The 113,071-nt window shown below is 40.4% G+C and overlaps 3 protein-coding genes across 5 annotated transcripts; all 3 read right to left on the reverse strand.

Moving 5' to 3' along the window:
• Positions 1 to 3,967: 3,967 nt before the first annotated feature.
• Positions 3,968 to 8,895, reverse strand: SF3B4 (splicing factor 3b subunit 4). 2 transcript variants are annotated; one of them, XM_045544918.1, is made up of 6 exons: positions 8,290 to 8,895; positions 7,729 to 7,857; positions 6,921 to 7,463; positions 6,383 to 6,589; positions 4,542 to 4,715; positions 3,968 to 4,359 (listed from the first exon to the last, which is right to left on the reverse strand). In XM_045544918.1, the coding sequence occupies exons 1-6, from the start codon at positions 8,321 to 8,323 to the stop codon at positions 4,172 to 4,174; spliced, it is 1,275 nt and encodes a 424-aa protein (XP_045400874.1). In that variant the 5' UTR covers positions 8,324 to 8,895; the 3' UTR covers positions 3,968 to 4,171. The 2 variants fall into 2 exon arrangements, with proteins under 2 accessions (XP_045400874.1, XP_045400875.1); XM_045544919.1 differs by having other exon boundaries at positions 6,401 to 6,589; positions 8,290 to 8,848.
• Positions 8,896 to 9,229: 334 nt separating this feature from the next.
• Positions 9,230 to 16,968, reverse strand: MTMR11 (myotubularin related protein 11). Its single transcript, XM_045544920.1, is given in 18 exon segments — positions 9,230 to 9,839; positions 9,841 to 9,975; positions 10,283 to 10,576; positions 11,018 to 11,200; positions 11,470 to 11,643; positions 11,943 to 12,109; positions 12,627 to 12,697; positions 12,940 to 13,006; positions 13,461 to 13,585; positions 13,666 to 13,754; positions 13,910 to 13,997; positions 14,262 to 14,397; positions 14,521 to 14,596; positions 15,080 to 15,222; positions 15,380 to 15,440; positions 15,673 to 15,794; positions 16,249 to 16,339; positions 16,679 to 16,968. Coding segments are annotated over 18 exon segments (2,145 nt in total). The 5' UTR covers positions 16,745 to 16,968; the 3' UTR covers positions 9,230 to 9,782.
• A 2,579-nt stretch (positions 16,969 to 19,547) lies between these two features.
• Positions 19,548 to 75,828, reverse strand: OTUD7B (OTU deubiquitinase 7B). 2 transcript variants are annotated; one of them, XM_045544922.1, is made up of 13 exons: positions 75,545 to 75,828; positions 71,734 to 71,791; positions 44,709 to 44,859; positions 39,564 to 39,752; positions 37,633 to 37,860; positions 35,539 to 35,640; positions 34,588 to 34,715; positions 30,671 to 30,783; positions 28,218 to 28,345; positions 27,772 to 27,921; positions 27,097 to 27,211; positions 25,675 to 25,759; positions 19,548 to 24,717 (listed from the first exon to the last, which is right to left on the reverse strand). In XM_045544922.1, the coding sequence occupies exons 3-13, from the start codon at positions 44,791 to 44,793 to the stop codon at positions 23,509 to 23,511; spliced, it is 2,532 nt and encodes an 843-aa protein (XP_045400878.1). In that variant the 5' UTR covers positions 44,794 to 44,859; positions 71,734 to 71,791; positions 75,545 to 75,828; the 3' UTR covers positions 19,548 to 23,508. The 2 variants fall into 2 exon arrangements, with proteins under 2 accessions (XP_045400878.1, XP_045400877.1); XM_045544921.1 differs by lacking the exon at positions 71,734 to 71,791.
• Between the last annotated feature and the right edge of the window lie 37,243 nt (positions 75,829 to 113,071).

Consider the following 113,071-nt stretch of genomic DNA (forward strand, 5'->3'; position numbering starts at 1 on the left):
GGAGAGACCATTGTTGGGAGGGGGGAGGCAGAAGAAAAGAGGATGGGGAGGGACTCAGGGCACGGGGAAGAAATGGTGAAGGGCCTGAGGGGATTGTCACAAGAACAGCTGGAAATGACACACAGCACTTCCCAGCCCCTTCCTAGTAAAAGATGAAAGGAACTAAAGAAAGAAATAGTGATGTTAGGAAGACAAGTGGGAAGACAGAAAGGGAAGTGGTGAATGAGGCAGCCTCTTGCTTAGCACCCAACTCCCAGCATGGCAGGTCTCCCTCCCTCCCCCTTCTCCACTGCTCCCAGCCAAATTCCTTTCCCACAACCTTCTCCCAAATCCCAAGTGCTCAGACTCCAAGTTTACCTGACTATTTTAGAGAAAGCAGAGATAACAAGGTGTGGTTTCTATCCTGAACTGCCAGAGTCAGAGACTCTTGGATTCCTGCCATCTCTTTCCTCAAGAAACAATCCAGATTATTTATTTACAGTGCAGACCTCATTCTCCTCCATTCAGTAGCAGAAGTGAGTATGGGGAAGCTGAGGGGGTTTCTATAGGTCTGACCAACCGGACATTTCCCCTTCCACTCATTTGCTCCAATGACTCAAAAAGAAATCCCCTCAATACCTTTCTCTACCACAGACCCTCTCAAACCCCACCAGCCCCCCAACATACACTTCTGTGAAGGAGTCACCTGGTGTCCATTCTTTCTGTTTGTCTTTCCTTTGACCCTATACCAATAACCTGGACTCAGAAATCCAAGACATGCCACTTGGTGACCATGCTTACTTAACTCCAGATGTGAGAGGGTATGTGGTGGTTTGGGGAGGTACATCCCAAATATGTCTATTTCAGGTAAGGACTTAGGGTATTCTGGACAAAGCACTGACCAGGGGCTCTGACCTGGGTTCTCACTTCTAACAAGCTGTCAACTCTTGGTCAAGTTCTCTGCCTCTGTGAACCTCAGGTTTCTCATCTGGAAAATGTGGGACTTGGTCTAGATGCTGCATCAGGTTCCTTTTAGATCTAATAGTGTGTGATTCTGCTCTGCTTAATGTGGAGGTTTCAGAATGCTGGAATAAATTATGTGGAAAGGCTGATAGGCTTTGTCCCAAGAGATCTTACAGATGAAATTTTTCATGTTGAATTTACCACTGATAGGGATGTGGGCCTGGGCTTTGCAGGCTCCAAAGCTGGATCTTGGAAATATTCATTTGTGCCAACAAAGTTCACAATTTACTGAAATATAAAGCCATAATACATAAATATTAATTTACCATGAAAATTTAACTGTCACTCAGACTGAAAACTCATATCTACATATCCAGTAACTTCTCTCCCTACAGCCAAATCAGAATCAGAATCTCAATGTATAAATGCACAATGACATAACTGGAGGATTTGTATCTTTAATGGCATCTGGCCATCTCCAATAAGGAGTCATGCCAATGGGTCCAGAAAACTCTTTTTGGCAACAGTTCTCTACCCCCACCTCCATGCTATGGCAGGCAGCCTTGCCAATGCTCCTGGACTACTCTAAATCTGATGGCTGAAGCAGTCTTTCCAGGATGGTACTTGGAACAGCCTCAGGGACTTTCCCTTTACTGGGCTTTCATTACTGACCCCTCTTCAGGTTGACACATTCTTTATTTAAATATGTTAATATTTTCAATTAGGTTATAGTGAAGGCCTGCTGGCAGGGACCCATTTCTTCTCTTTAAGGTGACTTTGCCTATTCTCTACTGAATCATTACTTGCTAAAATAGAAATCTTGTACTCTTAGAAGAAAAGCTTATATAGTCAACCCTCCATATCATTGGGTTCTGCATCTGTGGATTCAACCAACTGCAGATGGAAAATATAGTTAGGCTTGTGATGTTTGCACCTCTGCTGAACATGTATAGACTTAATTTTCTTGTCATTATTCCCTAAACTACAGTATAACAACTATTTACATAGCATTTACATTGTATTAGGTATTATAAGTAATCTAGAGATGATTTAAAGTGTACAGGAGGATGTGCATAGGTTTTATGCAAATACTACACAATTTATATAAAGAACATGAGCATCCTCAAATTTTGGTCTCTTTGGGGGTCCTAGAACCAATCCTGAGAGGCTGCTGAGAGACAACTGTATATATTTTCAAGTTCTGAGCAAAGACTTAATAATTTTCCCCCAGGTGCCACACCCCCATGTACCCCACCAACGACTCCCTCACAGTCCCCTTTGCTGGATCCATTATCATTAAGGTCCTAGGGGCTCAGTCCTCCAACCCTTCCTTCCTTTCGCTTACTTTTCCCCTTGCTCATCTCTGGCAGTCCCTCAACTTTAATGCTGTCTACGTGCTGATGATTCCCACATTTATATCTGCAGTGCAGACCTTTCCACAAAGTCCAAACTCAAAATCTCCATCTATTCAATATCACCACATGGATCTAATAAGTATATCAAACTGGGGCAGCTAGAATTCCCACGTCTGTAGCCTCCAGTCTGAAGCAGCTGCCTCCCTTTACCTCAATGATGTTTCAAACGGTTCCCTGCCACAATTGGGAAAAAGGGCTGAGAGGCAGATTTATGGGAGCTCCCTAACTGGCTCTGACCTCAACTTGCCTCCAACACCAAACAGCTTTAGTGCGTTATCCACCATGCTAGCAATCTGTTTCTGCTCAGAAACATCCTATCCACCTGAAAGGAGTTTCTCCTTCATCTTTGCCTAGGAAATTTCTATCTTTCCTTTAAGATTAAATTCAGGTATCACTTTTTTCTCTGGAAGTTTTCTTGGACTTTCATGCTAAATTTTCTCAGGCTCTCAAAATATTGTTTCACTAACAATCTCTCATGTGTCAGTTTTGATAACAGAACTGCCTTGCTTATCTTTCTATCCTCAGCTGCCACCAGGACAGAGTCTTTGTAGGTACCATAAAAATGTTAAATGAATGAGAATAATTCAAGAGAATAGAGGGCCAGTCTTACCTTTTCTTGCCTAGAATTTAGGAAAGTTCATGGTTACATAAGCTGAAGAGGAAGCTTCAAGGAGGTGATATAACAGGATTAAATGTGGCAAAGAACAGGAAAAAAAGGGCCATTGGCTTTGGTCTAGTTACTGAAGTCTTTGAGCTCAGATTTAAATGTGATGGATATCAGGTTTGGAAGGACTGATAATGAGGGGAAAAAAATAGAACTAAGATACAAACTCCTTATCTGTCTGGTGGTATAGAGAAAAATGAACATTTACTGAAAATGAACTTTTACTCTGTCCCAATTGACTCATTTTAACTATTTTTGCAATTATGTAAGACATTTATGATTCCAAATAAAAACCACATTAACAGTATACTCAAAGAAACCTAACTCCCCCCCATAATCCCTCTGTCCCCCCAGTGGTATTAATTTCCATTAGATTTTGGGCTAAATTTTTAAAATAGCCACAAATATATATATGCCACACTTAGATAAGGTAGCACACTATAGACATTATTTTCTTCACTTACTATAACCTGGAGATCTCTCCACAACAGTATGTAGAAATCTTTCTCATTCCTTTTTATAGCTGCATGGTACTTTATTGTGAACATTTACCAGTTTATTCAACCAGTCCCTTACTAATGGATACGTGAGTTGATTCCAATCTACTGTTATTAAAAATACTGCTGCAATGAATAGCTGTGTGCATGTTACTTCAAATTTTTGCCAGACTATTTCCAGGCACTTTACTTCTGTTCTCACTTTAATAAAATATCCTATGCCACAGATATTGGGTCCTCATCTTCCAAACTAGAAGATAAGCACTATGTAAGGAAACAATTGCTCTAGTGCACAGCAGAGTCCAGCAATTGCAACAGCACATTAGAGAATAAGCCTTTAAAATGTGGAGTAAACACCCTCTCTCCTACCTTACCATTCCTCTCACAATACCCCATATCTCAGAGAAAAAGAGCCAAAGTTACTTTGCCAAGAAAAACACCACAAAGAATAAACAAGGAGTTTAGTTTTATTTTCTCTGGGCATTTGCAAAACACTTAGGACCAACATAAAGAAAACCCAGAAATACCTCCTGTGGGAAAAAATTACATTAAAAGGGCACAGGGCCTTAAGGGAATAGTGCCTTAGCCCACTCTGACTGGTCCAAAAACTTGAAAAGATATTGGGAGGATATAACAAGAAGGAGAATGCAAATTTACTGAGGGAGAGGGCCTCGAAGAGGGCCACGAGGGGGAACTGGGGGCCGAGGAGTTGGTCTGGGTGGAGGCAGGGGTCCCCGCTGGTAGCCATAGGGTGGGGGTCTTGGAGGGCCAGTGTATCCATGAGGGGGCATCAGTGGAGGAGGTCCACGCATACCGTGCGGAGGCATAGGACCTGGATGACCTGCAAGAAGAGAAACAAAAGTTAGTAAAAGTAAGAAATAGAAGATAGTTGTTGGGAAATGATAGGGACACAGTGAGAAGAAATGTAAGAAGTAAAAGAAAGGGCACGGGACAAGGGACTGATAAAGGAAGCTATAAAAATATGATATGTGTGGATGAGGCAGGTGGCTAGAGCCTACTCACCCATGGGAGATCCAAATGGAGGCCCTCGGGGGGGCATGCCCATTGGAGGAGGTCCAGGATGAGGCATTCCCGGTGGTGGTCTAGGCGGTGGCTGTCCCCCAGAGCCTGGGGGCCCTGCATGGGGGTGTCCTAAGCCATGAGGGCCATGGTGTGCCAGCTGCATCTGAGACATCCCTATGAAAATAAAACAGACACGAGGAGAAAGGAGATAAAAAACAGAGAAGGCAAAGAAAATGGAGAAAGGAAGAACAAAATGAGAAAGTAACATCAGCAACAGAAGGGTACAGAATATAAGGGTGATAAAAAGTGCCCCATCCTTGACCTCATTCCAACAGTACAAACCAACGAACTACCCAATCAACTCCTCACCCTCTTTGCTTGCTCCTTCCATAATGTAGACATTGTAATAATAATGCCAAAGTATATAACAAGTGGGAGTGATTACTCTGTTGATAGGATTTGAGAAGGTAGCAGACACTGTCTGAGCAAAGAGCTAACACTAAAGGATGAATAAGAATATTTCAAGAGGACAAGAGAGCGGAAATAGACCATCCTAGGCAAAAAGATTAGCATCTGCAAAGTACAGGTGTGTCACACAGTACAGTATGTTCCAGGGAATACCAGTAACTCAGTAACCAGGAGCAACATACAGTTATTGGAGTGATGGGCAGGGGCAAGATCATAAAAAGCTTTGAATGCTATGGCAATGAATTTGAGTTTTAATCTATAGGTAGAAGGGAGCAACAGAAGAATTTTAAGTAAGAGTGTGTGAACATCTATATTTCTAAAAAATTACTATGTGAAAGTAGATCAAAAGTAGACAAAACTAGAGTCAAAGTGAGAAGAGGTCACTACAATAAATTAAGTGTGAAATAATGAGGGAATGAGAGCCTAAACGAGGGGACTGGCAGTGGGGGCATCCTGTCTATATAAATAAGACTTTGGGCGGGGCACAGTGGCTCAGGCCTATAATCCAAGTAATATGGGAGGCCAAGGCAGCAGGATCACTTGAGCCCAGGAGTTTGAGACTACAATGAGCTACGATGATGCCACTGCACTCCAGGCTGAGTGACAGAGTGAGATCTTATCTCTAAAAGTAAATAAATAAATAAGACTTGGTATTACAGTGGGTGACAAGGAATAGTCAAACATAGCTCTCAGATTTATGAAATAAGCATCTAAAAACAAAGAATATTAGAGGAACAATCGGTTTGAAGGAGAAGGGTAGAAAAGTTGTCTATTAAGCAGTAGGATTAACGATCTGGAATGTTAACAACCACGGACTAGAGATACAAATCAAGGAGGCAGCATCAATGTATATGTAATTAAAACCATAAACATATGAAGAAAAGAGAAACAAGCACAAAATCTAGGCACGAGCAGAGAAAAAAGAGCCTATCAAGGTGGCTGAGATTAAAGAGTCAGAGAGACAGGTGGAGAATCCAGAAAAACAGAAGCAAAAAGACACTAGAATTTCAAACAAGAGGAGATGGTTAGTTTCAAATACATCAAAGGTCAAACCAGATAACAAGTCTGGTTTGAAAAGTGTTCCCAAGACTTAGCAATTAGGTCACTGCTTTGAGGTGGAGTCAGAGGAGAGAATAAAAGGTTAAGGAAACAAAGAACAGCAAGTATAATCTCCTCTTCAGAAAAACTTAAGAAATGGAGAGGGTGATAGTTGTTAATGTAAACAGAATAAAGTATTTTGTATTTGTTCTTATAAAAGAAGGAAAGTAGAGCTCTGAGACCGTTATTGTTGAGGAACAAAGGGAAGCAAAATGAATGGTGATAGAAACTCTCTACCAAGCTCATCCCTCCCTTTCCCAATAAAGAAAACCTACCTGGATGGGGCATCCCACCTGGTGGAAATGGGTGAGGATGTGAGTGTCCATGACCAGGATGTCCTGCCCCTGGGGTTCCTGCTGATGGGGGGCCATGTCCTCCAGCCCCAGGAGGCATAGGTGGTGGGGGCATGGCTGGGGGTATCCCAGGTGGGAGGGCTCCCGGAGGTGGCACTGGGGGTGGGAAGGAGCCAGGAGGAGGCATGCCTATACAGGAAATGGAAGAAAGAGGAGCAGTTAATGGTGGTGAGGATAAAATATCTTTAAAAAGCCTGTCCATATCTGGCCTCTCCAGGTAGGGTGAGCTCTTTTCCTCTCCTCCTAGTACTCTAAAATCAAAACAATGTTAGACAACTCAAAACAATTTCAACCTCCTGGAGAAACCCAACAACCTTCTCCTCTACCACTACCATCACCCCTCAAAATCCCCTTGCTATTACCCACTGACTCAATGCCCTCCTCTTTCAGGTTGTTTTTTCTTCCTCCTGCCCCTCCCCTCCAACCCTAAGACAAGCATATTTTGAACCAAAAGCTTTACCTGGTGGAGGAAGCCCAGACCCCAACGATGATACCACAGGATTGGGGGCAGAAGGTGGAGGAGGTGCATCTGCAAACAGCTGATGAGGGCGGTCAGCCTGGGAGAGTGGGTTCTGAGCTGCCAGAAGTCGTTCAGCTGCTGATCCATGGCGCTCACCCTTGGAGTCCTTCTTAAAAGCATAAGACACAGTGATAGGGCGGTTACAGAGGTACTGCCCATTCATGGCCTCAATTGCTGCATCCGAAGCATCAAATGAAGCAAAATTAATAAAGGCATAACCCTTGGAGTTGCCTGTGTCAGGGTCCCGCATAATCTTGGGGGTTTGTAAGATGACCCCAAAGGCGCTGAATGTATCATAAAGCAGCTTCTCATCAATTTCTGGGTCCAGGTTCCCAATGAAAATGTTGGCCCCCACATCCAGGTTTTTGTTGTGAGCTGATGCCTTGTTCACTCGTATTGGTTTCCCATAGAGTTTGATCATGTTCATGATCTTAATGGCATAGTCAGCATCTTCCTCACTCAAGAATTCCACAAAGCCATAGCCTAGGGAAGTGGAGAAGGGAAGGTTAACAACTTAAGTGAAGCGACTCAAAATGGGGTTTAGCCCACTCACCCTCTAATCACAAAGAACAAGAAACAAATAACCTCACTTCAACTGAGAATGGTTTCAGAAACAAACTGTAAACCGAAGCTTAAGAGAAAGAAATCTTCAAGTCGTTCATTCCAAAACAATTGTGAATATTGCTGGGACCCTCCAGGAGCAGTTTATTCCCTCAATATATGAATGCACCTTTTGCCATGAACTCACCTTGGTGCTGGCCAGTGACTCTATCCTTTGGCATGTGGGTGTTGACTACTGGTCCTGCCTGGAGAAACAGCTCCCACAGCAATGGTTCGCTAACCTTCTCATCCAAGCCCCCCACGTATACGGTGGCATCTGAGAGGAGGTAAGGGCAGGGGTTAAGTATGGCAGAAAACGCGGTGATGGAAACACGAAGGTGGAACCCAGGAAGAGAAATTGAGATTGGGGATAGGAGCAAAAAAGGAAAAAAAAAAAAAAAGAAAACGTTAGATTAAACCCTTAAACCTCTTTCTTCCCAGGACCCAGAGAATTTTCTGGAGGCTTAGTATTCTGCTGCAAATTCTTTCTTGGTGGATTTTTGTTTGAGTGGAAAAGCAGCAGAGGATTGGATCTTAAAAGCATCACAGCTACAGGCCTCAGCCGGCACCGTGCCAACCCGACCCCAGCAGCCAGGGGGGGAGCTCTCGGGGAGTGGGGCCAATCTCCCACCCTGGCGAAACACCGCCGGCCCTAGTAGGGGCCTCCTATCCCCACTGGGTGCTTTCCGGACTTGTCCCTTCCAGTTACCCTGATTCCGCTCGGAGATCGGCCCGGCAGCCATGGCGAAAGAGCTCCCGCCGTCTCCAAGCAGCGACTCCGCCCTCTGACCTCAGTCACTACTTCCACTTCCGGGGCGAAGGCGAACGAGACCGGCAGGCGGGGCCGCGGCGGGGGAGGAGCCGGAAGCGACCGCGGCCATCTTAGCCGCTGAGACTTGACGCAGATGGGGCTGCTCAGTCTTCCCAACGGCACTAAGGTGCCTTCGCTAGTGGTTATAGCGAGGAGGACGGAACGGAAATGCCCAGTCCCTCTTACGGCACTACTAGACGTGAAAGCATCACACGCTCCCAAAAATGTAAATTCGAAAGCTAAAAGAACAAAAATTTACTTGAAAAGTATTTTGTGGGCAAGTGGTCCTTCTTTTGTTGCCCAGAGAAGTATGTGCTGAGGAATCCCCCAACTCATGGACTCGGCTGCCTTCGGGCGCGGAGGCAGCCCTGCACTCCCGCCTGCAGTCTTCGTGCAGACTTGGCCTCACAGCCCTGGTTTGGGCTCGAGGTATTCCGTTTTCCCTCAGGGGAGGAGACTGCGGAATGTCTGAGCCGGAGTGACGTCTGAGCTCGCCTAGTCCTAATTGCGTGACGGCAGGGGGCGGGCAAGTGAGGCGCATAAGGGATTGGAGGGACTCTGAGGCTCCGAGATGGGGTGTGACCAAAGCTGAGGGGTGGCCGGGTTTGAAGCTCCGAGGCCTCACTCTCGATCTCGAGAACACACTAATCGCCCCCTCCCCGCCCCCGCCGCAACATCTTGACATGCTCTTGCCCCATCTGCCTCTAAATGGGAGACCCAGAAAAGAGAACCCTTCTTCCTCATTGCATATGATTTTTGCAGAGCCTCACCCTACCCAATTCCTTTATTTCTTTAGCAGTAATACAGTGGGTGCCTTCCTTTCTTGGGTCACACTCTCTGTCTACCCACCACTCTTAGCTAAGATCCTCTATTCAAACACAGGAAACAGTTCCAGCAATGTGTATAAATACTGTGCTTTAATGAACTCCTTAAATAGAAATTCCACTACAAAAAATACAGAGTTGAGGGAGACGGGGTGTCTCCATATTCACCTCATTGCCATAGAAAACTATAAGGGAAGAAATAGAAATTGGAATTAAAGAAGCAGCATAAAGGGGTGAGAATGCAGTCTCTAGGTCATCTTGTTGGGACTGATGAACAGAACCTCTGATCTTACAGTTTAACAGCTGGTTATCCAAAAGGGATGGAATTGACCTTAAAAAAGAGGCAGTAACATTCTAGATTGGTTTTGTTTCTTAATTCTTCAAATCACAAGAAACAAAAGTAGCTTCGGGAACCAAAAAAGACAGGACAAGAGTTGGAGAAGATGAGCACCACCGTCTGAAATGGAAACTCAAGTCTACTAAGTGAGCTTATTCAAGGGCTGGAGTGTGAAAATTGAGACAGCAAGGCCAGACAAGAAAAATTGAAGAATTAGACAGAACCCTCCCTCATCCCAGATCCCCCTCTGCCCTGCCTTTGAGAATGCCAGTAATTTCAGTGGGATTAGGAAAGAATGGTGTTTGGATTTCTTTTCTTGGAGTGGTCCTCAGGAGATATTCTTGGTGTCCATTTCCTTAATAGCTCCTGAAGATGGAAAAGCTCATCCTGGAGGCCAGAGATTGTGGGAGCTGAGAGGCCCATCTTGGGAAGAGGCAAAGAGGGGCAGAGAGGAATATTATTGCAGCTCTAACCCTCTGGTTCTTAGATGTCCACTACTTCTGGTATCTTTAGTTCTCTTTCACCTTCCATCCATGCCCTAAATTCCACTTAATCTGAGCCACAACCAGTTTCCCCCACCTCCTCTACTCCCAAACCGACCCGGTTTAATACTAACAGGAATGTACTTCACTTCCCAATCCCCCCATTCCCTTGCCTTTCCAACTCCTGTTCCTCTGGTTCAACAGTCAAGCCCCTTCTCCCACTCCCAACCACTGTTTTCCCTTCTTACCTGGACCTCAGGCCTTCCCCTCAGGTAGCAGCGTCTCCAGAGCCTGATCTGGGGTCCCAGATATCCAGGCAACAGTAGCCCTGGAGGTAAAGGGCAAGCTCCCCAATGTGAGGGGAGCCCCCATTCCTGGTCAGCCAGGCTTTCAGAAGAGATAGCAGGTCGAGGGAGCCAACGAGAAGAGACTGCCAGCAGGAAGGAACTGTCCCGCCAAGGACCAAGCTGATTCAGAGGGGTCAGCGCCCCTCTAGAGAAGAGCCACATGGAACTAGGGGGTCCAGGAACCATGAAGCTTGGCTAAAGGGGAAAGGAAATCAACTGGCAATTGAGAAACCAGATAACCCTAGTTTCCCCAATCTGAGTCAGGAAGGGGTGTCCATCTGCCACCCACTCATTGCACTAGTGGCTAGAACTATAAGCCTCCCTCTCAGAATTCTGCCCTCATTAGGCTTCAGGTAGGCCTCAGGACTGATTAAAGTTGATTTTAGGGAAACTTGTAAAATGTGTGCATGAAGCAGGAAGATGAGTAAACAGACTTGAGGAAGACAAAAAGGATGCCCTCTGTGCTATTCTAGGATTTCTGTCTTCCTAGGGACAGTCAGGGACTATAAATCCAGCCGCAGAATAGGAGTGGTGTAGCTTCCCCTGAGGAATGCAGACACTGTGTCTTTCTACTCCTCAACTAGTAGCATGAGGCTGTGGGAAAGTCAAGGAATTTCGGATGTTTAGACACTTCACCTGCTGTCTAGGGAGCCAGGAATCTGGGCAGTGCTCTGGGTCATAGCCAGGATTATGGAATTGTAGTATCTGTTCATTGCTGTAGCGTAAATCCCAGTCCCAGACGGACAGCTGCAGGTTCATAGAGTTCCCAGCTGGGGGCTGGGAGTACCCTGGTGTGTAAACTTGTGTATAGGAGTTAAACTGCACAGAGGAAGCAAGAAAATGATGGTTAAACACAAAAAAAAAATAATAATAATCTCCCAAATCTAGAGACAAATCATGAAACGCTCACCTCTTATTCTAGAAATGAGATGTAGGGGGAAAGTCTTGTCCTGAAAGTGAACATCAACTTACCCCTCCCCACCCACAGTCCTCACTTCTCATAAAACAAATTAAGAATAAACTTCAGAGAGTACTTCTGGATGAGGAGGAAAAAAAAAAAAGGTAAGTCAAAAATAGAAGTCACTGACCTGTCCACTCTGCTTTCCACGCTCCCAAGGAGTATCTCTCAGGAAAGTAAGGGTATCAGGAACCCTGACGCTGTCGTGAAGAGCAAGAAGAAAAAACTCAGAGAATTCAAACTCAGCTGGATACTGCTGGAGGAGCTGCCATACGCAATCAAGGAAGAGGAGAAACACTGGGGCCTGAGAAGAGAGAAATCAAGGGGTTGAAAGGGATTGTGGGGACCTAAAGAGGGACAATGACAAAATGGTGGGGATGGGGGTACACAGGGAACAGGAGGCACTAAACAGGTCAGAGAATGAAAATCTGAACTGAGGGTACTAGGGAGGTGTGGGGCTTTACTTCTCTGGGTTTTCAAGCTCAGCCTAACCTCAGGACACTTCTAACCTGATTCACCTTCAATGGATTGTACTATATAATTTTCTCATTCCTTTACTTCTTTAGTAATAACTCCCTCCATACCCTCCCAAATTGTTCTCACCTCTTCACTGGCCCCAGCTCCCCCAAGCCGGGTCAGGAAGGGGTGTCCAGATGCCACCCACTCTCGCTGCACTAGTGATTGGAAGCCAAACAGTGTTCGGGCTTCGGGGGCAGAAAGCAGCTGGACGAGTGAAGAGAGGAGGCCATTGAGATCACGATCACTGCGCTCTGGGTGATAAAGAGGAAGAGGGGACAAAGGGGGGTCCAAGAAACTAGGACAGGAGAGAATGAGAAGAGGAAACATGGCAAGGAGAAGTGAGGGGCACAGAGGGAAAAAGTTGGGGGCAGGTAGGATTGAGCAAGCACATAGAAGTGAAGAGAAAAAAAAGACCTTGAATAATTCACTTCATAGACTCCACCTGGTTAGAAATACCCAGTTTCACATGTGGAAGGCAGAATCACAATTCTCAAACCAGCTTCCTCGTTGCTCTTCCCACCCCAACCCCTGTCCCCATCCAGTGATGGAAGGAAGGGAACAGAGTGGCTAAGAACAACCTAGTGTTAGGGACCACAAGCTGTAGTGGGAGGGCAGAGATAGCACAAAAAGATGAGAGTTAAAGCTCATGGGTAGTTTCCAGGAACAGGAGAGGAGTAGGCCTTATGGGGCTCCCTTCCTGAACAGAATTCAGTCAGGTGGATAATGGGAAGGGGCAAGGAACAAAGTGGGCTGACCCAAGGAACTCACCTTGAAGTACTACAGAACGAACCCTGGATGTTACTAATACTGATACATCACTGGCCTTTCGGAGACAAGACCTGGGGGTGGGGGGCAGATGAGGAAGAGGGAATAAGAATGATAAGCCTGGGAGAATGGAGTCATGGGTAATGGGATGGAATAGAGGCAGACTCCAAAATCCTTCCCCCTCTCCTTCTAAGGAGCAGCAAATAAGTCTTCTTGGGAAACCAAGAAGAGTTAACAGAAGGCCATTTAGGAATCCAAGTTCACAGAAGGTTGGGGAAGGTGGAATTATAAATGATGGCTAGAAGGGGGAGAGTACCTGACATAGTCCAACCACCGTGTTCCTTCCAGGGCTGAAAGCCATTTATCCTCAGCTACAGATGAATCTGATAGAGGGTGGAGGGATTGGAAGGGCAAAGAGATTAGGAGGACTCTGGATGCAGGTTTCAGGTCTATAGCCTGATGGGTTAAGAATAAGTTGAGTAGTGGTTGCCTAGGGTTGAGAATAGAAATGAAAAGTAACTAAATAGCCATGAGGTTTCTAAAATTAAATTCTGGTGACGGTTGTACAACATTGTAAATACAAATTGAATTGTACACTTAAGATGGGTGAAGAGTAAATTTTATGGTATGAACATTATATCTCAATAAAGCTGTTTTAAAAAGAGTAAGTTAGGGTCAAGAAGACAAGAAATCAGTGAGTCTGTGGGAGATGGGAGTAGAGTAGAAAACTAAGGATCATTGGGCTAAAGGGTTACTCATCTATAGTAAGCAAAAGGGTAAACAGGTTAGGGTCAGAAGACATAGGGGTGAGGGTGAGGGGTCAAAGGTTATTCTCACCAGGCAGGCAGAGGGCCCTCAGCCTCAAGTGGGCAAGTTGGACATCTGCAAGACTAGGCAACTCATCCGTGGTGTCTACCAGGACAACATCTGAATGCCCAGCCTGGAGCATCGCCTCCACTGCTCTGGAGGAGAGGGAGTCAGGAAATAAGGAGTCTGCCCTGAATACCTAACCCTTAGTTCCTCTCATCAAACTTCCCCTCACCTGATATCCTCCTTGTTAGGGTCACTGGCTGTACAGAAGCCTCCACAGCGGAGAAGATCACTGCCCCCAGGGTGATGCCAGGACAGGCGCTTAGGAGGTGAGAAGAGGGTGGGTGTGAGAGAAACTCCTAGCCCCGAGCTACCCTTGCCCCGACACTGACCTCACAGGGATCCCTCCTTCCACATTGTCCCCCACCTCCCATGATCCTCTAATCCCCAGCCATTGCCCTAACCCTCATACTGACCGGTCCACGGCCCTGATGGAAATGGCCAAATGCTCTCCTGACCTCACTGTCCAGAATCCGATTAGGGACCCAGAAGTAACGAGGAAGGCTGTAAAATTGAGAGTGATGTCACAGCTTGGCTCAGTGACTTCATTATAATGTAAAACTGTTATTCTTGTAATTCCTTGTGAATCCACTTTGGAGGGACCATTCTTTCCAAGGGGTCTCAGGTTTAAAGATCCAAGAGGTAAGGGGGATAGCTTTGCGGATGTCCTAGGAGGCTGGAGTTTGTGGGAATTCCTAGCTTTAGAGGATCAGGGAACTATGGGAAGATTAGGAGGGCAGCAGGTGTTGGGGTGGACTGGGGAATCACCTGGTGGCTACGTCGAACCTCTCATTGACAGTGCTGACCCTCCAGCCTCTGGCTCCCTGCTTCTTCCGCTCAGTCTCCCAGTCTTCTGATGTCTCCATGAGAGGAATAGGTGGTTTTCTGGAACCAGAACCCTGGCCTGGGGCAAGAGTGAAGCACAGAGGAGGAAGAAGAGGAACAGCATCTTAGCTGTTTTTCCTGAGCCAGTCTCTGCTTTTTCAGACTCCTTACCCCTTCTTTAACCTAAAGCACCCTCACTCACCAGCCTTGGGGGTTATCCCCGAATATTGTTGGGCTTGACTGCTCTGAGCTCTGGCTTGGACAATGGCCATGGTCACCTGTGCAGGAAAGCAAATTCCATCCACAGGCTCAGACTGAGTAAGTGAAAAGAAGAAAATGCAGCCCATGTGTTGCTCCAAAGTCTTTGTCACCAATAAAGAAGAACAGTGAAGATAATCTCCAGAGAAAGGGGCTTCCATGGGTGATGGGGACTGGGGTCAGGAGAACAAATCTAGAACTGCAGAATCACAGAATGTTAATTCTCGGAGGAATCTTAGAGTGGTATCATCCAACCCTCCCCATTTTTCTGAGGAGGAAACTTGCCCACAGTGACACTGCTGGTAATTGCCAGAACCAGGCCAGAATTTAGGGCCCTTACTCTCACTACACTATCATTCATCTCAGCCTCTTTGCCTCTCCTTAAGGAGAGAAGCAGGGGGAATGACAAGAGGGATGCTGGAGAGGGGGAGGATTAGGAACTGCAGGGAGAGGATCCCAAGGTTCTAAGGGGAGGAGGGATTCTCAGGTTAGGGGCCTCTTACCTGAAAAGCCTGAGGCTCTAGTCCTCCAGCCTCAAAACCAACTCTGAGCAGCCGAAAGTCTCGGCCATGAATCAGAATCTCCTCAGGGATAAATTTGAGCAGGGACCCTGGACGGAGGAGCTGGACTCGGGACAAGCCACTCACTGAAGTCAAGAGTTAGGGAACAGTGTAACATGGACCAGGGTCCCTCTGAAAGGAACTCTTCTAGCCCATCCCACTCCAACCGTGGCTGTTTTCTGAGAATAGAGGAAGGATGAGGAGGGGTTCCAACACCTCCTTCACCAAGCCCCCCACACTTACCAGCCTCTAATCGCCCAATGTTGACAAGGGCAAAATCATATTCACTGCTCAGGGGAGTCTCCTAGAGGAAGCACATGACTGATGCTACAGATATCTGAAATAAAAGTCATTTTCCTACCTTGGCAGCCCCCAACCCCCTCAAGGGGACAATGCCCCTAGAGATAGGCCCTGTTGACTATCACTGATATAGTCAAAAGACTGCCCTTAACCCATAATGTTTATCTAAAGCCTTCTAGACTCCCCTGCCCATTTCCCACAGAAAGCTGTCCTTTCTGTTGCTCTAACCATCTCACCTGACTCCGCTGCCATCCACAGGGCTGGAAGATGACCCTATAGTTGGTACAGATCAGGGTTCCAGACAATTCAGGTTCCAGCCCCTTCCTTACTCCTGTAGCCCATGCAAGGATCTGCTCCCCTGAAGGGGAAGAAAGGAAGCCAGGTTATGACTATCCCCAGTGTTGCCCCCACTTGAGGACACCCGCTCCTCTGACACAGGGGATCTAAAGAGGGAAGATTAAAATCTTCCCCTAACCTCACTGCAGTGTAAGCTTATGAGGAAAGAGAATTTGTGTTTTTTTTTTTTTACCTCTGTAACTAGAACAAGACCTGACACATAATAGGCACTTAAGTATTTACTAAATAAGTAAATGAGAAAAGGGGTAACAGGGTCAAGAAAACAGAGGCAATATCAAGTCCAGGCTCTGAGCCAGCGGTAAATAGAGGAGAGAGCCAGCCTCAGGCAGAAGCACTGTGAGCCAGGAGAGGAATACAGTGCAGAGGTATCTCTGGTGAGGAATGAAGTGAGGTTGGTGTAGGATGAAATTTGGAGGAGTCTTTGGAGATCAGAAGTATTGAAAGGGTATTATTACCTGGGAGGCATCCAGAGGCCAAGCAACTGCTAAGCTGACGACTCCTGAGCTCCGGCATCCTGCTTCCCTGGACAGACTTTGGTCCGGAAAGCTGAGAAGGGTTCAGGGTTAATCCCCCGGCTTCCCCAACCCTGGGGTCTGGGATTACCTCCGCAGCAGCCTTGGGAGGCCTACACTCAGACTCTCAAGGGAAACTGAGATCAGTGTCGGTGGGGAACTGAGGACGGGATCAGGGTTGGCAGACAGTAAAGGGAGGGGCTGGTTAATGGATAATGAGACAACGAACTTGAGACTATGAAAAAGGCAGACCAAGCTCCATTAAACGAAGGGTGATATGACAGGCACACCCTTCTCCTCCTCCAGATTCTTTTTCCCCCTCTTTTTTCTCCACCTCACCCTCTTGCTGACCCCCCAAATTCCTTCTCCTTACCCCCATCTCTGGCTCCTCCTTCTGGGGGGCAATGTTGAAACTCTGGCCCCGGCCCCCCCACCACATTTCTCTGGCTCCATCCGGGGACGGAGCAGTTAAGGGTGGGAAACTTCAAGGATGCTCAGCTCCCTGGGGAGAAGCTGACTCTTGTTGAGAAGAGGGATGTTAGGGAGAGGGGCAGGGGGTTGGACACAAGGAAAAGGCGCATTTGAGGTGCACGGAGCACAATTGGGGGTCTTTTGAAAGGTGTGTCCAGTCCAGCCTGAGTAGGCTCCTCGGAAACTTCAGTCGACTCTGGAAAGGCTGGAAGGGCGAGAGATGCCCAGCCCCTTAAAGGAGAATACACACAATTTTGGAAAAGTGGAGAGGAAATGGAGGAGCCTGAGAAAGATGGGGGGAAATGGGGGACTGGGAGAAAAATATCCAGACTCCCTTCTTTACTGCAATCCCAGATCCTATTCTTTTACTGTTCATGAGTATTGGGGGCTGTCTGAAGGGAGCAGTAATACCGATTACCAAACTGGAATAATTTGGGCTACCTCTCTGGAGTCTCTCAGTGACCTCCCTGGGAAGCTCAGCGGTTATTTTGTTTGTTTGTTTGTTTGTCTTCTTAAAGGGGGTGGAGGTATGGGGAGGAGCATAGGTAAAAGTAGTTCGAATTTCCTTACCGCCCACCCCCAAACCGAACAAAAGTGGTTGAAATGGGGAAGTAAATAAAAATTGGATGGGGGAGGGGGTGGATTTTTGTCAGGAGAGGGGCAGGAATTTAGGGGTGAGGGGTGCTAGTTAAAGCGTTTTTGTTTTTCTTTCTCCAGGGAGCATGAAACATACCTCATGTGGAGTGCAATGGACAGGTATGGAGAAAAATTGAAATGTGCCCAAAATGCACAGTACAGGTATGTTTGTGTGCAAGTCTTGGGGACGGGGTGGGAAGAGGAAAATATCTTAACCACTCAACCCTGCCCATCACACAGCCACACACCACAGCCAACCAACTGGCAATTAGTGCCCGTTCAAGGTACAGGACTCCACCCCTCCATCCCAGACACCAGATCTCCAAATGAATGATTCATGTTCAGGACTTTCAAAGCTGAGGGCTGGAAACCTCTCTTCAGCTCCACAATTCCATCTCCCTTTCCTGCCCCCTGCAACCCAAGAAGCAAAAATGGAGGGCCACAAGGAGGGAAGGAAAAGAGCTGCTGCCAAGGGTGACTTGGGGGCAGTAATGCAAAAATCTTTATTTAGATATGAAATAAAATACAAAATAAGAGTTAATGAGCTGCTGTTTTATTGTTTTTGAGTCTACAGAGGCAGCAATCCTTGGGTGGGGGACCCCAGTTTTCCAAAGTGACATTCAACCCTCCCCTTTCCCCAGCACACACACCCTTCTGGCCTCAGCTTTAAAAGTTCCCTGTCTTGGCTGCATCTGTGGAAATAGTGAAGTATTGTGAGACAGGAAGTCAGTCTGGAACAAAGAGGTATACACCTGCTAGGAAGGTGGCCCAGAAGCCTGATTCTTGAAGTCCTAAAGGCTACCGAGCCCCACCATCCCACTTCACCCCCCTGCATTCCATGGGCCTCAGCTTTTGGGGGGAAGAAAATACTTCCCCGGGGTCTGCTGTAATAAGAAAATAGAGTACAGTAGGAGGTGTATACCACAATTTTAAAATCCCATTACCCAGCCGGGCACGGAGGCTCACGCCTGTAATCCTAGCACTCTGGGAGGCCGAGGCGGGCGGATTGTTTGAGCTCAGGAGTTCGAGACCAGCCTGAGCAAGAGCGAGACTCCGTCTCTACTAAAAATAGAAAGAAATTATACGGACAGCTAAAAACATATATAGAGAGAAAAAAATTAGCCGGGCATGGTGGTACATGCCAGTAGTCCCAGCTACTCAGGAGGCTGAGGCAGGAGGATCGCTTGAGCCCAGGAGTTTGAGGTTGCCCAGGAGTTTGAGGTTGCTGTGAGCTAGGCTGACGCCACGGCACTCACTCTAGCCCGGGCAACAGAGTGAGACTCTGTCCCAAAAAAAAAAAAAAAAATCCCATTACCCACTTTCCTTCTCCCCGCAACCCTTCATTCTAGAGCCTCATTCTATTCTTTAATACTTGGAGGTATGGAAACAATGGAGGAATACAGAGGGGGAAAAAAACATTAGGGGAATGGTGGGGGGGAATCAGAGGGAGAAATAAATTGGGTGATTTGGATCAGCACCTAACCAGGAATGCAAAGGGGCAGTAGCTGAGGGTTAATAACAGGGAGACTACTCACCAACCCCTACACACACCACGTAGAAGTTTACTGGATGAAAGGAAGGGTGGAGAGGCAAGGGGCTATATCAGATTTTTCCATTTTCAGAATCCTTGTCTGGCTGCAGGTTTGTGCCAGGAGTGAAGGCTGCTAGGAGGGGTGGCTGGAGGAGGGAGGTGGAGCTGAGTGACTCACAAGATGAGTCACAGATCCAGTTATAAGCACAGAAAGAGGCCAAGGTCCTTCCCATCCCCACTCCTCTTAGCTACTGCCAGCCAGCTTCTGTTGTTCTTTTCTACTGCCCCTTATGCATGTGGCCGATAAAGGGAGGTGGCTCAAAGAAAGTCTACATGGGGACATCATAATAAATATTTCGTTAATCAACTTAAGTGTAGGAGGAAAAACACCATGTGATTTGCAGACTGAGTATCTGTAAAGTAAAAGAAACAGAATGCCTGTATGACTCATCTGAATCTGCAGTTGAAAGGCCTGGAGGGAAAAAAGGAAATTAGAAAAATCTGGGGTGCAGGTGATTCTAGGGGCTTCTAATTCTGTCTTCTCACCTGTGGCTGTATGTCTGCAGTACTGACTCCTTGAAGAAAGAAGACACAGAGTCTAGAGGTGACTGAGTAACTTAAGGACAATCATCTCTGAAATATTCCTTTATTGAGAAAAAAAATGACTGGAACCTTGGACACATGGTTAAAAGAAGTATGAATGGCAAAAGCTACGTTCTCAGAATTCATTCACAACCAGCTCCACTCTTTTGGGCTCAGTATCACCTCCCAAACATACAATATGAAGTCACTTCTAATTTTTTAGTAGTCTGTGGGCTTTAGTTTTACTTGAGAAGAAACTGAGCCAATAGGAGAGTGAAGGTACTTCCTTTCCAAGGCCCTGTACAGCACTGTTTAACACTATCCCCATCTTAAAGAGACTGAACCTTAAAAAAAATTGTTTTTATATAATCTTTTTATTTGATAAAAACCAGTATGGGGGAAAAACTTTTGGTTAAGTTGTAACTTTCAATAAAACCAGCATAGGTTAAGGAGGAGATTCAGAGACCAATCCTTAGTATACTTGCTCCATTGGAGATGGGGTAGAGAATGTAGCAGGGAGGGTAGCACTGTCTTAAATCAAAAGGGGAAAAATAAGAACCCTGAAAATCTCCCCTTTTCATTAAAAACTTCAGTAGGAACTGCAGATGCCTTGGATTAAAGGAACTAAGTGCACTTAAATTTAAGCCTGAGAGATGATATCATCCCTCATATAGGGTTACAGCATCTACCCTTCCCCCTTCACTCACATACCCCTCCTTAACTAACGAATTTTTGCTCATTTTGAGTGCATACAACATACCCCTTCTTTCCTTCTCCCCAACACAGTAACTGCATGGGCTTGCCTCTTCCACCCCCAAATCTTCCCAAAATACCACAGCTGATCTGAGTGTGTCTCCATTTCCCAGGCGTTATTCCTTTACCTCCCATCCCACTTAACCCCTCCCCCAAAGAACAAAGCAAAACAAACTTCACTATCCACTATAAAAAAATAGCCATTGTCTCAGGGTCCACCATCCTTAGAATGGAGAGGCTTTTCAAAGCCTCAATAAATAGTTACCTTCCCAAATAAAAAATAATTTCTTAATAAAAAGCTATAGGGCCTAATGCCCTATTTTGCCATATGAACCCCTAAACCACCCATCGAAATTTCCATCTTTTTTTCTTTGAAAAGAAGGCAAAGGAATTGCGATTGGCTAATTTATAAATAAAAACAAAAACAAACATGATGCAAGGTTTCTATTTTTGTTCATTTGTCCTTAGTTTTTAAAAACAAAAGTATTAACTAGAATCTAATGATCAAATGCAAACACGGCAGTCCAGTGGAGAATCAAACTTTTCTGGTTTTATTCTCTGGAAAAACCCCTGGTCTGTTTCCATTCCTATTGGTTCAGGCCTATCATCCTATGATAAGCCTTAGGGTAAGCTAGGTGAGCCATGCAAATTCAGGGTGTTTGAGCCACTTGTTTGGTGTGTGATGGGGGATGGAGGTGTCACACAGTAGTGGTCTCATCAGTTTTCAGACACCAGAAACAGGGACTAGGGTGGGGTGAGCAGGGCACTCACCTTGGCCACAAAATTTAAGGTGTGCCAAAAAACCCAGTAACCAAGATAAATACTATTTTAATGCAACATTTTTTAAAAAATCAAAAATAATGTAAAAAAAATCCATGATGGACAATGTATCAAAAATTTAAATAAAGACAGGATTCATCCCATACTTGCTCAATTTAGCCTCACTTCTCTCACTCTAATCAAGGTCTTGTCTTTAAGATTCTGCTATTTTGTTCAACATGAATTTTTCACATTATTTTTTTAAAATACTGCAGTTTTAAAAAAGTATCTTGATTACTCAGTTTTTTGGTACCCCTTAAATTCTGCACCTGAGGGGAGTGCTCATCTCATATTAGGTTCCAGACCTGCCCATAGACTTCCCCTCCTTTGGAACATCACTGTGTCTTTAAAAGCAATCTATTTTCAAATAAAAGCCTAAGAATTAATAGCCATAGGAAATGATTAAAAATAAGTAACTTTGAGTTTGCTGAGGAGGAAGGAAGCTTTCTAAACTGTGAGCAGTTCCAGCGAGGAGGCCACTCTTGGCTGGCTTTGTTCCTGAGGAAGAATGGGATGAACACTTTCCAGACTGGGTAGAAGGAACATTTGCAATTGAGTCCCCCCCAACACACGCACACATACCCCCAGCCCATGTGTGCCTTAGATCAAATGTGGGATTACATTCCATGGGATGGATTATGAGCACATAACTCAAAAGAGAAATCTAAATACAGAAAAATAGCCCCAGTAATACTCTGGACACTTAAGTACACTTATTCCCCTTCTTCATATGCACCCAGGAGTGTATACAATTGCATAGCTGATTTATTTTCCCAGAAAAAATATAAAGAAAAAGGAAAATTGGCCCAGGATAGGTCTTCCAGTTTAAAGCTCTTAGAAATGGCTCTGGCCAGAGCATAAGCTGTCCAGACTTGTGCTTTGTGCAAAATGCAAAGGAGCTCCCCCTACTGTGTCCACATCCCCGCTCCCACCCCCTAGAGAACAGGGTTGGGCCAGGGAAAGGGAGAAATCCAAAGACAGATCAGCTCATTGGGAGTAATCTGTGACCTGTGGTTATAGTTCACTAAAATATACTTCTCTAACTACCTTTTTATAAATTGCCCCAACCCACATCCCATGTTTCAACATCAGTCCTATTATCAAAAATATCTCTTCTTACAAAGTATTTTTTTATTATTTTAATAAACTAACCACAGATTAAGGTCAGCTATGGCTTAACAAAAGAAGCCAGGATGTTAAGTTCATTCTCCAAAAGTAGAGAGAAAGGAGAAAGAATCACTTAAGTAGGAAAAAAAATCACTTTTTAAAATGTTTTTGCTTGTTGGGGTCTTTTTGTTTCTTTTCCTTAAAAAGAATTAGTCAATAAAATAAGTTGCTTTCTACAGAAACGCAGCAGCCAGTTACCACAGAGGATGGTAGTGCTCTATTTAGGTTTTTGGTTTTGTTTGAAACAGTCTGGCTAAATGTCTGTCATTCCCCCATCCCTCCCCAAGTTGCACTCAAACTCCAATGTATGGTTATTGCTAAGTAGTTAAAAACAGATCACCTCTGCACCAATTCACCTGGAGAAAAGTCAACACACGCAGCTGCTCTTCTCATCACTCTCTTCCCCTTCCCAGAGGGAACATTTTTTTTTTAAATAAAAGTCTTTTTTTAAAAAAAAAAATCACAACCCTTCTTAACTTAGCTGAGCTCAGCCCTCAGAAAGGATGAGGAAAAGGTAGGGGGCAATCTCCTCTCAAACTAGAACTGATGACAGATGACTGTTTAGAAGGAAATAAAACTCAAGAGGAAAACAATTCCCCTTTTAAGTTCCTCCCTTTCCCATCTCAATAAACTGTGATTTAAACTACCCCCTCCCTCCTAACAAACACCGATAAGCACACTGCCTTGTCTTTCCAGATCCCAGGAGGAAGAATTTATACAACCCTAATTTCTACCTTAATTCAAATCAATAGCAAACGTGTCCAATTTCCAAATTTCCCTCCACACTCCCAATTGTACCACCATGTGCTTTTTTCCAACCTAAAGAACTTTGGTCTATTTTTTTCTTTTTTTTACTGAGAACCTGCTTGCCTGTTCCTCCTCCCGACTTCTGCCTACCTCCCAGACACACACCCCAATCCTTCCCCTATTACTTTTCCTTAGGTCCTGGGATGCGACCCAAGGGGTTATAAGACAGAATCACCACCTTTCCCCTTGTACCTCCTTAGTCCCATCAAGTCAAGCTCTGCAAAGGAATAGTACAGCCCTTGAGGCACCGTTCAGCCCTGACTTCCTCTTGCCAGCCTGGCAGCACTCCAGCACACACACACTTAAATGTTTCCAGCCAGGCTCCCACAAATATTACTGCATTTGTCCCGTCAACGTGGGGGCTGGGTCTTGATGAGCCAATTAGTTGAGCTTAACCTTCTTTGTTTAGCCACCTTGCCCTCCAAGGTTCCACCCATTCAGAACCTGTGCACCAGTAGCTCCCCACCAGGTTCACGTTCCCTCCTCCTCAGTTCTTCCCTATAACAGCAGGAGCAGAAGTTGTTTGTCTCAGGGTGTCCATAGAAGCTGCAGTTCGGTTGTTTGCATTTGGTCTGGGTTGGGGGAAGCCCCTGGGGACCTCCAGCCCATCCATCTGGCTCAGGGGGCTCTCTGTAGCCGTTGCTATAGGAATCAGCCACGCGGAAGGGGGATGGTAACAATGCACCCCTGTGAACTCCATCTTTGGAGTGACTGCCTGGCTCCAGAGAAGAGATGCTGTCCTGGTGGGGGTAGGGTCGCCCAGGAGGGCACTGTCTGGGGAAGGTGGCATATGGTGGTAGGCCCCCCACACACGGACCCCCTGCCAACTGCCTCCGGGGTTCCTGGCAGTGGACTCCACCCCCAGAAGGTCGAGGGATAGTAAAGCCCCCAGGATAGCCAGTAGAGAATGCCATTGCCTTGGACTCTGCTGGGGGGGCAGTCAGCTGCTCCTCCCCGCCATCTGGCTCTGGCTTTTTGGCTGGAGGAGGCCCACTCCCTACCCCTCCATTCACGATCTTCCTCTCTGCCTCCTTCTGCTTCTGTTCTGCCAGGAATCTCTCCTCAGCATCAGAAAGGTAGCGCTGGATCATCTCCTCCTGATATTGGTGACGGTGACCCATCTTCAGGGTTCCAACAAAAATAAACTTCCCCTCCCCTTGCATTGCAATCCTCATAATGCTCAAGCTTTGCATCACCTCCTGGCTATACTTGCTCCCTCCATTACCAACAGACTCAGATGTGGGCTTCTCAGATACTGGCCCATCCCCAGCTGCCTCCTCCTTGCCACCCTTCCAGCTCTTCAGTGAGTTTTTCTTCTTCTTCTCCAGTGTTTCAGTGCCACTGCTTACCCCTGACCCTGTTCCCACCCCTCCAGGCTTAGAACCCTTGCTGTGCATCAGGCCTCCCATGTTTTTCTTGAGCTTGCTGCCCAAGGTTTTGCCAAAGCTGCCCAGTTTGTTAGCCACAGAATCTGCTCTCTTTTTGTCCTTCTCCCGATCTCGCTTGGACTTCTCTTTCCGCCTGCTGCCCTCATTGCTGGTAGAACTGCTGCCAACTGACTCCTTGTCTGAGTCTCCAGACTCAGGAGTGGACCGGGGCTCATCACCAGCTGAGGCTGTGGGGGACTCAGGCTGAGCCAGAGGAGCCTGCGAGAAACGAAAACAGTGTTGACAGTTACCTCATTGATCTGGGTGGGAGAAGCCCCCAGGGACATTTACCCCACCCATCTAGTTCACTAGATGGGTGAGCTCCCTACAGCCACTGCTATAGGAATTGGCCATGTGAAGAAGGGTGGTGACACTCTTATGGACTCTGTCCTTGGAGTGACTACCTTGCTCCAGAGAAGGGCTGCTGTCATGATGGAGGATGAGTCACCCAGGAGGGCACTGTCCTTTCCTGGCTCCAGCTCTCTTATGGGCCGAGAAAAGATATATCTGATATCTAAAATTTATCTCACCCACTGTAATTTGACTCCCTTCTGTAATAAGCAGACTTCAAAATGAAAACTTGACTGTTCTTCTATAGCAATGAGTAACCATACAATACATGGCCTCTTGGTGAGAGGCCCAGACACTAGAATGTTCTTTGTTATAAATTTCTCTATGCCAAATTCTGCTCAAAATTAATCTCAAGGAAGTCTTGACTAATTACAACCAACCAAGCCTGACCATTTTGCATCCCCTCAACTTTTATACATTCAGCATTGGAGTTCATCAATTTCCCCTTGCTCCTGTGTTCCTGATCTAGCTCAGAACCCGTGGAATCTGGAGCTCTTTAAGCTCTTCTGTCTCAGTCTGGTGTCCAAAACAGAGGTCTATCTACAGAGGGCTTGGGACAAAGTAATGATAACCTCAAGTTTAACAAAAAAGTCCAGAAAACTTTTCTTAAAGAATGTGTTTTAGTATCAGAAAGCAGAGCCTGGTTGGAGAGGGGATGTGGAAAACAAAGGGGACTAATGGGTGAGAAGGCAGGAAAAATCTGACATTTTCTAACCTTGAATTAAAAGCTACCACTCAGATTCAGAAGACCACTACCAGATCTCCTTGTTCTCCCTGTCACTGAAAATGAGGACACACCAGGGCAGGTGTGGCAGAAGGCTTCACCTGTGCATCAGAGGATAGTGGGATCCACTTCACATTCATGTAGCTATGCAGCAGATGCAATTTGACCTCTAGGGACAGAATTACACTGTGAAAAGGAGAAGAAAAGAAAAAAAAAACTTACTGTGACTTTTTAAAAGCAAAGCAGTGTGATATGGTTGGGAAGAAGGGAGAGGGCTACATAGCTTGGGACTCAAACAGGGTTGGGTCTGAATTAGTTCCACCAATTAATAAGCTTTATGACCTTGGGCAAATCATTTCAACTCCCTGAAACTCAGTTGGGTTCAATAATGAGTATAAATAATATGTATCCTGTAGGGCTGTTGCGAAGATTACAACACTATTTGGAAAGGGCCTAGCATGTCTAGAAAATAGGAAATACTAAAAACAGTAGCCATTAATATTGTTGTTGCTGTAAATATTATTTTGAAGAGCTTTTGCTTTTTTTTTTTTTTTTTTTTTTTTTGAGACAGTCTCATTTTGTTGCACCGGCTAGAGTGCCGTGGCATCAGGCATCAGCCTAGCTTACAGCAACCTCAAACTCCTGGGCTCAAGCGATCCTCCTGCCTCAGCCTCCCGAGTAGCTGGGACTACAGGCATGTGCCACCAAGCCCAGCTAATTTTTTCTATATATTTTTAGTTGTCCAGCTAATTTCTTTCTATTTTTAGTAGAGACGGGATCTCGCTCTTACTCAGCCTGGTCTTGAACTCCTGAGCTCAAACAATCCACCCGCCTCGGCCTCCCAGAGTGCTAGGATTACAGGCGTGAGCCACTGCACCCGACCAAGCTTTTGCTTTTGATAATCCATCAACTCTGGATTTTTAAATCAAACCCTCTTAGCTGGGACCCAGTTGCAGGAGCCCAGAAAAGGAAGCACTGGGTAAGAGGTAAGGGAGGACCTTTTACATTCATACATTCTTCATAGGGAAGCTGTGGACAGGAGAAGCCTTAACAAACTACAGGGAGGTAGAATGGGGGATGAGGGGCGGGAAGAAAGGTATTTTTCTTGCTCTCAGTTTAAATTCCAGAAAGGCAAAAACTCAAGCTATTTTGGTCAACTATTAATATTTAAAGGCCCTCTCACTTGGGCTGGGGTAAGAAGTAGTAATTTGATTATCATGATTTTTCTGATCATTGTTTTGGGGATTCTGGGGTGTATCTGTTATAGGAACATTCTTCCTATTGTAAGAAAAGAACAAATCGAGATCCCAGGATTCCCATCTCTTTCACAGGGAGAAAAAGCAGCTGCACAATGCAAGAGTCCTGGTGCCCATCGTGCCTTCAAGCTCTCCATCTTCCCAAACACACTGGAGTTAGGATGTGACTGTCTTGCCTCTGAGCTGAGGGAAAATACCTGAGAAATGGATGCTGCATGTGAGAGAACCTAGCTACAAAGTAAAATGAAAAGGCTAGACCTGCCTCACCTGGCCAATCGGACATTGTCATTGTCATCTTTCCCCCACTCCCAGCCTTTTCCAGGGTCTACAGCAAAGTGCAACGGCAGCAGCTTATGTTCTGAATCTGTAAGTGGGATCACAGCTGGGGAGGAAAAAACATGCCATTAAGGAGTCTCCTTGAGGAGCGAGGAAGGCAGCTGAACACAGAATTACTTCACTAAAATCATATCACAGGCCTCTACTTGTAGTCACTTTTCAATGCTTACGTATGAATTACCTCTGGCATTAAAACCAATTAGCTAGTTTCCCCTACCACTCAGCACACGATTTAGGACACAAATCTCCATGACTCCCTATCAGTCAGTCAACTAACTCTCATGATGTTCTTGCCAATTAATGTGTATTCAGGGAATTCAGAGTCATCATTAAGACAAATGCTGCAAAGAATCACTTAGAAGGTCGTACGACCTTCATACCTAAGTCCTTTACTCCACAACAGGGAATATAGGCCATGTTTTTTCCCCAAACCTTTTTTTTTTTTTTTTTTTTAATGAAAACCCTGGTATATCTTATAATTTAGTAAAACAGTATCAACATACATGGTCTGGGCTTGCATGTCACTTAATTCTTTCCTCTTACATTAGCTCTCATTCCATTTTTTCAAGTAAAAATAATACAGACAAAAGACACTTCATTCAGCACCTTGTTCCTTGGCATTCTCCTTCTGCTCCATGGACACAAGTGCAGAAAAGTGGGCCTGATCATAGGCAAGCACCAGAGGGGAGCGGTGACACTGGTTGGCTGGGACCTCCAAAGGCAGATAGATTCCCCCAAAGGGAATAGGGGCAAATGCTGCAGGAAACCACAAAGATTATTAATAAGGCTATGTCCTTGCCTAGTGGACGGTACCCCTACCCTACTCTGCCAACTGAGTCCTCCTTTCACTCCATCTCATTTAATAATTCTTTACTAAGAAGCCCTGTCAACTAACCCCAACTGCTTCACACTGAATCTCTTAAGAATTTTGCATTATTCTAATTTATACTTTGTCTATATATCCCCTTTCCTGCCTTCCTCCCAATGCTTAGTCCAAGGCTCTGCGAAAAGGGGATTCTCAGGGTGGACTGAGGATTGACTGGCTGACTCACCTTCCCCTCCAGAGTCCCTCAGCATGGTGTCTGCCACAACGACTATGGGCCTCCTAAGCACATGAGCAAGAACAAAGACGTGGAACTCTTCTAGGCTCTCATATACAGGCTCCTCTGAACTCTCCACCCTAGAATGGCAGGAGGGGAGAGAATGAAAGGATGCAGTAGAAGGGAGAGGGGAAAAAAACAAGAGATCCCTGAAGACCAGTTCTGCAGAAAGAAAAAAGAGGATTGTCCTTTCCTGGTTTTCCAATATTAAGGCTGTCATTGATATGATTACTTTATGCTACTAATGGCTGTTTTTACTTCAGTTTCAAAGATTGGGAAATCCAAGAAAAGAGATTTGAAGGCTTGGGGGTTAAAGTGGTGTTATGTTTCTGGAGATAATCCCTATCTCTCAATATTCATCCTACTCAACAATCTCTCCCAACTCTCTGTATCTAGTAGCTCAATACACAACTGCATAGCCTCATCCTGCTTACTCTATACACAACCACCCATCCATCATACTCATTGTATCTTACCAAAAAACTCCAAAATTTCTCTTCCTATGTTCCTTTACTTAAAGAATAGCCTCACCATCTACCCATAAGCCTAATCAGAAATTGTGAAACATTTACTGTGCTTTAATCTCTCATCTTCAATTAATCACCTGGCTTGACCAATTCCATCTCCCACATGTTTATCTGTCTCCTCTGGCCTATCTTCAATCCACCACCTGGTTCACATCCATGGCCCTCTTTCCTAATTACTACAACTGCCTCTTGTCTCACTCCTCTCCACTTCATCATCCACTCTGATGTCAGTGTGTGCAAGTACAGTGTGACAGATTTGCTCCTGTTACTCATACTCAAAATTCAGTGGCCTCCCAACCTCTAATGTTATTCAATATTGCGTGCTTGTTACAAACATGGATTTATGGGCCTTACCTCAGTCCAATTCAATTGGACTTTCTTGGGATAAAGGTCCAGAAATCTGCATGTTTTATTTTTTTTTCTTTTTCCAAGAGACGGGGTATCTGTCACCAAGGCTGGAGTGCAGTAATTTGATCATAGCTCACTATAACCTCAAACTCCTGGGCTCAGGCAATTCTCCCACCTCAGCCTCCTGAGTAGCTAGGACTACAGGCCTGCGCTGCCACACCCAGATAATTTTTTTTTTTTTTTTGAGACAGAGTGTTGTTGCCCAGGCTAGAATGAGTGCCATGGCATCAGCCTAGCTCACAGCAGCCTCAAACTCCTGGGCTTAAGCAATCCTACTGCCTCAGCCTCCTGAGTAGCTGGGACTACAGGCATGCACCACCATGCCCGGCTAATTTTTTTTCCTATATATATTTTAGTTGGCCAGATAATTTCTTTCTATTTTTAGTAGAGACGGGGTCTCGCTCTTGCTGGTCTCGAACTCCTGACCTCGAGCGATCCACCCGCCTTGGCCTCCCAGAGTGCTAGGATTACAGGCGTGAGCCACTGCGCCCGGCCGATTTTTTCGTTTTTTGTAGAGACAGGGTCTTGCTATATTACCCAGGCTGGTCTTGAACTCCTGGCCTCAAGTGATCCTCCCACATTGTCCTCCCAAAGTGCTGGGATTACAGGCATGGCCTCCATGCCTGGCAGAAAAATGCATTCTAAATAATTCTCCCAGATTATTCTTATGCACAACAAAGTTTGGATAGGTTATAATTTTTAACTTTTTATAATGGAAAATTTCAAAATTTTAAACATATTCAATACTAGAAAGAATATTATACTAAACTCCAATGTATCCATCACTCAGCTTCAACAATTATAAACACATGGTCAATCTCATTTCACCTATACCTCAGTCTATTTCCCTATCACCCTTCACCGACATCCTACCAGATTATTTTGAAGTAAATCTTGGACATCATATCATTTCATCCATATATATTTCAGTTTCTATCTCTAAAAAATAAAGGACTGCTTTTAAAAAAAAAAATACCATTAATTTCACACTTACAAAAATTTAATAATCATTTAGACATTGTTTCCTAATTGTCTTATAATGTCCACACATTCCAATTGGTTGATATGTCTCTTAAGTGTCTTTAAACCTACCAGTTCCCTGTTCCTTTTTATTTTCCTTGCAATTTATTTTTTGAAAATACTGGGCCATTTGTCCTACAGTTTCCCAAAGTCTGGATGGGACACAATTTTAATTCCTTAGCATGGCGGAAGACACACCTTAGCATGGCACATAAAAAATGGACTACCCAGCCTTATCTCTCATTTTGTACCACATACTCTATATTCCAGCAATACTACCTGTAGTTTCTAGAACGTACCATGCTGTTACACACTTTTGTGCCCTTGCCATAGCTCCTCTCTTTCCTTCTAACATCCTCTTAGCCCAGAGCTCTCTAGACACTGGGCTGCGGTAGCCCAGTGAGAACTCCATAAAGATTATTTCCTGCTCCGCCACTTAGTCATACTTACCCACCACAGTTGGTTCCATTGGTACCTAGATGCATTCGGGGTTCACTTGAGGCAAGCTTTATCAGTTCATTCCATTCTTTCTGCCATTCTTCCTCTGTGTATACCAGCCCTGACTGTGTGAAAGACAGGCAGGGGACATCAAGCAATTAGAGACTAGATTCTAAGAGGCAATACCCATTCCAGCGTATTCACTATTACCCCACTCTCGATTCTCTTAGCACTTGGTTTACAATTGTACCACAAAGTTAAATCTCTTCTCTCTTTCATAGTCGAGATCCGTAAAAGAATAGTCTATGATCTTTCTCACACTTCATCTTCCATTCTTTCTTGACCCATTGCAATATGGCTTCTGTTTCTGCGCTCTACCCTATCATCAACCCCCCACATACCACTTTGCCTAACTGACTCTGGCAAAGGACAGTGACCTTCTAATTGCCCAATTCAGTGGAGTCTCTGGTTCTCATCTTTCTTCACCTTCATGTGGCTTGTTTTCCTCTTTAAACTTTCTTCTCCCTTATCTTCCATTAACACTACTTTCTCCTATTTCTCTGAAATCTGTCTACCCCCAAAATATTGCTGTTGTGGCAATGATTTTAGCCTTGGTTCCCTCTGGGATCTCTTCTAATGCCATAATCTCATCCACTATCATCCATATGTTCATGACTCTAAAATGTCCCTCTCCAGCCCAGATTTCCTCTTAATTTCTATATTCATATATCCAGCTGCCTACTGAAGACTTCCATCTGACTATGGCTATCTCAAACTCTAAGTAGTCAAAATAGAACTCCTGATTCTTCCCAAACCCACTCTTCTTCCTATATTCATACCTTAGTGAATAGTACCAACTATTACCCAAATACTCAAGCTAGAAACCAAGGAGTTATCTCCTCTCTTTCACTCACCCCACACCTGCATCCGTTCAGTCAATAATTATTAAGCATGAACTACAATGCACCCTTAACTGGTTTTACTACTTCCAGTCTTGTATTCTTCTGATCCATTCTCTACAATGCTACTTGAAAATGTTTTCTCAAATTAAAATCCAATGTTTGCTTCCTGATACAAATTCTTTTTAAAATCTTCACCATCTCTTAGATATAATTTAAATTCTTTATTTGTTACATATGAAGCCCACTTCCTGGCCCCTAACCACTTCTCTAGTCTCATTTCTCACTGAATTTGCTCTAGTTCCTGAGATGTACCATGTTGTTTTATACCTCTGAGCTTTTGTCTAAGTTGTTTCTTCTGCCTGGAGCAGCCCATACTCTATCCACCTGGTGAACAACTTCTTAACTTACAGGACAGAACTCAGGTAACACTCCTCTATGCAGTCTTTCCTAAATCTCCCTGGTAGATCAACTACTCCTTCCTTTGTGCCCTCTCTCCCCAACTGCTATACAGACTTACATCATAGAAGTCATACATGTTATACTTTGTTGCAATTTTGTATTTACATGTCCATCTCCTCCTACTACTCTTAAGGGCCAGGATCATGTTGTATGCTATTTGCCCCATGCCTATTATATGATCAGTAATCGATAAATATGTGCTAAGTAAAACTATTATTTTTATCAAACGAGAATGTGCAATGGTACAAGCAATTTTAAAATATATTGGTTTTAGAATGTATATAGTGATTTGGGAGACAAGTTTACCTTATTAATTTTATTTGGCTGGCATTAGTATTAAAATAAGTTCACACTTTTAAATGCACACTGACAAAGTAAAATAATTCACACTGGAAATTCATCAGGAACAAATTTAATAGGAATTAAAGAACTATTGAGAGCACACTTTAATAATAAGAAAATGCAAAGCTATTTCTAATTTGTAAAATGCTATCCCAAATTTTATTTCAATTAAAGATAAAGAGAACAACACACAGGTTATATGGGGTGCTCTGGTCACTTGGATATACATATCCAGGAGGATCTGTCTCTCTCTTCCTCTCACCTACTTTTGCTTCCTGTTTTAATATACACAGCCACTAGGTGGTGTACACTTCTAGTTTTAACACTTAAGAAAATGTTCTTACTGAGCTTTAGCACCAATTTCAACACAAAACAAGGAAGCCTGGAAAATCAAAACTAACCTAGTTTGGTATTAGGTCCTAGGGAGATATCACTCTCAAGGTGAAGTATAATGGTATGAATGGTCTAAGCTAAGACAATTAGGTAGGCTACATTTCCAGTATGGAACTTATATTGGGCTGAGCAAAAGGAATAAAACAATTGCTCCTTCACTAGCTGCTATTCTCTATTCATGTATTTCCACTGGGGAGTTTGAGAGGAAAGGATGACCGACCAAAGACAGAACTTGGGTATTTCTGGATCTCCTGGTTAAGTAATATCACAATCTAACCCCATCTTTAAAATAACAACTATAATAGCTTTAATAACTGGAATTAGGCAAACCTATTCTCTGTTACTACCATTTCTTTTTCTTTCTTTCTTGAGACAGGGTCTTACTATGTTACCCAGACTGTTTTTGAACTCCTGGCTTAAAGCAATCCTCCTGCTTCAGCCTCCTGAGTAGCTGGGATTACAGGCATGAACCACCATTGCTGTCATTTCTACTTAATAGCTGGCATGCTCTGGTTTGGTCTTTTCTTGTCTCTGCAGTGGTCCAACCTAAGGTTCAGGTATGATCTGAACTCAACAGCAAAGAAGGCAAAGCTGACTACTGATTTGCTGTGCGTTCTAAATTCTAGGTTGGCTCTAGCTCAGGCAAAAGAAGCTTTCCACAAGGTCTTGCCCAACTTTTGGTGGTAATAAAGAACGTCATTTATGTGGCTTTGCCCCTGCGACTTCATTCCCTCAGGAATCTTCTGAGGCAGATTGGCTGATCAAGGACAGGATATTGATCTTAATATCATCCTACCTTCAACAATTGGATTCTTTGTTTTTGCGAAAGAAACGTAACATATTTTACTTACATATTTTAAATCATCGGGACATAAAATTCTAAATAACTAAAATAAATAAATCTCTTACTTCTATATTTTTGCCAGTTATGATAGAGTAATAAAATGAGAAAAAAAGAAGATGGAAGAAAAAGGAAAGCTTCAAAGAGATATTCTCACATCCAGCACTAGAAACACTGAGCCATAAACATGGCAAAAAACAGATATATACGAAGAGCAGAAGACACAAACACAGAAGACAGAGAGAGAACCAGAGGAAAGGGAAGTGACAGGGAAACTTTTCTGTGAAGGACCAGATAGTAAATACTTTTAGGCTTTGTAGGCTATATATTACAACCCTGCTGTAGTAGGAGGAAAGCAGTTAACATATGTAAACATACATGAAATAGGCAGGACTATGTTCCAATAAATTTTTTTTTTTTTACAAAACAGTCATAGTGTGTCCAACTCCTATTATGGAGATAGAAAATACAAACAATCCATTGTTATTTTCTTACATAAAAACAGCCATAACATTTGCCAAATCCCTGAGAAGTGTCATTCAAACTCAACATAACAGAGATGCTTTCTAAAATTTTAAATAAACAAAAACTAAGCATATGAAAAACAAATGGTATATATGTCCATTTCTATAAGGGTTGAAAATATATATCCTTAAAAATTGGTCTAGCCTTATTACAAGCAAAAACACAAAACAATACAAAAATCCTATAGAACTGTTATATCTGATTTTGCAAAAGACTGCCACTAAAGGCTACTGACCACTTATCAGATGAAAATGCACAATGTTAGATACTTCCTCTACAGAGCTCAGCTTCCCCACACCAGTTCTCATGACTATCAGAAGGCATTTACCCTATGATGTTATCGGCATTTTATACAATTTTCAGGATTAAAAAGGGAGTAACACTGACCTAAATACCTGGAGATATTTCCTACTGGTAGGCACTGGGTGACTTTGGGAAACAAGGTGCTCCCACCCAAGCTCTCCCACCTCTTTATTCTGCTGTGTTTGCTGCCATCTCCAGCGCCTTTTCAGTGCTTCCTTCTCGACTCCCTTCTCCATCAGTGCATACAAAGCTTTCCGCAGCATCAAGTCCCGATCATGGAACCCCCACATGCCTGTGGCAAGAAAGCATGACCATAAGACACCTTACCTTGACTCAATTCCACTTACCAGTTATGATACACAGACCCTAGCATGAAGGAAATCAGGCTAAAGCCCAAGTTCTAATAAACCTGTGATTTAGGGAAGAAGTACATAATCAAGAAAGAAAAGATGTACCTATTCTGGAGGTTCAAAGACTTAGAGAACTTGAAAGTGGGGGATATACCCCATCCCACAAACTCCTGACAGCAAGCTCTTACTCCTGAAGCAAGTCTAACAAACTAAAATACAGAGTAGCAACAGGTATGACTGGCATGGCACACAGAAATCAGCAACAAAGCTTGAGGGGTAATTGAAAAATGAGGACTTTTTAAAAAAAGCTCAGGGCAAATAATATATTGAGTTATAAACAGGCTTAACAATTTAAAGTAAATAAGTATCACAAAGGACTGCTGAAAATCTTTTTTATACACCAAAAGAATAAATGCTAAGTAGAATTACACACACACACACACACACACACACACACACACACACATACAAACACACAGCTATATACCTCTTGCTTAACTGTTGCTCATTACTCCTAGGGGTGAGCTCTCAGAGCAAGGCCCAGGCTAAACTCTGTGCTCTCCTCATATCTCCAAACAAGACTGAAAACCCAGGGTAAGGCTTGCTCCCATCTCCTCCTGTGCCAACACACACAAAACACACATACCACCTTGCTCTGAACCATCGCTTCTGCCTAAGATCAAGGTTGGCTAGATCAAGTCACGTATATGAGATCTGAGTCAACTGCTTTCTTTCTAGAGGTGAAGGACTGCTTTCAAGACTCACCAAGAGAGGCTGCATGCAGGAGGCAGTTCCCATCTCCAGTAGTTGCCAAAGGAAGCAGCCTCTGACAGGTGGGGTCAACACTCACCCACCAGTTCAAACGCCCTGCAAAAACATGACAGTGGAGGAAAAGAAGTAAATTATCCATGAAGTCTTTCCCACTTCCCTATTTCTAAAACAGACTGCAAGTTAGCCTCCCCTAGGAAGCCTACTAGCATAAAACCATCACTTCATTACTCTTTACATCTTTTTCACTTATATCTAGTCAGGCAGAATCTGGTGAGCATGATTGGTTAGATCAGTGGGTCTTAAGTGGGGACAATTTTGTCCCAAGGGGACATCTGCCAATGTCTGAAGATACATTTGCATGTCAAAACTGGTGGGGAATGCTACTGGCATCTAGGGGGTAGAGGCCAGGGATGCTGCTAAACATAATGTAAAGCACAAGGCAGCTTGCATAACAAAGAATTATCTGGCCCAAAATGTCAATAGTGCCAAGGTCAAGAAACCCTGGGTTAAATGATGAGGCCAAGGTCATAAGTTGAAATGTGTTGGCTGCTTGGTCTGGCTCTGATTCCTTCCCTCTGATCAAGAGACCAATATTTTTTACTGTAGCAAAGAAGCTCAGCATAAATCCATCATCAGTAAGACAAAAAAAACTCAAAGCATGTATTTAAAGTGTTCTGCAAGTACCACCTACATATGAGTATGTCAGCATGTGTGTGGTGTGACTTTAAAGATGAGAGCAACAAAACAAGGTACAAAAAGCACCTAAGGGCCGGGCGCGGTGGCTCACGCCTGTAATCCTAGCACTCTGGGAGGCCGAGGCAGGTGGATTGCTTGAGCTCAGGAGTTCGAGACCAGCCTGAGCAACAGCAAGACCCCGTCTCTACTAAAAAGTAGAAAGAAATTATCTGGCCAACTAAAATATATATAGAGAAAAAATTAGCCAGGCATGGTGGCACATGCCTGTAGTCCCAGCTACTCGGGAGGCTGAGGCAGTAGGATCACTTAAGCCCAGGAGTTTGAGGTTGCTGTGAGCTAGGCTGACGCCACGGCACTCACTCTAGCCTGGGAACAGAGCGAGACTCTGTCTCAAAAAAAAAAAAAAAAAGCACCTAAGAAAATGAGTCTCAATTCTGTATAGTCATCCCACAATTGCCAACCCATTATTTACATGAGGAAAATATTTTATGCATGATGCTTACAAGTTTTCTTGCACTAATGAGAAATTTACAGAAAGAAAACCTTGCTTATAAATCTCACCAGCCTAGATAACTTGTTAGCTTTAAAAAAATTATATGTATATGGTTAGTATAGGTTATAAAATGAAAAATAAAAGCTTCCTTTCCATGCTGCATCTCCCACCTCCAGTCTTCCTCCCATGGAATATATTAATACGTTACTAGCTTTCTCAGAACTCCCAGCTGCGTCGTCACCCTATCATATTAACTAATTTTAACAATAACTTAAGACAAACACAACTGTAAGGTAAATAAATTTGGGGGGAAGGCTCATAAAATTTTAAAAAATTTTTTATATTTAATTTTTTTTTTTTTCTTTTTGAGACAGAGTCCTACTCTGTCACTCTGGCTAGAGTGCAGTGGTGTCATCATAGCTCACTGCAACCTCAAACTCCTGGGCTCAAGCAATCCTCCTGCCTCAGCCTCCCAGAATGCTAGGATCATAGGTGTGAGCCACTGTGTTCAGCCAGGTTCATACAAATAAATGTGACTTTCAGATTAATCAGTACTGTGTATTATCTACAGCACTGGTCCTTTCTGTTCACAGAGGTATTCCAGAGCCAATTATAATTTGTTGTATTTTTTTCCATGTATTTTTAGGTATTGATTCCTAGGCCTTTCACATGTATATCTGTTTTCCCTTCCTTCAAACAAGAAATATCCAAAGTGTCTAATCTGTATCCTTTCTCTAAATTCAAAAAGCACCTAGCTCAGTACATGTTTATCTGACTCCTGACTTTGATGGTAAGCGTCCACTTAGACTGGACGCTACTGATCAGGCCCAGCCCTTCCATATGGCTGCCTATAGGTGTAGCATAGAGGGAAAAGCACAGGAGAGGAAACACTCACTCACCTGCCTGTTCCAAGGCAACCAGCATGGACTGCTCAATGAGGTCTCTCTCTATGAAGCTGCGGAAGTCTTCATTGTACACAGTGAGATCTGGAAGCTGGAAGGCACAGATGGGCATTTCCAGGGGGTGCTCACTGCTCCCCCCACCCCCACCATTGGAGGAGACATGGGACCGGGCCAGGGAAACAATGCTGGAGCTGGCGTGGGAGATGCCCCTAGACAGGCGTTTTTCTGCAATGAGAAATGGAGTCACCTTAGAATATACACAGCCCACTCAGAGAACTTTCCACTGATGGGGTGATGGTTACCTCTCGACAGAGTTTACAGTCAGGGAAAAACGGATTCTAACTGGCTACTGAATGTCACGACCCCTTTTTTCAAGCCAAATACAATGGGAGAAAACACAGAAATTGGAGTTTTTGGCAGGCACTCACATTAGCACAAAGTAACATATTCCTCTTTCTACCCCTGTTTGGAATTTGCCTGACCTCCTCTTTCTCTGTCTTCTTCCACTTCCATTTCCCAACAGATAGGGACCCATTCATTTAGCAACTTCGTCATCGTTTGGTGGGAGAAAGAAGGAGTAAGATAAATGGGGTTTCACTAGGCTAGATTTAGTCAAATCGTTCTCTCTGGTAATTCTCAGGATCTTAGAGAATACAGAATGGACTTCCATTACAGAAAAGAATATTAATGACAAATCTTACACATATTTGGGAACTTTCTTCCTATATCAATAACATTTATTTAAATTATTTACTACAACTTTTCTTAATACCCATATTTATCAGAAATTTATAGACAGTCAATTCTTAACATGTTACAGAGGAAAACTGTAATGCAGACATTGCCCCAAATCATTTCATTTGTTTTGAATACATGGCACTTGTAATTCCTCAGCAGATATTCCATTGTGATTTGCTCAGTGTAGTATTATAATTCATTTGCATGACCTTAGTTATATAATGATTTAATGATTATCAGAAGGGAACAAGAGTTCAAAAGCATGTTGGGTAGCCATTCTTAGTCCAATATTTGCCAGAGTTGATACACAAAACATATCAAGAATTATCTAAAGTTATTTTAAAGTGATGTTATTTTAAAATATTTTTTAGGTATTTAAAAAATACCAGATATCCATGGTAAAAAATCAAAATATTATCAAAAGGTATAAAATATATTTATAAAGAAGTCTTCCTCTCATTCAGAATTCCTGATCTCTTCCCCAGAGGCAACCTTTTGTATGCTTCTAAAAATTTTTATGCACATAAAAGCACATGTAGCTTTTAAAATCATCTTTTAAAACACAAACAAGAGCATACTACATATATTTCACCAATTCTTACTAAGGACTGCAGAGTATTCCATAATATGGATGATTAGAATTTGTTTAACCACTCTTTTACTAATGGACATTAAAAGTTTTTGAGCTTTAATTACTGTATAATGCTGCAGTGAATATCCTTGTATATTGCATATGTGTTTATATATGTATATATTTAAAGGACATATATATGTATACACACATATATACAAATATATTATAAATTCCTAGATGTGAAATTGCTGAGTCAAAGAGTGCATTTTAATTTTTATAGATACTGGCAAATATTAACAAATTACCCTCCAAATAGGGAGATGGTAGTGACCCTTTTAATTCTACATGTATGTGTACCTTATCTCAACAAATAGATTGTTATCCTCCTTTCTCTATTTCTTTCACAGTATCTGAAGAAAGCTTTCATAAAGGATAACACTCAAGATGCAGAGAGACACTTAGGGGCTCCAGCACCTGGACAGATTGAGGCTGCCTCAATCTGGGTTTGGCTTGGGGATAAGGGGAAGGAATGGATCACTAGGACTTTCTGACTCCATTTAGCAGTCCCCTGCCTTCCTCCTCCATATACAGAAACCTGCTCCAGTTACTCCAGTACCTTGAATGATGTCATCCTGCCGCTGTAGGATGGGTCGGGGAGGGCGAGTTGACTCTCTATCAGAAAACCCTTTCTCAGGGGTCCTGGAGCCACCACTCCCTTCACTAAAGGATGGTGGTAGGTTCCCAGCATGGACTTGACGTAGCTGTTCAAAATCACTGAGAGCAGCACTCACATCCCAATTCTTTCCTGTCAGGAGACAAAGCAAAAAGTGAATTGTGCACTCAGAGTATAGGAAAATTGGTGAAAGACACGGAAAGATCACACTAACCATCCTATAAAAACTAGCAACCATATATTCATGCACACTGAATCATTCTTCTTTTCCTTATCATGCTTTAACTTTCTTCCTAACACTTCAATCTAAAATATCAAATTTCTTTATTTACTTATTTATTGTCTATTTCCTAAATAAGTTCCACTAATAAATGAGTTTAGCTCTCTCTGATCTAAAAGAGCTCTCAGAGATCTAGTTAACCTAAAACTAAAACTTCCTTTTACAGATAAAGGAAATAAAGCCTAAAGAATTAAAATGACTTGCCTAAAGTCACAGCTAGTTTGTACCATGGCCCAGCAGGACTCAAGCCCAGGTCTCCTAACTCTGAGATTCAAAGAGGTTCTTAGCCTAGATGTGCGCTTTAGGGCAGAGGTCCCCAACCTTTTTGGCACCAGGGACCGGTTTCATGGAAGATAATTTTTCCATAGATGGTGGGGGGAGGAGAGGATGGTTTTGGAACGATTCAAGCACATTACATTTATTGTGTACTTTATTTCTATTATTATTACATTATAATATATGATGAAATAATTATACAACTCACCATAATGCAGAATCTAATGTTGTCACTGATCTGACAGGAGGTGAAGCTCAGGCAGTAATGTGAGCAATGAGAAGCAGCTGTAAATACAAATGAAGCTTCACTCCCTCACCTGATGCCACTCACCTCCTGCTGCGCGGCCCAGTTCCTAATAGGCCAAAGACCAGTACTGGTCTGCGGCCTGGAGGTCAGGGCCCACAGCTCTAGGGTATCCTAAACCATTGAACTTATATACAAAGTTATGATTTTGTGCATTTCTCCAGTAAAAGAGTTTACTAAAAAAACTCTAGTAAACTCTCATCAGCTTATCAAAGGGAACTATTTAATATATTTCCCCCCAATTTAAGAATCACTACTCTACTGAAGAAATAATCCTAAATAATGGATTTGTCATAATGGATTTTTCTGTTGCTGTCTCGAGTTAAATTATTCAACACATAGGTATTTCATAGTTTTTCACACTTTCTGTTCTATTCCATATGCCACTACCTTAATTCAATTCCTATCACCTACTGTCCTATCAATCCACTCTAAAGAATCCCATGAGATTAATCTTTCTAAAGCACAGTTGTAATCATTTCAGTTCCATAATCAAAATCTTTTTTTTCTTTTTTTGAGACAGGTCTTACTCTGTCACTTGGGCTAGAGAACAGTGGTGTCATCATAGATCACTGCAACCTCAAACTCCTGAGCTCAAGCAATCCTCCTGCCTCAACCTTCCAAGTAGCCGTGCTACCATGCCTGGCTAATTTTTCTATTTTTTGTAGAGACAGGATTTCACTCTTGCTCAAGCTGGTCTCGAACTCCTGGCCTCAAGCAATCCTCCTGCCTCAGCCTCCCAAGGTGCTAGGATTACAGGTGTGAGCCACTGTGCCCGGCCCATAATCAAAATATTTAATGGCTTTTCACTGCCTGTGGAATAAAACTTAGGCTCCTTTGCCTGATATTCAAGGCTTTCTATGACCTGGCCTATTTTTCTGGCCTTTTCTCCACCTGAGCTCTGCCTCCTGTCAGATCTATGGCGACAGTAGATTCTGCATTATGGTGAGTTGTATAATTATTTCATTATATATTATAATGTCATAATAATAGAAATAAACTACACAATAAATGTGCTTTAATTTCCTTATCTGTGAAAATGCAGGGGATAATAAAAGTGCCTACTTCATAGGGTTGTTAGGAAGATAAAAGGAGTTAAAAACAACTTTGAATAATGCTTGGTTTTACTTATGATTTTACTTCTAAACCATTACATTCACCATTTGTTATGACTCCCTTTGCTCATTCTGCTCCAGTCACACTGGCCTTGCTGTTCCTAGAACATACTAAGTCTGCTCCTACTCTAAGGCCTTTCCATTAACAATTCCCACTGCCTGAAAGAGTCTTTCCCCAATATATCTACATAGACAATTCCTCATCAGCTTTAGGTATTTGCTCAAATGTCACATTCTTAATAAGGCCCACCCTGATGACCTAATTAAAAGTCACCACCCACTTCATTATTCTCCTTACTGTTTTCCATAGCACTTAACACCTTATAATATACTTTATAATTTACTTTAGTTAACATGTTTATTGCTTATTGACTATCTCTCCTGCTAGAACATGAAGGTAGGGATTTTTGTTTGTTTTGTTTTGTTCAACATCTAGAATAGTACCTGGCACATAGTAGACACTCAATAAATATCTGTTGAATGAATGGAGGACTTTTGTCCTGAATCAATCAATGAATGAATAACATCTGCCTTCAGTACCTGCTATACAAATCTCTCTTACAAGTCTCCTTAAAGTCAGGTCTTCCTAACAATCAGTATGTCCCAAACTGAATGTCCATCATCCTCCTTCCCAAAACTTGCTCCTTATCCTCCTCTTCTGTTCCCTAAATCAGTAATGGCATCACAATCCCCTCAGGCCCAGAAACTTCAGTCATTTTCAGCTCCTCACTATCCCTCAGATCCCACTCTTTCTGTTCTCTCACAACCCAGTCGATCCTCAGGGTTGTTTGTACTCGGAAATATCTCTCAAATCCATTCCTTCTTGTCCATTTTTAGTGCCACTGTCCCAATTCAAGTCCTCATAATCTTTACCTAATCTTTGGTCTCTCAGGAAGGAGCTAACTGGTCTCCCTGCTCCTAATCTCTCCCCTCTCATATTTGTTCTTTATACTATAACCAGAGTTAACTTTTAAAGGAAAAAGGCAAGGGACAGAGAGAAAATGAGGATCAGGTCCTTTGATTCCCCTTTTAAATTATATCTTAAATCCATCTATTTCTCTCTATTGCTACCACAGTAGTCCAAGTCACCATCATGTCTCACCTGAACTATAGCGATATTCTTTACTGGTTTTATGCACTTTTTCTCTGGCCACCTTCCATCCATTCCATATCCTACAACCAATACATTGTTAAAAACTCAAATCCAATCATGTAAGTCCCCTGATTAAAATCCTTCACCAGCCTCCCAGTGAACTTAGAATAAAATGTTAACTCCTTATCAAAGCCCACAAAGGTCCCCCATATTCTGCTTCCTCGTATCCAACCAGCTTCCTACCACTCTTACACTATTCTTACTACCTTGCTCATTATTAGTTTCTCCAATATGCCAAGCCCTCTCTCACCTTACAGCCCTTACACGAGCTATTTCTTCTGTATAAACACTTTCTTCTACATCCCTTTGTCTTGCTACTCCTACTCATCCTTCAGGGTTCCGTTCAAACACCACTTCCTTAGAAAGGCCTTCCTTTCTAGATCTAAATCAGGTTTCTCTCTTCCCTCTCATAGCACTCTCAACTTTTCTTTCACAGTATGAGTGCATGCACACACCCATGTGTGTGATCACACAAGCAATAATTTATAACATAATTGTTAAGAGCCACCACTCTCAAACCCAATTACCTAGGTTCAAATCCTACTTAACTTCACTAAGCCTCAGTTTTTAAAAGTATAACACTGGGATAATAAAACCTATATTGCAGAGTAGTTGTGAGAATAAAATAATGTATCTCAAGCACCTTGCACATATTGAACATTTACAGGTTACAGGAGAAATGGAGAAAGGTTAAGGATTATTTTATAAAAGAGGATGCATTGGAACTGAATCTTGAAGGATGAGGAGAATAATGGAGGAAAGAATGCTATAGACTTAGAAAACAACCTAGCATGATCAAGGAGAGGTGACAAGTCAGGCCTGGCTGGAGCACAGGAAGTGTGCAGAAAAGTAGTAAGAGATGAAACTAACCAAGTTAAGGGCAAAGTCAGACTGAATTAGTAAACTGGAATTTAAACCCTGATCTTCTGTTTCCAAACTCATGCTCTTCTCACAGGTAGCTAAGCAAATGTCAAATTGTCACAGCTTGCTAAGGGCTGACAATCTAAAAAACTGCCTATGTATGCTAAGAACTTGCCCCTTCCCCATAGGCCCACCTGTGTCATCATATATTTTCATATCTTTATCCATTATGACTCTAAACAAAAAATCCTATGAAAATTATTCTAATCCTTCAGGACCTTAAAATACAGAACACTCAACCTTATGTGTACATACAGATATAAGTAAACAAAAGCAGCAAAATGAAAACATGAAATTAATTCACTCAATACAGAATTACTCATATAAGTCAGGGAGGGAAAGAAACAAAAAACCATGGATGATCCCAAATATGAAAATCCAAGTCATTTATATTTAAAAAGGAAGTTGTACAGATCTAGAATTATGCTGTTAGTAGACTAATACAACTTTTCATTTGCATTACCTGAGCACACACTGATAGTGGAAAAAGCTACCCCAGGAAGTTCAAGGTGAAAAAAGGATTTTTGAATTTTAAAATTATGGTGGGTCATACACAAAGCAGATCATTAAAAGTAACTTAGGGCAGGCGCGGTTGCTCACGCCTGTAATCCTAGCACTCTGGGAGGCTGAGGCGGGTGGATTGCTTGAGCTCAGGAGTTCGAGACCAGCCTGAGCAAGAGCGAGACCCTGTCTCCACTAAAAATAGAAAGAAATCAGCTGGACAACTAAAAAAATACATAGAAAAAATTAGCCGGGCATGGTGGCGCACACCTGTAGTCCCAGCTACTTAAGAGGCTGAGGCAGTAGGATTGCTTGAGCCCAGGAGTTTGAGGTTGCTGTGATCTAGGCTGACACCACAGCACTCTAGCCCAGACAACAGAGTGAGACCCTGTCTCAAAAAAAAAAAAAAGAAGAGGTAACTTAAATGTAGGGCCTGCCATATATAATCTTCCTGATAACCTTAAATGTTTCAGATCATCCTGACAATAAATATCACGTTTTACTTTCTCTTTTCTCATTCTTCCCCATGACTTCTTACCTTCCAAGAGATCTCGAGCCAGCCCTGGCTCTGCTCCTGTGGAACGGACAAAATCCGACAGGACAGCATCCATGTCCAGGGTCATGTGATCATCAAGTACTTTCAGGCAGCTGGATGCAGGTAGGACACAGATCAAAATTTAGGCCCCTACCTGAAAAAATAAACACATATGGCTTAAATTACACTGGAACAGGATGATCACAGTCCAATTTCAGCAGCTTCCTAACCAATTGGGAAAACAAATTATCCTAGCTCACTCATTCCAGGTTTTAAAATACAACAGTTTAAAATTTATTATAAAGAGTAACATTTAATTCCCTAGTTCCTTATTAACATTAATGTCTTAACTCCCACATTAACCATAAACCTGTAATACCACTGTGAATACTGCTTTTCCTCTACTTTTCTAGAATATTACATTTTGAGTTTGCTTACCTAAACTGAAAGAAGGAAGCAGCAGGCTACCACGCTAAAAACTGCCCACCTGCAATATTCTCTAACATGGTATCTTGTTTCTTTCATTCCTGGCACTTGAATACTCTGAAATTATTTTAATTAGCTGTTATCTAGTCATCTCCTCTAAAATGTAAGTTTCCTGAAAGTAGGGGACTTATGTGTTTCCCTCACTGATGTATCCCAAGCATCTATCACTTGGCACAGGGCTTGGCACACAGGTCCTTGGTAAATATTTGCTGAGTGAATGAATACTATGCACTGGATAATCTTAGGTTCTAGTGTTTTGATACTAGCAGAGGAAATGGGAGAAGCAAACTGATAGCTACAACTGCTCAAAATAAGCTATTCTGCAAAGCAGAGTAGGAATCCCAAAGGTTCATAACAAGTGTCACCCTCTGTCTACTAACTTCATGAACCCAGGAAACATGCCTACCTTAAACATGTCTTTTTTCACCCAGGACAAATGACTGCCAAATAAGTTCACCTGAAAGATCTCTTCTTTCAGATTTGATTTCGCAGAAACTGTGTCCCTGACCTGACAGCCTGGCACCAATCCAATATTCCTCTAAGGTTAACAGTCCCAACTGAGGAAGCAATAACAGAGTGAAGAATAATCTCTGACCAAATTCTGCCAGGTTTACAGTTCTCTGTAGAAGAGGACTCCATTCATAAAGTTGCCAGATACACACCTGCCTTGCCTTTTGGGGAAGGCTAAAAGCATAATTCTTTCTTTTTTTTTTTGAGACAGAGTCTCGCTCTGTTGCCAGGGCTAAAGTGAGTGCCGTGGCATCAGCCTAGCTCACAGCAACCTCAAACTCCTGGGCTTAAGCAATGCTTCTGCCTCAGCCTCCTGAGTAGCTGGGACTACAGGCATGCGCCACCATGCCTGGCTAATTTTTTTTTCCTATGTATATCTTTTAGTTGGCCAGATAATTTCTTTCTATTTTTACTAGAGATGGGGTCTCGCTCTTGCTTAGGCTGGTTTCAAACTCCTGACCTGGTGTGATCCACCCACCTCGGCCTCCCAGAGTGCTAGAGTTACAGGCATGAGCCACCACACCCGGTCTAAAAGCATAATTCTTGAAGGAAACAGGTGAACCAGGTGACTCAGGTGACTGGAAATATCTACTCCTAATCAGCCTAAAGTCTAAGGGTGACTCCCAGATACTTTTTTCTTCACGCCTACTCCTATCCCAGCACACAGCTTGTTTAATGGTATGATCAGATCCTGATTTTCCGCATTCCTTGGAAATATGAAGGCGAATAAACCGCAAAGATTTGTGGGTTATAAAACCAGTAAGATACTAACTTGATACCTTAACATTGGATTTTTTTTTTTTTTTTTTGAGAAAGACAACAAAATAGAAAGTATTCTCTCTTGTCCTATTCTGGTACTACAAGAGATCCATGAGTGCAAGGCCATAATTTCTTCATATTTATACCCCCAATATCTAGCATAGCATCTATAACATAGTAGTCAATAAATGCCTGATGAATAAATGACTAAATGAACCTCCACATCATCTACCACCAAACCAACCAATCTGAAGCTTGGCAGATCAGAAATTCTAGGGTACTTCTTATCACTCTTCTATTTCTAAGGGTCTGTCCTGGTCCCAATCCATCACGCAAAGTTTTAAAAACTAAAGCTCTCCTTTCTAAAGAGATATTAACCATACTGTCACTACTCCCTCTGCCCTCATATTATATGATTTTTACCTACCCCTATATGTATTAACTGGGTGACTTTGGTCAAATTAGTTACAGGGTTTCAGTTGCCTTTTCTATAATCTAGACTTGGATTAGATGACTCCTAAGATCCTTTCCAGGTTTTAAAAGCGAACTTCTTCAGTTTACTACAGCCTCATAAGCTATGACCTTTACATTTGCTTTCAGTCTAGGTATTATCAATGTCTAATTTATTTCCATTTCAATATCATAATTATCAGAGAGGGCTACTAATACATAAAGAATTTTTGGTCTAAGATACCTCAAATTCAACATGTCAAGTTATAAAGTAAATTAGTTCCTTACATTCAATACTTAAGAATTAAATTCCTTCAGAATTCATAGAAAGGCTTTTCTCTCCCTAATACAGGGAAGAATTTCTTTTCCAAGCCCATTTTAGTCATGGTCTTAGGTCACAGGAGATTGTAGCAGCTCAAATAATTTATATACATGAATAATCTAAAACCAAGTACAGAGCTGCAAAATAAATTTCAATCCACTCTCTAAAAAAAAAAATTGAACTAACAGTAAAGCCACTTTCATAACTTTCTGAAAGAATGTGAGAAACATACAATAAGTATAAAAAATAACAATCAGCAAAAAAATGCTCAGCAGAAAGGAGAAGAGTTGATTAAGCCATAGGCATGTTCAATTTCCCGGCCAGACAGGCTTTTCTGAGTGAGAGAAGTGAATGAAAACCATCAGTGATATGGCATCGTGGATCTCACATATCACATAGTAAATAAGATAGGTCATTCTTTTCAAAAAACATTTTTAAAAGATAATTTTGGCCAAGCACAGTGGCTTATGCCTGTAATCCCAGCATTCTGGGAGGCCGAGGTGGGAGGATCACTTGAGGCCAGGAGTTCAAGACCAGCCTAGGCAACATAGCAAGACCCCCATCTTTACAAAAAAAAATTTAAGAATTAGCCAAGTGTGGTGGTATGTGCCTGTAGTCCTAGTGACTTGGGAGGCTGAGGCAGGAGGATTGCTTGAGCCCAGGAGTTTGAGGTTGCTGTGAGCTATGATCAGGCCACACTGCACTCCAGCCTGGGCAACAGAGTGAGACCCTGTCTCTAAAAATAATAATAACTCAGAAGTCTGACATGATCTAAAACGATTTGCTTTTTTGCAAAAATTCAAAGGATTAGACCAAACTTCTTGGCAGCATGTTCTTAAATTTGATGTCTCCAGGTACATGTCATGGACTCCACACTAACCCCACCTAACAGATGAGGACAGCAGTTTTTGTTATATCAACACAAACATCTGGCTTGAACTTCTCAAATTCCAAATGGGGATATCAAAGACAATTACTAAGACTAGTCTTTGGCTCTGACTCAGCACACAGAAAGGGGAAAAAAAGTGAAAAACAAAAAAAAATGACCCCCCCCCCACGCACACAATGGCTTTCAACCTTCAACCTTTCCAATAAAACAGAGGAGGCACTCAAATATTTGTTAATTGAACAGTGTAAAGACAGATTTTAACTGGCATCAAAATTCTCCAATCTTCCAACTGGAAGAACCTTTAGCAATTATTTAATCTATTGCCTGCCTCCATGTAAGAATCCTTCTATTACATCTCTGATAGATAAATCATTTAGTCTACTTGAATACAATGTCTCATAGAGACCTCATTATTTTGTCTTAATGTCTATTGTATTGTTAGAAAATGCTTTCCTAAATGAAAGCAAAAGCTATCACCAGACCCCTCTCCCTATAACTTGCATATAATGGTCCTTATTTTGTTCCCTAGAACAATAAAATCTACTCCCATGTATGATGAAGTTTTCATGGAAAATTATTAGGTAATACATTTCCTTACATAAACATTTGTTGCAGATGAATATCACAATGTTACCATAGCCAGCCAGTGGCCTTTATTTTATAAAATCCCCTCTTATTATCAGTACTTGCTGGTACCTGTATTCATTTGTAAATGTTTGTGCTGACCCTATAAATTCAACATGCTAAATAGATGAAGTATTATATATGTTGTGTAAAATTCACTTCTGCTGCTATCTTTGCCTCTCACCCCTAATTCTACTTCCATACCCTTTTTAAGTGATGATAGCAAACAAGAATAAAAACTAACAAGTTAATATCAGTTAAGCACGTTCAAAAACACTATCTTATTCACTAATGACAAAACTCCTGCAGTAGGTCTCATTATTCCTAATTTATAGAACAAAAAAAGCTTGAAAGTCAGGTAGGTAGCCCAAAGTCTGAACCCACATAGTCTGAACCCATGCTCTTTCTACTGTATCTACTGCTTCCCAAGGGACTAGGGCATTATTGATTCCTGGGACTGTCCTGATTCTTACCCATTTAATTCTTTCACCATAAGAAAGCACTGTGCCTATCTCTCATGTTTATTAAAGACTTAAACACCTGCCTTATATTTTCCTCATTTCAAATTCTACCATTTTCTGAGCAATTTCAACATCTACCTGCACAATTCACCTAACATTTCTACCTTAGAGTTTCATAATCTCTTCAAATACAAAGACCTCCATCTCTACTACAACAACTCAGACCTGGACCCTACCATTTCCTGAAACCATTCTACCTCTAAATCTTAAACTCCAACATCTTATTCTGGGCACAACCTCATCTCCTCTCAGCTTTTTCTCTCTATTTCTAAACCTGCTTTCTCACCTTACTAAGATATCCAATCCCTTAACCACTTTATTAATCAATGCAACAAAAATTCATAGAGTGCCTACATGTGTTAGGTATTATGTCCATGATTAAAAACATAACAGTGAACTAGACAAAAACCCTATCTTCACAAAACTTCCAGTATGGAAGAAAAAGCCCACAAAGTTTCACAAACAATTATAATAAAGAAATGTTGAGGAAAGGAGTGTTATCTCCCCCAGGAAGTCAGGAAAAGCTTCCCCAAGGAAATGATGTTTCATATAAGAACTGAAGAATAGGTAGCAATTGGAGAGACAAATTGGGAAAAGAAGAATGCTCCAAGCAAAGGAAACATGTATCAAAGTTCTGTGGCACGAAGTACCTTAGAGATGAGAATGGTACAAAATGAGGATTAAGAAAGGGCCTAGTGGATCCTGTTAAAAGATTTGAGATTTTATCCGAAAAGTAATAAGAAGCCACTGAAGGGTTATAAGCATGGATACGACATCATCAGATATGAATTGTTAAAAGATCACCCTGGTTACAGTAAGAATGGTTTGAAGGGAACACAAATGGATTTAGGGGAAGAATTGGTTAGAAAAATATTGCAAAAGAGATGGTGGTGAGCTAGACCAGTATAATAACAATGAAGACTGAGAAAAATGGATTACACTTTGTCCCTTTTTGCCCAACTGAAAGTGAAACCAATGATTGATCACTTACTTTACTTTCCTGTAAAAATCTAGTTATTTTACCCTTCTATTTCATCTGTCCAACTTGAATGGATCCCACATTCAACTTCTCTGCTACTAAATGGGGCTATTGAGCAACATAAGATCACATAACCTTACAGAGAAATAAGACTACTAACAATTGGTATTCAGTCTCCTTCCTTTCATTGAAGCACTGCTGTCTTTTGCTTGACTTTGGTACTTCAACCAATCCTCTCAGCTACTATCCCATACCTTTACCATTGTCCTTGACCTCCTGCTCAATCCGTATCACCTCCCCTTACTCCTGGCAAATTACTCTCCCCTCCTACTTCACAGAAAAATATAAATAAATTACAAAACAAAGCAAGAGAAGTTCCTTTAGGTTTCTTCCTCTGCCTCTACCTGCTGGTTGCTATTCTCCTCCTCCCTGCAAAATTCCTTGTCTTCAACCTACTAAAATGGGCTGCTACAGAAAGAGAATGACATTGACTTATATAATAGATAAGATCATCACAATCATCCTTACTGCTGATCTCTCTGTAGCATTTGATACTTACTGACCACTCTTCCTGTCTCTCTGGCTCTATGTCTTGGTCACCTTTGTGGACTCCTCTTCCTGTGCCTGCACCAAAAGCTAGTGCACCCACAATTCTAACCTTAGGCCTTCTATATTCTTATTTTATATCATCCCCACGAGAAACTTCATTCATGGCCCTAAGCGACCAAATGCTCCTTACTCCAAATGTATATGCAGTCCCAAATTCTTTCCATCTCACCTGGGAATCCTACAGGCACTTCAAACTCAACACATAAAAACATGAGTTTGCTGGGCACAGTGGCTTGCACCTGTAATCCTGGCACTTTGGGAACCTGAGACGAGAGGATTGCTTGAAGCCAGGAGTTCAAGACCAGCCTGGGCAAGACACCCCATCTCTACAAAAAATAATTTAAAACATTAGCCAGTAGGTGTAGTGGCTCATGCCTGTAGTCCCAGCTACTTAGGAGGCTGAGGCAGGAGGACTGCTTGAGCCCAGGTGTTAGAGGTTGCAGTGAGCTATGATGAGATCACCACACTGTACCCCAGGCAACAAAGCGAAACTCTGTCTCAAAAAATAAAGAAAGAAAGAAAACAAAAAAAGAAAAGAAAAACCAAAACCAAAACCAAAAACATGAGCTCATTCTCCCATCTCTGTCCCCAACCCTTTCAAACTATTCCTCTTCCAGTATTGTCTATTCTAGCAACTGGTACTACTATCACCCCAATCACCCAAGCCACAATCCTGGGAGCCACCCTGAACTTCTCTCTAGCCTTATCCTCACAAATAATCTTTTACTAAGTTTTACTAATTTTACCTTAAAGGTCTCTCAAATCCATCCAACACTTCCCACAGGCTACAGCTCTTTTATTCTATCTCAGGTTTTCATAAGCTGGACCCCAGGAAATAGCATCTTAACTTCTCCCTCTACCTCTCTTCAGCCAATTGATCAGCCTCTACAAGCAACTGCTGAATAATTTAAAATGCTAATATGACAGTATTATATCTTACTGCTCTAAATTCTTCAATGGATCTCAATGACCAAAGCTTAAGATCCAAATTCCTATACATGACAAACAAGGCCTTCATGATCTGGCTCTATCTAACTCTCCAGCTTTATCTACCTCCCATTATTCCCCTCCTTGTACTCATAGTTAGTTCCCCAAGTATATTATGTGCTTCAAATTTCAGTTCTTTTGCACATATTTTTCCCTTTGCTTGGAATAACTCCTGGTCTAGCAGGTGAATTCTTCCTCTTCTTTAAGAGTAAATTAGGTACTACCTCATTTGCAAAACCTTCTCTAGCTTCCCAAGTTAAATTGCCCACTTCTTCCTTGGTGTCCCCAATGCACCTTGTACCACTCCATTTTTATCATAGTATTTATCACACTGCGTGGTATTTTTGTTTATTAACATGTTTGTCTCCCCACTAAACCAGGAACAATTTGAGGGCAGGAACCCTATCTTGTTCATCCTATAACCCTAGCATCCCAGCACCTAGTAGGCACTCAGTTTTTATTCAGATAAACTGAAGTATATTTGTACAGTACTCCCAACACACACACACACATACACACACGAGTACTGTTGATAGTCAATAAATGTACACAGGCAAGTCTAAAACAGTGGCTCATCTCAAAGACATTTGTTTAAGATTTTGATTGATTTTATTTATGTGATTTTATTTGCAACAGATTTCTCTTCCTAAACATTGCTTAGCTCAGACTAATAGCAAAATCAGTTTGCATGCTCAGAATGTCCAACGTACTTAACAACAGAGAAAATGACCCCAAATAAAATACTGATAGTAGATAATAGAGCTCCATTAAAATGCCCAAGAAACTACTAACTCTACATTCTCTCATCTGCAACATCCCCCAAAACTTCCACATTCTCACTGTATACCCATTCTCCTGGTTCCACTGATGCATTAGAGCTGTGTTTGAGTCCTCTACAAGTCCTCCCAAAACTTACTGGAAAACCACCACATTCTAGACTGTCAAGTATTTTCAAAGGTCAACGGCTCCCCCACGTCTGTGGTGTTTCAGTCCCAAGGAATCCAGACAAGAAGAGGAGGGACAGAGGCACTTAGAAATTTCACTCAATTCTTGATTAGGTGGGAGGGAGAGATGAATGATTGTCTTTGCAGAATTGTTTTTAGTTAATATGGGTCCCTCCAAGTCAAAGAAACAAAATGTAACCTTCTTAGAAAGAGAACTTGACCAAGTCCACTCTAAAGGGACCTATATAACACTAAATCTTACAATCCAGAGGTAATAAGATGGGTCTGAAAGGAAGAAAAGTAAAAGAAAGCAGTGTGTTAACACTTTAGACATCATTTCATTTAAACTTCCAAACAACTCTAAGAGGTTTGTATCATTAACCCCATGTTATTGATGAAGATGCTAAAGCTAACAGAGGTTAGATAATATGCTCAAGGTGACACAGGTAAAAGTGGTAGAACCAGGATTTTTACTAACCCAGTCCACCTGACTCCAGACACCATACACTCACACTATACCACACTTAGTCCATCCAGGGTGGAAGACTGAGAAAATGTGGGCTGTCCACCCATGTGGAAGTCCGCCCTCACTGCAACTCCTCTCAACTCCACGTCAAGAGAAAGAATTGGCTCTGGATTCAGACAGACCTAGATTTAAATCCCAGATGTACTATTTAAGGGCTGTGTAATCTTGGGTAAATAATATAACTATTTTGTGACTCAGTTTCTTCATGCATAAAATGGGGCAATATCTGCATTTCAGCTCTCCTGTTAGGACTAAATAATGTAAGATGTGTAAAGCCTTTAAAGCATCAGTGCCTGGCACACAGGAAGTCCTCAAAAATTGTCAGTTGCCTTTTTTCTGCCCAATTCCGCCTCATACACTCTCCCTCACTCCACTGGTGCACAACACAGCCCCCTATCCCTGGATCTTTCCTTCAAAAGTTTCCTCTACTCTTCCCAAACAAGCCTTCCAGTCCCACAACCATTTCCAAAGCACAGTCTTAACATATACACACAGTGCCCAGCCTATCATTCCCATTCCAGTGTCTTTCAACTTAAGCCTTCAAGAAAATGTCCTAAAAGGGCTCCCTTAGTTGTACCTTCTACCAGATGGTCCCTCAAAAATAACAGCAAAAGAAAAATGTCCGTTCTTTCCTAGATGTACAAGCACAGTTAAATAGCTCATTCATTCCCAAATCTCCAGGAACAGCAACTTCATACATAGTTACTGAAATTCTAATGCCTTAATCTACCAGTCCTACCTCCCTTCCTATACCCCTTACTACTACTCTACTCATTCCAGGTTCAAAGATTTTATAATATTCTCTTAATCTCACATATGTTGTCTATTTTTGGATTATTGGAAGAAAATGTTTACATATCCTTCTACTCACCCTGGACACTTCTGGGTTGTTTTCTACCTCGAATGCAGTGTATGTTTAGGGAATGTCTACTTTCTCCCCCTAAGTCAAACTTGGAGGAAAAAAAACCTCAACCCAATCATATAATTAACCTCTTCCAAAACAATTTGTTTCTTATATGTTGTTATAGATATACACCATTAAGTTCTCAAGAACTGCCTCGATGGCTTTATCACTACCACTGGTACATGTGTATGTCAGAACAAAATGTAACTTTTTTTCAAGAGTTTCTAGTTTTATATCAAGTTTACAAATAACAAAATGAATCTCTAAGAGACAAATCCCATTAACAGCCAAATGCTAACATAAAGATCAAGGAGTAGGGCACAGAGAACTTGTAAACTGGTATTTGTTTCTTCAGTGCTACTGATAAAGGTTTCTTGGATTACAGTTATTTGGGAAATTTAATTATTTGGAAGGCTTACACAATGGAAGTGACCATTGGAAAAATAGAGGCAGAGTCATAGAGAAATTCTATTATTATAATAATGGCACACCAATGGTAGTACCTTGACTAGAAACAGAAATCATTTTAATGTTTATTTTTAGATCCAGACCGGCATGTCTATTTGCCACACACAATGAATTTTTTCTTTTTCCTTTCAGCTAGGGCCAAGGATAGTCCATGGTTTGGGTTAACAAATTCAACTTTTAAAAGAAAAGTCTGCAAAAACAAAAGTTCTACTTGAGCCCTTAAATATTCTGATTACTGAATTTTTGACACAAGAGGGGGAAAAACCCTTACAAATCAACGGAGGCTAGGCAAATAGGAAAACACATTACTTCTCTCACACCAATCCTCAAACATTCCATAGCTAACAACCATCTCTCCTCTTCTTGATTCCTATTAGTCATTTTACTGTCAATTATAGAATTTCCATTCAAAAGGAGAAACAGCAAAAGGAAAAACATTCAAATTACTACACTATGTGCTCTTAGTTATCCACAGGAAATTAATCCACTTCACAAATTTCTTCTGGAAAATTAATTTCCCTCAGCATACAACTACTAGTTAGTTTTTTAAAAAGAAAAGAAATTTGCCTTTTATAAAATTATACAATTCAGTTCAAAGAAAGACACTTTTTATTACTATTATTCTCTAAATTCTCCATCTCTAAGTTTCATACTTCCATCTTTCTTGGCCATACCTAAATCTTGTTTGAACTTCTATAAGCCCAGTATTCAAAACATACACCCAGCACTTGCTGTTATCATATATTGCCTTGTAATGTTAATTGGCCTTCCCAATACTCACATCTTAACTCTCCAATGTGATTATCAGTCATTCATTTAAAATTCACCAAGTTAGTCCAACATTTACCAGCCACTTCCCTGGGGCCTGGGGATACAAATGAAGAAGAGAAGCCACAAACCTACTTTCAAGGCACTACAGTCTGGTGGAAGAAATGTAAACATGTTATTAGTGCCCACTGGGGTAGAAAGAGATATAAGGAGCAAACAGTTTACCCAGATGGGTTAGGGAAGCTTCTCAAACTTTTAGCTGAGTCTTTTTTTTTTTTTTTTTTTTTTTCTGAGACAGAGTCTCACTCTGTTGCCCAGGCTAGAGTGAGTGCCGTGGCGTCAGCCTAGCTCACAGCAACCTCAAACTCCTGGGCTCAAGCAATCCTACTGCCTCAGCCTCCCGAGTAGCTGGGACTATAGGCATGCACCACCATGCCCGGCTAATTTTTCCTATATATTTTTAGTTGCCTGGTTAACTTCTTTCTATTTTTTAGTACGGACGGGGTCTCGCTCTTGCTTAGGCTGATCTCGAACTCCTGACCTCAAGCGATCCTCCCGCCTCAGCCTCCCAGAGTGCTAGGACTACATGTGTGAGCCACTGTGCCTGGCCTTTTAGCTGAGTCTTTAAGGATGTGTAAAAGCTCACCAGGCTGGAGGACAAGAGTACATCCAAGATAGAATTAAGATCCTTGAGGTTTGCATTTTTCTTTTATGCTTTGAAAAATTCTAAACAGGCCTAACACATTGCTTACCACATAGTAGATGCCTAGAAAATATTTGTGGTTCTAAACTATTCATGCTAGTCCATGTGTGTTGATAATGAAAAGCTATCTATACCTAAAATGGGCTTGTGAATTATTTACTGGTTCCAAATTTGTCCCATCGATATGTATAATCAAGGTTGATATGGATAAATATAACTTATATTTGTACAGTGGTCTATTCACTAATAGCTTCTCTTGTTATAATTTTTATTTTTAAAGTACTTTTACAAATATAGCCTCATCATAAAAATTTTTTAAATTAAATACCTCTTGAGGCTTTTGATCCCATCTTTTCTGATGGGATTAACACACCCACACATACACACAGAGAAGTTTACAAAGCTTAAATGATACCCAGATAGCAAGGAGGTTGGACCTATGTATTCTGACTCTGAATGCAGGGCTCATATCTGTTTTCCAGGGATTTACAGCAAAATCAGATCAGTCTAGCCATGCAAACTCCATAAGCTAAAGAACTCTTAATACTTTGCTTTTTAAAATATTATCCATGTTCACCACGCTGTTTCATAGCCACTACTATCCTCCCTAAACCCTCACCAAACCCACAAACATACACAAACTTCCAAGTTGGAGTTAATAAACAGAAACTTCATCCCATAGTAACATGAGCACTATTTGGATCTCTTATGCCTTTTGAAATAATAATTTTCTTTTAGAAGGAACCAAGTCTCTTATATTTATGCACATAAAATCAGTTATGAGCATATAATATAATCTGGCCATTCTAGTCTACTTGGGAATATAGTCTATACACTTCTATTATTATATAATTAACACTCTAGGTCTTATGTGAAACAAACCTGATGTTGAGGTACAGAAAGTCAGACTATTTTCCCTGTTTGGCACTTTACAATTACAGACTTTTAGAACTAGGCCATCAGAGATCATTTCATTCCACACCTTCAAGTTATAGATGACAACACAGAGAAGGTAAGTGGTAGTAAGTGACTTGTCTAAAAGTCACTGAGCTAACTAGTACTAAAACTGGTTATAGAATATAAATCTGTTGACTCCCATTCCAGCAATCTTTACTTGACTTCACATATATCAATAGTTCTCAATTCTCTAGGTAATCCACTTTGTGGACTTACCAGAACTGCCTGAAATCAAATCATCGTTTTGTTTTGCTCATTACCACTAAAGATATAAACTCAATTTAGAAGTATCCTTCTAATGTTACAGCCCTAAGGTCTGAAGTTTTGTAGCAAGAGGATAAGGCAAAATTATATGTGACATAGGGATAATTTTTCTTCTTTCTATTGATAATTGGAAGCTATAATATACTTCTCATACACTATTCAGAAATCACCAGTATAGCTAAATTTTGAACAGGATAAAACATAAAACCAAGAGAGAAATAAAGCATCAACTTTTAACATACTATATTACTTCTCCTTGTCCAAAAGTGTAAAGCCAGAAAGCATCAAAGCAATAACTTTCCTCACATTCATGTTTATTCAGGTTTATTTTCCAGACTAAAATAAATAAATAATATTTCTTTCTCCCCTTAGGAAAGGCCATCATCAGTACAGTAATGCTCAGGTGACTGCAATTCTCCCTGATGAAAACCTTAACCTCTTGACTCAATCATTTGACAAGCACCTACTAAGGACCCTGCTTAATGCAGACTGCTAAGGAAAGAGGATGCATCAACCAATAAGTCATCATCCCTGCTTTCTACAAGTTCATCTGATGGGCTGGTTACAGATAAAACTCCAAGATAGGTATCAGCTAACTTCCTTTAATCAGCAAAGATTTACTGAGTACCAGAGCAGAGATAGAAAAAGATGAAGAGGAAATTTTAAAAGGTGAGAGGTCTTTTACTTTACTAAACAAATTTACTAAACAACTTGCTCTTTTGGATTATTAAAATTACCTGTTTCTCTCCAAGAATGCCAGTCATCAGAAGTTGACTGTAAGGGCTTTTGATGATATTACCTAACCAAATATTTTGGTCAAAGGCACTCTTTCCTTACTCTTAAATTTGAGAAGCCAAGCAGAAACTGATCTGGACTGATACTTTTTTTTAATACCTACTGTATAAGATCCATATTATAAGGATATGATTGATCTTGCCAAAAACCTGGAATGAGTTGTTTTTTATGTAGATAGATGCTTCCAGTAGAATGTACTATAAGATTCTAAGGTCAAACATTATAAATCCTGTTAAGCTTTCTTGTTCCATACAGAGTGGGTCAAAGTAGGCAACCCTTCACAATAGCATAGCACTAGGTCAAGTTTTCAGAGTGACAAATGTCTCTGCTTTTCCTTCCCCTGTCCACAAAAAATACAAAAGGCATAAATTTGTACATAAGTCATCTAGCAAACATCATATTGCCCTCTGAGTCTTTCTCCTTGAAATTAATTCAACAAACCAACCCTTCTGAGTCCTATCCCATTCTTATTTTTAATATTATTATTGGTAGTGGTAGTGGTGATAGCAACAACTGCTAGTTTTGCACTTGAAGAAATTCTTTCAAATATATTATCTCTTTCACTGAAAAAAAAATGGAGAGAGGATAAAAGGAAATATCACAGGCAACTACCTCAAACATCAAAAATCAAGCCTTGGCCAGGCGCGGTGGCTCACACCTGTAATCCCTGTAATCCTAGCACTCTAGGAGGCCGAGGTGGGTGGATTGTTTGAGCTCAGGAGTTCGAGACCAGCCTGAGCAAGAGCAAGACCCCATCTCTACTAAAAAAATGGAAAGAAATTATATGGACAACTAAAAATATATATAGAAAAAATTAGTTGGGCATGGTGGCGCATGCCTGTAGTCCCAGCTACTTGGGAGGCTGAGGCAGGAGGATTGCCTGAGCCCAGGAGTTTGAGGTTGCTGTGAGCTAGGCTGACGCCATAACACTCTAGCCTGGGCAACAGAGTGAGACTCTGTCTAAAAAAAAAAAAAAAATCAAGCCAAATTTAACTGGAATCGAAAAGAAAGCATTTTGATTCTACCAAAGGGTCAAGAAGTTACTTCTATCAAAAAAGCATAGGACTGACTCTAGCAAAGTAAAATCACAAATTTCCCCTTAAACCCTAGGCCTAATTGATTCAATTTGAAATGTTAAAATCCTAGTCTTAGGGCCGGGCGTAGTGGCTCACGCCTGTAATCCTAGCACTCTGGGAGGCCGAGGCGGGTGGATCGCTCGAGGTCAGGAGTTTGAGACCAGCCTGAGCAAGAGCGAGACCCCGTCTCTACTAAAAATAGAAAGAAATTATCTGGCCAACTAAAAATATATATAGAAAAAAATTAGCCGGGCATGGTGGCGCATGCCTTGTAGTCCCAGCTACTCGGGAGGCTGAGGCAGTAGGATTGCTTAAGCCCAGGAGCTTGAGGTTGCTGTGAGCTAGCTGATGCCACAGCACTCACTCTAGCCTGGGCAACAGAGCAAGACTCTGTCTCAAAAAAAAACAAAAAAACCCTCCTAGTCTTAGCAAGAATCTGATACTATAAATCTTTGTTACCCCAATCACTTTTCTAAATGCTTTACCCACAGTTGAATGCTTAATATTCTTCTAAAGAAGGAATACTTAACAATGAAGAAGCTGCCCTAGGAAGACAAACTGACAACTTCAGTAGTCAAGTGCTTTTTCAAGATTTAACTAACATTTACTGTGAACCTATCAAGTATCACATATTACTTATGGGTTAGACACATCCACATAAATCATCTCATTAACCTTATAAGCCATGCCCAAATACTCCTGGATCCCCAATTCCAAATAGCTGTAATACTTGCAACCTTGATCCCACCTAATTAATCCTTAGAACTCAACTAGAAATCGATTCCTATTGAACTCAGCTCCTCACCCTCACAGTCTTAAGCATTTTTTAATGATTTCTATTAGGTAATGCAAAAAGAAATCCTTGTGCTTGTTTTTAAGCTGCTAATCCCAAAATAAATAACACTCATCCCAGGTATGGCACATGGTGATAATAGTCATAATCTAAAACAAGTACTTGCCTTGGATAGCACAAGCTAAAGAATAAACCTAGAATGCTAACAAAACTGAATTTCAGTGGGGCAAAAGACATTAAATTTTGATATTCTTCCCAATCTCAAAGCTCCTTTCTATTCCTCTGAATACAGAAAACTTTTTCTATGTAAAGGAAGTACAGAAGGCAAGTTTGACCCAAGAGTCTCTACTCACATAATCATCAGAAAAAAATGAGGGGAAAAGATAAAATATTCCAACTGGCATAACCACATTACAATGTTAACAACATATTACTGACCATTGTGCTACAAGAAAGAACTTGCAAGTGTGGCAAGGAACTTTCAAGAAGCCAAGGACACAAACAAAACTCTCCAAGTCCTCAAAGCACAAACACATCCAAATGCCAAAGCAGGTCACATTGTCCAGTTTATACCCAGGTACAAATGGCGGGGAAGAGGGAGGGGGAAGAGAGGAACAGCATTACTGGGTAGGTATGCCTGTCAGCACCGAGACAGATTTCTTTCATGGATTCATTAAGAACCTGTTTAACAAAAAGATACTGGGAGTTACACCTATTTTTATGACTTGATTTATTTATGTATTCACAGAGAACATACAATAAATGGCAGCATAACATAATAATGTTTGCAGATGTTCCTTTTGGAATCTGTCAGACTTGTATCTAATTCCTAGCTCTGTTGCTTTCTTGATTTGTGACCTTGGGTATGTTATTTCACTTCTCTGTGCCTTAACAGGGACTTCATCTGACATTCACTATGGTATCCTCAGCACCCTAAACAGTGCCTAAACCACAGTAATAAATATTTTGGATTAATTAATCTATAATTGGGTATAAGAATATCTATTTTATGGAATTGTTATGAGTATTAAAGTGATATATAAAGTGTTTAGTATAACTCAGGGTAGGGTCTCACTATTAATTAGTCAAGTTTTCTTCCCTTTATTTCCCAGCCAGGTCAAAAGTTATGACAGAAAAGCCATGGTAAGGAATAAGATGGGATAAAGGTGGCAGAAGCCAAACATTAGAAGTCACTTCTACTAGGGACCTAGTCATAACAACCAAGGATATTTAGTCTTGGCAGATAAAATTAAATAACAATGCCAGGCCTTACAGTAGGTGCATAATAAATGTTAGTTGATTCAAAAAAATGGTGTTTTGGGCCGGGCACGGTGGCTCATGCCTGTAATCCTAACACTTTGGGAAGCTGAGGCAGGAGGATTGCTTGAGGCCAGGAGTTTGAGACCAGCCTCTCTACAAAAAATAGAAAAAAATCAGCCAGGTGTAGGAGCACTCACCTGTAGCCCCAGTTACTTGGGAGGCTAAGGCAGGAGGATCACTTGAGCCCAGGAGTTTGAAGCTGCAGTGAGCTATGAGTGTGTACTGTACCCTAGCCCAGGTGACAGAGCAAAACTCTATCTCAAAAAAAAAAAAAAAAAAAAAATGTTTTGAATCCTCAGATATCTACCACATAGATAAAAGTATAGTTAAAAAAAAAAAAAGGAAAGCAGAAGGAAAAGAAAGAAAGAAGAAAGGAAAGAAAGGAAAAAAAGAAAGAAAGAAAAGGGATGAGAATGAGTTGCATCTTAAATATACCTGACTACATTTTTTTTTTTTTTTTTTTTTTGAGACAAAGTCTCACTCTGTTGCAGGCTGGAATGCCCTGGTGTCAGCATAGCTCACAGCAACCTCAAACTCCTGGGCTCAAGCGATCCTCCTGCCTTAGCCTCCCGAGTAGCTGGGACTACAGTTGCGTACCATCTTGCCCTGCTAATTTTTCTATTTTTAGTAGAGATGGGGTCTCACTCTTGCTCAGGCTGGTCTTGAACTCCTGAGCTCAAGCGATCCTCTGCCTCAGCCTCCCAGAGTGCTAGGATTACAGGCATGAGCCACCGCACCCAGCCCTGACTACATATTTAAAAGCCAAATACAAAAGATTTTTAGAAGGCTATTCAACCCTTTAAAAATCTCCTGTAAGTAAAAATACTCAACTGATTCACAGTATTTACTCTCTTTTTTAGGTAATAAGATCTGTGTTAAGTAAATTGTTCTTAATTATTGACAGGGTAGTAAGTAAGCCTGAAATATTTGGGTCCAAAACTTTCTTCATCCCTTTATTCCAAAAAGACTAATGTATCTTTGAGGCTACTTCACACACAGCTTGTAATACCATCAGCCTACCTACTTGGAGCGGTTAGGGGAAAATATTTCATCTTCAAAACTGGGAGGCAGAGAGAGTATGCATTTAAATCCAAATTCTGAAGGAATCTTTCTCCTTGAATATGAAAAATTGAATCTCAGAAGAAGATAGTTTTAAGAGACCCTGTTGCATTATAAGCCTGATAAGTAAGCATACAATTTAGTGTCTAAACATAATGAAAACCTATGCAGAAGTGAAACAGCTTGTGGTTAAACCTCATCATATTGTGGTCTTCAACTTCCCATTTCATTTCCCAGGCATCTACTCTGTTTTTAACCACTTGATCCACCTCCTCTTAAGCAATACGAAATAGTAGAAAGACCACTAAACAACAATCAAAAGAATGGGCTCTATACTAAGTTCTATTATAATACTTACTAGGTATGCAAACGTAAACCAGTCACTGAAAACTCTCTGAATTCAGTATTAACAGAGAATAAGGGGCCAGATTCAGTGCTTTTACGAAGTTTTCCACCAAGGAACCCCTTTGGAGAGATGTATCAGAAACGAACCAAACCTAGCTCCTTTATTGCCATAACCCAGATTGAAAATGTGTGCATCGTTCTTATTTCACAACAAGTTATCAAATTCTATTTATTTCTCTTCAAATCACTCAAATCTCTCCCCCTTTCTTCATTACTATCACCCTTGTAGAAACTCCTTTCCCTAGACTATTAGAACAGTCCTCTAACTGGTCTCTCTTCCTCCATTTTATACAAGGTTGAATTAGTTTTCCTAAAATACTAACTTACACATACAATTCCATGCTTGGGGATTTTTCACTCTAAGTATATAAACCAAACCCTTTGCCTGAGATGTAAGGCTCTAATTTATATAACTCTCCAACTTTATTGATCTCATTGCCCTCCTAGGTGATACACTGTGCTGCAAACTACTTGTTCTGCCCCCAAAACAAGGTGGGCTCAGCTCACTGTTCTCCTGCCTTGAATGCCTCTACACTTACCTAGTCTTCTCTCTTCTCAAAGGTCTAGATTACCCTAAAGATAAAACCTTTCTTTACCTATTCCCTCTAAACTTCTATATAACTCTATGTAAGTGTACTCTTCACTTGGTACTTAGTACTTATGACTTTATGTCACTATTTATCTCGTTCTGCAAATATTCAGTGTTCACAACTAATTACTGAGTTCTTGATGACTTTAACTGTTTCTATACCTGAGGCCTAACTTTTCAGAGAGTAGATATCCAAAAAACTGTTGTTGATGGTAATACTACCTTGAACAAGTCATTTAAGTTTTCTGGTCCTCATTTTCCTCACCCAGAAAATGATGATAATATGTAAATTTCCTTGCAGTTCTAAAATACTATTTGATGATATACATACTGCTCCAAAGCCTGTATTTCTCATATTTCTTTTTTTCCTGTATGTGCATTTATGTATATTTAACTATGTCCTATTTAACCCAGAATGTCAACACCCAAGGGACCAATTCTCCTACTATTTGTTTATTTACTGGATAATACCTCCTTAGTGCACCTTGCCCAGATTCTAATACACAGCAGTGTTCAGTGGAAAAGAAATTATAGTTTCAATCAGGCAGCAAACATCAAGAGAAATTTGTGTAATTTTTTTATATTTTAATTTTCATAATGAACTAGTATATTACCAAAAATTACAAAAATGTGAGAGAGAAGTAATTTACTGTTGTTAAAATGAGGGGCCACCTTGTGCCAAGAATAGCCAAGAATAGCCAAGAATTTACTTTAGGCAACAAAAGAAGCTAGGAGGATGCAGCAACTCTAAAGTCTAATTCTCAAATTCTATTTTCATAGTTCTGAGAAGGAATATGATAAATCTCTATCCTTGGTCAGTAAATAGGGACCAAGTATTCTTCATGTCAGAGAATCTTGTCCCTTAGAACTGATGGAAAAGTTCTGGAAATGAACAGTTTAACACTCAGCCAGGTAAGCTGCTAGTTCAAAGGAGAAAAAAGCAAATGCTCACAAAGAAACACATAAGAGGAGATAAGTTTTCAAAACAGATGGGAACTTGCTGTTCTAAAATATGTTTTTGTTAGCAGCATTACATTTTCCCATTGTCTTGCCTCAATTCTTCATATGAAACTATCAAGATTTTTTAACACCAAAGTCTCAGAGGAATTCTCTTCTTTTTCTTTGATGTCAGTTATTAATGATTCAAAAGGCACTAGCAGACCAGCTCATTTTAAATGACCCTGACTTTTCAAGTAATTATTTTAGAACACAACACTGATACTTTCAAAGCTGCATTCTATATATGATACTTTCCAAGTTGCTATCTGTAGCATGTGGCCTGGATACAACTTTGACACAGTTAAGGTACAAGGTTTACAAGGAATTCTAAGCCAGGTTTTGATGGATAAGAGGAAAGAGAACCTCTTTAAATGTTTATACCTATCCCCCTTTTTCCACTGCTACTCCTCAGTTCTATTCTATATTATCTGCTAACTCCTATCTACTGTTTCTTTGCTCTTTCCCCTGACTTCTACATTCCCCTCCTCCCTCCCCTAAGAACAGTTCTGAGAACCACAAGGTAACAGTCGGGTGCTAGGAGCCAGGGCTTTTGCCCTCTTCCCTGTTAAGTCCCCAGATAAAACCAAAGGGTCACAGGCGATTTTCTCTTCCATGGTTTTCCCCACCACCAGATCCCCCTTACCAAGACTAGAGAGGAGACACAGGAGTAGGAGATAAGGAAAAGAGAAAGTCATTTACTAATAAGAACTATAAGCTCATTAAAGCCAACTCAATTATATGTAGATATTTATGGCAAAAGTTTTCCTCTCAGATTTCCCAGAGCCTACTCTGACCTGCAATTCTCACACATTTCCCCACAACTTTCTCTAATGTACTAAATGTGAGCTCAGAAATTAAAAAAAAATAATAACATCAAAAATTTGAGCTAAAGATAACTGCAAATGAAAATCAGTTGCAACTTAAGTTCAGAAATGCATTTTATAAGTATAAATGGATTTAGGATTATTTACTTCAAAAAAGTCCATGATATTGCTTTTCAGAAACCCAAGAGAAAATCAAGACCTGATGTATTAGGTTTAAACTATACAAAATTGCCAAGAGTTGACTGTTTTTTACCTACAAGATAGCAACTTCGTATAGTTCAACTTAATGTTTAATTTCCTACTTGGGGGTAGGGGGGTCTTCCATGAGGCCAAAACAATGTTATATTGGACTATACATTACAGAATTAAAAGTTTCAAAATACACTGAGATACAAGCTGGCCTCATCAATAAAAAAAGGAGTGTGGTTAAAAGTGTATATACATGTATGAATGTGTGTATCAGGCTTTATTCTTTATGAGCCAAAGAATTCCTGGTCCTGAGCAGTACTTGGTAAGTGAACAGACAGGCTGTTTTTTCTTAATGCCCATTTCCAGTGAAGATGTCAAGACCTTGATGACAAAAGCAGAATTTGATAGCCAGCAAAATGAGTCTGGCTACAGGAGCACACTGTCTCAAAAGCCACCAGGATCAATTCCCAGGAGTTTCCCCATTGGGATGATATTACCTATCAACTCTCACTTCAATTTTTAAGGAATGTTTGCTCTCACCCCCTGCAGGAAGTTAGTCTTGACTACTCTCACCATTAATATGCATTTTTATATAATTTTCAGTGCTGAGTGCTTCTTTGTAAGCTTTAGTTTTCATGGAGACCACACCAATAGTCATAATTAAATTGATAGTTCACCAATACAAAGGATGGTCTTTACTTTTTTTATTCATTAACGTAACCATTTAGTCACTAGTGACTAAATGCCTACTATGTGTAAGTTACTGTGGGATACAGTGATAAAAGAGACTACTTATCTGCTCTCAAGGAGCTTACAGTGTGGTAGAAAAGGTATGCCAAGGGCATAAATAAACCAAAATACAAGAATATACAACTACCACATGACAAAGTACCAAGTACCAATGATAGGAGGATTCAGCAGTGGAAAAGATCATATACTGTTGGAAGAAAAAATCAGGAACGTTCTGATGATGGAAGAGATAGTTTACACTTGGACTTTAAGAATGGGTAGGGTTTTTGTTGTTGTTGTTTTTTTACCAGAGCAAGTGGGGAGGGCAATAGAAGAAACAGGTTTAAAGATTTAGTGATGGGATGAACTAGATCTACATGTAGACATATCTGAAAAGTAATGTTCAAAGAAAAAGTTGCAAAAGGATACATACAGTATGATTCTGTTTATGTGAGATTTCAAAACAAAACTACATATTGTTTATGAATATATATATATATGAAAAAAGTATAAAATATGAAATGGAATGATGTATACCAATTCAGGCTAGTAGTCATTTCCTAAGAAAGAGGAAGGGGTAAAGGATGTAGGTTGGGACTTTAGCTATATCTATAACATTTCATATTTTAAAGAGAGCAAGAGACCTAAAGCAAATATGACACAATGTTAATATCCATTAAATTTGGGTTGCAGGCTCAAACTTATCTGTTAGGGTTTTTTCCCTGAACTTTTCTAAATGTTTGAAATATCTCATTATGCAAAATTTACAAATTAAGAAAGGACCAGGTGATAGGAAGAATGGAGGAGTCAACACAAAAAGAATAATCAGGAGCAGGATGGTCCCCTAAACATTAGGGGTATGCTTGATTAGTTCAGTTTTAGACTCAAGAGCAGCCTTCACATCTCTCAAACAGTGTGCACAAGAGGTGCTTAGATCAGGCGGCTGACAGTAATAGACAAGAAGGAAGTTTTTATTGCCATCCAAAATCAGATAGCTAAAGGGAGTGAGAAACACCTTCCCACATAATTTAAATGCCGGTGTAACCAAGTCATCTCCCCTAAAACAAAGCCAAGGGACCTTCCAGTTACATAGGAATTCAGATAAGGACTCACTGTGAGTAGTTATTTTGTGTCTCCTCTCTTGCCTCCCCTCCCCTCTCCCAAGCACTCATAAACAAAAACAAAATGTACCCTCGCCCACTTGAGAAAGAATTAAGAATTGGCAGCTCTGTTAAAGTGGACAGCTTCCAAACCAAAACCCTTCTGAACTGGGAAAGATGTTGACAGAACTCAGAGAAAAGAATTAAAAATCACAATTCAGTCAAGCTTTGAGGAAGGCCTATCAGTGGAAGGTATCCATCCTTCTACACTCCCTGAGATCCAACTTCCTCCAGGGAAATCCAAGGCCGCCTAAGATGCCCTCTATCCTGTTCTTCCAATTTCATCTAGCAAAAATGACTGAAGCACAAAATCCAAACTCTCATTTAGCATTTAAAAATCAAATGAAATTAAAAATACATATAGGGAAGAAACATTTAGAATCTGAGTATAATGATAATTCTTTTTTTGTCTTAGATAAATATATTTTTTGTCAGTACCCAATTTATCATAGCTTATTTCTTTTAACAGAAGTTTCACTGGCACAACCTAAAACTAAGTTTAAAAGAAAATAACTTAAAGGAAACTTAGCAAGAGAGATAAATATACTCAATACAACAAATACCTTAACATTCTTCTGTATCTGAATCATTACAGCTAAAGAATCCTAACACCCTACTCATCCCACTCCAGGGCACCCAATTGCCCCAGGTCAAAAGTCTCTCTTCCCCATGGTACTCTCAGAGCAGGCCTTCCTCAGACAGACCTAAGCAAATACTACTGTTCACTTGGGACTGGTAAAAATGACCGTGGAATGAAATGACATTAATTCCCTCTGTCTTCCAGTACAATACAGTGAGGCAGAACAAAACAAACACTGGAATGGGACTTGGAAGAGAACAGAGAGGTGAACTCACATTTACCTACCACATGCCAGCCACTGAAGATTGAATTTTAGACCAAGCTATCACCAAACCACTTCTGTGATCCTGAGTTAACCTTATGTATTCCACTTGAAAACAAATGAGGAAGACTAAGAGAGCATAAAAGTCCTTCCAGTTCTCTGATTCCAGAATTCCATAAACATGATCATTTTCAACAAATTTATTATGGTTAAGCATAATGAAGTTATTAAAAGGCCTTTTGCTTTGTCCCTCTCCAATTTATCCTACACACCACTGAGATAAACAACCTTTCTAGGATGTGAAACTTATTTTATCATCCAATGCTTAAAATCCATAAATAGCTCATCATTTATTGCAAAACAAGATAAAGATCTCTGTGATCCAGCTTTGCCTACTTCTCCAGCCTCATCTTTGCCCTTCAAACCTGTCCTCCGGCCATAATAATTACTTAAAAGTTATCTGAAGAAGTCTGGCTATTGCATTCCTTTAAGCTTTTGTTCAAGGTGTTTTCTCACACTGGAAAGTACTTCTACCCATCATCTGTAGGGTGTATGCTTAATTCATCTTTCAAGACTCAGCTCAGGCCAGACATGGTGGCTCACCCCTGTAATCCTAGCACTCACTCTGGGAGGCCAAGGCGGGAGGACTGCTTGAGCTCAGGAGTTTGAGACCAGCCTGAGCAAGAGTGAGACCGTCTCTACTAAAAATAGAAAAATTAGCTGGGTGTCATGGTATGCACCTGTAGTCCCAGCTACTTGGGAGCCTGAAGCAGGAGGATCACTGGAGGCCACGAGTTTGAGGTTGCTGTGAGCTAGGCTGATGCCAGGGAACTCTACTCAGGGCAACAGAGTGAGACTCTGTCCCCTACTTCCCCCGCCCCCCCCAAAAAAAGACTCAGCTCAAGTGTTATCTCCTCAGAGAGGCTCTTTACAACCTCTGCATGCCCAAGGCAGAACTGACCTTTGGGCTCCCACTCTCCCCGCTACATAATTCACATAATTCTATCACAGCATCTATCACACTTCGTACCACCTATATATTTACACATCTGCTTCCTCCCACTAGACCCAAAGTTTCCTCAATGCCTAGGACAGTAGGCATTACAAGACAGGAGACATTCAATGGATATCTGACAGAGTAAGGAGTAGAACAGAAAACAGGAAAGAAGGAAGAACCAATTAAGGTGGCCTGGAGAGCAGGAAATGCTAGTGCTCAGGTTTATCAGTACCACTTTCTTTGCCCTTCTGCTCTTACCCTAAACTCTAGTTCTCAGAGAGCTTATTAACTCTCTTGGCTACAGCTACTACACCTATGTGGATGAACTAAAAAACTGCATTTCCAAACTTACTAATCCTCACCTCTACCCCAGCTTTGGACTCCTAACTCTCACAACCAGAATAGCTCTCATTTGGACATTTCATTACCACTTTAAATCCAACACATCCCAAGCTGAATTCATCACATTCCCTTAAAAAATGAGGTAACTTCTTTATGCCAGTCAATGTCTCAGATACCCAGGCTTAATATGTCATTGTCATACTTGACTCCTCACCCTTCTTCATCTCCCACATCCAGTCCTCACTAATTTCAATCTTTCCTTCACAATCTCTTTTTCATTCTTTCTTCTCCTTTGCCCACCCTCCATAACTCTAATTTGGGCCTCATCACTTCATATACCCCAGGTGTCAACCTCCCTTCCCTCCAAGTCAACCTGTGTCTTACTATCACCATATTGCTATCCTAGTCAAAAATCCTCAGTGGTTCCCTATTTCTATCATCTAAAATATAAACTTGTAAGACCCCTATAAATACAGCTCCAAACCAACTTACCCACCTTCATTTCACTACTAGTCATTACTGTTCAGGTCAGTCTCATCACTGCCCCAAAAACATCTCAGGTATGGTCCTGTTTCCAAGCTTTTTCAGCTCCAAAATGATTTTTTTTATTCCCTTCATCTTCATCCCTTATACCTAATATACTTTTAGTTAAGATCTGAAATAAGTTATAACTCCTCTGTGATAACATTCATAACTACCTGCATACTCTTCTCCCCAAAATACCTAGGGTATGAGGTCTGTACTATGCAACTGATAATATACTTTCACATTTTAAAATTTTGTCTGGTATATTAATAGGGGCTCAATAAATGTTCCTTCCTTCCTGTTCCCCTTACTCCCAGTTGGACTATAAACTCTTCAAGGGCATGAAGTTGTCATTTTTCCTAATCCTCCACAGCACCTAGCATAGAATTAAATTCATAGCAAGTCATTGAAAATAATAGGTTAGTAATTTCTCCTATCCAAAACTATTTCTTAGAGGAAATAAAGGGATAAGACATAATCCTAAAGAACACAGTTGAAAATAATCCCTCTGTAGTATAAAATAAGATTCCTGACTTTTCTACCTCTGATTTCCAGCTCAGAAATACTAGTCCCCTGGCTCAAGAAGTAAAAAATAATCCTGTGCTCATGACATCACAAACACATAGTGTGGTAATGATTATAAGAAGGTAGGGGAGGGTGGCAGAGACTAAGGAAAGCAAGTCGACTGAAAGAAAAAAGGTGAAAGAACAGTGTGTGATTTTGGTTACTTCTTAAATGCGGACAATTCTGCCCACTTTTTCTTTTTCTTTTTTTAATTAGCCATATTTTCAAACAAGTTTCCTTCAGGAGGAAAAATGTGACAAAGTTTTCAGTAAAGCTGATATCTGGAAGAGCCTCTGCAAAGCCCAAGTCCTTTGAAAAAGCCAGCTTAATCTTCAACAACGCAACATAACGCAGTGGGATTCCTCCAGATATTGTGAGTGAAAACTCATTCTGGCTGGAACACATTCTGGCTGGAACACAGGCATCATCTACCAGTCATCCCTAGGATAAGGCAGGCAGACTAAGAGGTCACATTGGACCCGTACAGATTTTGAAAAAAAACTGGTCTACATTAACATATGCAGTATAGTCTATAGTCTTGATTATCCACAAATGGATTATTCATTTTATGGATTTCTGAGGCCAAATTCTTAATCCAAGATTCACTGTTCTTCACCATCAGTATATTCTCCTCACCATCAGGTAATTCAGGCTTAGAAATCCAAATGTATTTCAATACAAGTGTGATCCCAAAAAATGAAGATAAATTTGGTTTAACAAATAATGCATTTTTGAGAATCACTTGAGGCCAAGAATTTGAGACCAGCCTGGGCAACATAGCTACTTATTTGATTTTTTTAAATCAAAATTTTTTAGAGACCTCATCTCTAAAAAACAAAAATAAACTAGCCATGCATGGTAGCGTGGGCCTGTGGTCCCAGCTTTCTGAGAGGCCTGCTTGAGCCCTAGAGTTTAAGGCTACAGTGGGCTTCAATTGATTATGCCACTGCACTCCAGCTTGGGCAACAAAGTGAGACTCTGTCTCTAAAATAATTAATTAATTAATTAATTAAATTAAAAAAATAAAAAGTAATGCATTTTCAAACCAAGAAATTTCTTTGTTAAGTTCTAAATTACCCATAACAGTGCTCCCTACATTAGCAGAGATAACTAAGGGTTAAATGTACTTGAAACATAACACTGTCCTTACCATAAGCTCTTGAGGAGAATCCAGCCATAGTCTTGAGACTTCCCCACAGGTTGGTGCACTATGAGATAGGCATAAGCAGAGCTCAGTATAGTGAGTGAGGTGTGTAAATACAAAATCTTCTACAAGGAATCCTATGTCTCCTGGATAAGAGGAGACATCCCTTTAGGCCAGGATGGTACAGAAGAGAAGAGTCACAATGTTCCGGTGCCTGCCTGATTCCATATCCTTGAGTTCCCGGACCAAAGGGCTCAATACATCTAATTAAATCTACCCTTTGTTCAAAGACCTACAATGACTCTATTGACCCTTCTATCAACATCCAACAGAGTCTGGCTTCTGAGGCCCCTCCACCCTCTTGCCTGTTCTACCCATGACTTGACCAACCCACATTCTATCCAATCACTCTCATTTATTCCCCCCACACTCAACTTAGTCATTCATACCATCACTGCACACTGTACATTCTATATTTTGTTTGGAAGATCCTTTCTTTTCCTTTATTCCCAACACAATAACTATTTCACTTAGTTGAATACTCATTTATTTTATAGATAAGGAAGAAAAGTAACTTGTCCAAGGTCACATAGTAAAAAGTAGAACCAAGATCCATCTAACTCCAGAGCCCATACCGCTGACTAACCCACAGCCTCACAAGTCCATTTCAAAATTTACTAATTCAGAAAACTCCCCTCACTTATCTCATTGATTCTTTGCTGCTACAAGTTTTCTCAGCCCTTACCTACTCTATTTGTAGCACATTAAACTTGGTTTTATTTATATGCTGTTTCCTAAATGTTAAAGATTATACTGATAGTCTGCCTTTCCATTTATATACTACCTTTCCCCTCTACCTCCCATCCCAAGGGCAAGGAGACTTGTCTTTATATCTTTTATATCTCCCTAAAGCCTGTCAGTGGAGCTTGGAGCCTGCTTTATACACAGGAGTATTCAACCATTTTTCAAGGATTTCTTACTTAAAAAAAAAAAAAATCAACTCCCTTCTATCATATTAAAAAAGTCAACTGAATTCAGGCATTCATGAGAAAACTGTCCTGCATCTACCTTCCAATTACACTAATTTTTAATTATCTGAATTTATCAGGGGCTACGGAGAAGATTCCATAGCCTGCTTGTCATTCCACAGCTCTTAAGTTCCCATAAGAAAGATACTGCTGAGGTCACATTTCAAAGCATTGTTTGGTGGGATGAGTGTTTGGGGTAAGGAGAGGGGTATTCATATATACACACATGTACATACATACATACACATACACACACACACACACACACACACACAATAAAATGGCCTCTGCTGGCATCCTTAGCATGCTTGAGATATTCAAGAGCACCAAAACTTTGACAAATGGCACTTAGTGCCCTCATAACAACCTGAAACTTATTTTTAATACTAAATTATTCCACCGTGGTTCACTTGGTTACATATATTGAATCTCAAAATTCCAAACAAAGCCTTCTGAGAACTGAGAATAGTGGTGGGCTTACTGGGCTGCTCTACGCTTATTCCCAAGTTTATTCAACCCCTTCAATCCCCACCCACTAGAATAAAATATGCAATTCAACTAGGATAAGTTGCTAAGTACAGATATAAATAGAATTCACCCAGATATCATCACTAATACTGGCACCAGCCAACTCACACAGATCAAAACAATTATTGATAGCGAACAGACTCTTAGAGGGTGTATGGGACTTTTAAAAATTAGATTTTGATCTCCAAAACAAACCTTTTTTCAAAAGAAAAGAAAGATTAAGTAAATAAAGCTTTAGGAAAATCTCTAAGTTGTTGGTGACATAAGGCCACCAAAGTCTAGCTAACAATTAGCATTCATTACTGGTCATCCTGCCTTAAACATGTCAGCAGACAGCCCTTTCTTTAGCAAAGTTTTACATTTTTTTCTGAGGCAGTCTTTGGTATTAAATAAAAGGAGTGAGTCAAATCAGACAACAACAAAAATTACTAACAGTTTGGAAACTATCTTCCTTCTATCTTTCCTTCCTGTTTGAATTCATAATGTTCAAAGCAGATATCTGTTCAATTCTAAATTATTCATGTTAATGGATAATTATTGACACAAGGTGCTGATAACCCAAAATGGGGGGGAAATATGGAATAAAATCTATTTTGGTTTTGGAATATATGTTTTCAGCATATTTACCTTCTCAATTATTCCTAGCACTAGCTAATATTTGTATTCATTTGCAATCTCTAAGTACATAGTAACTGGCCACTTTGTCAGGGTGGTGCTCTGAGGCATGCTGGGTTGGGTCACTAGTGGAAATTAGAACAGACTGGTATTCAGCCTGCAGATGAGCAACATTAATTTCATTTATTTTACAGTTCTGTTCAGCTTACAGCAAGTTGGTTACTAAACTGTAAAAAAACTAGTTGAAAAACAATGAAGACTAAGAGTATAATTAATTCTTCATTGTTTGCCTATAATGTATTCATTTGTAAATTATGCACAGTAAATGTTTAACTACAAGTCTGACTCTCCCTAGCCACCCAGCATAAATCCCCACAGTCTTCTCCACCCCATCAGGAATGCAATCTCATTTACTAGGGAAGAAATGTTCTAAATGTTTTTAAAAGTTATATAGCATAGAAAATGTTTTTAAAATATTTAGAGATTAGCGCTACCCTTTTGGACAAGTCTTATCACCACCTCTTCTCTCTACCTGTCCTTTTCCACCTTTGAAATAGGTTCTGAAAGACAAAAGAATCCAGCCTCCTCAAAGATCTAAATACTTCTATAGAAGCCAAAGACTGAAAAATTACCAGCCTCTAAATAAGGCAGTCTCTGTAGTACTTATAAAAAGATAAAGAAAATAAAAATTAAAGTCCTGGTATTTCTTGGCTTTGCATTCATAAAAACAAAATTCCCTGAAAGTTTGTGGGGAACCTCTTACATAAAATTCCACCAGTCAGCTTCCTTTAACTTTCAAATTTTTACGTCTGTATTGTACCCAGAGAAGCCACCTAGGTCAGACAGACTACCACGAGGGAGGGGAAAGAGAGACTGAGCTCTGGTCCTTGTGAGCCGACAAGCTAAAAATACGCCTGCCCAGTAAACAAATCCCATTCCATCCCGACCGGAGCCACACACACCGTTAACCTAGTAATTATGAGAAGAGTGAGATCACGCAGCCCCCGGCTTACTCATCATCAGCTTCTAAAGTTTCCATCGGCTCATGGCAACTTTTCTTTTTTCTAAACTTCATAAGACTGCCCTAGAATCCCTCTCTCTCTCTCTCTCTCTCTCTCTCTCTCTCTCTCACACACACACACACACACACACACACACACACACCTTTTTCGCTCCCTTCCTCCATTACTGGAAGCACCTCGGTTTGGCTATCAACAGAGAGAATAAGCTTGTTTTCATTTTACTTTTATATTGAGATTTTTAAATGAACTTTATCCTATCACGAGGGTAGCACAGCCTGTATCTTAACCACTCTAAAACTCCACCATCCCTCCCTGAAAGTCTAGCTGACAAGGGGCGACTGTTCAAGCCGCCCAGCACAGCTTAGGAAGGGAGGCCAGCAATCCGGGAGGGAGGCTAGGCACGCGGGGCGCAGGTAAAAGGGAGGAATAAAGGGGTAAAGGTTAGGACGAAGCAAGGAGCAGTCGGGGCGAGGAGAGGGTGCCGGGGGGAGATGGCTTCGGGTGAAATATAACCAGAAGGAGAAGGCGGACAGTGGAGATCAGAGGTGCAGAGTTTGGGAGTCTGAAGAGGCGAGAGGGACGGGAGCAGACGGGGGAGATTATCAGGGCGGGGGACTCCGTTACCCTCGCGGCTCCTGGGGCAAGGCCCTAGGCCGGGGCGGAGCGCGGGGCCCGGCCGCCTCTCCTCATTCCTCGGCAGTGACCCCGGGGTCTGGCCGGTCCCTCCCCAGACGACGAAGGAGGCGGAGGCGGTGGCGGAGACTGTGACCGCGGATGTTGCTCCGCACAGGATCTAGAGCTGGAGCCAGCCGGGACTGATCGGGACTGGCCTCCCCCAATGGCTTTTTGCCCGCTCCACACCCGGTTGCCACTCCGACTACGGCGGCTGGTTCGGGATCGGTGGCTTTCGGCCGGCCGGCCGGAAACAAGCGCCAGTTTCCGGCCGGAGCGGGTTGGTGGTGACACCCAAGCCGCCCCCCCCCCCCCCCGCCGGCCTCCTCCCGCCCCGCCCCGCCCCGCCCCACCCCGTAGCAGCCCCGCCCCACCCCGTAGCAGCCCCGCCTTTGACGCCGCTCCCGGAGCTGCGCCCAATTTGGCGCTTGCCCCGCGCGTGACCCGGTGATTTCCTGGCCCGCGTTCCTGAAGCTCGTGGTCTGCAGCATTCTTGACTTGGAGCTGGAGGGGTACAGGGTGGACTCTTGAGACTTTGGGGTAGAATCAGTTGGCAACAGCCCTTGAGAAGGAGCAGAAAGGGGCGGAGTAGTTCCAGAAAGGTGAGAGGGGTGAAAATACTTCAGACGATTGAAATTCTAGAAACCCTACACAAGCATTCTGAACTGACCAGAGGAAAATTAACACTTCTTCCAGAGCAGTCTGTACCCAGTTATGCATTTCCCTTGTTCCTTCACTGTTGAAATGAACATACCCTTCTCTACAAGCCCTTAATATTTATTTACTTGCGTAACAATGATACTCTATTGATATATCTGCTTTTAGACTGTTAACACAATCAAAAAAAAAGTTATGTAGCACTTTTGTAATATCTTTCACAACATTGCAGCATAATTCAAATATTGAGTCGCTACTATGTGCAAGGCACTGTGTTCTGTGATACTGGGAATACAAAAATCAAGACAATCTAAGACATTACAGATCTTACAATTCAGTAAAATACATAAAGCTATATTATATAAGGCAGAACTCACATATGTGCTATGTGAATTACAATGAGCTATGAATATAAGAACATAAACGAGCCATCCCTGCCACATCATAGACATTCCATATGTGTTGAATGAATGAATAAATATTAGGTGAATGTGGACTGTTCTAAGTAAGAAAAGCTATTTAATAAATACCTCTTTATGACAAACCCAAAAGGGAGCCAGCCCCTGCTATATTCTAACCAAAGAAATACAAAATTTTACTTCAGATTCCTAACGTTGTGACACCTTGTCTGCATATTCAAAATATTTATTATCTAAATTGTGCCCATTAGGCCTGTGTAAAAAACAAGTATTGCAATCAACTTTTTTTTCCCCTCATTACTTCCTGAAGTCCTCAGTTTCTAAAGGGGAGGGGTGTAGCATAGACCCTTTAGAATTATCCAGCTCAGACTAGGAACTTGACACCTGAAAAAGGAAACTTCCTAGACAGCTGTATCTCATAGGGATACCCCTGGGTTTAGAGTTGAAGATTTAGGGCTAGACCTGGAGCCATACATACATACCAAGGCCAAACAGATCAGTATGCCTTGCATGGGGCATACCCAGGACCTACAATAAAGCTGACAAGTAGAGCCATGTGGCCAGGGCTTCACAAATTCAGGGACCACAAATTCTGGCTACTGTTTAGTGGCAAATTTGAAGAGAGCAGGATGAGATTTGGTCAACTAAGTTGATTCTAACTGAACTCCCTTGATCACACCTCCCCCTTGCTAGCTAAATCTGAGGTGGGAGGGCAGATCCACAGACAGGGAGCCTGAAAAATCTGAAAGCTGCCTCATCTTACCACAGCCTTCTAGAACCAGGTTATACCCATCTATTAATTGTCTTTCTAGTCTTAACACCATTGCCACAGACTCATCAGGGCCAACTATGGAGTTCAGAGACACTCTCCATTCTCAGTACAAGACAGACTTTTTCTTTTGGCAGTGACCAAAAAAGTCTCCAGATTTGAAAGCCGGGCCAAGTTACTGGTCAAAGTCATTTAAGTGACCGCACTTTATAGGCTTGCCTGGAAATTTAGGGGCCAGGAAGTGATGGGGTTGCAGTTGCTTTGTGCCTATTTCTTGCTCTGACCATCCATCACTCATTGTTGTTTGTGAAGTTGCTCAATGGGCTGCTTGTCTTTGGTCAGCCCAGGCTGTGTGGGTAGCAGTGTGGTCAGCTAGGCTGGGAGCCAGGCCACCTGGGTTCTGGTCCCGGCTCAGCCAGCCCCTAATCCATTAAGTGACTCCCTTCCCATTCCTGTGTGTCAGTTTATCTGCCTAGAGACTAGGGGCTTCTTCTCCAGTGATATGCAGCCATTTCAGGCTGTCACTGTGTTGGATGATCAGAAGCAGCTGTCTGATATAGACGTCAGCAGCAGCGAGAACACAGTTGATTATTTTTTGCTGCCAGGGTAGAATAGTATGGAAAAAAGTAAAAGCAGCAAAGAAAACTCTACCACACTCGCTCAACTGCTATTCAGTACAAAGTTCTTTTCCACCCTAAAGACCTGTTTTTGTTTACTTTTCTTAGCATTTCTAAGGGCTGCTTCGAGGAGCTCCATGAGCTTTTACTTCGCTTAAAGCAAGAGCAGAAAAACCAGAACTTTGCATTTCACCAGAAGAACTAAAAAGAGAGACTATTTCAATGCTGGGGCTAATGGGTACAGTAGGGAGAAATGTTCAGAGAAAGCTATTTTGCAGCTAACCAGGAAAAAAAGAAAAGAAATTATTTGCATTTATATGCTTTTGTGGTGGAAAAGAAAACCGAATGAAAATAACTTCCTTTCCACTGCCACCACTATAATTTAGACCATTGGTAGTGGTGAGTTTTAAAAACTACATACTGTACATGCCTAGGAACCTCAGACTAACTCAGAATTCTTGGGACTGAAGACCAGGAATCTGTATTTTTTTAAAACAAATTAGGGGCTCTTATAAAGTTAAATACATTTCTACCCTATGACCCACCAATTGCCCTACTAGGAATTTACCCAATAGAAATGAAAACATATGTCCACAAAAAACTTACACATGAATGTTCATAATAGCTTTACTCATAATAGATGCACACTAGAAATACCTCAAACATTCACAAACAAAAAAATGGATACTTAAATTGTTCATGCAATGAAATACAATTTTTAGAAATAAGCTACTATTAAGCAACAGTATGGATGACTCTCAAAATCATTTTTGGAGCAAAAAAAGCCATTTATGTGAAATTTAAGAACAGGTAAAAATAATCTTGATAATAGAAATTAGAACCACAGTTACCTATTGGGGGAGAAAAAGAATGAATAGAAGGGGACATGAGGGAACTTTATGGGGTGACAGAAATGTTTTCTATCTTGGCCAGGCGCGGTGGCTCACGCCTGTAATCCGAGCACTCTGGGAGGCCGAGACGGGTGGATCGCTCGAGGTCAGGAGTTCGAGACCAGCCTGAGCAAGAGTGAGACCCCGTCTCTACCAAAAATAGAAAGAAATGATTTGGACAGCTAAAAATCTGTATAGAAAAAATTAGCCGGGCATGGTGGCACATGCCTGTAGTCCCAGCTACTCGGGAGGCTGAGGCAGTAGGATCACTTAAGCCCAGGAGTTTGAGGTTGCTGTGAGCTAGGCTGATGCCATGGCACTCACTCTAGCCCGGGTAACAAAGCGAGACTCTGTCTCAAAAAAAAAAAAAAGAAATGTTTTATACCTTGATAAGGGTGGCTTTTACACATGTACATCAAATTGTATACTTGAGATAGATGTATGTGAAATTTACTTCAATTTTTAAAATAGAAAAAAATTCAAGGTTTCTTCATAATACTTAGCCAGGTTATAAATTTACATTTATTTGTAGATTATTTGATTGATATTTTCCTGACCCATTAGATTCTGAAGCTCTATGAGGTAAGTTCACCATTTTACATATAGTCCCTAGCATAGTATCTGATCCATGGCAGTCATTCATTAAATATCTATCTAATGAATGAATGAATGAATGAATTGGCAGTTGAGAAGCATTGCTTTGGTAGCTTATCATTTCACATCCAGACTCTTATAATAGCGTAACTGAGTCTTTCTATTCCCAGGCCCTCTATCTGCTTCGACACCATTGCTAGATTATACTTCCTAAAACATTTCATTGATCTTTTCTCTGTTTTTAAAAGCTATAGCAAACATGTTAATTGCTGAACCAATGTTCTTCCCCTTTCTTCCTCCTTGCTTATAGAACCTTGATTAGGTTCAAGTAGCCATTCTTCACTCTGGGGCCATGGGCATCAGGGGAGACTGGCTCCAGTGGAAGGGATGGGGGCTGAGTAGGAGGAAAACACCGATGGATCACAGCATTCCATTCCCCTTACCGGTGCTGGATTCAGGCATGTGAGAGTTCTGACCAATATGAGATGTGAGAAAATCTGCTGGAGGTTTTTGGGAGACTTCTTTGCTCTTGCAAAGAGACAAAAAGAAAAAGTTATTTTCTTCCGCTGCAGAATGTTATTGGATTTGGAACTGTTGTGCTGGTTGGAGGACAGACTGACATACTAAGAATGGCAGCATAAAAAGATTAAAAGAATCTGGGTCTTTGGTGGACTGCTGAATTAACCAATCCTGGAGTGGTCCTACTTGAAATTCTCATTACATGAGATGCTGTATCTTTCTTATTTTTTAAGCCATTTGAATGTAGTTTTTCTATTACTTGTAACCAACAGTGTCTCAGTTGATAAAATGTCATGAACAACTCCTCAATGTCTATAGGATAAAATCAAAATTCCTTAGTCTTCCTTGTAAGATTCTATACAGCTTTACTCCAGACTGGTCCTAACTCTAGAATATATCTTTCTAATTTCCATCTCTACATTTGTGTTCTATTTCCTTTACCACCTGTGATGTGCTGGTAAATACTAACAACCAGCTTTCCAGGGGAGAAAAGCCCTGATTTGTAGCATTAACCAATTTCTGGTGCAAATATTTCTACCACTGATAATTTTATGCTACTAATGTGATGCTACTGAACAAGGAGTTGGGAAGAGATGTGCAATCAGTTCTAGCAAGCCAGTAAGAGAGAGCTTCAGCTGACTCTAGCATACTACCATGTTACCATCCAATTTTCTCCCCTGTCTATAAGTTTTCTCCCCAGATAGAGTTCAAGGCCCAATCTGTATCACCTCCTTTTAAAGACTTTGTGTAAAGTCTTTAAAAGACTTTACATTAAGGCCAGGCGCGGTGGCTCACGCCTGTAATCCTAGCACTCTGGCAGGCCGAGGCGGGTGGATCGCTGAAGGTCAGGAGTTCGAGACCAACCTCAGCAAGAGCGAGACCCCCATCTCTACTAAAAATAGAAAGAAATAATCTGGCCAACTAAAATATATATAGAAAAAATTAGTCGGGCATGGTGGCACATGCCTGTAGTCTCAGCTATTCGGGAGGCTGAGGCAGTAGGATCGCTTAAGCCCAGGAGTTTGAGGTGCTGTGAGCTAGGCTGATGCCACGGCACTCACTCTAGCCAGGGCAACAAAGCGACACTCTGTCTCAAAAAAAAAAAAAAAAAAAGACTTTACATTAAGACACTCTAAATGTCTTTACCAATCAATTGCAATTTAACAAAAATTGATGTGAACTGTTAATTTTCACAAGTATTTGCTCAAGTCAACTACTTAATGAAAAAAAAAAAACCTAGAAAAAATTAAAATGTCAAAAAAGAAAAGATTTCAGTGACACCATATTATCTTTCTGCACTTCCTAAAGGGTTCTTAGGCCTAGGCTTTGCAGGAACTCCTAAGAAAATCCCTGCCTCCAGACCCTATGAGTACTAAAGATGCTGGCAGTACTTTATTGTAAATAGGACTTATCAGCTCCCAATTATTGCAAGTGCCAGTTCCCAGGAGAGCTGTGTTAGGACATTAACTAAAGGGCTCTTGGCAAGATTGGGTGTGTTCCTATTCTGGTCCTGACAAATCCCCTGAGGATGTAAGAATGGGCTTCTAAGGCAATTAGAGGCCTAGCAACAGGTAGGTAAAGAGAAGCTAGTTCCTTAGGCAGTAAGGAGAGCAAGTGCTACCTTACCTGATTGGAATGCCAGCGGGGTGGGTCAGCTTCACCTCCACCTCACAGGTGACACACCCCAAGGCTTGGAGGAAGCAAATACTGAAGACTGCCAACACATTGGCTGAGGCCATGAGGAGAGGCCCCGGAATGGAATGACTAAGTCACTCTGCCCCCTGACTAGGTCAGCACTGGGAGGCAGGCCAACCTCAGGCTACTGGAAACTGACAGAGCATTCAGGGGATAGGAGATGTGAGACTACATCATACTCTGGTTGTTGCTCTGGGGCTTTCACTTGAGCCCTCTTGTTAACTCCCCTTTTTATTAATGTGACTAGTGGCCCTTGGTGACCACTATAGATACTGCACACTAAGATTGTTTTCCTAAATTATAAATATATGCTTCTTTTCCTGCATCAGAGAGCTCTGGGGTTGAGTGACTGTATCTAATTGGTGTTTATTAGAATCTCTCACTGCTGGGCCTGCCTGTTGCCAGATTACTGAACTGATCAGCATTTTGGCTGTTCCCATGTTGCTTATGGTCTGTGGACAAGCCTGCAGATCATAGCAACAACTCATAGAGAAATCAATGGAAGTCAGTTTTTTCAGCTGGGAAAAAATCTGGAATTGAAAAGTGTCACCATTACTTAGTTTAAGAAGAGATAAAATCCTGAGGTCAGAAGAAATTAGTGAAACAATCTCAAGAACTAGGGAAGGATCCATGGGTGAGTAAAGTACTCTAGGAGCACCCAAGGGAAAAACGTAAGAACAAGACACATTTAAAAAGAAAACACTCGGACAGGCGCGGTGGCTCCTGCCTGTAATCCTAGCACTCTGGGAGGCCGAGGCAGGAGGATCACTCGAGGTCAGGAGTTCAAGATCAGCCTGAGCAAGAGTGAGACCCCCGTCTCTACTAAAAATAGAAAGAAATAAAGCCTCTTGGCCGGGCGTGGTGTCTCACGCCTGTAATCCTAGCCCTCTGGGAGGCCAAGGCAGGTGGATCGCTCGAGGTCAGGAGTTCAAAACCAGCCTGAGCGAGACCCCGTCTCTACTAAAAATAGAAATAAATTATCTGGACAACTAAAAATATATATAGAAAAGATTAGCCAGGCATAGTGGCACATGCCTGTAGTCCCAGCTACTCGGGAGGGTGAGGCAGTAGGATCGCTTAAGCCCAGGAGTTTGAGGTTGCTGTGAGCTAGGCTGATGCCATGGCACTCACTCTAGCCCAGGCAACAAAGTGAGACTCTGTCTCAAAAAAAAGAAAAAAAAGAAAGAAAGAAATGATCTGGACAACTAAAAATATATATAGGAAAAAAAAATAGCCGGGCATGGTGACACATGCCCGTAGTACCAGCTATTCAGGAGGCTGAGGCAGAAGGATTGCTTAAGCCCAGGAGTTTAAGGTTGCTGTGAGCTAGGCTGATGCCATGGCACTCTAGCCTGGGTGACAGAGTGAGACTCTGTCTCAAAAAAAAAAAAAAGAAAAGAAAAGAAAAAAGAAAACACTGACTGTGTTGGAGAGAGGAAGGAAATCTGAGGGGCTGAATAAGGAGGACTGGTAGAAGGAGGTTCGGAGTGCTAATCAAGGGTGATGGCTCTGCAATACTTTTTAAGTGGGCTAGCTGCCCCCAGGAGGTGCCCTTCCACTTCTCCTCCGGGCTACAAATCACACACAAATGGTGGCTCTGCTCTTGCCAGCAAATGATGCTGACCAGACTCCTTGCCTCTAGACCCTCTATATGAGCAACAAAGACTCAACAAAATGGGAATTAACACATTTACATGAGTTTTGTTGATATTTTTAAGTGCCCCCCTGTGTAAGGCATGCAAGGATATAATCATTGGCCTTAAGGAGCTTTCATGAGCGAGTCTAGGAATTACAAGTCCAAATCCTTCTCTGCTTGACACATGTCCATTGTCTTATTCAGGAATAAAAGATGGAAAGTGATATAGATTATAAAAAGGACAATGTGGCCTTTGACTGCAGACATGTATCCCTGAAAGAAGCTGAAAGTGCTGAGTCTTACTGTCCCCACAGTATATTCTGTTCTTGGTTTCCCGCTTCCTACAAGATTTTTCTTTTGGTTTTTAGGTTCCTCCTCCCCTCTTTCTCTATATGAATAGTTTTTATGGGCCTTTATGTAGCAGACAGCTTCTAACACTGAACAAGAGAGCATGGTGGTTATTCTTAAATTTGAAGCACAGCCGGGTGAGTTGCTGTTGCTCTGGCCTATTGCTGTGCAATTCCCCAATACTAGACATACACACACATCTACAGTTAGGTTACACTGTGAACATAGTTTGTTACTTAGTGTCCCTGCTAAAACCTAACTGAATCCGTGGTATCATTATATCTGTTCCTTTCTCTCAATTCTCATTGCCACAATCCTAATTCATTACTTCTGACCTACACTATTGTAAGATAACTCCGCAACTATCTCTTGCCTTTAATTTCTCTCTTCTCCCATCAACTGTTCACGCTCTGCCTAAAACTAAGATCTAGTCGCATCATTCCCCTGCTCAAAAGCCTTCAATTGTCCTTAAAGAGAAATTTATCTACTGCCAATAATAAAAATAATAGGAAGTGTTATTATCTTCATTAACTATTAATGTGGTTGGCACTACCCACCCCTGAGGGACTAAGTGAATTCAGAGAGCGCATAGATTGCTTTGGGATCATTATGTAACTGAAAAGGAAAGTATTGTTACTTAAAACTAACCATAGCTTTTAAGGGAGGTGGTGTAATTCATATAGCAAGGAAATAATTCTTCACACTGCCTCCTTCCCCTAACAGAATTGGAAGAAGAAGGAAATGGGGAAGTGGTGGCCATTGCAAGCCTCTGCTTGTTCTGAGTCTCAGGATGGGAGCTGGGAAAGATGATCCATTATTTAGCAAGTCAGGTTAAAGAGTCCTTGGAGATAATAAAATAAGGAAAATCAAATTATAGAAGAGAAGCCTTCTGCAAGGGGGGCAGGAAAATGAGATGTAAGTCTAACATATAAACAAATATCCCGTGTGAGGGGTATTTTCTGGTGAAGATAAAAGCAGTTGTTTTACATCTTAGGGCCATGTGGTGCAAAACAACAGCAGCACACTCAAGACAGTGAAATGATCCATCCATCAAACTAATCAGCAACCAGAAAGAGCATAAGGCACACTCTCACTTTGAGAATCCCTGGAGAGACTGAGAGGCTCTTACCATACAGGGGAATGGGTTTAAGGCTATTACATTTGAACCTCAAAGCACTGAGTACCTTCACAGAGATAAGCTATACTTTGATGAGACGTAGGGTACTTCTCTCTTTACTCACATTCTCTGTGAGTACTACTGGGGGCCTGTGTGGCACCTAGTGATAAATGTCAATTCATTTTTCATTTTCCTTTCATTTAAAACAGCTGCTCAGAGGTCTGGTCCATGACATGTTTTCTGTTCCCCTCTAGCTGTGATCAGCAAGTAATGTTTCCTCCTTCCCATTGTGAATGCTCCTTGGAGCCATTGCCCCTATGCCCAAGGGGTTGAATTTGGGTGAACCCTAAGAAGAGCAGTATTGTTCTCCTCAGTGAAAAGAAAACCATGTCTCTTCCCCAGACTTATCGCCACCCACGCTTTCTTCCCTGACAGGCCTCCCATAGGTAGACTCTGCTAATGAGAAAGGTCCCAGATAATTAGAAGAGGGAATTGGAATCAAAGAGAAAAATAATGGAAGACACCAACCTAGTGTCCTATTTAGTAAAACTAGTATATGAGCAGAATAGGTAGGTTCCAGGTAGTCTGAGGGAAAACAGTAGACAAGAAAAAGGGCAAAAGACAAGGAGGGATTAGTAGTAGAGTAGGAATAATACAGGATGATTCCCAGGGACAAATGAGTACCACCCTTAAGTCCTATGCAAGGGACCTCCCTGCCCTGAGCCCTCAACTTGAAAAGGCCCCATTCTGACCTTCCTCTGGCCACATCCCTCCTTATGGGATAAAGAGTCTGTAGGACCAGGAGATATGCAAATCTGGAGCCTAAGACCACCCTCTGTGTGCCCAGGAATCTGGAATTCCCAGCCCAAATGGCCTGAGCCCACTTCCAGAGCCTGTGTGGGCCTCTTCCCTGGGTCCATATTCCACAGGGTGAATGACGCCACCAGTGGGCTGGCTCTCCCCACACTGCCACGTTCCAGGCCACAGCTCCAGGAGTCCAATAATTCTAAATTTGAACCTGGCCTTTCAAGTTGTTATGACAATATATTTATCAAGGTAGGAGGATAGAACATTTTATTTAACAACTTATTAGTTTTATGTATAAATTTTAAATATTAGACCTATGATGTTTGGACCTCTATTTGTACTCTTGCCCCAGGCCCCACAAATGTTAGGCGTAGGCCTATTTAAAATAAAAACTACCTGGGACTACAGAACTATATATTTAAGGGAAAATATGTTTCTCTGCTGTTTATTAAAAGGCTTGATTTAAAACTTAGATTTTTTTTTTTATTTCAGCTTATTATGGGGGTACAAAAGCTCAGGTTATATATATTGCCCATGTCCTGCCCATCCCCCTGAGTCAGAGCCTCAAGCGTGTCCATTCCTCAGACAGCGCGCCTGGCACTCACCATGTAGTCATACCTCCATCCCCTCCCCCCACCCCCCACCTCCCTGAGTCAGCACCTTCAAACATGGCCATTCCCCAGACAGTGCGCAATGCACTCATCATGTAGGCATACACCCATCCCCTCCCCCCACCCCCTGCCTCAGTCTGATATCCAGTTGGTATCATTCCCCAATGTGCATTTAGGTGATGATCAGGGAAACCAATTTTCTGGTGAGTACATATGATGCTTGTTTTTCCATTCTTGGGATACTTCCCTTAGTATAATGGGTTCCAACTCTCTCCAGGAGAACCAAAGAGATGTCGTATCGCCATTATTTCTTATAGCTGAGTAATACTCCATGGTATACATATACCACAATTTACTAATCCATTCGTGAATTGATGGGCATTTGGGTTGTTTCCACATCTTTGCAATTGTGAATTGTGCTGCTATAAACATTTGGGTACAGGTGTCTTTTTTATAGAATGACTTTTGTTCATCTGGGTAGATGCCCAATAATGGGATTGCTGGATCGAATGGTAGGTCTACTTGAATCTGTTTAAGGGGAAATGCAAATCAAAACCACAATGAGATACCACTTAACCCCAGTGAGAATGGCCTTTATCAAAAAGTCCCTAAACAGTACATGTTGGCGTGGATGCGGAGAGACAGGAACACTCATACACTGCTGGTGGGACTGTAAACTAGTGCAACCCCTATGGAAAACAATATAGAGATATCTAAAACTTAGATTTTTATTTAAAGCTACCGATTTATCTTGAAAATTTTCTCTGAAGCCAAGTAGGCCCCAATCATATATAATAATTATCTGTGTCTAAAATCACACTTTCCCCTAAAATGTTTGGTGCCACCAAATAATTATTGGCACTTGTTGATTTCTTAGTTTTCAAACAAGGGTGTGCATCCTCCCCGCTGGTGGCTTTATCAGGCCATCCTCTGGTCTCAGCTAGGCAGCACCTCTACCCCTTCTCCTTGGCTCTGCCCCCTACTTCCATTAGCCAGACTTCTAATAAAACAAAGTAATATATTTTTAAAGTACGTAGTTCAAAAGATTTTCTGTTATTTTGGGGTTTTTTAATAGCCAGTGAATCGATCCTTTATATTCATTTCTCTAAAAACACACACACACATACATACCCCTAACAATTGTTTTTTAATATGACTCAGATATAGGTCATATACTTTAGTAGGAAAGATGTTCCATTTTACTATATCAGATAGTATTTTGTGAAGGCTTTTGACATCTGATTTTTTTCCAGTGGAGGGGAGGAGGGAGACAGGCCAGGTTTGGCCAGGGTCCTAGAGGCTGGGAGGACTGAGTTATGTATTTACACACAGCAGTTGCAAGGGAATGAAGCCAGAGGGTGAGTGTAAAACTACATTTGGGGAGATGTGTCAAGGGTTAAGTATTAATCTCAAGAAGCAAGATCTTGTCATCTCATCAAGTCCAAGGGTCAAACTCAGAGCCAAAAATAGGAGATGAAGCCAGAGACCAGGCACTCATTAAACTCAAGTCCAATAGTTAAAGCAGGTGTGAGGCGAAGGGGACCAGGGCTGCAGAGTGAGATAGGTGAAGTCCCAGAGCTCCCTGCATGGGATGAGCAAACCTGGGCTAAGTCCAGGTCAGACTTAGTGAGAGAGGACATGACAGCACAGCCCAATGGAATCCAGATTCTAGTGCTCAATGAATACTTTTTGCATGACGAAATAGGTTTGTTAATTAGTCAACAATATTTATGAAGCATATATAAGATTTATTAAAATACGCATATTGTCTGCAAATTCAGCAGCTTTTCTAAAGAGAGGCAAAAAGGGAGAAAAAGGTGTGAATGTGGAATTTAAAATCTACTAATATTACAGACGCAGTGGTTACTTTAGACTTTCTCTTGCCACCAAACACAACTTCTAATTAAGTCATTTAAAAAAGAGTTTCTTATTCCAAAATGAAGAAAAAAATGTGTTAGGGTGGAAAACCTAGTAGGTGCTCACAGTGCGGGTGGAGAAAGATTTCTCACACAGAGATTAAGATATATAAGTATAGATTTATTTTATCCTTTAGAAGGAGAGAGAGAGAGAGAGAGAGAAAGGGATGGGGGGAGAGCAGAGAGATGGCATGGCATCCCAAAGAAAGAGAAGAGAGATGCCAGCAGCAAGGCCAAGTGGCTTGCTGCTTTTATGGGGACAAAGAGAAAAATAGTTAATTGTTGTGAATTGTCGTGTCTGCTCCTTTTCTTCTTAACTGCAAGCAGATAATGGAATCTGTTGTGTGGAAACTGCTGCATTCTTCCCTTTGCTTTAGGAATAAAGTGACCTTGCCCTCAAGATATGATGTTGGGCTGGATTTGATGTCTGGAGATTGTCCCCCATGCTGTCAACCAGGAACTTCTCAGGAACTACTCCAGGTTGTAGAAACAGATGCTAAAAGGCAGTTTTAGTCAATAGGTCTAGCACTGTAAAAAATTTTACATTTCCTTTTGTGTGTTAGGCTCCTTTGGATGTTCAGAGCTCCTCAGGGCACCTGTTAGCTAGGTGGAGAGGGAGCAGAGCTGATTTATTTTGTTCACAAGACCCACCGTCCTTTCAAAATCTAGTGTCTGTCTGTCTCTCTCTCTTTCTTTCTGCTTCCCAGCTCAAGTCTGGAACTCATAATGGAAGTAATGAGTCAGGCTTAGTTCCACAGTCTTTACCCGTGACAAAAATTATAAAATCTCATGCCTCAAGGTCTGAGGCAGTTAGTTAATCTGGCTGAGGGAGGAACTCTAGCCTCTAGTAACCGGGATTGTTAAAAAGAACCATATTACATCCACATGTGCTCATGTGCGCAGTGCACATACTTCATGGGCTTGAGAGAGTGGTTCCCAGCCCAGTGGGCATCACTGATGAGCTCATTGGAAATGCAGACAGTAGACCTGTGGGTATAAAGAGACATCATGGGTTGTAGAATGACATCTTATCACTATGTTTCTAGAACAGGCTTCTGCAAGCCAATAACAACAGATGGGAGTCTATCCTCTGGGTGAATCAGTTAGGAGACACTCTCCATTTATCCTCAATTTTATTCAATTCTCTAGTATCCCACAGGACTCCTCTTATACCCAATGGTATATATTTTTAAGAACTGAAGAGAAAAAAGAAACATCTCAAAATGCCGTATTACTAAAGAATCCAGAAAGTCTTTACTCAGCAGCAGCAGCAAATAGCATTTGCATAATAATAATAAGATATTATTGTTTGCCACCATTATGGTAAGAGGTTTATCACAATTAAATGATAGGTGGCAGTGGGGAACTGGGTACTAGAAAAGACAGGGCAATTCCTTTTACCTGGTTGGTCATATGTTCTGAAAGCAGAATCAAGTACTGATTTCAAATGCACAAAGGTCAATCGTAGTCACTAGACCACCTAGAATGGCTATTATCAAAAAGATGAGGCCAGGTGCAGTGGCTCACGCCTGTAATCCTAGCACTCTGGGAGGCCGAGGCAGGTGGATTGATTGAGGTCAGGAGTTCGAGACCAGCCTGAGCAAGAGTGAGACCCTGTCTCTACTAAAAAAATAGAAAGAAATTATATGGACAGCTAAAAATACATATAGACAAAATTAGCCAGGCATGGTGGCACATGCCTGTAGTCCCAGCTACTCGGGAGGCTGAGGCAGGAGGATTGCTTGAGCCCAGGAGTTTGAGGTTGCTGTGAGCTAGACTGACGCCACAGCACTCTAGCCCAGGCAACAGAGTGACACTCTGTCTCAAAAAGGTGAAAGGTAATATAACAAGTGTTGCGCTGGTCCACTGTTTATGTGAATTAGTATAACCAGTTTGAAAAACGTTATGGAGGTTCCTGAAAAACTAAAATAGAATTACCATATAATCCAGCAATCCAACTTCTGGGTAGATGTCCAAAGAAATTGAAATCAGTGTGTCAGAGAGACATCTGCACTCCCGTGTTCATTGCAGCATTAATCACAATAGCCAAGATAGGGAAGCAACCTAAATGTCCATCATGGATAAATGGACACAGAAAATGTGCTATGTATACATACCAAACATATACAATGGACTACTATTCAGCCTTAACAAAGAAGGAAATTCTGTCATTTGTGATAACATGGATAAACCTAGAGTGCATTATGCTAAGTGAAATAAGCCAGGCACAGAAAGACAGATACCACATGATCTCACTTATATTTGGAATCTAAAAAAGTTGAACTCAGAGAGAGTAGAATGGTGGTTACCAGGGACTGGAGGGCTGGGATGGAGAAAGGAGAGATATTTATCAAAGGGTACAAAGTTTCAGTTAGACAGGAGGAATAGTTTCAGAGATTTGTTGCAAAGCATGGTGACTATAATTAATAATAACGTATATTTCAAAATTGCTACAAAAGTAGATTTTTCAACATTCTCACCACAAAAAAATAAGTAGATTAGGGGATGGATGTTAATTGGCTTGATTTAATTTTTCTACAATGTATACATATATCCGCAAACATCGTATTGTACCCCACAATTATTGTGGATTAAAATTTTTTTTAATTTTTTGAAGATATAGTAACTTGAGTGACGTCATCACTTCCTGCTTCCTCCTGTGAGTGTTAATGAGTGATGATAGGCCAGGCACAGTGGCTCACGCCTGTAATCCTAGCACTCTGGGAGGCCGAGGCAGGTGGATCGCTAGAGGTTAGGAGTTGGAGACCAGCTCTGAGCAAGAGCGAGGCCCTGTCTCTACTAAAAATAGAAAGAAATAATCTGGACAGCTAAAAATACATATAGACAAAATTAGCCGGGCATGGTGGCACATGCCTGTAATCTCAGCTACTCGGGAGGCTGAGGCAGTAGGATCGCTTAAGCCCAGGAGTTTGAGGTTGCTGTGAGCTAGGCTGACGCCACAGTACTCTAGCCCGGGCAACAGAGCGAGACTCTGTCTCAAAAAAAAAAAAAAAATGAGTGATGATAGAATTGAATTAGTACTTTAGCTGGGAGCAATACTATTTTCTTCCTCATTTTGACACATTAGATAGTGGTTGGTACCGGGACATGAAAGACAATTTATTTCTCTATGTAGCACCACTACTTAGCATATTAACAAAAACAGTTTTCAAGCACTTATCTTCACAAGGCAGTGGGACAAGTATTCTATTCCACAAGTTAATTGGAAATTGGAAATGCAGACAGTAGACTTGTGGACATAAAGAGACATCCCAGGCCATATAATGACATCTTATCACTATGTCTCTAAAACAGGCTTCTGGGCCAGGAGCGGTGGCTCACGCCTGTAATCCTAGCACTCTGGGAGGCCGAGGCAGGTGGATCGTTTGAGCTCAGGAGTTCGAGACCAGCCTGAGCAAAAGCAAGACCCCGTCTCTACTAAAAAAAATAGAAAGAAATTATATGGACAACTAAAAATATATGTAGAAAAAATTAGCCAGGCATGGTGGCTGTAGTCCCAGCTACCCAGGAGGCTGAGGCAGGAGGATCGCTTGAGCCCAGGAGTTTGAGGTTGCTGTGAGCTAGGCTGATGCCACGGCACTCTAGCCTGGGCAACAGAGTGAGACTCTGTCTCAAAAAAAAAAAAAAAAAAATTAAAACAGGCTTCTGCAAGCCAATAACAACAGATGGGAGTCTATCCTCTGGGCAAATCAGAGGATAGTCCCTGCTTAGCTTTTATAGGAGCCTATGATTTATTTTAGATCACAAACTGTAAGTCCCTTCAAATAAAGCCATTTCATTTTTGTTGTTAAGAATGAGACCAGGGCAAATAATAATGTTGAGGTAACAGTTTTTCTGGCAGGAGCTTGTTTGTGATTATTGCCTCTGCACTTTGGGGAATAAAGGATCTCAAAGACTTATGAGGGGACATTAACTTAAATAGGAAGAGAACAATAAAGAGGATAAGGGATTTGAGTACAAGGTGATAAAGCCTAGGAACAGATGGCTTGATGAAGAATGCTAAAGAGAATTAAAGATTATGATCTGTATGCTATTTTTAGAGTTCTCAAAAACTAGAGAAATTTTCTTAATCTTTTAGGCATTTAGGCTAAGATATATGACAAGAATTATAAAGATACAAATATAAATATTTGAGAACAAATGCCTCAGTAATTAGAAATAATAACAGCTACTATGTTAGTGTGTGCCGTCTGCCTAGCATATGTGAAGCTAAAGGACTGGTGATGGTTTTATTACTTTATCCTCTCCACAACTATTCCTTTAAACCTAAGTTTCAGTAAAGTTTTATAAAACACCACAACCTGATTTGAGCTGAGTTAGAAAAGGCAAAACATAGGATAGACCTCAGGAAAGACTGAAATCAAGGACTCAAATGTTTCCAGGATGCTCGACAGCCTCTATTACGATTTCTCTCTGCACGTGAGCTTATTCTGTTCCACCACAGACTGATTTCTTCCAAAAAAGAGGGAATAACAACTCCAGAACCTCACAGCTCACAGTGCTCACCACCAGCGAGGACCTGAGACCACCTCATCCTGTCCAAGTTCAAAAATCTGATAGAAGGGATCTTATTGGACTATATTGGGTCAGGTGCCCATCCTTAGACCAGTAAATTATGTCTAGTTTAGGGGATGGTGAATTATTATGTTTGGGTCAATTGTTTAGCCCTAGACCAATTATTTTGACATGGAAATAAGTTGTATAAGAACATGGAAGCCCCCACAAGAATTACAGGATTAGAGATGGAGATGTGGTCAAGTATTTATGTTCATACTTGGGACAAAACAGCATAGGGAAAGCAGAGCTGGGAGAGTCTGTTTATAGGGTTGCAAGAGGGATCTGTGGAGCTCTGGAGTAATAATGGCCTTGAGTGAGGGCACTTGGCAAATAGGGCAAGTGACCACCAATACGAATTTTAGAAAATACAAGCATTCCTTGGAGATTCCTAGAATTTTGTAGGGGAATAAACTTTCCAGTGTTCTCCAAAGGGAGGAGAAAGCGCTGAAGAAGTACATGTCCCTTTACTTTAAGCGCGCTTCCTAGAAGTTGCACACAACATTTTGCTTACATCCATTGGTCAGAACTTGGTCACATGACCACACCCAGCTGCAAAGGATGCTGATAAATGTATTATTTATTCTAGGTGGCCGTTTGCCAAGTTAAAATTAGAGATTCTTTTACTAGGAAGAAGGCCAGATGGAAATTAGAAGAAAACTAGCAACATATGTCGCAGGCCATGCAATGAATATTTATTATTTTGTCTCACCATAATAGTACTTATCTTCTTTGGGGGAATTGTTCTCTCCTACTGCAACTATACAATTTTGAAGGGACTTGCCAATTGCAGCATCGCACTTCCCTGGTCATAGAGATAAGCTCCTGACCCAGCTTGTTTCACATGTAACACCCCCATCTGCCTTGACTTCAGTGATTTGTGCAAAGATGACACATAATCCAAATTTGACCTATCAGAACCCCTCCCTGGGATTTTCTAACTGAATTTTTCTCAGGTTATAAAGTCATAAAGATATAAGCCCAGGGCTACTTAAGGCTATGATTGAAATATGATGACAGCAACATAAAAGACTAAAGCCGACACAGGAAGAGAAGCAGAGGTGAAAAGTGAAGAGAAAATGAAAGAAATAAGGAATTTCTGGATGCTATCCAAGCTTTTGGGGCCAGTCATCCATGACAACAACTCTAGCCCTGCCCTTTCCGCACTTTGGCCATATAAACCAGTACATCTCCATTCTTGCTTAAGCTCATTCCATCTGGGTTTCTGTAATTTGCAATCAATAATATATTTAAAATTTATTTAAATATTTAAACATGTAAATTTCTAAACGGTCATTAATCACGTGGTTTGCTCCTGCTAAAATAATCTTTAACTTTCAGCCTTTAGATAACGTAAACCAAATGTATTGTGTTGCATTGTATTGTATTATGTTGTATTGAATGTCTTCTGTATGTGATAGGCACCTGTTAACTAGGCTCTGGGGATACAAGTTTATGGCACTATCCCTAACTTCAGGGTGCTCATCTTCTGTAGCAGAGGCAGAGAGGTACAAATTAATTACAATACCAGAGAGATATGTAAAAGGTAAGCAATGGCACAAAAGTAGATATAATCAATTCAACATTTTCAACTCCATTCACCAAAGAAGATTTCTTCTAATAAGTAATTGGCTACTCTACTAGTATTCTTTAGTGCTAAAAGGATAAATGCTAAGAAAAAATAAATTTTCTTAAAAGTCCAAATTGGAAATATTTTTCTTTATTATTTCACTATGAAATAATTACATTCTATTCTAGTCTATCATGAAAGATTTCAAGTAGGGTAGTAAAGAAATCCAGCTAATTTGGTGAGTTCTAATTATCCCTCTTGATTGATTAGTCAAGACTGGATGAATTTCTCAGGCATTTTTAACACAGGGGAAAAAAACACAAGAAGAAAAGCTTTCTGAAGTAGTCAAAATAATACATAAATTTTCAAATCACAAAATCATAATAATTTTAGGCTGAATTTCCTTAAACCGAAAAATTAACTTGTTATATAGTAGGTGATATTCCATAATGTTCATGTTTTCACTAGATCATGTTTACAGAACTATTTTGCTCAAAAGAGTTATTTATTTAAATCAAACAGGTTTGGCAAGGCTCTAGGATGCAGTTGTCAGTAGTATCCTTAACACAACAGACACCACAAAACTAAGCATATAGAGCCAAGCAAGCATTGACAAGTTCTATAGCCTGCTCAGCCTCTAGTAATCACTGGATTAAGTCCAATAAGACCATTTCACCTAAGGAAAGGTTTTCTGATTCTCAAGGTAGCCGGACAAAACCAAATTAGGAAAAGAGGCAAGGTGAAAGAAAAATTAAACACTGTGTTGTGGGGTTTTTTCTAATTTTTTATTATGGTAAAATACACATAACGTAAAATTTACTATAGTATTTTAACCATTTTTAAATATCGTATACAGTCCAGTGGGTTTGTTTTGTTTTGTTTTGTTTGAGACAGAGTCTCCCGCTCTGTTGCCCTGGCTAGAGTGTTGTGGTGTCAACCTAGCTCACAGCAACCTCAAACTCCTGGGCTCAAGTGATCCTCCGGCCTCAGCCTCCGAAGTAGCTGGGACTACAGGTGTGTGCCACTATGCCCGGCTAATTTTTTCTATTTTTAATAGAGACAGGGTCTCACTCTCACTCAGGCTGGTCTCAAACTCCTGACCTCAAGTGATCCTCCTGCCTCAGCCTCCCAGAGTGCTAGGATTACAGGCGTGAGCCCCTGCACCCAACCAGTTCAGTGGTATTAAGTATATCCATATTATTGTGCAATCGTCACCACCATCCAACTCCAGAACTCTTTTCACCTTGCAGAACTGAAACACTATACCCATTAAACAATAATTCCCCAGTCCCCATCTCCCCCCAGCCTCTGGCAACCACCATTCTACTTTCCATCTCTACGATTTTGACTGCTCTGGGTACTTTGTATAAGTAGAATCATTCAGTATTTGTCCTTTTTTGAGACTGGCTTATTTCATCTAGCATAATATCATCAAGGTTCATCCATGTTGCAGCATATGTCAGAATTTCCTTCATTTTTAAGGCTGAATAATATTCCATCGTGTATGTAAACCACATTTTGTTTATCCATTCATATGTTAATGGACATTTGTAGAACTGTACTGTTTTTATGAATTGAAATTATGTAATAATAATCTTTGGTATCAATTATATTCAATAAATATAATAGAAAAATAGTTGATAGTGAGTTAGGAAACTCGGTTTGGTTTCCAAGTCTCATAAAGATATCAGAGAATGTATTTGCTTACGCAGATCATCAAATGGATGATTTTTGTCAAAATTATTACAAGTGTAATAGGAAGCTTTCAGTGATAAAACAACAACCTCTACTGTGGTATGTGGAGAGAAGGACCATCCACCCACAAATTGTTGATTGATTAAACTCATTGCCCAGGGTTCTGCCACCAGCAGGCTGTGGAGCACCAGGAATTCTATCTATATATGAATTGTGATTCAAAAGAGGTCATTCTCAGTACTTGGAAGATTTATGTTCAACAGACAAGTGTCTATAGTAAGTAACCGAAGTTACGACCCTATTGCTTTAGGATGCTTTAAATTTGTACTTGAGCTATTAATAGCTCAAGAATGAACTACTGGAAAGTCTAGGAGAAGTTTCAGCAATTTCACACAAAGCAAGCCATTGGAATACATTTATTTGTAGCTGCCTCCAGTCCATTCTCTCAGGCTCCACAGTCCCCAGGACAAGCAATTTGGTGGTCGCATTCTCTTGGCTTCTCATTCTTCATATAAAGGAAGACCCCTAGGTCACACAGCAGGGAAGTTGCAATGGGTTCTCCAAAGCCTATGCTCCTTTTACTATATCACATTATTGTCTCTGAAATCTTGAAGTCCAGTAATCCACAATCTATACCAATCTCCTCTGTCTAATCTCTCCATCTGTCTAATCTCTCATATTCTCCACACTTGTCTTTTAGCACCAGAGCCATCTCAAGTTCTAGATATCTTCATTTTCTCTAGTCTATCTGACCTTTCCCGACAATACTTCCTTTCAGTGAAGCCCAGGTCCCATAGTCAAACTGTTGGTACACTGGCTCTCTCTTGCCTTTACAATACATAATCTGTGAACTCCTCATCTTGGATCAGTCAAGCTGATTTCTCTGCTACTATATTCTAAGTACAGGTGGAGAAAATTACACCTGTGGACTGATGACAATATAAAATTTTAAATATCAAATTAAAGTTTTAAAATGCTGCTCTAATTTCCTTCAGTCACTATTCCAGACTTTCACCATCATCTTCCTTTTATAACTATCATACTGCTCCTTTTCAAAAGATTACATAACCTTCCACTTCACGGAGAAAATTGAGGCCTTGGTGTGGATGTGAAGGGATTTCCTTAACGTCCAGGCCCTACATGTACAGCTGAATCCATCCTTACCTTACATAAGCTTCTGAATAAAAGCCCCTCTCTCCAGCAGAGAAAATGCCCCTTCTGTTCAAGGTTAATCCTCCCATTATTGTGCATAGTTCCATACCCTTATGCTTCCTCAGGGAACTTGTGCCATTAATGTTCCATTTATCATCTATATTTTGAGTTTCTTTTTTTTTCCTGGATCCCAACCTACAGCGCATGTCACTCTCATTTTAGAACAAACAGAACAAAAACCAGCCTCATAAAACATTCATTGGAACCTGCATCTCCTTTAAACTGCTGAGCTCTCTCACAGCCGGGCTTCTTGAAATGCACACCAAATCTCTTGTCTCTACTTCCTCAACTCGCATTCGCTCTTCAAACCACTTGAATTGGGCTTCCACTTCCACCAGTTCACTGGGACTGCTCTAGCAAATGTCTGCAGCATGAATAATTGTTACCGCTTTAATGATTACTGTTGTTTACTTATGCTACTTCCATTTCTGATGTGAAAGAATTTTTTTTCACATTTCGTTTTTGAAATGGTTGCTATTGGTATAGAGAAACACTTATTACTTTTGCATGTCCATCTTGTCAGCCTGCTCTGATTGGTTTCAACAGTTTGCCAGTTTATTTTCTTTTCTATGTAAATCATCTTGTCATCGTCAAATAAAGACAATTTTCTTTTTCCAGTCTGTACACCCCTTGTTGTTCTCGTATCATTGCATTGGTTTGACTTCTAGTAAATGTTGAATAGCAATGTGAATTCCCTTGTCTGGGAATTCTTCTGAAGTTGCACGATGTATATACTAGTGCACCATGCACTAAGTATATACCATATACTTAGTATATGAAGTAGAATGTCTTCTTATATACTAAGAATCCTTTATCAGGTTAAGAAATTTTCTTTCTATTCTTTTCTTGTTAAGAATTTTTATTATTTATTCAGGAATGGATGTTGAATTTTATCAAATCCTTTTTATCCATCTGTTGAAATGATCATATACCTTTCTCCCTTTAGTATCTAAAGTATGTAGTGAATTATATTTATAGATTTTCTAATATTAAATCATTTCTATAAACCTGGAATAAATCTAACTTGGTCATGATGAGTTATCCTTTTAACACGCTACTGGTTTTATTTGCTAATATTCAAGACTTTGCACTTATGTTCTTAAGTAAAAATGGCCTATAATATTCTTTTCTGCCGCTATTATATTTTGTACGGTTTTGGAAGCTGGGCCCTGCCAGGTTATAAACTGAGATGGAGTATTTTCTTTCGTTTTCTGTGTCTTCACCCTAAGCTATTATTTCTCTGTCTCCAACATTGAAATGCAAACTCCCTGAGGTCAGGAAACTGTGTTTGTCTCATCATTTGTTATCTTCCCAGCATCTGGAACAGTGCCTAACCCCTGGCAGGGATAAATAAACCTCTCCCAGCTTTGACCTCTCAAGGAAGGCACATTGTACCTTTTTACTGGTAATCATTATATTTTAGTATTCCCTTATCTCTCTTACTAAATTATCAGCTCCTTATATGATTTTTCATTGTATGCTTGATTGTGTGTAGGAAGGAGGAATCTAACTATTGGTTAAAGAAATTAAAGAAAATTTAAGTAACATGAAAGAGCACCGTGCTACCATATTTTAGATGAGGCACAGAGCCCGGCCTAAACAAAACTTTTCTCTGGTGACAGCCACCTGCATTATACTCATTAACCTAGTCTTGCTGTTTCTGGCTCAAAGGTTTTCTGCTGTCCCTCAGAGCCTGTTACTCTCCCTTCTAGCTCCATAAAATTTATCTGCCCTATTTTTTATTTCCTCAGGGCTTAAGGTTTCAGCCAGCAAATCAGACAAACTAATTTTCATTAATAGAGAACAGTAATTGGAGAAGCCAAAAGGGTCACATGCCTAGGCAATAAATGTGCATTTTTAATAAAACCTTATGCTTTTTCTGATTATAAAATACATTTATATTACACAAAAAAAATTAAGCACCAAAAAACAAGAAGAAAATAAAAAGCACACACAAAAAAATCTCAGACACGTGATAACATTTTGGTTTTAATATAGCATAGCAGTTAAGAGCCCAGACCCTACTGCCTAGGCTAGAATCCCATCTGTACCACTTTCTAGCTGTTTAAGCTTGGGTAAGTTACTTAACCTATGTCTCAGCTTTATCATCTATAAAACAGGAGTGGTGATAGTATGTATTATTGCTATGAGAATTAAATGAGTTAACATATATAAAGTGTTTAAAACAATCCCTGCCACTTGTAAGGTCTATGTTAAGTGTTTGCTATTATCATTTTGGCAAATACCCTTCCAGATAGATAAGAGAGACTGACCAACAGACAGAAAAGGAATGTAACTGTGAACACACATACTTTTAAAAAATATTGGAATCATTCTTTACCTCTACTTTTCTTAACTGCTTTTGTCACTTAAAAGTACACCATGAATATCTTCCCACATTTTAATATTCTTCAACAGATATTTCAAACTGGTAAACCTATGGGCAGAATTCAATCTGTGCCTTTTCTTGGCCAGAACAATATTGTTTTATAATTTCAATTTTAATGTCTTCAGGTGGAACATAAACTCCGCAGTTCACCTCAGTCCTCATCACTCCCTCATGTCTTCACACATTTAATTTACTTGCTAAGCATCTGAAGGCATTTGAGTTTTTAACTACCCAATATAATCTTTAGTAATTGAATATTATTTTATTCTGTGACTGGGCCATTCTTATTTAACCAATTTCTACTGTTATGCATTTTATTAATAATGCTGGGAAGAGCACCCATAAATCTTTTTTATACATCTTTTCTACATCTCTTTTCCCTAGAAAAATTTCCTAAAAAATAGAAACACTGGGTCAAAGTCTGAATATTTTTAAGACCTTTAATACATACTGCTAAGTTACATATAAAAAATTGTACCACTTTATGAACTTCCACCAGCCCATTTTCTTGAACACTTACTGATACTGGTATTACCACTTTTCAAACTTTTGCCAAGAAAAAGTCTATTAATGCAGTAATATACATCTTTTAAATATGGCCTTTTGAGGACAAAATATTTTTCCTTCCAGCCTCCCAAACTCATTGTTTTCCCTGCTGCCTAGAAAACTAGGTGAAATAGTTCGAGGAAAGTAAGAATCTTAGCTATATCATTCAATGACATCCAATATTATTATCCAGTGTCTCTATATCTCAAAGAACTTGCCAGTGGTAAATCATAGGAGTAGGGTATGGCATATCTGTAGTCCTTGCTAACTGCTGTCATTAAAGTATAAAGTTAACATTCATGTAATTACGATTACAGTTGTTAATAATAGCAGCAGCTATCATCTACGGCTCACCTTGCTATGTTCAGGCACTGTAGCAAGCATTTCACCTCCACTAATCCTCACAATAATCCACAAGATCACTATTATTGTTGTAAGTATTATAACGGACAAAACTGAAGGTCACGCAGGTTAAAGAAACTTATTTAAAGTTACATGATAATAAGTGACAAAGCCAGAATTCAAGCCCAGACTAGTTTAACTTCAAAACCACAATACTAAAATGTCTCTAAGCATGTTACTATTATGAACAAACCTCTTTCGTTTAGCACTTTTAATTTCTCAGAAGGCTTTCACGTACATAGTTTGGCCCTATTAATAAGTCTGTAGGATATAATGAAAGGTATTAAAATCAATTCATAGATCAGGTAACTCAGGCAAAGCCTATTGCAGTATAATAATAAACACAAAATCTCACGTGTCCAGTTCTGTCCATTAAGGTCATAACCAGTACCATATTTGCAGTTAGAACTTTAAAATTACTCACATAAGCACTTTGAGTTAGGTATCTATGACAGCCCTATGGATCTCCCACACACCTACGCTTCTCCTAGTTGCAGCAGGAATGCCAATTACAGAATTGTGATAGGAGTTCCGGCCTACTCCAACCCATCCCTCATTCAGCAAGCTTGTTCTTTCTGTTTTACTCCAAGCTGACAGAGCTACTTTAAAAAAAGAAATCATTTCTGCAGACATTTGAGGCAGCTCAACCCTCTGGCAGAATATGACTCTGTCAGAATAATCTAGAAATCTATTTTCTAATGCTAGAATAAAAGTGCCTGGATTTTTAGAATTTTTTGGTGTTGTTATGCCATTAGATTAGGCCAAAAATATAAATATATGTGTAGGCTTTGCATATTTTAAACATTGAGTTTTATGACTTTATGTTTACTTATGGGCCTTTAACAACATTAATATGATTTAGAGTACTAATAAGGTTCATTGCATAATTAATTTGAACAGATTTCTTCATAAGATCAATGCTTGACAGCTTCCCAATACTTAAAGGTTTTCTAATGAATAATAAATCAGGGAATACAGTCAGTGTTCCAATCCAGAGTAGGCTTGGGAGAGATTGAGTCCAAGGAATGAGTCGACACAGGTGCAGGAGAGAAAAAGGCAGCCTGAGTCCCCGAGACCTGAGCCTGAGAGACAGAGAGGGGAACACAGGGTGCAAGTGTGGGTGGCATAGGTGCCCTCACTTATAAAATATAGTGATGTTTAGAACATCTAATGTTCTCTAACACAGAACTGTCAGCTGCCTGGGTTCCAGTCTCTAGAAAAGAGAAAAACAATATGCCAAGCAGACCCCTAGCACAAAGAGTCACCATATATATATATGTATATGTTTCTGCTATCTCCCTTAGATTTAAGTCTTTTTGCAGTTGCAATAGTAGGTGCTCAGCCAGAACAGTGGTTCATGCCTGCAATCCTAGCACTATGGGAGGCCCAGGTGTGAGGCAAGGAGTTCAAGACCAGCCTGAGCAACATAGCAAGACTCCTCCCTAACCACCACAAAAAAATAGAAAAAAATTAGCTGGGCATGGTGGCATGTTCTTGGAGTCCCAGCTACTCAGGAGACTGAGGAAGGAAGATCGCTTGAGCCCAGGAGTTTGAGGTTGCAGTGAGCTGTGATGATGCCACTGCACTCCAGCCTGGGCGACAGAGTGAAGCAAAAAAAAGTAGCTGTTCAATTAATGTTACCATTGCATGCCAAGGACAGTGCTGGGTAGGGGTTTATTCATTTTTATAACAAACCTGCTGAGTAGCTAACAATATCCCCATTAGGGAACACTGAGGCCCACGAGAGTCCAGCCACACAACTGGCGAGGGGGTAAAGACGAGATTGGAACCCTGGTTGTTTTGGGCTTGAAGTCAGTGTCTTTTCATGACATCACACTGCCTTCCCCATGAAACAATCTTTACCTGCTACTTGCTCATATATTGTTCTCTGGTGAGACTTTACCATGTTACTATATGGTCTTCATCACTACAACTTTTGTGATGTGTAATATTCCAAGGAGTGAAGCCATCATTATATAATCAATCATTCTCCTATTGTTGAAATTTTTATAATCATAAATAAAGCTACAGCAAATATAAAAAATGGTTTTAATAGAATGATCTACAAAGGAGTGAAATCCAGAAAGAATCATGATGAATTTAGATATGCTTAAGGTCATTTTCATATTGATTAAAATCATAAATTCATCTCAATAAAACAAATATTTGTTCTACACAATTTAACAACAACACACACATAAGACTGAATAATTTGAGCTCATACATGTCTTTAATTCCTAGAATTGAATTATTCACCTGGCAAGATTAAACTGAAGCAAAATAAACACTCTGTTGTCCAGGCCTTTAAAAATAACGGTAAACTGCTCTTCTGCTCATATTCATCCTATAGACAAAAAACACAATAGTTAATTTTTAAGCAAGATGTTCTTTATTTATAGCTATTTTCAAGCATACACAAGAAAATAAGAGTTAGCAAAAATTAGATCAGATATGGTCCAGCCAACTCAGCATTCTGTCTAATGGAAGTGATACTAAAGATCAATTTGTAAGAAAGCGTGCTAGCTGTCCTTAACAGAACAGATCACAAAATGTTCAAGAAGCAGCACAAAATACTCTCTTTGTTTTTAAAGTAAAAGCCGTTTATATTACTGCCCATTCCTTAATCTGAAGAAAAGGACTATTTATAGATGGTAGATCAAACACAAGCAATTACCTTGTATAAGCCCCACTAAAATAGCAATAAAGGCATATATCTCCAAAAACAAAGAGAATGGGAAAAAAGATACAACAAAAAAATTTTGAAAGTTGGGTAAGTATTTTAGTAGATGACATCTTATCATACAGATTTCAGGCCTCATCATACATTGTCTTTTTTATAAAAAAATTACATGAATATTTGCTAATTATGAAACATTTAATACACTGGGCATAATCTGGACAATACAGAGTTTTGAACATTGTTTTTCTTTTACTATGACTGAATTTTGCATCTATTAATATTTTTCTTTTGTAAACCAGATCACATTATTATTCCTGGTTAAGCTTGTGGTCCTTTACCTAAGAATTGCTCCTAAATCAGATATTCCCCATACTGAGCCAATGTCTTTATTTAAAAACTAATCTAAGCATAGACTTCTTCACATTTATCCATTTTGAATTTTACTTGTTTTGTAAGGTGCTTTAGGTATCTTCGATACTTATCCTTTCACTATTATATAAGAATACTCACACGGCTGGGTGCAGTGAGTGGCTCATGCCTGTAATCCTAGCACTTTAGGAAGCCGAGGTGGAAGGATTGTTTGAGGTCGGGAGTTCAAGACCAGCCTAAGCAAGAGCCAGACCCAGTCTCTACAAAAAAAACAGAAAAATTAGCCAGGTGAAGTGGCGTGTGCCTGTAGTCCCAGCTACTCAGGAAGCTGAGGCAGGAGGGTCACTTGAGCCCAGGAGTTTGAGGTTGCAGTGAGCTATGATGATGCCACTGCACTCTAACCCAGGGGACAGAGTGAGACCCTGTCTCAAACAAAAACTAAAAAATAAAAATACATACACACACCTATACAAACCCCACAAAATTATCTTCTAGTCTGTGGCTATGTTTCTTCTGTTTATGGTGCTTTTGTTATAGAGAGGTTTTTTTATTTTAATCTAGTCAAATTCATTATTATTTTTCTTTAAAGTGTGTACTCTTTGTGTTTGGATTAAGAACATCTTACTCTTGAATTCAAATTTTAAAGTTTTACCTTTTCTTCCTCCACATTTAGGCCTTACTTAATTCTTTCTGCTTTAAAAGGCATTGTATACCTCTCTTTCAGTTAGGTATATCTGCCTGCTATATCTTTTCCTATACTTTTAATTTGAATCATTGTTATTTTTTTAAAATACAATCTTTACATTTTACATGTATCTATTATAAACAGCTTATAGCTCTTTTTAAGTCTCATAAGCCAATATGTTTTTAAACTGGTGAGTTTAACCCACTTATCCTAATTATTGTGATTACTGATATATTTGGGTTATTTTCTACCACCTTACTTTTTTGTTTTTTAGATTTCTTTTTCCATGCCTTTCCCCCTCACTTTCTGCTTTCTATTGCATTGACTAGGTTTTCTTTATTCCCTCTTTCCTTTGACTTAGTTTCCAAGTTATACACTCTACTTTCATTTTTTAAATGAAATGATTTAAATGATTGTCTTTAATATTTTATTATGCATACTTAACTTACAAAGTCTAAATTTATGGTATTTCATGGTTTTTGAGTTTTATGTTTTGCTTAGAGAGGCTAATCTCAGTTCCAAGAATAAAAATATTTTTATTTTCTTGCAGTACTTTTATAGTTTTTATCTATACATTTTAACCATTAATTCATCTATAATTCTTTCTGTGTAGGGTTTCAGAGAGGGACTCTACCTTTATTTCTTTTCCAAATAGATGGTCTCAACACTTATACGGTACACCTTTTCCCCACTGGTTTGAAATATGACCCTTATCATAAAGTAAATTTCTATTTATATATGGGTCTATTTTGGTACATTTTACTCTATTCCAATCTATTTGTCTTTCCTTTGCTATTACTATCTTAATTTCTCTTGTCATTATAATATCTGATAAAGCAAGTCCTTCTAGGGCCATCTGCTATCCATTGCTTTTCAAAAGAAAAAAAAATTTTAATTGTCTATTCTTGTCTATATTTTCTCTTCATATAAGTCCCTAACCTCCCAAAAATTCCCACCAAGACTTTGATTGAGATTACATTTAATTTAGAAATTACTTAGGAGAGATTGACATCATTATACTATTGAATTTTCCTACCCAAGATTATAATATTATCTCTTCATTTATTCAAAATGTTTTCAATTGTCTTTCAGGAAATATTTGCAGTTTTCTTCATGTAAGTTTATACATTTCTTATTGGGTTTATACTTTTGTTATTCTCATAAATGGAATTTTTTTTCCTGTAGATTTTTTCATTAGTTATTACTGGCATACAGGAAGATTTTGATTTTGTTTCTTATATTGAGCTATTTTATTTTACTCTCTTATTAATTCTAATTAGTGTTTCATTGGTTTTCTTAGATTATCTAAATAGGCAATCATAGTGCCTGCATATAATGACTTTTGTCTCCTTTCCATTATTTAGCTCTTTTTTTTCTTTGCTTTCTTTCTTTTTTTTTTTTACATTGACTAAGACCTCTAGAACACTGTTGAATAGCAGGTATTCTTGTCTTATTTATAAAAAGGCTTCTAATGTTTCAAAATAGTATGATGTTTAAGTTTTTTAATAGATAGCCTTTATCAAATTAAAGAAATTTCCTTTTCCTAACTAATAATAGCTCTTATCAGGAATGAGAGTTAAATGTTATCAAAAGTTTTTCAACATCTTATAAGATTATCTTGTTATTCTTTTTCTTTCAGTATAGTGAGCATATTTCCTAATGCCAACCACAATGGTATTACTCGGATTAACATTACTTGGTAAATTCAATTCATTCAAGTCAACATATATTTATGTACCTCATATATACCAGGCACTTTTCTGGCCACCAGGCATGTGTTTAGGGAACTGACAGTGCTTCCTACTTTCATTGAGCTTATATTCTAGATTTCTATGATCTATTTTTCTTTTAATGTGTTGCTGAATTTAAATTGCTAATATTTAATATTTTTGTATTTATAAATGAGATTGATGTAAGTTTTTCTTTTTTTGTGCTATACTTGTTTTCTTTTCTTATCAAGGTTAAGCAAACCTTATAGAAATATATTGCAAGTGTCTCATTATTTTCTGTGCTACAGGTATGTATAAGTAACAAGTGAATTTCTCTCTTCTTCAGAGGTTTTCTATAGCTTGCCCATAAAATAACCTACACCTGGGAACTTTTTGTCTCCTTTTTTAATTAAAATTTTTTTAAATTATGGTTAAAAAAACACATACAATTTACCATCTTAACCATTTTTTTTTTTTTTTAAGAGATGGGCTCTCATTCTGTTGCCCAGGCTGGAGGGCAGTGGCACAATCAACTCCTAGGCTCAGCCCCCTAAGTAGCTGGGACAACAGGCACAAGCCACCGTGCCCAGCTCATCTTAATAATTTTTAAGTGTATAGTTCAGTAGCATTAACTATATTTAATGTGCTCTTTTCCTTTTTAAATAATTTCTTACTACCTTTTCAATTGCTTCTATAGTTACTGTCTATTAGATTCTCTACCTCTTTTTGAGTCAATTTTGGTTTGTATTTCCCAAGAAATTCCTCTGTTTTCACCTAAATTTTAAATTTATTGCTACAGGGTAATATACAATACATTCTTATGCTTTTTAAATGTTCACTATTTTTGTGACTATGTCCTCTTTTTATCCCCAGTGTTGTTTTTGTATTTTCTCTCCTTTACCATCTTTCTCTTTTTATCAGACTTGCCAAAGATTTATTTTATAGGTTATCTAAGAATCAGTTTTTCAATGTACTAATCAAGTATATTTTTTACTCTTTGTTTTCTACTTCATTAATTCCTGCTTTTATCTCTTTTAAGTCCATCTATCAATTTTTATTTTTTTAGGATTGTTTGTGATGTTTTTTGTCTAGCTCAAGGGTAGGGAACCTGCAGCCTCAAGGCCACATGTGGCCTTCTAGGTCCTTTTGACTGAATCTAAATTTTACAGAACAAATCCTTTTATTTTTATTAATACATTTCTGTTCATCCTTTATATTTTTATTTTGTTTTTAAAATGAATGTATATAAAATACCAAAGAATAAAATAAGTTTCAATGAAATAATCCTCCCAAATTGACCAGTACAATTAGAACATTAGTAAGCCACAAGGGCTAAATTGACGGCTGCTGTGCTTATGATTTAGTGGGTTTTTTTTTGTTTTGAGACAGAGTCTCGCTCTGTTGCCCAGGCTAGAGTGAGTGCCATGGCGTCAGCCTAGCTCACAGCAACCTCAAACTCCTGGACTTAAGTGATCCTCCTGCCTCAGCCTCCCGAGTAACTGGGACTACAGGCATGCACCACCATGCCCAGCTAATTTTTTCTATATATATTTTTAGTTGGCCAGATAATTTCTTTCTATTTTAAGTAGGGACAGGGTCTCACTCTTGCTCAGGCTGGTCTCTAACTCCTGACCTTGAGTGATCCACCCACCTCGGCCTCCCAGAGTGCTAGGATTATAGACGTGAGCCACCGTGCCCCGGCCTGATTTAGCTTTAACTTCCCCCTCCAGACTGGAGCCATTACAACATGAGGCTGGTTGTGAGAGTTTATGGTTTAAGTATGCCAGTCTGTTATCAGCTTTTTACAATGGTGCACTGTGTTTCTGTTTGAAGTGGAATTTGTGGATAGTTGCACAGCTCAACAGTATTTTTTAATTCTGTCTGCTTAACAGCCCATGATGTCAAAGAAGACCAAGAGAACACTGAAGGAAGAAAACAGATTTTTTCATGAGGATTGGGAATTGCAATATTATCTTGTTTCTGCTAAAGATAAGATGATTTGCTTGCTTTGTGATACTGCAGTATCAACATTAAAGAAATTCAATGCTGGCCGGCACAGTGGCTCACACCTGTAATCCTGGCACTCTGGGCGGATGGCTCGAGGTCAAGAGTTCAAGACCAGCCTGAGCAAGAGTGAGACACCCCCCCCCCCCCATCTATACTAAAAAATAGAAAGAAATTAACCAGGCAACTAAAAATATATAGAAAATGTTAGCCGGGCATGGTGGCGCATGCCTGTAGTCCCAGCTACTTGGGAGGCTGAGGCAGTAGGATTGCTTGAGCACAGAAGTTTGAGGTTGCTGTGAGCTAGGCTGATGCCATGGCACTGTAACCCGGGCAACAGAGTGAGACTCTGTCTCAAAAAAAAAAAAAGAAAGAAAGGAAAGAAAGGAAAAAAGAAAAAAAGAGAGAGAGAGAGAAAGAGAGAAAGAGAGAAAGAGAGAAAGAGAGAAAGAGAGAAAGAAAGAAAGAAAGAAAGAAAGAAAGAAAGAAAGAAAGAAAGAAAGAAAGAAAGAAAGAAAGAAAGAAAGAAAGAAAGAAATTCAATGCTCATCAGCATTATAACACTCATAAGGACCACAAATATTAAATTAGAGGGAGAGGTACAAAAAGTTGTATTGCAGAAATTTAAAGCAAAAGCAGAGACAATTCTTTCAAACAGCAATAAGACCTGGAAATAATGCCACTGAAGCAACTTATAAAGTAGCTTATATACTTGGGGAAAAAGGGAAGCCATTCAGTGATGTAGAAATTGTGAAAGAATGCATTGTCGAAGTTGTAGGATGCTCAGACCCCAGTAACGTTCCAAAGTACAAACCACTGCCTCTTTCAAGGAGAACCATAACTGATCAGCAGCATTAATTAGGCTTCAACTTAACAGAAGAACTTCATGCAATACTTCAAAAGGAAAATATATATTATTCAATTGCTTTGGATGAGTCAACTGATACCACTGACTCAAAACACGTTTTATATTTCATTCAGGTCAAAACAGATTTTCTTTGCTACAAAGAGTTACTCGCTTTGGGCACTCTTGCAAACAGAACATGGGAAATAGATAGCTTCAACAGCTTTCAAGATAAATGGTGTAAAGTTGGACTGAATTTGGTAAATTTAGTGAGTGTATATATAAATGGTGCACCTTCCATGACAGGAAAACATGAAGGGTTTATTGCACAAATTTTAAAAAAGTATTAATAGATCCAGATGCTCTCATTTCTTTTCATTGTATCTTTCATCAGCAAGATCTCTGTGCTAAAGCTACTGTTTTAAGTGACACTTTGCAACAAGTTATAAGTATTGTTAACTATCTTGGTGCAAATGCAACACAGTGCCTTCAGTTTTGTAACATGCCAAAGTTGAAGGATGAGGTATTCAGTGAGGATTTGCTGTATCATTCTAAAGTGCATTGCCTATCACACGGACAGGTGTTAGCCAAAATTTTATCTCTGTGAGAACAGATAGTTAAATTTTATGAAGAACAGAATCAGTAATGTGAATTATTGAAATAAGATTTCTATAGGAATGCAGCATTTCTGTGTGATATCATGTCAAATCAAACTAACTTGAATATTTCTGTGCAAGGTAAAACTAAGTCTATATAAATGTGGCAAAAAATCCAAGCATTTTGAAAAAAGATATCTTTCTTCAATGTTCATCTGAAATTTTGAAAAATACTTCTTCTTCAAAAGGAAATTTCAGATGCACATTTTCCCCAGTTAGCAAAGGTCATTGATGAGCAAGATGATATATGTGAGTCATTTGAAGAATTTCCCAATATTATTCCCAAATTAAGTCAAGGTGAGTCAGGATGTTGCTGTATAGTTTCAATAATAACTAGGAATTAAATGGAAAAAAATCATTCACTATTATTTGTATATCTTGTGCTATGAACAGAGGAAACTGTCATTTACAGTATAGTTTTCTGGGCATAAACATGGATTCTGGTGTTCACAGCTCCAAGTTCAAATCTCAGTTTTGTCACTTACTGGTGGAAATCATCTGACCTATCTAAGTTTCTATTTTCTCTCTCTCTCTTTTTTTTTTTTTTTTTTTTTTTTGAGACATGGTCTCACTCTGTTGCCTGGGCTACAGTGCAGTGGCATCAGGATAGCTCACTGCAACCTCAAACTCTGGGACTCAAGAGATCCTCCTGCTTTAGCCTCCCAAGTATCTTGGACTACAGGTGCATGCCACCATGCCTAGCTAATTTTTTTCTATTTTTAGTAGAGACGGGGTCTCACTCTTGCTCAGGCTGGTTTCAAACTCCTGACTTCAAGCAATTCTCCTGCCTCAGCCTCCCAGAGTGCTAGGATTACAGGTGTGAGCCACCACGCCTGGCCTCTATTTTCTCATTTTTAAAAAGGGGATAACATATTTTAAAACAATATGTTGTACATGATAAATACATACATTTTTTATTTGTCAATTAAAATAAATAAAATTTTAAAAAATAAAAAGAAGACAACAGCAATATTTGTGTCTTTGAGTTGTGAGAATAACACATAGAAGGTACTTAGCACATGGCCCAACACACATGTACATTCAGATGGACAGATTTGCTGTCAATAGTAATCAGACATGAATGGAAATTGCAATTAGATTTCCATCCTTCAAACTTCAGAAGTGACTTTAGGGCCGGGCGCAGTGGCTCATGCCTGTAATCCTAGCACTCTGGGAAGCCAAGGTGGGTGGATTGCTCGAGGTCAGGAGTTCGAGACCAGCCTGAGCAAGAGCGAGACCCTGTCTCTACTAAAAATAGAAAGAAATTATCTGGCTAACTAAAATATGTATATATAGAAAAAATTAGCCGGGCATGGTGGCGCATGCCTGTAGTCCCAGGTACTGGGGAGGCTGAGGCAGTAGGATCGCTTAAGCCCAGGAGTTTGAGGTTGCTGTGAGCTAGGGTGATGCCATGGCAGTCACTCTAGCCCAGCCAACACAGCGATACTCTGTCTCAAAAAAAAAAAAAAAGAAGTGACTTTATATTACTTAACCAAATCTTCCAAATTAGAATGTTTGCTGATTTGAATCTTATAGGAAATGCTTTTATCTAGTCTTTAAGAAATGAAAAAATTATATAGCAGTCAATTCATCCCACAACTCAATAAGATTTAAAGCTGTAAACAGATTAAACCCAACATTAAACAAGCATTTTGTAATCTATTTTGCCCAAAACAGTGAATTTTCCCTCATTCATGTAACCATTACTCAGTGGGCCAGCACCCAGTGTTAGTCTCTTAGGTATTGGTATCTTCTTGGTCAGTCCAAGGGCGCCCTCTGTCTGAGTGCTAAAAATATCCAAAACCAAATTAAATACTTTATAAAAGCTGATGCTTTCTCAAGTAAATTCTTAATGAACAGTTCTATGAAATTGATCCTCTCTTTAATCACTGCTGGCAGATAGTCATGAAAAAAACAAACGTCATATCATTTGTTACAAGAGCACCAGAACGGTCAAGTTTACATCTCTGTAATTTAAAGTGAGAATTTAGAAAGAAATTCCATGATTTCTTTTCAGAATTTATTCCATATCATTCAATAAAATTATTGGCATGAATCACCTAGATAAGTTTATTGATCTCTGTTGTTTCCCTCTGGGTAAAACTCTATACTTTATTTAACATGCTATTGCAGCAGTCTACCCAGTAATGAGTATCACTGACATTAAATATTTATTGGGTATCTTCTGTGTGCAGGATACAACACTACATGAAAAGGATGGAAAAAAACCATTATCTATCTTTAAAGAAATTACAATCTAGTTTCTAAAACAAATGTATAAAAAAGATGTATACAAAGAAACATGGTAAAATATCCATTAAAAAATATGCTTCTCTCAACTTGCTGCTCTGTGTAACCTTGAGAAAGTTATTCAATTTCTCTGAATCTCAGTTTATGTGGAATATAAAAATAATGCCCACCTCAAAGGAAAGTTGCAAAGGTTAATTGAGATATTTGTAAAGGTCTTAGCACATAGTAAAAGTTCAATAAAAGTGGCTGTTATTATTTATTACTATTATTAAGAGAAGAATCTTGAATAATGATGTCCTATATTAAAGAAATTTTATTTGCTTTAAAAGGGAAGATGGGGAAATATTTTGTATCTATTTTTGTTTCTAGTTAAGAACAACAATGATCTTTATCAAATGCTTGATCAAGTCAATAATGAGCCATTTCTAAAGGAATTATTTCAATATAAAAATATTATACTCAATGTTTCTTTACTACAAATGAAATTTAAGGAGTTACAAGAATATGAATTTTCTGGTACTTACTTCATATGGCTTGCCTGTTCTCTGGAAACATTATCTGAGATGTTAAAAGTAATTTAATCCCATTTATGCTGATCTACATATCTAACAGCAAGAGCAGCCCAAGAACAGAATCCTGTTCATAAAAAGGATCTTAACAATAGTCTAGTTAGATCTTTTTTTAAGGAATAAGAACTTATTATGTATCTCCTTTATATTATGAGGTATTTTAAAATTCATTTTATGAATTTTAATAATTTTTCAGGGAGGCAAGCACATGACAAATATTTTTATATTCAGTTTGTAGGTGGGGAAACTTAGTAAAACTAAGCACAGTTTAATTATATATATATATATTTTTTTTTTTTTTTTTGAGACAGAGTCTCGCTGTGTTGCCCCGGCTAGAGTGAGTGCCATGGCGTCAGCCTAGCTCATAGCAACCTCAAACTCCTGGGCTTAAGCGATCCTCCTGCCTCAGCCTCCCGAGTAGCTGGGACTACAGGCATGCGCCACCATGCCCGGCTAATTTTTTCTATATATATTTTTTAGTTGGCCAGATAATTTCTTTCTATTTTTAGTAGAGACAGGGTCTTGCTCTTGCTGAAGCTGGTCTCGAACTCCTGACCTCGAGCAATCCACCCACCTCGGCCTCCCAGAGTGCTAGGATTACAGGCGTGAGCCACTGAGGCCAGCCCACAGTTTAATTATTTGCTAAGAAAAATTAATTAAAGCTAGGCTAAAGACTACAAGTATTATCCCAATTCTCACAGATAGGTGTTATTTTCTCCATTTACAAAT

This window comes from Lemur catta, chromosome 3 (assembly GCF_020740605.2).
Source record: "Lemur catta isolate mLemCat1 chromosome 3, mLemCat1.pri, whole genome shotgun sequence".
In the NCBI taxonomy this organism is placed as follows: Eukaryota; Metazoa; Chordata; class Mammalia; order Primates; family Lemuridae; genus Lemur; species Lemur catta.

Bases quoted from the DNA above. Each gene is read 5' to 3' on its own strand.
- OTUD7B (XM_045544921.1), bottom strand. From the start codon at position 44,793: ATGACCCTGGACATGGATGCTGTCCTGTCGGATTTTGTCCGTTCCACA. The intron at 39,753-44,708 runs GTAAGAAGTCAT...GTCTCCTGACAG, and splicing joins GGCTCGAGATCTCTTGGAAG to GAAAGAATTGGGATGTGAGT. The intron at 27,212-27,771 runs GTGCTGAATGAA...TTTCCTCCCCAG, and splicing joins GGAGAATGCCAAGGAACAAG to CTGTGATCCCACTTACAGAT.
- SF3B4 (XM_045544918.1), bottom strand. From the start codon at position 8,323: ATGGCTGCCGGGCCGATCTCCGAGCGGAATCAGG. The intron at 6,590-6,920 runs GTAAAGCTTTTG...TTTCCTGTATAG, and splicing joins GTCTGGGCTTCCTCCACCAG to GCATGCCTCCTCCTGGCTCC. The intron at 4,360-4,541 runs GTGAGTAGGCTC...CTCTTCTTGCAG, and splicing joins TCCATTTGGATCTCCCATGG to GTCATCCAGGTCCTATGCCT.